At 46.9% G+C, this 144,179-nt stretch overlaps 1 protein-coding gene and 1 pseudogene across 1 annotated transcript; both read right to left on the bottom strand.

The window, feature by feature from the left end:
- Nucleotides 1-61,969: 61,969 nt before the first annotated feature.
- UCK2 (uridine-cytidine kinase 2) lies at nucleotides 61,970-131,073 on the bottom strand. The gene is made up of 7 exons (XM_045809664.2): nucleotides 130,689-131,073; nucleotides 81,956-82,115; nucleotides 80,817-80,913; nucleotides 75,213-75,355; nucleotides 69,247-69,344; nucleotides 67,059-67,107; nucleotides 61,970-65,820 (listed from the first exon to the last, which is right to left on the bottom strand). The coding sequence occupies exons 1-7, from the start codon at nucleotides 130,785-130,787 to the stop codon at nucleotides 65,681-65,683; spliced, it is 786 nt and encodes a 261-aa protein (XP_045665620.1). The 5' UTR covers nucleotides 130,788-131,073; the 3' UTR covers nucleotides 61,970-65,680.
- Nucleotides 131,074-139,020: 7,947 nt separating this feature from the next.
- On the bottom strand, nucleotides 139,021-141,217 carry LOC148110628 (large ribosomal subunit protein eL21 pseudogene; annotated as a pseudogene).
- Nucleotides 141,218-144,179: the final 2,962 nt, after the last annotated feature.

Below are 144,179 nucleotides of genomic sequence, written 5' to 3'. Positions count from 1 at the left end.
TGCCTACTTCACCAGGTTTTGTAAGCCTCTAATAAGAAAATGTTTGCCAGGGTGCCTGGGTGGCTCAGTCAGTTAAGCGTCTGCCTCACGATTTTGGCTCAGATCATGATCTCATGGGTCATAAGATCGAGCCCTGTGTCGGCTCCATGCTCAGCCAGGAGTTTGCTTGAGATTTTCTCCTTCTCTCTCTGCCCCTCCCCATGCTCATGCTCATGCTTGCTCGCTTGCTCTCTCTCTCTCTCTCAAATAAATAAATCTTAAAAAAAAAAAGAAAATGTTTGCCAATATATGTTTTGTAAATTACAAGGCAGTATAGAAATTGAGTTCCCATAATAGATTATATGATTTTAGGGAAGCTATAACTTAAAACCTGACTTCTATCAGCTTGTCACTGGTGCCTCTAAGGGCCACCATGAGAGCTGCTCCCTTGGACTGACAGTATATGACTCCAGTAAACCACTATCAAAATGCACATGTTTCAGGAGAAGGAAGGGAAAAGGATAAACCATGGAGTTATTAGCAGTAACTGCTATGGAGTATACTCATGGAATTATTGCTCAGATTGGCCAAGTCTGTGAAGCTAGGAGACAGGAGAGGTAAGGTTTTATGAGTGAGAGAAGGGATAAAAAGTTTCCTTGTGACACCCAGGTAAAGGAAGATCCAGGTAAACACAGGATTGGCATTCCCCAGGTGAGAGCAGTGGCAGCAAGAAGGCCAGCACCCTTCATCCCGGAGCAGTGATTGTCTTCCTCTTAATTTTATTTTGAGAAGTGTTTCTTCCTTTCATATTATCTTTCACCCCATAAGACAAAATATTTAACGTATGAAAGACAAAAATGAGAAAAAAATTGCAATTCCTAGCTTCCCCTCAACCAAGAATGCTGTGTAAAATTTTACTCCCATATTTCATTTAATCTAAGACATCATCAATTGTAAGACATCATAATTTTATGTAATACTATGAAAGAAAAATTGTTCCCAGTTTAAACTATGACATGACATCGAATATAAGATTTATGCCAATTTCAGAGATGATATATGTGAAAAAAATGTACATCTTAAAATCTATGAAGTATAACACCTATACATTGATTGGGTCAATATGTCTCGGCTGCTGCCATGGTCTGACATAATACCATCCATGCGATAGAGTGGGGATTACAGTGTGAAATTTTCCATAGTCAGAGGAGAGAACAGTTAGTTGCTTCCAAAGACTTTTGATCATGATTATGGTGATGGTAATTTTAAGCTTCGGTTTCTCCTGAAGTAAAATGGAGCAAATGTACAAATCCTACATACAAATACAAAGGATTTTATAAAGTATACAAATGGTTTTATTCCAAGCCATAAGAAACAAATTTAGTTCTAACCAGTATTTCCAAAATTGAGGCTCAGAGCTCTCCTGTAGACCCAAACTGCCTTCCCAGGGTCCCTGAGAGCAATAAGCATCCCAGATCCAATATGAAATCCTGCAGAGGACCCACTCCCTTGAGACCTCCTCATCAGTCCACCAGTCACCCTGATGTAGGAACTCCCTCATTCCAAGGGACGCCATGTACTGTAGGGACATCTAGTTCATCTGGTCTTTGTTAAATAATGACTAGGAGTCCAGCACCAGGTAATATTATTGGAGGTGAAAAGGAAGTTGACCAGTCCCTGCCCTACTCTTCATGGAAATCCCAAAATAGAGAATAGGTTCTTAGCATATAGTGAGCTCAGGTATTCTCTGGAAAAAGCCAACAGGATCCCCAAAGTCAACATGGATAGTTGAAAGGTGCATCATTACTTAAGTGAGTTCACCCGCAATCCAGGCTCTGGCCTTGGCCCTCCCAGGGCCAGAAACATGGCTTGCCAGTACAGACAGAACAGACTCACTGTATACAATCAGAATGTAAGTTCACTCACTTATAAGAGTAATTATAACAGCTCCATGGACTGGAATACGTCGGTCCCCATGACCAATGGGAGAGACCTATGTGGGAAACCACACCACAGTTGGAGCTATTTGTTGAGCCTGGAAGTAGAAAAAGGTGTTAGATGGATCAAATGTGCAATGGCAATAGGTTAAGGTCGCCTCTGAGGCACCTACTTCCATAGCAGGGTCTTACCTTATGGAAATTCTATAAAACCAGTGGCCACAACTTTTTCTTACATCTCCACATTAGACACAGCCTTGCTTAATGGGATCAGAATAAGCAAAATTCTTTGGCTAAGTTATCTCCTCCTGTATGCTGCTTGGATGGGCACTGTTCAAAGATTTGCCTTTCATTATTATTCTGAGGCGGCCCAGCCCCCTTCTTTCTTTAGATATGGTCCTTATTTCCATTAGGTCTTACTCTGGCCTGAGAGGAATTCTATCTCTCCAACTCATATCCATTTCACCATTCATTCAACAATCAATCACTAATTGAGCAACTACTATATGCCAGGGCTCAAGGCACTACGGTAGGCACTAGAGGCAGGAGAATGAGCAAGTGCAACAAGTGTTACAATGGAGGAAGCACAGAATGGACTGGAGGCACACAAGAGAACCTGGAACAGACTCTGGGATGGCGAGCTGCATGAGAAAGTTGATTAGAGGGTCACCTAGAGAAGGCTGAAGGATCTGTAAGGAAGTGACAATGGTATAACTGGGCAGAGAGAGAAGCTGAGCTTCGGGTGATCCTACAGGGAGCTCTGAAATTGAGAAGACCCTTCAGAGTGCTCCTGTATCTAAATAAACACCTCTTCACCCAACTTTACATTCTGGCGCCCTGACCCAGCACCTCAGGATTCAGTCCCAAGTGCAGTCTTCCAGCTCCTACTGGTACACGTCAGACAGACCCCACAGCAACTTCAGTGTAGAGTCAGTCCCTCTCCTCTTTAGTGGGCCCAGTATACCCTCTGTGAGGTTGTGCTGGGATTTGGCCCTTGTGATTGGTCTGGTTGCCAGGAGAGGAGCTGGAGGTAGATTCTGAGAGACACAAGCATCATCTTGGAAGACACCTGCCTCAACGGAAGCTTCCACGTGATCATCAGCATCCACCCAACAGGGGAGCGGGCCACTTCTGTGGCTCCAGGGGAATCTGTAAGCCGAAGATTCCCAACTGCATCTACCCAAATTTCCCCTTCTTGAGTCTCAGGGACCACTCTCTTCTCTATTAGGGCCCTGACTCTGGCACTACAGACCCACCAGGGCTAGAATTCATCTTTCTCTGAAGATCTGTTCCTCCTCCAACTGAATCCTGAGCCTGATTCTCCATTCTTCCTGGCCCTTCTACAGAGATTAGGATTGTCTTAAATGCTGCCAAGGAGGCCTCTGGCTCTCACATTTTGCCTAGAATTTGTGATTAATCCCACTCTGAGCCTGCCATCATCTCTCTTCAATGAAACAATGGCATTCAGTGACTGACACCAGTTCCATAGTTCTCCTAGTTACTATTGCCCTCAAACCTCTCTGGTGCCCAAGATACTACATGAGCCAATGCAGCCCCTTCCATGAGTATCCTATCCTAGGCTTGACAACTGCACTGCTGCACACATCTGGGGCCCTCCTTCCTCCTCCTGCCATCAGTGTTGAGGTCCTCGTTGCCAGATGACTGGTTAGTGGGAGCTCCAAGATGGCATTTTAGTATCTTCTTTGAGGACTATGCCTGACGCCAACTGTCTTAGCTTGGATTTCAGGGAAACAGACTAAGATGGACAGGTGTGTACAGAAAATTGAGTGGAGAGTTCTCGAAGGAGATACAGGTGTGAGAAAATGAGGAAGGCAGGGTTGGGAGAGGGAGAAGCTGGCCAGCAGTTAGGCTGGACTCAGGAGCCGAGACAGCCTTGCAGAGCAGGCCCGAATTGAGGCAAGGGAGCTAAGCTCCTGAATTCCCAAACCAGCTGGTCATTGGCTGTGTGCTGCCCCTGGGAAGGGGCACGACCTTGTGGAGGTGGTTCCCTGTGGCTCAGAGCAGATCTCAGTGACAGCTGCAGCAGTTTTTGCCATGCCCAGCATCTGGGGGTGAGTGTACTGACCCCAAAAAGGGGATCGGGGTAGAGCCCTACAGTGTCCACCTCCAGGGATATGGGACCCAGTCAAGAGAAGGAATGAAGGGAAGGGGGAGAAGGGAAGGAAAGTATCTCGGGCAGAAGGAGGAACATGTCCTAGATAGGGACAGCAAGTGGAAAGATGTTGGTTGAGGTCTGGATGCAAAGTGCTGGCAGATGAGGCTGAAGGGGAAGGTAGGAGGAGGGGGAGGGGGATGCTGTTTATGTAGGACATGCTCATTCCACTGTTTAACCTTTCAGAGGGCATTCCTGTTTCTCCTGTTTCTCTTGTTTCTAAATTTTTGTAGCACTAAGTCACTTTGTCCCCAAGTATTGACACAGAGCCCCTTCAATTTAGGCGTATGGATAAAAACAAGAAGAGTTCAACACCTGGCAGTATAAATGGAATGCCTGGGACGGGTAGAATGCCCCAAGACACACCATGTAACACACTCTACCTGCTCTATGCTGTGTTCTTTGGGGAAGACTGCAATTATTTACCTGACTTAGTGCATCCAGAGCCAGAAAACTGAGGAGGGAATTTGCTCTGGCTTCCCTGGGACCACATAGGTCCCAAATGAGCATGCTCTATGAGGACAGACAAGGGCTGCAAAGCAAGAGAGAGTGATATGAAAGAAGGAGCTGGACAGGAAAACAGGCAGAGTCAAGGCCTGGTTCTGTGGGGCTCTGGGAAAATCCCTACATCTCTTAGGGCTCTAAAGAGTGGGAATAGATACAGTTCTATGAGTCCAACGATCCTTTGATTGTGTATTTCTGGCAAATATTTTACGGCACACTTAATGAAAGCAAGACATCATCCTGTGATGACCAAAACAGTCCCTGGTCTTCATTTCTTTTGGGTGAGGTTTGTGATAGACCAGGTGGCCTGTAGGGACTGTTAAGGGGTTTTCCCCTCTAAATAAAGGGATCAGTGAACCAGAGAAGCATGTAATTCTCCAGTCTAAGGTTCCTTTCTGGACAGCACACTGACTTTCCACTGTGGCATCTCATCCCTCAAAAAGAGTTAAATTCCCACACCTATCCTCACCTTCATATCTCACCTAGCAATCAGCGAGCAAATGGCCCTTTCTGATTCCACCTGACTTCTCCCTGGTACATTCTTCTCTACATTCTCCTCCCTGTGTCCCTGCCTTGTAGTGTATATGTTACCTGATTCACAAAAAATACCATTCTCGGCCCAGGCAAACATGTGGCAGGGCTTTGTTTGAGCACTAGATAGAAAGGCAAATGCTACATCACAGATTTAACTTTGTAAAGCAAAGATCAATCTAGTATTTATAAAAAAAAGAAGAAGAAGAAATCTATTAATTCCCTGTCCTCAAATAGAGCAAATCTATGCCTTAAACAGTTTGGTTCTCAATAGTTGTTACTTTAAGATTGGCTTACTACACTAGGCGCACACATTATCGGACTACACATATTATTTATTTTACCAACGTATTTCATTAATGAGTTCAACTAACAATACACAAAAACATAACTTATCTACCTAGCAGGTGTGCACCTGCCCCAACTAGTCATTACCAATAGTAAATTTGCTTTACGAGAAGCCAATCACCTCTCAGATAATTTTGGACAATCAGCAGCAGCAGCAGATGGCATATCTATTGGTCAAGCCACCCAAGGGGCTCCCATGTAGAAGATGCTCCCCATGGTGTTTGTAAGCATCCTTCCACCCAGCAACAAGCACATGAGGGACATCTGCTCTGTGCCCTGGCTGTGCGTGAGCAGGAGATGCAGTGAGAGGCTTGGCTTCTGGAATCTCTAAATCCAATTCCTGTCCCACTGCTATCTCCTGGGAGCTGCCTGAGCTCTGGCAAGGCTCTCCGCCCCTTTAAGTTTTAGTCTCCTTGCCTGAAGCATAGGGCTGCCTTCAGTACTGCCATGAGGACTGACCACAACAGTGAAGTGAATGTGCTGGGAAAAACTGAAAATCATCCTCGGGGGGGGGGGGGCGGAGGGGGTCGCTATTGCTGTTTTTGTGGTTGTTAGACATAAGACAACTTCTGCTTCTCCAGTTTTCTATTCTCAATTATGTCACAAGCTTTTCCATGAAAGACTAGAGACTGTCTTATTCATCTGATATCTTCAGTGCCTGGTCCATCTCTGACATTCCATAACTGTTGGGTGAATGAGTCTGTTCATTATTAGTGATTATTAGTTTTATTTCTAATTATTAAATAGGTTTTAAGTAAAAAAATTATAATTCATACAAATGATAATTATTAACAGATGGGCCATCGTTTGACATAAAGACAAATGAGATATTATATTGTACATACACGCATTCATCAATAAATACACACCAAGTCGGTGCTAAGTGCTAAGCCCTGTCCTTGGTGCTGAAGACAAGAACAAGACACATAGGTTCTTGTCCTAACAGCAGGGGCCTTATAGAAGGGGAAGACAAAGAGTAAATACACAGATATCAAGATAACTGGAAACAGTTGTCATGGAGGGAAGGTACGGTTACTTTAGAATGACTTCTCACAGGAGATGATATTCAATCTGGGATTGGAATTTTAAAAGAGAGCTTGGCCCCTGAAGTTCTAGAATCCATTTTCTAGACAGAAGGAACAGGTGGAAATGGCCTCAGGCAGAAGTGTGTTGTTAAGTTCAAGATACAAACAATAACCTTGTGTGGCTGGAGTGAAATGAAGGAGAGAAAGAATGATATGCGATGGTGTCAGAATCTGTACCATTTTGAGCTATCAGAAGGATTGAGAATATTAAGTGGCGTGAGAAATGAACAAAGACTTATAAGAAGGGAAGACATGATCCACGTCACATTTTTAGAGTTTCAGTGTGGCTAATATACAGAGAAGGATTTGTAGGAGAGATGAAGCTGTTTCAACAAAACACAATCTTAGTTTGGGTTCCCCCAGAAGCAATAGCTTGGTAGGACTGTGGGAAAGTGATACAGAGAAGGGAAGGCAAGCAACAAAGGGCTCATTATTAACCATTACCATGTGAGTAGCTGAAGCTTAATCCATCAGAGAATCTCAGGAAATGCTTTAAAACACACCTCAGAATAGTCACACCTAAAATTGAGGTTGCTTTTAGGGGGCAGTGGGTATTAACTCCCCAGCACTTCCAGCCTACAGCAGGTGGGCAGAGTGGCCTTTCAGGACTGGAGGAGGACAGCCCTCAGGCACTGGGATACCAAGTCTAAGGGAGAAGAGTGGATATCAACATTATCTGGTATACCAGGTCAAGTGTAACGATGGCTTGAAATAGGAGACAGTGCTGCAGATGGCAGGGAGTGGATCGATTTGAACTTGAGCTGACATAGCTTGCTGGCTGTGTGGGGAGTGATAGGGAGAGAGAAGTCAAGGATGGCTCTCGGAGTGGGAACCTAATAAGCAATTGGGTGGATACTGGAGCCACCTTATGAAATGGGAATGATGGGGGAAACATCAGCTTTGAGGGCAAAGAATCAAGAAACTTGTTTTGAGATGCTTATTCAAAATCAAAATGGAACTGCCAAGTAGACTGTTAGAAACAGAGGTTGAGTTTCTGGAAAATGTCCCTGCACTCTGCCTCCCACCCCCACTGCAATAAGAGTAACATGATTTATAACAACTTATACCCATTCTCTAGGTCGGTCTCCTAGAAAGATGTCATCTGAGTTAATGATTCTGCCACCTTGGAAGTATTTGCAAAACACCTACCAGTGAAAATAGGCTGGCTGCAGAAACTTGAGATCCAGTACTTACTGGACAGCTATCACGTGCCAGGTCTCATATTCCACTGTGTCACATATGTTATTGCATTTAAGCTTCCCATAACCCAGGATATAGGTTTTATTGTTGCCATTTTAGAGCTGGGAAAACTGACTCAGAGAGGTGAGTTGACTTATCCAATACCACACAGCTAAGGAGAGGAGAAGCACTGGGCTCCCAGGCTCTGGGTCAATGCTCATTCCCCCGGCACCATGTTGCCTGGCTCAAGACTCAAAAGCTAATCTGGCACTCCAGCTTGGGTCCCAGAGTTTGGCTGCTGAAGGATTTCAGCATCACTTTTTAGTCTTTTGCTAGAGACCCCACCTAGAAGAAACCAAAAAGGAAGATACCAGATGATCACTTCCCAGGCTATGTCTGAGGAACAGTGATGACCAAATAAAGTCATCAACCTGAAGAAAGACTACATAGTATATTCTTTTCTTGGAGAATCACAATGCACATTGGAATGTTAACAATGTGGATAACACTGTCGTTTAACAAAACAAAACCCATCTATTTTTGTTTAATGTGGCATTTCCTAAATCTGCTCTGCCATTGTACCGATTTTATGACTGCCCCATTAACATCTCCAGAATTAGTGTTCTGAGGAACAAACGTGAAAATCCCACGCGTGAATAAGTCAGGATACCTTAGTTTTCATCCGGTCTCAAGTCAGTTCACCCCTCCCCACTCCACCCGTACCCCCATTGCTCTGTGACCTTGAATATTGTGCCCACACTCTCTGAAACTCAGCCTCCCCATTCTGATGATGGCATTCACAATTCCTCCATTTGACATTTGTTGAGCTGTGCCAGGCCATGTAATAGGACTGGCAAGTCAGCAGTGAATGAATGGGCTCTTGACCACTTGGCTCCTGGTGTTCACCTCAGAGAAGGAGGCCACCTGTTGCCCCGAGAGAATCTCCAGAGTTTTCTCTTTTATAAGAATGAACTCAAGACTTTTACCAAAGCAGATGAGAAAAGTGATCATTTTTCCACAATGAGTCCTAAGGCTGGCTGAGAAGTAGCCCTCAGAGCAGGGCTATTTACATAATTCGTCTGCCAGTGCAAAATAAAAATGCAGGGACCCTTATTCAAAAAGCAGGGGGGAGTGCAACTAAAGGTACTAGAATATAAAGCTTTCTCCTTTAAAAATATTGTATTACCTATAAACATTATAGGCAGAATAGCGATATGTAAATAACATAAATTTATAAATTACAAAATTAATATTTTGGCATCATAATTTTACATAACACATTAAATAATACTTTATTATTTATTAATAAATATAAATTAAATATAATAAATATAAGTATAATAAATATAAATTAATAAACAATCTTAATGTAATACCTTGGTTGAGATTTTTCTGGCTTGCTTTACTAGAAATTCATTTATTAGGTTATCGAAATTTATACTTTTAGCAACTTCATTTTTGCTTTAGGTAGGACTATTCTGAATAGTCTCTCTTGGCAAATGCAAGATTGCAAATAACTTTTGGTAATTTTTTATCTTGAGAAGGATCTTTCTGATGATGTAACTGTTACTGGAACTGTTAAGAGTATTTTATAAGCTGTGACAACACTGGGATGCATTTCTGATAAATTCTTTCAAAATAGAAATGTTAGTCCATCTAGAGCTGATAATTCTTGCAAAATAATTTTTCTAAAAAGATTTAACTTTTCATATAATTCAGTTTTGTGTAAGTCTGAATTTAACTTTAAATACAAATTTATACAATGGTATTTTAATGTTTCCTATGACATTTCTTGTAACTTATGGAAGATGTACAACAAACCAAAAGTGGCATCATGGTTTGTATATCATTCAAAATGTCTGCACATGCATTATATGGCTGGATCTCAATTACAAGGGAAAAATAATTTATCAAATGTCTTTTTCATTAATAATTGGTTCATCCAAAGCATCATATGAACATATGGTTCTAGGGGTGCCTGGGTGGCTCAGTCAGTTAAGCATCTGCCTTCAGCTCAGGTCGTGATCCTGGGGTCCTGGGACTGAGCCCTGGGATGTCTCAGTGGGGAGCCTGCTTCTCCCTCTACCCCTCCCCCATTTCCGCTCTCTCTCTCTCTCAGATAAATAAAATCTTTTTTAAAAAAAAAAGACAATATGGTTCTTTTCCATTGAATGTGATGATCTTTAAATTTAATTTCTATTTCAAAGCCTATGGATGTCTACTTCGCAATGCTGCAACAGCTTTCAAACCCAGAGGTTTTAAAGTCTTTGAAGAATTGTAATAGCTCTCTTGTACGCTTTATTGCAATGCCCATATGGACGCTTTTATTCTGTAATAATTTGCTCACAAAGTTTACTGCCTGTGCCTGCAGTTCCTTACCAGGCGCGCAGAGTTAATATCTGCGCAGAGGCCACCGGGACAGGCTCCCACTGCAGACTCCAGCACTGGCCAACGGGGAGCTCCTCCTGTCTCCCACAGTCACACACCACCACTGTGGCTGCAACAATCATCACCGCCCGTCTGGCCTCAGTGCCCTGGACTGCCCCAGGCATGCACAGGAGATGGTCAGGCCAACTGTTCAGCATGTGTGTTGCCCACTGCCTGCCGTGTTTGGAGGCTTGGCTTACACTTGCATGTATGCTGCTTGGAATATCGTCTCTGCTCACATATGTGCTCCTTTGTACCATCAGACTTTCTTACAAAACACAGGTTCAGTGATAAAATCATTACAAATTCCAAGACAGTAACAGCAGAGCATCACCAAGAGCATGGCTCCCTCTGAGAGTAGATAGTGCAGGTCTCACACCCATATGGCCAGCCCCTCCCCCAACCCGAGAAAGACAGCAGCATTAACATTATTCTTCGAGTTTTCCAGAAACCCTCTGACATCCTTCAGTGTCAGTTCTGCAGCCCTACCATGTGAGTCCACCTTGAAGAACTCCATCGAGATAAAGAGCTTGGCCTGGGGCTCTTCCATCAGACCCTTCGCTTACGGACATCAAATCAAGGTCTGTGCCCTGCTGGATTCTTTATGACCAAAGCTTAGCCTACCTTCCTTTGACTTCCCAATTAATCTCCTACTCAATAAAACCCTGTCTTTACTTTCAAAAACCTTCACTGATTAAGTCCCTCTGATCCTAGGATTTCATCTCTCCTGCAGGTTTTGCCCACTTGGCTTTGCTGGGTTCCAACTTGGTTTTTCCAATGGCAGTAAGATTGGGTTTAAAAATAAAGCAAAGGAATCATAATTGTGATAAGAATTAGCCCAGGAGCAGTGACTAATGGGGGTGACTATGAATTAAGTGACTAAGCATCAGTGGGCCAAGTAGCTATTATGAGATACATCTCAGCAGAGGTAAAGAGCAACATGCCCTGCTTCTCCGGCCCTTTTCCGACACTGGCTCTCTCTGCTCTCCATTTCTCTTGAAATTATGAATTTTAAATAAGAAAAGCCATCATCTTTCTCCTCACTGAGACAGCCCCTTGGAATGCACTATGAAATGATGGGAACCAACATTCGTAAGCACCCACTATATACCAAACACAGTGCCAGACACTTGTAAAATCTTACTTACTCTTCATGACAGTCCTATAAATTGTCTGACTTCCCTCCCAGAAAGGCAGAAGCCAGAGCATTCAGAAAGCCTGGCTCACATTGCCCTAGTGGCTTGGCTAATTGCGTCCAAGGAAACCTGCTGGGTTTTGGGCCTATTCTGTAAGGGTATCTGGCCTGAACCAAAGTGACAGGCTGATTGATATAAGGTAGCCAAATCCCACTAGGCTAACCAAGAAAAGACAGATATCCAGCCAAGAGAGTGAGTGGCCCAGGGGACCCTCTTCATGAGAACATTTGAAGAGGATGCCAACAAGTCAACGTCTGGAGGGTTCCCTAAGCTGGAGTTTGGGGCTGGATTCAGGTGCCCACAGCTACTGATTTGGGCAGGCTGGCACTAGTCAAGGGAGCCATGACAGAGCATTCAACTCATAATGGTTAAGCAGGTTGCCCAAGGTCATACCAAGAGAGCTTAAATTCCAACCTGGAAGCTTCCACCATTAACTGGATATGATTTTGAAGCAAAGGGTTTTTTTTGCTAGCTTCCCCCACCCTTGTTCAGCTGAACTATAGGAGAACATAATCCTCCACCTCCATCTTGGCAAAGTGCTTCATACAACCAAACTAACCCAGGAGGCCTGGGATCCCTGATACCATGAGTTAAGGAACAATTCAAGTTCAAGTTACCCAATTTGCAAACCGAATAAATAAAAATAGGCCACATTTATTTCTCTGGATGCCAACAGCGTCTTGTCAGCCTGGCTCTTGCAAATCAGTTTTGAGACTGCTGTCTCTGCTATGGACTTACACTCTATTTTCCAACAAATGTTATTCTGAAACAAAACTAAGCAGTGATTCTTTTGTCTAGGCCATGTTTATTTTTCTCTAGAAACAATGACTACTATTAATTTAATGTGGAGAGGCCCTTGAGGAAAGTAGGAACTAGGAACAAACAAGATTTACCACGAATGAAAAATAAATCAGTTAATATTTCAAAAAACATTACGCTATTCCATATTTAATGGAGGACATTCCATATGCCAGGAAGTGATTGAGGGAAGTAGTTGATGAAGGAGGAAGACAAGTAAATGGAAGTCACAGTGAGACTGGTACAGAATTAAAGAATGACATGGTGGTCGGGGGGTGGGGGGAACACCTCTTCCAGCTCCTGTTGTTTCTGTCCATGTGTGGCTGTGACACTCCTGCCATCCCCCACCTCTCATTGCTCTTCTCCAGGAGGCCAGCTCTCATCTATGCTGCCTGCGGCTGACTGGACAGATCTGCCTAGTTGAGGCGTTTAATTGGTTCTCACACCAAGCTAAGTCTTCCAACTTAGCCTTTATCACTAATAAAGATAATGTTTAGCTCTTATCTGCTCACTCTTTTGTCTTCTATCTCACCATGTTCAGAATGTAGGTGGGGAAGAGAGGTGCTTGTCATGGGGTCCATGCTGCCTGTGGCTGAATGGATAGGTCTGTTCAGTTGAGGGGTTTAATTGGCTCTCACACCAAGCTAAGTCCTTCAACTTAGGCTTTATCACTAATAAAGATGATGTTTCAGCTCTCATCTGCTGACTCTCTTGTCGTATATCTCTCCATTCTGTTTAGAACGCGGGGGGGGAAGGGAAGTGCTCATCATGGAGCCTTCTCAGAGACCCCAGCACCATCAGTCCCTTTACCAACACATTCTGGGAATGGGCATTCAATCTGCTTCCTCCTGGGGACATCATTCAAACCACACTCCTTCTTCTCATTTACAGGTTCATTCTGAGGAGCAGCACCCATCTCTGACCATGTGCTCTTCCCATCCACCATTCTAGTTCCCATCCCAAAGAGAGGTCTTGTGGTTACCTCAACTTACTTCGCCTTGTTTCAGTGAACTCATGCCAGATCCACAGGCACACTGTTTCAACTTCATGGTATGCTCTGGGATCTTGCCAAGTGCCAGTATCAAGTCTTGGGAACCTAACTTTTCCCTTTAGGAAAGAGAAGGAAGCCCACGGTTGTGTGGCCTCCTCATTCTCCATGATTCTTCAGAGTTCAGGGCAGCATTTCTATGGTCACATCAGCAATTTCTTGCAGCTCCCTTGGAAGTAATTCACATGGGTTTGAACTCATTTAAAGCTGCTTTGTACTATCACTTCAACCTGTCTTGATTTCAATTCCTTGACCTAGTCTTAGATTTCAATTCCTCTTAATCATGTTTGTTCTACCCTTTGCACTTTTAAGGTCATCCTGCTTGATAGAGAAGACAGAAGCAAAACCAACTGTTTTCTCCGTCATCTTTTTACACCATCCTATTGGCTCCAAGCCCTGGCCTAGCATTTAAGCCCTTGTTTTCAGTTTCTTGCTTCAGAGGTAGCTTCAATTTTGTTGTTGTTGTTGTTGTTTGTTGTTGTTTTTGGTCCAGAACAACTTCTGCAAGCTGCATCTCATCCTGGGCTTTACCTACTCTGATATGGTTTTTGTATATTCATACTTCTGTTGTGTTTTCCTAGTTGTTTGGCAATTGCTCTTTTACGTAAGGCTTTTATATATCTGAACTCATGCAGGACCCCTCTGTGGGGTCGCTTTGCCCCCAAGTCTCCCCCAGGCTATACCTGCACTTTTGCTTCTTCATCAAGTTTCTGTATCTGACATATTCTGTGATCTTTCTTTGTTAAAATGCTAGAATTTCCTTACTGATTCTCTGTATCCTGCTTATCACTAGATCTGTACAAGAGATCTTAGTTATTGTCCGTGTCATACACCCCTATTTCTCCCTCCTTACAATAGCTATACACTTCCACTATCCTTCCTTCAGGGTCAGGACCCTTGTTCTCTACACTTAACAATTAATAGTCTGGTATTTTGCTCCTTATCCCTGAATTTTTAAAGCCACTTTGGTCAGGTGAACAATTCTCTTGCAAAACACGTTCTTCCTCACCCTCCAAGCATCTTTGGCTGCTGAGTAAGTGGCAAGCAGGTAGGATGCTTAGGGCATGCACAATGGGTCTACCATGTGGACAACCCTTGCAAAATCTCCTCACCTCTCCAAAGACCTCAGGTTCATTGTCTGTAGCATGCATAACTACTTACTTCCTACTTCTTGTCATTTTGTGACAATTAAATCAGGAGAAATCTATAGCCATCTATACAAATGCTCCCATGAGTCCATCTGTCTTTCTCTGCCATTAGCCCCAAGCAGCAGGCCTGTCAGTTCTTGCTTCATCCTACTTCACAGATTTCTAAACCACACTCTTCTCTCTGACACTGTATCTACACAGCTAGAATCTCATACAGGTCTGGGCTTCTAGGCCTGCTTTGTCCTTACACTGAGGAAGAAGGAGACAAGCAGGAATAAGGGGCTGCCCCAGGGCCTGGATTTCTTCTCAGTGTTCCAAAGTCTGATGTCAACTGCTCTTACAGGAAGTCCCAGTGACCCTCCTCATGGGAGAAAAGGGAAAGCCAGTCTTTCCTAGATGAACACCATCTAGGGAGACATGGGCTCTTCAGAGAGGAGGCACCTGACCTGATGCCAAAAGTCTCAGGTAGTATTCTCCACTCATACCCTAAAAAATACTATAATGATGTAGGGAGATTCCAAAGGCAAACACATCAGCTGCAGAGATGTCTGGGAGGATATAGAGTTTGCTCCTGGCTATAGTGTAAGAGAGAGACGTACCTTCCACTCTTCACATTTTTGTACTATTTGAATTCTAACTATGTTTCAGGGCAAGCATGTGTAGATCAGTGTTCTGCTATGACTGGCTGTGACCCTTGGCGGGGAGGTCCTTCCCAACCCAGTGCAGTGGTGGCTGGGATTAGGATGGCAGCTCATAAACTCTCCTGTGATAACTGAACTGATATTTCTGCAAAACCATTCGCTGAACACTTAGGTACTGTGCTTAGGGCCTTACGTATGATCTCAGCCACCCTTCATGACAACTGTGAGAAGTCACTAGTGGCACTCCAGGTTTACAGATGAAGACGCCTAGACTCGGTAAGGTTAAGTGTCAGCGTGTGGCAAGACAGGTCTGAACACAGACGTCTCCACTCCCAGAACTGATTCCGTTAGCCACTTCTCTATGCTATGCTGCCTCCTTCCCAGCCTGAATCCTTACCCTCTACATACACATACACACACACAAACACACACAAACACACACACACACACACACACACACACACACACACACACACACACATACCATCACCAGCCCTCCACCTCAAAGTGATTTTTGAGACTGCTTGCAGGTGACCAGGGAGTGGCTCAAACGCTGTAGACACTCTTTCATGGGCAGAGAACCAGCTGCCTCCTGCCCTGACTTATGTCTCTAGAACGTGAGAAGAGTTTGGTGAAGGTCTAACCAAAGGACTGTCTTTCAAGAGACTGGTTCCTGGACCTCCCTGCTACTCATCTGAGGACGGTCCTGGGGTTGAAGCCCTGTCTCGGTGTGGCCCCTTCTCAAGCTTCTTACCCTGTTTGGCTGCTTCCCAAACATGTGCTGTGTGACTTTTCAGAGGTCACCTCCTCTGAACCAGCATTCCATCAGTTGTAAAATGAGAAGTGTCATACCGAGTGATCACTAAGAACTTTCCAGGACTCCACGACTCCTCTTTTCTAAACTTGAGACTCCATTCAGAGGAAGTACGAGTGCTACCTGAGCACCGGGTACTTTGGTGTCCTCTTCAGTAGCCACCTTGCAGGACATCTGCCCATGTCACAACCCCTCTCTGAGAAGCAGGCCTGCAGACATGTGGTACAATACAACACCTCTCCCAACGCCAGGTCCCTGCAGACTGACCCCTGGAAGCATTTCTTTAGTTCCTAACTCTCTCGGTGTCCAGTTAAACCACTTCCCTTTATAAGAACCTGCAGGTGTTTACCCTTTAAGAGTCTAAAAAACTAGCACAGTGTCTGTCTTTGTGGGCAAGGACCAAGGCTTGTACTACTTTAGTATCAGGGAGGCAGGACATCAAACTGGTCAAGGGAGAGGTCTCTGGAGTCAGCAAGACTTGCATTCACATCCCAGTACTGCCTCTTCCTAGCTGAATGGCCTCAAATACATTATTCAAAATCTCTGAGCTTCAGCTTCCTCATCAGTAAATTGGGCATAACATTCCTATTCCACAGAGTTGTGAAAATTAAATGAGAATATGCATGTAATTAATTAATTTAAGTGCTCAGAGCCTGGCATGCACATTTGCATATATACACAAACACTCTATAAACTGATAGCTATTATTCCTCACAGTGCCTTGCTGGGAGGAGAGCACAGTAGGTGTATAATTCTTGCTTCTTTGATCCATTGCTGTGCTTCAGGCTCCAGACCCAACAGAGAGAGCATGGCGAATGCCCCTCACCAACGACATTACTCTAGTGAGATTCGGCCAACATTGATGGATCTGGAATGGGAAGGTGGGGCTGGTGGAAAGGAAACAGGGAGGCTCTCACTAGTCATAGACACCTCTTAGTCCAAGGACAGACAGAGAGAAATCCTAAAATGGTCATCCCTTCAATCCCCCACCAAAAAGCAGAAATGATCAGTTCAGCAAGTTGACCAACAGGAGGCCCAACAGACACACTATTATACAAGTGAAACAGTGAGTAATCTCAGCATGTCCATCTTTTCCATTACTGGAGGCCTCAGGATCTCAGCTAGGCCAGCATTTCCCAGCATCATGGTCATTAGACAGAACTTGGGGATTAAAAGGGTACAATTAATTTGCATCAATTGAAAGGTCAGCTCAGTGAAACCCCATGTGCTGTCCTCTGCTCACACACACATCACATCAGGGGCCCACGTTCTGTTATTTTCCTCTAGCCTATGAGACAAGTCTTGGCTTTAAACCCAGTAAGAGTGAGGAATGGCTCTGCAGAGAAATATATTGTTTGAATCCAGCTGTTGAAATGTGGCAGTTTATGAATAGTTGATTTGCTCTAGAGAATACAGTGAAAATGACCAGGATGAAAGCCCAGGCCCCACCAGCTGTATGGAGTTCACCTTCCCTCTTCCAAGCTGTAAATGACTGTATTAGCCTATTTGAGCTGCTGTAACAAAATGCCACGAAACACCACAAACTGGGTGTTTATTTGTCACATGCGGTGGTCCCGATCATCTCTGACCATCACCTTCAAAGTCCTTCCTATTTCCTGAAGAGTAGCCCATGTTCCCCAATGACTGGCTCTACGGTCCTGTCCCACATGATCTAAGAAGGCTGACAATCTGCCTTCATGTTGTCACATTTCTTCTTTCCCTTTAGTTCAAACTGGCAGTGTCTTTGCTGGCATAATCCCAGCTCTATTCCTGGCTTCTGTTGAAATGGCTGATTAAGTCCATGAGTCACACCCATGATTTGTTTATCAAATGGTTGTTCAGCCACACTGCTCTCTTCACAAACTTTCTCACTTTCTGCAATATGGATAGGCTGAGAATTTTCCAAATCTCCAAATGTTGGTTCCCTTTTGTTGAAAAGTTCCTTAATTCACCTCTTTCCTTTCCCCTTTCACTCTTAGCATTCAGGAGGAACAAACCTACTTCCTGAGCACTTTGCATAGGAACCTCCTCAGTTAAATACCCAATTTCATTGCTCCCCAGTTCTACCTTCCACAAAACACTAGAACATCATCTAGCCAAGTTCTTTGCCACTTCATAACAAGGATTGCTTTTCCTCCAATTTCCAGCAACATGTTCCTCTTTTCTGAAAGCTCACCAGAATCACCTTTAACATTTCTACAGCACACCTCTGGGGTGCCTGGGTGGCTCAGCTGGTTAGTGTCTGACTTTGGCTCAGGCCCTGATCTCAGGGTTCTGGGATCAAGCCCCGCATCAAGCCTCACATCAGGCTCCACGCTCAGTGGGGAGTCTGCTTCTCCCTCTCTCTTTGCCTCTCCCTCTGCTTGTGTGCATTCTCTCTCTCTCTCTCTCAAACCAAAAAATAAAATCATTAAAAAAAACACATTTCTATAGCATGCCTCAAAAGTCTTCCAGCCTCTACCTGCTACCCATTCCAGAGCTGGTTCCACGTGTTTTGATGTTTGTTATAATAGCACCCCTCTTTTTGGTACCAAAATCTATACTACTCAGCTAGGGTTGCTGTAACAAAATACCACAGACCAGGTGGTTTAAAGAGCAGACATTTACTTCTCATAGTTCTGGATACTGGAGGTCCAAGATCAAGATGCAGGCCATTTCAGTTCCTGATGAAAGCCCTCCTCCTGGCTTGTAGATGACCACCTTCTTGCTGTGTCCTCACATGGTGGAATGATATCTCCTACTCTCTTCCTCTTCTTATAAAGCTATTAATTTCATCATGAGGGCCCCATCCTTATGACCTTGTCTGATCTTAATTACCTCTCACAGGCCCCATCTCCCAATACCATCACATTGGGGGTTAGGGCTTCAGCATATGAATTTAGGGCTGGGGGACACAATTTAGTCTATAGCAATAATTTAACAGCTATTTTTCACTAAATCTTCACCTGGTCCTAGGACCCTCTCCCCTATATTATTTGACACCCATGAATATTCTTAAGGAAAAGCAAGAATAGCTGTGCCTCCCATTCTCCCCCATCCCTCTTTCTTTAATTCCTAAATTTTGGGTCAAATGATAACCACTAGCATTTGCTGAGGATTTATCAGGTGCCAGACACTGCTATAAATAACTTACAGGTATCATTTGTCCTCATAACAACCCTATGAGCTATGTATTATTAATAACTACATTTGACATGAGGAAACTGAGGCACAGAAAGTTAAGTGTCTTCAGCTAACTTCAGATTCTGCACTCTTAACCATCGCACCATATGTCTCTGAGCCTGTTAGATGCTGCCACAATTCTGTGCCTTTGTCCATGTTGTTCTCTCTGTCTAAACTTCTCTTCTTGCTCCTGTTGCCCATTTAGCAAGCTACTCCTGCACTACTGTGAGTGTAGTTCGTGTGTCTGTCCCTCCCCAACCTGGCCAGACTAAAGATCCATAGCCACAGGCCTAGGCAGTCTTCATCTTTGTAACTCCAAAACCAAGCACCTGGGGTTTAGCACCTTATTGTCATTCAAAAACTTGTTGAAATTAAATTTAAAGAGCAATATTTAGTAATAAACTGTTTGAATTCAGCAAACTTAGTAAACTGCTTGAGTTCAAGATCTGACCCTCATAGTGAAATAGCTGGCACCTAATTTTTCTGCTGTGAATTTGCCAAGGATGAAATAGGATCCCGGGTCCTATCAACTCCTGGGCAATATCTGTTCCTCCCCTTTGCCACCACTTTCCTCAGCTCTTGACTGAAGAACTGCAAGGTGCTCCTCCTGGGTCTCTGGCCTCATGTCTTACCCATTCCAGTTCATGCCCCTCAGCACCACCAGAATGGTCTGCATAAACAGATCCAATCATGTCATTTCCTACCATCCCTTCAACATCCCCATCTCCCCTTCTACTTCCACACACTCAAACCACCATACTCTGCTGTGAGGAGGTGCAGTCCACTCATGCAGGCTGCAGTGATGCATTCTGAAATATTTAAATTATGTCACATTTCAACATTGAATGCAGGGTTGAGGGAAGATGGTGAAGTCATCTTGTGGGCTCAGAGTGGAGAAATTTTAAACTCATTGGTTTTCCATGCTGATCAAGTTCTATTCAGCTGGAAACAAACAAATCAATCGCATCATTTTTCACTTAATTAGCCTTGAAGCTGCTGGCCTGGGCATTCTTCCTGCCAAGCCGGCATAGGCCATGCCTGCTTCATTCCCCTCCCCATTAGTCAGCAGAAGGTGTCACCCCTCTACAGTTAGCTCCCAGTCCTGCAGCCACTTCCCCACGACTCCTGTAGCTCTTTGCTCACATCTATACTGGAAGGTTCTCTCAGTCTGCTTCATGGACTAGGTATCTGTCTCTCCACCAGGGTCTGAATTCTGAAGGGGCAAGGACAATGATCACTCATGATATATCCCCGGGACCTGGAATAGAGCTGCTGCCCAATTAATTTTCAATAAAGGATATCACATCCTGAAGCAAAATTCCCAAGGGCCATGCTTAAGAATTAAATTTAAACATCTCGTTCCACTAGAAGAACTTGATAAGGGTCTTGTTGGTCAACAGTACAAGGTACTTTCTCTAGCTTTTCTCTTTAAGTAGGTACACACACTCTCTGTCTCTAGCTACCCGAAGTTAAAGCCACACCTGGCATCTGACTGGTATCTTCTCCTCAATCCATGTGGAAAAACTCCTCCTTGGGTTGTTAAAAAATTAGTAACCAGCCTTAGGTCTTTCCAGTCTTAGGGGCAGTCAGAGAGTTAGAGGACAATTATAATAGGTGTCATGCAGAACATGAGTACTCTTTTTATGGGTGAGAGGTTTTTGGATGGTCCTAAGAAGAATGCAACCCAGAGCTCCTCCTTGATCCTAGTCTGCACATGAACCAATGATTGTCAACAATTAGTCTATTTGTGCTCCTAATCTAAGGCCAAGCCTCCATTTATATAGTGGATCCTATTCCCTGTCACTTATGGAAGGACATCACTCTAGCAACTTTCCTTATTCTCTCCTGTTATCATTACATTTTTTTCTTTACTGGATCATTTTCATCATTATACAAAGCACTGTAATATTTCCAATATTTAAAAAAGAAAATCCTCCCTTGACCCTATGTCTCCTTCCAGCCATATTGTCATCACAAAGCAAGACTTTTAAGAGTTGTCTATACTCATGGTCTCTACTACCTTTCATCCTCTTATTTTCAACCCATTCTGATTGAGCTAATACCCAATATTACATCAAAACTGCGCTAATCAAAACTACTAAAGACCTCCATGTTGTCAAAAGCAATGCCACTTCTCAGTGTTAGCTGACAAGACCCACCAGCAGCACTCAATATAGTTGATTACTCCCTCCTTCCTGAAACTTTTCTCACTTCACTTTTGGGATACCAATCTCTTGGCTTTCCTCCTCCAACACTAGTCACTTTTTCTTAGTGACCTCTCAGCCTCATTTGCTACTTCTCTTTACTTCGTACTTGTGCATGTTGCAGAGCCTCAAGGATCAGTCCTTAGACTCCTTGTCTGCCTTATCTACATGCATTCCCCAAATGATCCCATCCCGCCCCATGGTTTTAAATATGATGTAGTACTGATTTATGTATCTCTTGCTCTATATCTTCCTTAAGTTTCAGACTCATCTAAGCAGCAGACTACTAGACATCTCCCCTTGAGTATCCAAATAGAGCATCCCAAATCTCATATGACTACTGGTAACTGACTTAAGCCTATTTGGTCACACATAACCCTCTGTTTCTCTTTGGAAAAAAAAAATTACCAATCAGCATGAAATTATAGGAAATTCAACAAATATTGATAAAATAACTGGTTTTTCATGTGGAAGAAAATCAAATTAGAATCACTATAGGAGAAAATAAGCATGATATCTTCATGATATTGAGATAAGAAAACATTTCTTAAACAACACATAAAATCATGGATCATAAAAGCAAAAAAAAAATCTAACTAAAATATAGTTTAGAATATCTATACAACAAAAGTTACCCACTAGCAAGAAGCTGAGTTGGAGAGTAACAAATGCAAGCATAAGTTAGAGGAGGTCTTTCAGAATGGCGATGTTTAAGATGAGATTGGAAGGACCATGTGAAGAGCAGGAGAGAGACTGTTCTAAGCAAAAGGAAGACCATGCACAAAGCCCCACAGGCAGGAAGAGCTTGGTAGTTAGGAACTAAAAAAGACCAGTGTGACTAGAGGTATAGGCAAAGGAGGAGAGTCATGAATAATAAAGTTGAAAAGACAACAAGGAAAATCCCGGGGGGGGCCTTGTTGAGCCACAGTGAGAAGCATGGACTGACTTGAGGGGTGACAGGGAGCTGCTGAAAGGCTATGAGCAAGGAGCCCCGGGAGCTGATCACATACAAGTACACCCAGTGCACATTGTGACTGAAGGCTGGCTGACAAGGAGCTCTGAAGACCTGCCCACTCCCACAACCGGACCAAAACATAAGGACACGTTCTCTGTCATCACAGATCTCACAGAAGAAAGAGAAGGTCTCCACAAATGATGCCTCTCCCAGATATATACATACGAAAGTGAGCTTAGTCTGGAGTGTCTGAAAATTCAGGTCACAGAGGTGGGAGGCCAGGGCTTAAGAGGTAAGGGTTCAGAGTGGGAAGGCCTTAGTGGGTGGTAAGGAGCTGGCCTAGACTGTTAGGAATCCAGAATATGAAAATTTAACTGACTTCTGTTAAGATTATTGAGGGGATTTTGATATTTGGGTAAATAAATTTAGATGGGAAAGCTGAGCTCAGGACTCTTGCTCTGAGCTAAACCTTCTAGGTGCTTAAATGGTCCTGTTTCCAGGCAACCCCTGTCCACTGTCTAAGAAAAGCAAAAGCAAATCATCACCACAGTAAGTTTCCCATGTTGGCCTATAGAACTACAAACTAAGACCAAGCAATGAGCTCACATTTTCATTTTTTTTTTAAGATTTTTTATTTATTTGTTTGACAGAGAGCACAGACAGGGGGAGCAGCAGGCAATGGGAGAAGGAGAAGCAGGCTCAGCGCTGAGCAAGGAGCCTGATTGGGACTCAATCCCAGGACCCTGGGATCATGACCTGAGCCAAAGACAGACACTTAACTGACTGAGCCACCCAGGCACCCCAAGCTCACATTTTTAAAAGCATTAAGTACAGGAGAAGCCACTATGAGTGAGAATCAGTACTGAAACAAGAATTATTAGATTTAGATACCCAGAACCCCAAAGATATGAGAATGTATTTAAGTTATATTCTAATGTTATGTTAAAAAAATAAAAGATACAATTACAAAGATGAGCATTCAATAAGAAACTATTACGAAATAAGAAACAACTTTAGGGGCAAAAGCAAATGGAACCATTTAAAAATTTTAAAAAATACATAAAGGGGCACCTGGGTGGCTTGGTCAATTAAGTGTCCAACTCTTGGTTTTGGCTCAGGTCATGAGATCTAGCTCTGTGTAAGGCATGGAGCCTGCTTAAGATTCTCTCCCTCTCCCTCTGCCCCTCACCACCCTCCCGCTCGTGCTTTCTATCTTAAAAAAAAAAAAAAGTATGCACCCAGCAAAATTATCTTTAAAAAAAGGGAATAAAAGAATAACATTTACAGAGAAACAAAAACTGGGAGAGTCTACTACTAAGAAACTAAAGGACATTCTTCAAAAAAAAAAAAAAGGAAGGAAGGAAGACTTAAGATGCAAAAAAGAATGGAGAGCAAAGAAAACAGTAAACATAAACAAATTAAAACAAATACTGTCTGAGTAAAATAATAATGTCTAATTTGTGAGATTAAAAAGGTTAGAACTAAAAAAATGAACAATAATTATGTATATATATAATATATATAAGGCAAAGGTTAGAAATAAAGGGTTATGAAATCCTTAGAGTATTTGGAAACTGGGGTCAAGATTTTCTTTAATTTGTTTTAATGATGTGAGAGGGGCAAGACTGCAAGAGGGGAGACATAGGAAGAGGTGGTTGCAGAGGCCCAGGAGGGAAATAAGGGTTTCTTGGACTACGATGTGATGGTGAAGATGAAAGGAAAGAGTTTCAAGATTTATTTTTAAGAGAAAAGGAATGGGAGGACCCAAGGATAACTTGTAGGTTTTGCACTGAGTCACTGGGTAGAAGGTGGTGCTGAGTGAGATGTAGAACCTGGGGTCAGTAGGGTGTGTGAGGGAGAGGAAGTCAAGTGTCCCCCTCAGACATAGTTAAAGAAGTCTATGAGATGATCAAGAAAGTAGGTAATGGGAAATTCTATAGTTTTAAGTAGAATTCTGAGCTGGGGGGGTCAATTGGGTCATCATCAGCATAGAAATGACTTTTTATTTATTTTTTGAGAAAGAGAATGAGAGAGTATGTGAGCAGGGGAGGGGGCAGAGGGAGAGGGAGAGAGAGAGAATCTTAAGCAGGCTCCACACTCAGTGGAGCCCGACACAGGGCTCAATCTCACAACCATGAGATCATGACCTGAGCCGAAATCAATAGTCGGATGCTTAACTAACTGAGCCTCCCAGGTGCCCCAGATGTCTTTCTAAATTTATGGAACTGGATAAAATTATTTGGGGAAAGAATCTAGAGAAAGATTGGGAAATGATCCAAGGAAAGTCTTAAGGTTCGCTGGCCTCTGGAGGTCAGGTAGCGCAGAAAGAGCCAGCAAAAAGGTAGGTGGGGAACAAGTACAGGAAGAGGAAAAGGGGAGAGAGTGGATGACGGTGCCTGTTTTCTCAGTATGGCATGAGGCTCCATGATCACCTGGGGGAGGAGAAAGAAGCTACAAGGAGCTAGGGGGGAAAGGTTCACTTTCTTCTATATCACAGCCCTCCACTTATCTCCTTTGTGGTTGCTATAACAATCTCTAAGAATTGTGTTTATTTTGCCATTTACTCCCTTATTATCTGCCTCCTCTACTAAAACAGAAGCTCCAGTAGGGCAGGAACCAGAAATGCCTTGTCCAGTCGGGCCCAGTGTCTAGCAGAGCACCCATCACACAGTACATCCGGCAAAAACATTAGCTGAGAGCCACGTGAATAAACAAATTTGTGTATCCATGCTCAGTGATTGCTGGAGAATAAAACATGGCGACATGGGGGTTGTTTTTCTGCTGAGTCCTTAACCAGAGCTGCTCTGTGACCAGGAGGAACAGCTGGGATCCTGCTTGGGATGCCAAGAAGCAGACAGTGACACAGATAGTGACACGGACAGTGACAGGGGCAGCCCAAGCAGGACAACTGCTTTGACTGAAACCAAATTACCCTCCCCAGGAGCCAGAGAGGGGATTTATACCCCTGTCTCCACCTGGCTCCGCACGGCAGCCTCTGCCTGCCCTGGGTGGGGAAGGAAGAGAAGCCACTAATTGCATCAGGGCCCTTTAATCCAGTCACAATCTAATCAGGCTTGGGGCTGTCAGCAACAATGCAGCTTTCACAAGACACTTTGATCTCCTGAGCTGTCCTTGCCAGAGCTGCCCACATCAATCTCTCTGAAGCCAGAAGCTACCAGACTCGTGTACCCATTAGACCAGGGACTGGAAAGGAGGCCAGCATTCCAGACACACCAGACCAGATGGGAACAGTCCCCAGATGATGAAATTGGGCGCAGGCCCCTTAGGGGAAGCGACTGATGAGAGGAGCAAGCATCTCTCTTCTGCCTCCAGGAAATAACTATTTTGCTTTATTTCTAATTATTAACACTGATGGCTCTGTACACTAGAAATGACAAAATGTTTCCCAATAAAAAGGCAGAAACAACTCTAAGGAGAGTGTCTTCCTTTCTTTAAAGTTAAGCAGGACAAGTATAGTAAATCACCTCCCCAGGTTTCAATCTACCCTCTCTCTAAACTATCCTTCAAAAAATAAACTTGTCTACCCAACAAATTTTGTTTGAGCATCCAATCTGTGGACCATTGAAGGACAAGATGAATAAGACCTGGAAGCCAACATGGAGCAGATCATTCAGTGTAATATGGGCAACAATAGGCATTTGAACTTTGGGCACCCAGGCCGTTCAGAGGGTCATGCGACTCTCCTGTCCAAAAGCTTACAAGCACATCCATGTCTTCCCTAACTGTAGCAATCAAGATTTTCTTCACCAATATCCCTGTTCTCTTCTTTCCACGCCCACAGTGGCATTGTCCTTCCCTGCCCTCCCCATGACCATATGACTTTCTAGGATCAATAAAATGTGAGTGGAAGTAACATGTTACTTTTGAGTGGAAGCCTTTAAGCACTGATGTGCAAATTTCCATGTCCCTTCCCTCTTACAAATGACAAGACTGTAAATGGTGGGAGCTCCATCATCATCATGAGCCAGAGTGAGGACGACAGGGAGCAGGTTCCCTGCTGACGTGAGATGGATTTGTAGCATGCGTTAAAATGAAGCTTTGTTGATTCAAAGTCTCTGCAATTTTAATCTGTTTGTCCCTGCAGCAGAGTGCAGTCCATCCAAACTCTTTGGGTTGGCATCAAAGGCCTCCCCGTGTATCAGAGCACCTACCCTTACCCTTCTAGGCTTTCCTTTCACAATACTTAACATGAATCCTACACACCAGCCACACTGCTCTATTTATCACGCTCCAAACATATCCAGCAGCATCTGACAAGCAGACCATTTCTCATGCTCATCCCCTTGCCTGAAATGCCATCTTCCCATCTCAATCCTACCAGCTTATAAAATCCACGTAGCAACTCCCTCTTCAAGAGGCCCTCCTGGATGACCTAAGTTAGAAATGAGTCCTCCTGGGGATTCCAATAAACCCTTCAGTGTCCCATTCATGGGTATTTATCTTAGGGAGTTTTGTAAAATGTTTGGTCATTTGTTGACCGGTTCCTGCTAGACTATGAACTCCTTGAAAACAGGGCTTTGGGTCTCACTGATCTTTAGGACCCACACTCCATGTAACCCGCACTTTGAGTGACTTCCACATCATTTGCATAGGCTGGAACACTCCCTAAACTGGTGTTTGTGCATCTATATAGAAAACATGGTGAGCTCTTTCAGTCACATTGAAAATCTAAGCCACCACTAAATTCAGCCTGCCAGTCTTTATCTCAAATTTCTATTTTCTGGCCCACTGTCTCAACCTTCACTTTTGCCTCCATCCTCAACACTAGTTGTTGCTTTCTTTCAAAGAGACCATTTTTCATCAAGACACTAAGCTGTTATCATTTAATGAGTTATGACTTCTGGATGGGTTGAGGTGCAGGCACAGAGCGGTGAGAAAGCCTCCCTCACCGGCTGAGTAACTCCCTCTGCACCCAGCCTCACAGACTCTGCCTCGGCAGCACCACAGATCGCCACACCCCATGGACCTCCAGGTTGCTCCAGAATTGCTGGAACTGTAAGTGATAAATACTGTAATTCCCACCTTGCAGGGTTCTTGTGAGGATCAGAGACTAGTCTGGGCAATGCCTGGTACACAACAGGTGATCAAGTGACAAGTGACAGCCATTGTTGTTACAAGGTAGCCTCCATCGGGCCATATGTGGACACACAAGTGCCCTAACCTAGTCGCCATGGTGGGATCTAAGGGATGATCAGTAAGGCCTCTGCCTTCTCACCATGCCCCTCTAGCCCTGGCACTCGCTCTCACTCGCTCGCTCTCTCTCTCTCCTCACACACACACACACACACACACTCACATGCTAGTTGCCCCCACTCCCCGTATAGCGTCTGAAATTCCAACACTAGAAATTCTATACTTTATGTTTGGAAATATTATATTTGTCCAAGAAAGGCCCCAAGGAAATGAAAAAAACTTTATATGACAAGGTAAGCCTTCATCGCCTAATATCTAATAGAAGATTTGTAGCCAGAAGCAAACCTAGGAAATGGGGCATAGGATTAGGCCCACTATCCCTTTGAGAGGATAATGGGGAGACCCAGAAATATGCAAAGAGAATCAATTAGCCTTTAGACCTCAAAGAGGATGGTTGACCTTAGAAGTCCTTTAGGTCAACCTTCCATCATGTATATGAGGACGCTGTGTCCCAGGGATGTGAAAGAACTTGTCCACAGTCCCAGATCCATTAACAAGAATGTGGATTCCCTGTTCAAGACTTCCTGACCCCATTTATTGCTCTTCCTATACCATGCATCTCCTGGAGACTGAGATGGAAGTCCCCAAAGGCCATTTTTCTGGGGCCCACCCTGCACCACCATCCCTATCTCCTTCTCTCCCTGCCCTGGATGTTCTCATCCTACAAAAGTTCACACGCCCACAGCAATCTCCTTTCCTATATTATCATCATTGACAGAAAATTCTAGTAATTCAAAAAGGAAAGAAAGTTGGTGGAGAGTGGAGAAGAATGAAAAAGGGGCATCCCGCATGTACAAAGCCCTGGCAGGCCCCAAGGAAATATACAGCGGCTCTCACTTTCTGATTTGAGCTATTAGCAGGAATTCCAGAAATTCAGCTGCTAACAGCAGCAGAGGAAGTCTTGTCTGCTCAGCCTCCCACATCTGCTCCCAGGCTCCAGAAGGGGGAGACGAGCCCAGCCCAGGAGGCCTCCGAGCAGATGGTAGCTCTGCACCCTGCGGATGACTTCACCGGGGTAATTACGACTGATGAGGGTGTTGGGAAGCCTCCTTGCTGAGGATAATTAGTCAGGATAAATAAACTGTGCCCTGTTCAGAAGCCTGGGAGAGCATAAAATATTAATAGTAGTACCTACTGGTTACGGAGCACCTACTAAGCACAGGTACTTTACAAACCTTTTTTTGGTTAATCCTACCTACAACCCCATGAAGTGTAGGTTCTGTGACCCCCATTTTACATGAGGAAAAAAAACAAAAGCCTAGAAAATACTAAAGCAACATGCCCGGGATCACACAAGCAGTAGATAACAGCTTCAAGGTTCAAACCTTAGTCTGACCAAAGGGGGAGCCCATGGGTTTTCTGGGGTGCCAAACACATACCATGCTGCCATGGTGGTCTAACAACGTCTCTTTAACCAACACAAATCTAGTCGTTGTTCTGTGACAGACACTAAAATGGCCCTGAGCATCCAAAGACAAATAAGACACCATCCCTCTCCCAGGGGCTCACAGTCTAGAGGAAAAATAAGAACAAAGACATCAAGAGTAATTGTACCAAGTGGGAGATTCCTTCACAGAGGTGGGTAGTTCTTTTCAATGTCCTCAAGATTCTAAAGCACCACAGAATGTTGATTAAATGTTGATAAATAATCAAATGTTTTTGAGACAAAGGAAGAAAGTCATAATAAACGCAGGAAAGAAAAAAGAGAAAAGGGAATTCTATATCTATGTGTGAGCACAGGAATCCCCAAACTAAGCTTAGAGGATATAAGAGGGCACTAGTCACAGCCACTCAGGTCCTGGGAGAATTGGCTACAATAACCAGGGGTTCCTGCCATAGCTCAAAAACATTTATGGCATATAAAACATAACTCAGGTCAGATATCTGCCTCCCTTATTTGACAAAAGACCCTACGGCTTAACTCATGTCTTCCTACCATTAGCCTCAAAAAGTCCTTAAGTCTCCCCATTGCAATAATCTTTCCCCTGAAAAGTAGGAAGCAGAACAAATTCATACTCTTGCCAGCTCCTAGAAAGATCTGCAAAGGTTGGATGGTCATCTTCCAGGATGGGACAGGCGGCTTCCTGCACTGAACAAGTCCAAGGATTAAGTAATCTATAAGGTTCCATTACACTCTGAGGGTCCTGTGCTATGTAAGGTGATCCCAGGCAAAGAAAAAGATGACAAAAACCCAATCAAGGCTTTGCAGTTATTGGACGATGACAAAGGACTGAAAAAGAAAAGGTCAAGAATGTAATAAGCCAATTGCACCTGCGAATCTATTTACTGAGGACCCATCATTTACCAGTCAGCAGTTTTTAGGAGCAGTGACCAGTAGAGACCAGAAATAGTCACCATTAAGGCACGTGCATTTTAATGGAAGGAGATAGACAATTAGCACATAACCAAACAAAAAAAATGCAATAAAGTAATTTCAGGCACCACTAAATCCCAAGAAGAAAATAAAATAGAATAATATAGAGGCACTGAGAAGCTGCCTAACCAGAAAGCTCAGGAATCCATTCTCTAAGAAGGTGACATTTGAGGTGGGTTATGACCGCCAAGAAAGAGGTAGCTCAGAAAAGATTTGCAGGGAGAATATGGCACAGGACAGAGGTAAATTAGTATGTTTAAAACCAATGCTGCTGGGGCACCTGAGTGGCTCAGTTGGTTAAGCATCTGCCTTCAGCTCAGGTCATGACCTCAGGGTTCCTGGTTTGAGCCCCGCATCAGTCTCCCTGCTCAGTGGGGAGTGTGCTTCTCACTCTCACTCTGCCTCTCCCCCTGCTTGCGCTCTCTCTCTCTAAAAAAAAAACAAAAACAAAAACTACTGCTGACCTAGGAAACAAGGGGGGAATGTGGAGAGACAGTTAGGTGGGAGTTGAATAATAAATGGTCTTACAGGTCAAGATAGAGTTTTATTTTATTCCCATTACAATGGAATGCTAGAAGTGTTTAAGCAGGAGAGCGACATGATGTGACTTATGCTATAGAAAGATAATTCTGGCTGTTTTGTGCAGTTTGGACCTCAAGAGCAGAGCCAGGAGGAAAAATTAAAATATTATAAAGGGGACTTAGTACGTTAAAAAATAATCCTCAATAATAAAGCAAAGTTTATCCCATAAACATAAAGAGAGTCCAACATTAAGAAACCTATGATTATATCATATCACCAGTTATACATGACAAAAGGTGTGAAAAGGGCATTTGATAAAATTTGAGTGCATTCTAAATAAACATTCTAAGATGTGATACTAGATGTGTTGTTCCTCAATATGATAAAAAGATCCTATTTCCAACTGACATAATTGTTGTGTATAAAATATTAGAAGCCCTAAACAAAGAGGCCCACCATTTTCATTAGTTTATTATTTTGTTCATAAACTTCTAGACAATTCGATAAGACATGAAACAAATAAAAAGCATCCATTTGAAAAGAAGAAATTCATCATTATTGATAGACAGTGTATTTATTCTCCTGCTGAGAATCTATGCCTTGACAGAAGTCTATGTTCCAGGTGCTTCTGATATTTGACCTCTCTGACTCCAGCATATTAGGCGTGACATCTTTCTTCACATAGGTAAAGATAAGTAACCTTCCTCACTATGAAGCAGGGAAACTGAGATTTGAACATAAGTCTGTAATTACAAGGTCTGTATTCTTACACTTTGTTGCCAAAACATAAAAAGATAAAGCCAGAAGCTGCCAGAACTTTCTCTTTCCTGTGGTTCCCAGAGCTGTGAAAATTTCAGCTCACCTGCAGAATCAAGGTAGGGGCTAGAGCTCACCAGCAACTCAGAAGTCTTAGTGCCAGAGGAAGATGATATAGCTGGCAGTTACTTCCTTCCCTGCATCCCATGGGGCATTCCAACTGGGAAGAGGCCCCAGAACTTCAGCTGCTCAGTATAAATGCTGAGGAACTTCATTTAAGTGTGAGTCTCGGCCTTTCCAGGAAATATTTAAATTTTAAAGGAAGAACATTTTTTACCCAGATGAATCTATAATTGGTTGAACTGTGTGAACAATATTTTAACTGGGGAGGGAGGGGGACGGAGGCAGGTATCAGGGGTCTTTGTAGTTTCTACTGCCTCCTCCACGTGGCTGCCAAAGTCACTTCCCTCCTACACTGGAAGAGGGAATAACCTTGACCCCCAACTTCGGAAGTGTGCCAACCCTGCCCAGAAGTCACATGTTCAAGGTGACTTGAAGAAAGAGCCCAGGTCCTTGAGCCTTGACTGTACAACCTGATTGGTCTCTTCACACCCCATAGAGATTCAACCCAACACTTAGGGATGCTAAGAGTTGTCTTAAACCAAGGTCCTGCCAGGACCACAGAACTTTCTCTTTCTATTTCTGATGACATCAGAGTAAAGTATATCTCTTCATATTTTCAAATGAAAACCTCAATTTAAGGAAGTGAGTCCTAGTGAATGGACTGACAGCTCTACATTTTTCTCATTTCTCATGAAATGCCAGTGTCAGGGGCAATGGGCATTCTACCAACTGCCTCATATCTGCTTGAATCCAAAGTTGGCAAGCCCAAACTGGCCTCTTCCCAGTTGCCAGTCACTTTGAAGCTTTTCAATTTCTTTTGGATGTTTTCTTTTTTCCCCACCCTGAACAACACAATACCCACCTGCAGGCAGCTGCTTGGCCCTTCTCCCATTTCAGCCCTCCAGCATGTAGCAGGTGTGAAGCTTGGATATGGTAAAAAGGAGATGGAAGGAACAGATAGGGCATGTGGAGGGGGAGGGAAAAAGAGGAGAAAGGGAGAGGAGGAGTATCTGGAGAAGGGCCAAGAGGGCACCAACAGAAGACTCTGAATCCACAGTGTGGTGGTGGCACGTGGTATCAGCTGTGTCTTAGAAGCACAGGTCGTAGAAGTTTCTTGCCGTAGCCTAAAAAAGCACCTGTTGCTGTACCATGAGGGCCAAGCTGTTGCCAGTTGTCTCAATTCATATTCCAACCAAGCAGCTGAGCACTGCAGAATGTGGTACTTTACGGTCCTGGAATCTAAGGAAATCTGGCCTCCAGGAGGGCTCCCATTTCCTCCTGAACAAATCTTGCTGGGCACCCTGGAAGGAAGGCCCCGGGGTGCCTGAGCAGCCCCTGTCCACCCCATCCAGTACCTTGGACAGCTCCCTGCCACCATGCGGCCCATTCCTTTCAGATTTCCAACAAAGCTAGGCAGTTTGCTTCTCTTGGAGTCCAGTCACATAAACAATAAAGACAGACAGACTTTAAAAAATAATTTGGGGCCACCTAATCCACAGGCAGTGTTGGTTATTCTGCAGAACAAGTCTCTTTAAACATGGCTCCCACGTCCCCCTCGGTTGCCCCGTTTATCATTTATGACAAGATATTTATTAGCGGCACAGCAGTAAACAGTGACTGAACATCTGAAAACAGGGCTATAAAATCCTGTATATCACAACTCTGTGCAGGCAGCCAGCAGCACTGGGACGACCCTTCCCTCCCTGGCTCCAGAAACCACAGCAGACCTCCATCTGTACTGGAGTCCTTTACCCTGCTCAGGTGCTGAGTGGTATGATGTGGATGGCTCTCTCCTAGGTGGATTGACTTTGTCTCCTCCTCACTTTGTTTGCAGAGCCCCTACTCTGCATCAGATGCTGCACTCAGGGTCAGGACCTGAAAATGGCCCCAGCTTTCTAGGAGCTAATCAATCATAAGCAAGAGGCAGAAAGCCAATACCACAGTTGTATCCTTTGCTCTCAGAGGGAGCCAGCCCCTGCTTCTTTCTGTTTCCCATCAACCACCATGTCCCCTTCGTCAGCACGGGCAACTGGGCCCACCACTGCAGCTGCTTCTAGTCTTCCAAGTTGCTCCAGGCTTGGTATGGCAGTGTCGCTCATGTCCCATGCCTCCTGCACCCCAGCCCCCCCACGCTGCAGGACCCACTGAGTCTCGCTGAGCCACTCTGTATACACACTGGCTGGCCCACAGGCTTCTTCTACAGGCAGGCAGGGAGGGAAGGTATGCCGCTGGCTCACACCACAACCACCTATATCATGGGCTCTGGCTTCCCCAGTAGCTGCCCACAGAGGCAGGTAACACCACCTGAGAATACAAAGGAATTAAGGTCTCATGGAGGAACGTTGATTGATAGCAGGATAACAGGAAGGAGACATTGGATCAATTCTTCTCCTTTCCTCCTCCCAACAGACTACTACCAGATTCAGTATTTCTTTTTTATTATATTTTTAAAGATTGATTGATCTATCTATCTATCTATCTATCTATCTATCTATCTATCTATCTATTTATGAGAGATGGGGAGGGCCGGGGGACAAGCAGACTCCTCTTTCAGCACAGAGCCTGACACAGGGCTCAATCCCAGGACTCTGAGATCATGACCTGAGCCAAAATCAAGAGTCAGATCCTCAACCAACTGTGCCACCCAGGCGCCCCAGACTTAGTATTTCTTTTTTTTTTTTTTCTTAAAGATTTTATTTATTTATTTGACAGTGATAGAGACAGCCAGCGAGAGAGGGAACACAAGCAGGGGGAGTGGGAGAGAAAGAAGCAGGCTCCCAGCAGAGGAGCCTGATGTGGGGCTCGATCCCAGAGCACCGGGATCACGCCCTGAGCTGAAGGCAGACGCTTAATGACTGCGCCACCCAGGCGCCCCCAGACTTAGTATTTCTGTACAACCCCTCCAGGGGCCTCCCATTTGATGGATCAATAGTGATGCTTCTTGGTTAAACTGTAGCCAGTTTGGTAACACTCCTCCTCCTGTTTGCTTTCCCTTCCTCCTTGTATCATTTCACTTTCCCCTCACTCTAACTTCCCTGGGGTTGCATTCCTGTGCCCCTGTGAGCATTAGCTCATAAGTTTTGCCTCGGGCTCTGTTTCCTAGGGAACTCAGGCCAAAATCCTTCTCAATCATAAATGACCAAAAATAACTTCCTGACAACCTCCTCGCTGCCCTGCTCAGCCTGTCTCCACAAAGCCTGCTTCAGACTTTGTCTCAGAGTCAGCTCCCTGCTACAGGGTAGAAAGGAAACCAGGAACTTTTCAAATGGAGTCACAATGGAAGGTGAAGAAAGTTTACTCTTTGATAAATAGAATAAGAGCCTTTATCAGCCTGGTAGGCCAGGCTCCTCATGTCCCGAACTAGGAAAGCTAGCTTATGACTTACACACAAATTATCTTAAGGATGATGGTATGTATCAGGGGAGAAGACAGGGAAGCTATAAGGTTTCCTTCAATTTAGAGCACCGTGAGAAGCCACTTCCCAGCTGGCCTCTGATGGAGAAGCGCTTGCATTAGTGGGTCCTTATGACACGCTTGGCCCTTTACTGAAGATACAACAGTAAGATTGTTCCTGATTTTTAGGAGCTTACATTTCAGTAGAGTGCATCAGACTTCAAAATTAGCTATCCTTTGCATACAACCCCAAAACCTTATCAAAACTGATTCAGATCCATAGTCTTATCAAGCTCCTCTTGTGATAAATGGCATGCTCTTGCAATACAACAGTCCAAGATATAAGGTGAAGAGCTAGTCCACAAAATGGCCCATTGACTGAGGTAAGGTAAAGGCCATATTTGCAATGTGAACCTATTTTTAAAACATGTATTCTGTGCTTACTATATATCAGCCCTCTAGAGGCTAAAAACTACCATGATAAATAAGACAGAGATCCTGACTTCAAAAAGTTTAAGTCTGGGGGCACCTGGGTGGCTCAGTCAGTTAAGCATCTGCCTTCGGCTCAGGTCACGATCCCAGGGTCCTGGGATCGAGCCCCGCACTGGCCTCCCTGGTCTGCAGGGAGTCTGCTTCCTCTCACTCTCCCCCTCCCCCTGCTCATGCACTCACTTTCTCTCGCTCACTCTCTCTCTCAAATAAATAAACTTTTTTTTTTAATTTAAAGATTTTATTTAAGTCTGTTCCAGGGCACCAACACATTCAGTTTTAGTATGATATGTTATCATAATGGAAATGCATATTGGGAGCAAAAAGGAGGCTCTCTGGTCTAATCAGGAATGTTGAGCTAAGTCTTGAGGGATATATAAAAGGCAGTCTGATAAGAGGTGGTGCAGGACAAAGGAATGGTATATGAAAAGGCTTGGAAGAATTAAACCATTCCGGGGTCTCCTACCAAACATTGCTCCCCATGTTCCCCATTCAGGAGCCCCTTGCTGCGGCTGCCAGTGCTGTTACTACCCTACCACCAGTCACACCCTACGATGACTCATCTGCCAAATCTATTAGGGACACCACTTACCTCTGGCCATTTCTCCCAAAGCCTTCATGAGTATTTACTCTACTTGTACATGGAATAGTGGACAGGTTAGGCAGATAACGTAAGTGGCCTCCCACATTCCCATCTGCAACACTGGCTCCTCTGGGCAGTGACTGCCAGCCTCAGGGGGGAAGGGGATAAGGCAAGATACTGCAGCCTGTGACATATAAAAAAAATCTGAGAGAGCTTACTGGGAAGGACATGAGGGAACTGCTGGGAAGATAGAAAAGTTCTATATCACGATAAGGATGGGGGTTACAGGGGCATATCGATCTGTCAAAATTGAACTGGAAAAATTTATGCCTTTTGATGTATATAAGTGTTATAACTGTAAAAGGATAATAAAATGGAGTGTAAGTTGAGGAGCAGGTAGAGGGATAGATGAAACAAGGGTGGCAAAGTGTTGATAATTTTTGACACTAGATGATGGGCACATATACTATTTTGTTTACTGTGTATATGTCAAGACTATATTCTCTGTCATGTGTGGCTATTGACATCTGTTCTGTTGGCTTAGTGCCTAGCTAGTGATTTGAGAGAGATGTCCTTAAACATCTGGAGGCAAAAAAGTAAAGTAAAAAAAAATTGTCTGCAGGGCATCTGGGTGGCTCAGTCAGTTAAACGTTCAGCTCTTGATTTTGGCTCAGGTCATGATCTCAGAGTCATGAGACTGAGCCCCACATTGAGGTCCGTGCTCAGTGTGGAGTCTGCTTGAGATTCTCTCCCTCTCCCTCTGCCCCCCCAACTCATGTGTGTGTGCACACGTGCGCTCTCTCTCTCAAATGAATGAATGAATGAATGAATGAATGAATGAATGAATGAATATTTTTTTAAATTATCCTGATTTTTACATACTGGCTGTGTGGTGTTACTCCTTCTGTACTTAGCCAGGCATTTACAACTCTGCCTTAGCCTTCTCTTCCTATAGGATGGAACCTAAAGGTTACCCAGAGGTGAAAGCTTAGAGTCTTCTCAGGTCTTTTCTGAGCATGTGTCTAACCCTGGGCATGCGTGTGGCCTTCTAGGTACCCTGGCAGTCAGGAACTTTTCAAAGCCCTTATTCTGTATCTCCTTTCCCAGCCTTTTCCTTTCTGGGATTTCCTATCTCTCCCTGCCTGCCCTCACTGGCATCTCTTGCAGTAGGTAGCTATAGCTAGTATATTTGCCTTTCAGTGCTTTCAACAAACACCACCCAGGGAAGCTGCTTCAGCCCTGAGAAAGCTTGAAAGCAGGAGAAACAAAAGCAAGCCATTCAGCCTATCTTCAGGAAGCCACCAGACAGGTCAAAACACACACCACAACCCTTTGAAAATAAGGTCTGCAGGGGCAACTGGGTGGCAGAGTTGGTTGAGCATCCAAATCTTGGCTTCAGCTCAGGTCATGATCTCAGGGTCATGAGACTGAGTCCCGAGTCAGGCTCTGCACTAAGCAGGTATCCTGCTTGAGATTCTCTCTCCCTCTCCCTCAGCCCCTCCTGTTCATGCTCTCTCTCGCTCTCTCTCAAATAAATACATATAGAAAGGAAAGGAAAGGAAAGGAAAGGAAAGGAAAGGAAAGGAAAGGAAAGGAAAGGAAAGGAAAGGAGGAAGGAAGGAAGGAAGGAAGGAAGGAAGGAAGGAAGGAAGAAAAGAAAAGAAAAGAAAAGAAAAGAAAAGAAAAGAAAAGAAAAGAAAAAGAAAAGAAAAGAAAAGGAGTCGGTCTGCACTGCTCCCTCTAGTACCAGCAGCCCAGTTGAGAAGTGGGGGTTGGGAAGTGGTTAACTTAACATAGAGCAGTGCTCTCTTCCTGAAATTCAGTAGCTTCTTTCTTCATTAAGTACTCCCCTAGTCATTGTAAGTTTTTTATTAGGGTTCCAGAGTTCTGAAAAAGTTGATTCTGACAGTTTCTGCCTGCTTAATCATTGCTTTAGTCAAGAAACAGTGTTTGAGTTCCCCATTCTGTCATTTTTGATGATGTCACTCCTGTTTATTCTGTAGGTGTTTCCGTTTTTCTATAATAAAAGGTTTTTTTGTAAAACCTTCAGGTAACTGATGAATTATAACCACTTCCCCTCATCCAAGCTTTCAAAACTCAGTAGTTTAAATGAATCCTGACTTCCTCTTTTTTGGTTTGAGCAACTTTAACTCAGTGCCCCACTGTGATTATTTGGGGTTAAAGAACCCTAGAACCACCAGTCATCAGCGTCCCCCCCAAGTCTCCAGGCACCTCATGCTGTCCTCTGGGTGGCCCAGGACACCCTAGGTGAGCCAGCTCTGTCAGCTCGTCTTCAGCTCCAGACCATCCGAAGTGACCAGGCATTATACAGAGCCCACAGACCAGGACAGATGGCTGGGGCCGGTTTTCTTCCCTCCCAACACCCCAGATTCAGCCCTCCTCTGCCCTTCTGTCTTTCTTCTCTTGTGAGAAGAAGCACACAAGAGGAAAATGAGGAAACTGTCCTACGGTAGCACATCTGCAAGCCCAAGGACTATTCATGGCTAAACAGTGTATAGTTTTTTGTTATTTTGTTTGGGTTTCAATCAGTGTGGATGTTACTCACTCCCACTTCTCAGAATCCCCACCAGACCCTTGGCAGATAGGCACCGAAGGAATCAGGCATTTCTCCTCTCGAACACATTCAGAAGGAACCTTTTCTAACAGCCACAAACAGTGCTAAGCAGCTGAGTACTTTTGAATGCATTCTCTCTCTTTCTTTCTTTTTTTTTTAATTTCCTTTTTCATTGAACCATTATAGGGGCTGTTTCTGGCCACCTAGAGGGAACTCTGGAACAAACAGCTCTCCATGTGCTTGCTTTTCCGAAGCCAGATGCATGCAGCACCTGGCAGCTGCGTGAATTGGGGAAAACAGCTTCTCGTCACACCTCTCTGCACTCCGCAGCCCAGGGAATCATGAGGGATTTCAGAAATGGTGGCACGGAGCTTGGCTTGGCCACCTCTTCCTTTTCATGGAACTATGAGGAATGTGAAATGCTGCCATCCTTTTCCTTCTGTACAGCTTCTTGGTTTCATCTCAGAACAAGATGGAAGTACGTTCCTTTTCACTTGTTAATTAACATATAACTCTATGTATCATGCGACTGTGTGCTCAAAAGAAACTTCAATGCCACCCCATTGCCAGCAAATTCAATCCAACATCTTTTCAGGTCTCAAACAAGCTGAATCTGACCTATTTTTCTGGTTCCGTTTCACGTTGCCTAGGGTGTTGTGATGCAGACAAAATCAAACATCGTCCATTTTCTGAAGTTGCCTTTACTATCCCTCCTGAGCAGTTCTGCTCGTGCCAGCCCCTCTGCCTCAGGTACCCTCAAGTACTCACTGTGCCTACTGAGCATCTAGCCATTCTTCTGGAGGTGGCGCTAACCCCAACCAGGCCAAAGCTCACCTCCACCTGACCTCCATAGCACTTTGGGGTAGGGGGTGGGGGTGCTCGCTTACTGACCTCCACATCCCGTTTCACAGTGCAGTGACTAAGCAGTCTATCTGGATCTTTCACTGTGTTAAAAGTTCCTACCAGTTAGGGAAGGCAGTAGGGCCCCTTTCATTACCGACATCACCTTGCATGTCCTAGACACTCAAAACTGTTCTCGCAAATGAATAAATGTTCAGCAAAAAGAAAATGAAAGAGCACGTCTGTTGTCTCTCTTGGGCATCAAGCAGCACCCTCCCCAGGTAAAACTACACGAATATCTGCCTCCTTGCAGTAATGTATTTAGTGCCTGAGAAGCTGCTGACTTTAGTTCCCCATCCAGGTCCTGACCAGCCAGTGTAGTGCTCACGGAATTGACTGATCAATGCCTAAGGGACTAGAAAAACTCCTTTCCAGATGCACTGCCTCCTCTCTTGCTAATTATCTTCAGTGTCTCCTGAACAAATTGCTCCCTAATCAGTAGCTTCATCCTCTGCAGAGAGGGAGCCTGGGTCTAACTTAAGATGTCTGAAAACCAGCTCTGTCCTTTCCCACCTCCACCAAGGACAGGGGAGCAGTCAATAGCCCCAAGAACGGGGCCTCGGCACTACGTGGGCTGGGCACACAGAAAGGAAGGCTACAAGAGCCCACAGGGAGCTCTGAGACTATCCAGCCCGATGCTCTCTTTTTAGGCACAAGGAAAATGAAGGCGGAGACTAGGGGTGGAGGGGCCCTTCCCCAGGGCCACGTGGCTCCATAGGGGTGGAAATGGGACCAACCAGCACCCTGGAGTCCTGATTCCTGGGACTGCTCTTGCCAATCACTATACCAGCATTCTCCCAAATCCGTGTGGCACACAAATCACCCAGCACTTTTGTTAAGAAGAAAGAATCATCAAAACTTTGTTACCACCAAGTTATGGATGATAAAGAATGCAGGCTGAAAAGTGACGGAGGTTTCATGCTTAGGCGACTGGAAAAGAAGAGGGCTTTAAACACAGAACAGGAAACCACAGGCTGACTCTGAATTGCGGAGGGGAGCAGAGAGGAGCTCAGTGTTGGACACGCTAGCAGTTGCCAACCAAGCCCCAAGCTGAACACTGCAGCAACACAAAAGGGCAGCAAAATGTTTTATGATCTAATTGTTAAAAACTAGACGAGGGAATGCCACGCCAGTGTTTCAGAGCAAAGCACTCCTGACATTTGGAGGAGAAGAAACGAGCATGCTTACTGAATGATTAGCAAAGGCTTCTTGGAGGAGGAGGCAACGCTTGAGAGAGACTTTGGAGGAAGAGCATGTTGCAGGGGTGCGGCAGGAGTGAGGAGCTGGAGCAGTGGGCATCTGAGATAAGCCATCACCAACTAGCAGTCAGGGAGACTTGAGAAAAATGCTAGAGTGCTTCTCTTCTAATTGTCTCATCCCTCCCCTCCTCATGGTACTGCTTACACAGCCCCACACATTGGCTTTCCCCCACCCGTGGCACCCAGTGCCTGCTCTCAACAATGCCCCACTTGCACCTGTCCTGCCCTGGACAATACCTGTATTCCAACCTTCTTAGTCCTTCTTCCACATAAACCAGACCCACTCCACTTCTGATCACCACCTGGCCTTTCCAAATGGCTGGCTGATAAAACTAACACCAATGTGTCAATGGTAGAGAGTAACTCAATATTCCAATAATAACTAGTTAACAGTTACTGAGGGCTTCCTATGCGCCAGGGCCTGTGCCAAACAAAGGACATACAGGATCTAATTTAGAACTCACAATTTAGGGGGCGACTGGTTGGCTCGGTCAGTTAAGTGTCCAACTCTTGATTTACACTCAGGTCATGATCTCAGGGTCATGAGATCAAGCCCCACATTAGGCTCCGTGCTGGCCGTGGAGCCTGCTTGGGATTCTTTGTCTCTCCCTCTGCCTCTCCTGCCTCCCTCTCTAAAAACAAAGAAAGAGGGCTGCCTAAGTGGCTCATTCAGTTAAGCATCTGCTTTTGGCTCAGGTCATGATCTCAGGGTCCTAGGATTGAACCCCATATTGGGATCCCTGCTCAGGAGGGAGTCTGCTTCTCCCTCTCCCTCTGCTGCTCCCCCTGCTTGTGCTCTCTCTCAAATAAATAAAATCTTAAAGAAAAAAAGAAAGAACTCACAATTTAGCACTTATAATAAATATTATTATTATTGCTGTTAAACAGAAGAATAAGTCAGGTGTGGTAGCCCAAAGAACGCCCCAAAGATGCCCACATCCCAATCCCCAGCACATATGAATCTGCTACCTTGCCTGACAGAAAGGGCTTTGCAGATGTAACTAGGTATCTTGGGATGGGGTGATTATCCTGGATTTGTTGAGTGGGCTCAGGGTAATCACAAGTGTCCTAACAAGAATGAGGTAGAAACATCCAAGTCAGGGAGGAGATGTGATGGTAGAAATAGGGACAGGAATAGTACACCTTGAACATGGAGGAAGAGGCCGTGAGCCAAGGAATGCAGGCAGCCCTAGATGCTGAAAAGGCAAAGAATTTGATTCTCTTCAAACACCAGAAGGATCGAAGAAGCCCCACTGACACCCTGATTTGGCCCCATCAGACCCATTTCAGACTTCTGACCTCCAGACTATAATGATAATAAATTTGCATACTTTTAAGCTACTAGGTGTGTACGACTTTGTTACAGCAGCAACAGAAAACTGATACACTAGAGTTTACACAACATTTGCACTTGAACAGAAATCTTTACTATCTTAGTGGCATTTCTTCCAACAGAGGAAATTTTTGTCAAATCTGTCAGGCCAGTAGGGGAGATGTGTGTGTCTGGTATCTGTCTTGTGGGTGTGAGCGGGAGGGTGTTGTAAGGAGGGGCTGTTGGAGTACTTGGCTATTCATCGAAATGGCAGCAGTCTGTTCTGCTGGAGAGAATTCCCCAGAGTGGCTAACACGGCACCCAGGATGAGATTCTGACCCCAGCACCTAAGGAGACCAGGCCAGAATGTCCCACGCAGAGACCTCACCCCTCACGGGGCTTTCTGGTCCTCTCACTGCCTTTCTACGGGAACCGGCCACTGCTGTCTTTGTTCTCCCAGAGCCTCTGTCAACCTGCCTAATTAGGATGGTGCAGGGATCAGAAACAGGAAGCATAAAAGGAAAATTGCCAAGCAGCTGGCTGCTCATTAGAGAAGGGCTGTGCCTATCACTCCCCATTAATGAATGAAAGGTGGGACTTGGTGTCAAACCTCAGCCCTAACAGTGCCTGGCTGCTTTCATTGGCCATGGGAAGCTCTGGGCAGAAGATGCTGGAACACTGCAAAAGCACTTCATTATACAAGATTCGCTTTGCATCCAACTAAGCAAAGTAAAGTTGCTCTGCTGGTGGGTAGCTGTGGGGGGAGGGGGGACAGGTACCTGAGCATTTTGCTTTTTGGAAAATATAATCAGTTACTGGGAAAAAGAAGTAAAATCTACCATATGACATGATGAGAGGTAAGTGACTCTTTACCTCTGTGGTTTCCCTTCAAACCCATATCCCAGTCCAATCATGAGAAAAACATCAGACAAATCTCGATTGAGGGACAGTCTACAAAGTATCTAACCAGGTCTCAAAATTGCTGTATGTACCGGCCGCTACAGCCACTGCCGTGAGAAAGCTCTGGCTCACAGCTAGAGGTCCCTCTGCACCCAAGGCCTCCAAAAACTGTGGTCTCAGGATCCAGGCAGGCAGTTCTCCTAACTTCAGAAATAACCAAAGAAAACGAGCACCTAGACATGACCTTGGAGACATGACCTTGAGGAGGTCGTTCCCTTTAGAGTGCCATCTCCCATCTGTAAAATGAGGCAGTCAGCTTAGATCAGTGCTTGTCAATCTCTAATTGCAGATGAGTCACCTGAGGACCTTGTTCAAGGCAGATTCTGATTCAGGATATCGGGTGGGGGGGCGGCTGCGTCTTTGTTTCTACCAAGTTCCTAGACGAGGCCAATGTTACTGGGCCACTGGCCACATTTTGAGAAGCAAGGGTCTGGGTCCCCCATAGTTCTCAAAGGGACAATTTTGCCTCATAGGGGACATTTGGTCATCACAACTGGAAGGTGGGTACTGCTGGCATCAGGTGGGGAGAGGCCAGGGATCCTACAACGCACAGAATAGCCCCCACAACCAGGAATTGTCTGCCCGACGTGTCAGTAGTGCTGATGTCGAGACACCCTGGTCTAGATCAGCGTGGTCCAGATCAAGCTTCATGTGCGCAAGTCCGCCCTATGACACGGAGGACTTGTCAAAACAGAGAACTGGGCCCTCCCCAGGGTTTCGGATTCGGCAAGCCGGGAGTGGGACCTGAGACTCTGCCTCTAGAACAAGTTCCCAGGTGGTGTCGACGCTGCTGGTCTCAGGAGGCACCTTGAGAACCACTGGCCTGAGCTCCTTGCAGCAACAACAGGCCTTGCTTCTCTCCGGCCTCACACGGGAGGCAGCGACCCCTTATCTACAACGCCCCAACACCATCAGAACGTGATTACCAGGTAGGAATGGGCACAGTGCCCCGAGACAGCGTTAGCTCCCAAGGGAAGGCCAACTCCATCTTGAAGACTATTTCTGATGTATCCGGCCTCATGTCTAGGTAGGTCCACTTTTGAAAGAAACTCAGGACAGTCCTTCTCCTCAGGCTACAAACCAAGTATTGGAGGCCTGTCTACCCCCAATTTTACTGCTCCCTCCAGTTTTGTTCCCCACAAGTGGACCATTAAATGTCAGAAACGTGCCCAGGGATTCGGCTAATCAGCAGAGTTGGCTGACCCTCGTTTACAGTCTGTGACTGAGAATGACACAAATCCTTCGGAGGGCCATGGTGGGGACCAGCATCTGAGGCAACACGTTACCGATACCTACTACGTGCCAGCACCACTGTCAGCATTGGTGCCACAGCCATGAACAAAACAGACAAAATTCCTGCCGGGCTGGCCCAATGGAGGCCCTCAAAAGTTTTCTGTTGAATTTACCCAAGGAAAATAAATGGGGGCACTAAGAGATCCACCAAACTCGGCCTCCAATCCACTCAAAGTAAAGCTCCAACAGGAGAGGCAGCTAACGCAGAGAAAATGGAGCCCAGCGAGGCCTTCTCTGGGATGATTTATTTTTAGTTCCATATGGTACAGGGCTATGGCTCTCTGAGCTTTAAATATTCAGGGTTCTGTGATGACTATTTCATTACCCCAAAGCAGTACATTGTAAGAGACAAGTGGCTCGGTGTGACCGAGGCAGGAGGTGAGGCTGGCTGGGGTGGGAAGCCTGGTCCTGCTGGGACCTGTCGAGAGCTCCTGGAGGGCAGGGCCGAGTCTGGCTCCTCCGGGCAATCACATGGAGCAGGACCCACTTTGTGCTAGGCACTGCTGGGTTCTGGGAACACAGGGTACTCTGGGAACGGGTGCTGAGTGACCAGCTCTGCAGCAGACTCCCAGAACTGCCCCAGGACCACCGATAGCCAGAGTCCTTTCTGGATGAAGTCTTCTAGAATATGGCTGTGAGCTTCTGGCCGGTCACCACAGCAGATTGGTCCACAGTCTCTGCAGGCCCAACATCATGGGTTCAGTTCATGGGGCCAGCAGCCCTAAGCCAACCCTGGCCCTTGTCTGCCTCTGGTCCTCCATCACCACTCCCCTTCCAGAGCTTCACCAGGCCCCACCACACTGCTCCTCCATTACCTCTTTCTCCCAAGGTAAGACTTCTCCCACGTTCCGGGCCTTTCTAGCCACATCTTTTGATGCTTACTCAGCCTGCGTCTTTCTCTCTGTCCCCTCCCTGCTGTCTTTAGCTAACTAGGTGGGATCCGCTATCCCCAGGGCTGCAGTCAGTGGATGCAGGTTACCAGCGCAGCCCCTCCTTGCGACACTGACGCAGTAAACACAGAGAGCACTAAACCATAGATCTTCTGGAGATGATTTCTGAACCCAAGGAAACAACAAATGTGAAAATTTGCAGCACCATGTAAGAAACGTAGGAGGAATAAAGGCAGGAGAGGGGTGGGCGGCTGGAGAAGCATATGGGGGAGGGGAGATGCGAGTCTGCCCCAACTCTGCCACTGAACTCACTTCCGCTCCTAGACCCCGAAGCCATATTCTGTGGGTTTGGACTGAAGCAGTCAGAGGAAGAGGAGAAGCAGGGAGGCAGGTGCTCTCTGCCAGGAACTGCAGCCCACATCCAGGGAGCGACCTCATCTGAGAGCTCACAGGGTCCAAACCAAACCCAACTAGGACAGCTGGCCCTCTGGAGTGCTCCCCCCCGCCCCAGCCCTGGAGGCCTGCCGGAGTGCCATGGGCAGCTGAAGCTGGTCTCGGCCTCACAGCTGTCAGTGGCTGGAAATATCAGCCCTCCTGGGTCAGAGTGGTATCTTTGCAGCCATCCTCACGTTGCCACACTAGGGAAACGGGGACATATTTGAGAGAGAAGCAGGGCCTCTCCTACACCCAGCAAAGTTTTTGACTCCCCAAGTGCTCTTTTTCTGTTTCTTCCACAAGACTTCCCACTAAGGCCGCCTCTCATTTCTTTCCCGTTGGCGGTGGGAAGGGCTGGCTGGCTGCAGGGCCCCCTGCCTGTCTCTTTTCAGCGAGGCAGCTTAGCCTCAGCTGGGGCTCCAGCTAATGGGCTCCCCTGGCTCTTTCCCCAGCCCGAGCTGAAAGGCTGGGAGGTGTCCCTAGTGCCCTTTCTGCTGCCTCCCTCCCCCTAACTCTGGCCACCCTCCTCCACCCCGGCACCGGGCACCGCGTCACTCCTCCCCAAACCGGATTTCTGTGACTTGCTCATTGTGTGAGCTTAGTTTAGCTACCAGATCTTTGGGCCTTCATCCCCTCGTCAGTAACTCACGCCAGTCACACCTGCCTCAGGGCTGGTCAGGGATGCTCAGAGACAGAAATGGCATGTCCCCGGCCACTCACGGATTCCTTCCACCTTCACATCTCATTCAGGAGGGACATAGTAGGGATAGAGTAGGGCCCCCACTCTTGGTCATAAATTCAGTCCATATTCTCCAACTCAGCTCTTCCAATAAATCTGATTTAAAACAAAACTATTTCATCTTCATTAGTTCTGAACTCAGGAGGGGCATCATTTACTTGCCCCCTAATGCATATCTTGTTGGATCTTCACAGCACCTCTGTGAGATAGGAAGGTATTAGTGTCCTCCCCCTTTCTCAGATGAGTACACTGAGGCTTAGGGATGGCGTGTCCTGAGTCAGGTCTCACAGTTAACCAGTGGCAGAGCTGGGAGTCACACCTGAACCAGCTAGCTCTGAGCCCTAGGCCGTTTCCATTTTGCCACCAACATGTGTGGGTAACATGCGGTCATCACACGCGTCCGGGGAGAACACAGTGGAGGACAGGCTCGGCAGGTCTGCTCTGGTGCTGGCTGGGGCACAGTTGTCAAAGGCACTGGGTCTGAGACACACAAATCCAGACTTCACTGGCCCTGGAGGCAGAGGCGTGGACAGCAACCCCAACCAAGGGGCAACACTTCGCTTTTTGAGGCAATTTCACATGCAGTCCCCTTCCATTCATTCAGCCACTCGGGAAATACGTACTGAGCATGGCCATGTGCCAGACAATCTTCCTGACTCAGAGGACATAGCAGGAAACCAGACGAAGGCCCTGCGCACAAAACTTCGTGCGAGGGAAGACAAAGACCCAACGAATTATCCACACAGAAGGAAAGGTAGGCAGATGGAGTGAGACCTGTACATAGAGACCATCTCAGTTTAAAAATGAGACCAGGGCTGGAGACAGGCTGAGCGGTCAAGGACAGCTGCTCAGAGCACCATCTCCAGCAAAGACCCAGACGACGTCAGGAAATGTGACCCTCGGGGAAGAACATTCCAGGCAGCAGGGAACTGCCAATGCAAAGTCCCCAAGAAGGAAGCAATGCAGGGATCTAGTAGGAGCAAGTAAGACATTATGGCTGAAAACCAGCAAGGAGGGTGGCAGGAGGTGAGATCTTACAGCTGGGGGGCAGCGGGATGAGCCATGGGATATTCAGCCTTGTTGAGCACAGAACACATTTGAGTTTTATTCTTAAGTGTGTTGAGAACTGGAGGATTATGGAACAAGTGAGTGGCTTGATTTGACTTATACTCTTTTTTTAAATATTTTATTTATTTATTTGAGAGAGAACGAGAGAGCAGGAGCAGGGGCAGGGCAGAGGGAGAGGGGGAAGCAGACTCCCCGCTGAGCAGGGAGCCCAATGTGGGGCTTGATCCTAGGACCCCGGGATCATGACCTGAGCCGAAGGCAGCCACTTAACTAACTGAGCCACCCAGGCGCCCCTTCACTTATATTCTTAAAACATGGTGATGGCTGCTATGGAGGGACAGGCTGTAAAGGGCAAGAATGGGAGCAGGAGCCCAGTCCAGTTACGAAGCCAGCTTGAGTGTGCCATGTGTATGGTGCCGGGTCCTGAGAGCTGAGCCCGCTCTGGAAGCGGCTCCCCCAACCCTGGCCAGGGACCTCTGCTTTGGAGACCCTAGAATCACCCCGACTGTCCAGCTGGAGGCCCCGCACCAGCCACAGAACCGCCCTTGGCTCCTCAGCCCTCCCTGTCAAGATGGCAGGCCAGATGCAGCATCTAACACTTGCTGTGTATTTTTCCGATGACATTTCCCCAGTAGTGAAAACACAGCATGCCACTTTAATGCAAGATGGGGGAACAAAGGCACAACTCCAGGGGAGGCACTTCAAATCCCTCCCATTCGGGAGCCAGGCCTTATGTCCCACAGAGAAGCTGATGACGCTTCATTTCAATACATGTTCTTAAGCACCTGCCTGCCAGGTGCTTGCTGAGGTGCCAAGCAGCACATTGCAGGGGTCGGGCTCTTAGTGTGGTGCTGGGAAAGGGGCTGCAGGGCCCCAGGAGAAAGGGCAAGGATGAATCTAGATGGAAGGAAAGGGACCAGGAAAACGTCTTCGGTTCAGTGGCATTGGGTAGGGAGGGGACAACCAGGCAGGACCATGTGTGAACAGAGGCACGAGATGTGAACACACGTGCACAGAGAAGCCCGTGCCTGGGGGTCTAGTGTGACCTGAGCATCAGCAGCTGCGACAGAAACAACTCGTAATTGCTGAGCGATGCGCCAGGCAGGCTCTGACTAAGAACTCGAGGCATTCGCTCACAGAGTCCTCGTAGCAGGACATCCTGCTGTGAAGGAGGCAGGATGAGCAAGCAGAGGCTCAGAGAGTTGAAGGGAGTCGACCCAGACCACACGGCTCGTAAGAGGAGAAATGCAGATTTTTTTTAATAAATGTTTTTACTGAAATAGAACACACACAGAAAAGATTACAGACCCTAAGTGTGTATATAGCTGGATGCATTCTCCCCAAGAGGACACACGTAGTAACCACAACCCAGGTCAAGGAACAGAAGCTTACCAGTCTGAACTCCCCTCCTGCTCTCCCCTAACCCTTCCTCTCCCCCTTCCCCAAAGCTAAGCCCTTCAATCTATCCTGACTTCTGACTCCATAGATTTGTTTTCAGAGTTGAGATTTGCACCCAGGTCTGTGCAAACCCAGAGACCAGGATTTTAATGGGCATGACAATAGGTGGGCAGACTTCCCCGTCTGGTTGGGTCTGCATACCGTTGCTGGCATTGTTTTCCCAGCCACCTCTCCATCTGTGCAGTGCTCCTTACAGGCTCCTTGGTGGCCAGTGACAGACAGGTGACCCCTCTAAAGAGAAACTGACGTGCGAGCCGCCTGCGACCTGTCTAGAATAAGCCCCTTCCTGTGCTCAGGGACGTGGCTATGTGCTAGACTGCAGGTCAGTGAGGTTTCCACCACTTCCCATCTTCAGGAACATGGGATCTAATGACAAGTATGTCCTTTCGGAGAGAGTAAATCAATAGCCCCGAGCGGTGTCCTTGAATAGATTTAACCATCTTCTCAAAGCCAAGGGTTTTAATTTGTGAGATGTAAAGATGTCTATAGTCATGGCAAAATAAAATACAAAAATTCCAAGGATAATAAGACTCATCCCCTACTCCCCCACCTCACCTCCCCCAGGTCTGTGTTCTGGTACAAAGCCAAAAAAAAGGAGGGGGGGTAAGCATGAACTTTGCTGAGAACATGATTAGCCTGGGTTCTTCTGAAGTCCTGAGTAACACAAGCCCTAACCCACCTGTTGCTCCCTTCACCCCCAGGCACATCTCAGCCAAACCCTCTACACACAGTTCCCTGGGCCTGGCCTTTGCGGACCACTCTCCTCTCGACAAACCTTATTTTTCCTGTGTCCTGTCACTCAGGACAAGATCAAGTCCTGACTTTCCTGGGCAGCACCCATCAGGTCCTGCTCCCCTCACCCGACTCCGTACCGTGTGATGGAAACAGTCTGAGGAATAACACCCCGTCCCCTATAGACTGCTGGGAGTCCAAGGAGGGGTACCCAAAGGGGCCTGGCGCTCAGCCACGGAGCCACTTAAAAGAAAGGCGATGTAGTTGGAGAAGTCAGAGATGACAGCCTTCACAAGGCAGAGATGAATGCTCACGTCCCAGAGAGGGATGCTACTTGGGGACGCAAGACCAGGCCCGGAGGTGGAGAGAATGGTCACTGGCTGGGGAGGTGAGCAGGGGCCTAGAGCAGGATTAGCTTAGTGGGAGGCAGGGCCCTTGGAAGGACATGGGGGGGGGGGGGGAAGGGGGGGAAGCCAGAACTGAGTCTCTGAGACAGCATGACACAGAGGAGGCGGGAGGGAGCGTGGTGTAGAGTTTAAGCTTTGCCGTCAGAAAAGCACAGGTCAAATTCCAGCATCTCTATGCGCTGCTGACTTGATATCATTTCCTTAACATTTCCTAAACCTCAATCCCTTTCACGGGAAATGAGGTAATATAATCCACTTCACAGAAATCAAGTGAGATTTGAAACTAACGAATTTCAGCGACAGACATACAGTAGGGGCTGGCTGGATAAATGGCTGATGAATGAGAGGATTGGGAGAATGCTCAGTCACGCCCCCTGGTGGAGCCTTGAAGCCTAGCACATCGGAGAATGAAAGGAGCATTTAGGAGATGGTGTAACTTACAGGGTGTGCTGTGGCCAACACACACACATGCATACTCACACATGCACACTCACACACATACACACTCACACACATACACTCTCATACACCCACACATACGCACGCACACTCATACATACACACACACTCTCATACACACACATACTCACATAGACCCTCTCACACACTCTCCTACACTCACACATACACACATGCACTCTCACACATACACATATACACACACAATGTACATTCAACCCTACACAGTCACACTCTCACGCACACTCTCACACTCTCTCTTTCACACACACAAACACACAGAAGCTACCCCTCTGCCAGATCCTCCTCGATGCTACAGCGGCAAACAGAGGCAACCGTATACTAGCCGCTTCTCCTGGTGCTCGCACGCACAAAATGCAGCCAAGAGAAGTCTCCAGATCTGAGTGTGTCCAGAAGCCACGTTACAGAACGTCTGTTAGTAAACTGGAGGTTGTTACTGCTGACTGAGTGATCCTTGCCAGAATAAGTAAATCTCTAACACAAAGCTGATCAGAACCGACTCAGAGGAAATGCTCTTCTAACACAGCCTTTCCTTTGGTGCGTACTCCCACCCCAGCAGGTCCCTATCCACATGCACACGCGTGCACACACTCACACCACAATTTCTGCATCGAAATCTCACTTTAAGTGAAGTTTTAAAAACACTGGTTGTGATCGAATTGATAGACAGATGGTTTTTAAAAGAGGCTCTGGGGGCGCCTGGGTGGTGCAGTCGTTAAGCGTCTGCCTTCAGCTCAGGGTGTGATCCCGGCGTTCTGGGATCGAGCCCCACATCAGGCTCCTCCGCTGGGAGCCTGCTTCTTCCTCTCCCACTCCCCCTGCTTGTGTTCCCTCTCTCGCTGGCTGTCTCTATCTCTGTCGAATAAATAAATAAAATCTTAAAAAATAATAAATAAATAAATAAATAAATAAATAAATAAATAAATAAAAGAGGCTCTGGTGGCAGAAGGACTAGCAGTCTCACTGGAATGTTCTCTGCTGTGGCAGGAAGGTAAGCATGGTGACCTCTCTCCAGGCTATCCTCCTCTCCCTTCTTCCCAGGGGCCTTGCACAGGGACCTGAAACCTCCCATTGGCTGGAGGAGTCTCTCTCCCTCAAGAGCGAGCAGGGATGGGAGAGTCCCCACAGCCAGTCGGCCCTTGTCACAACAGTCCTGAAAAGTGACTGTGGCTTTTCTTGTTGGGAGTTTGTTTCAGGGACTAGGGCAGCATCACCGTGTACCCATACAGCCTGGCTGCACCCCATCCCCTCTTCCTCAAGAGCCCTGCCTGGGGAAGGAAAGGCAGGCCCCTCCCTGGCTCCTGACACAGGCGCTCCTGCTGTGGGAGACACGCTGCCTCCTGAATGCCAGGCTAGATCCTTCCAGGGAGCATCAGTGCCTGAAGCTAATCCCAGCATGTCAATGACACGGCTCTTCTCTCCGCTCTGAGGTTGGTCGGAACCAGCCTGGCATGCAGCAACTGGCTATGGGTCTCCTCTTTTGGAAGAGTTTACATTCTACTCAACTCAGTAAATGCCCACAATGGACCCAACCTGCCCTGAAGGAATATTAGGGAAATGCATATGAACTATTATTTTAATGCTTCATAAATGTATGGCATTAATGAATTTTCAAAGCATTAACCTTTATTACTTAAATATGACACAACCCTGTGAAGCAGCAAGGACCAATCCTGTCACCCAAAAATAAAGAAACTGGGGCTTAGGAAGTAGTTAATCCAGGGTCATGCAACTAGTCACTCGCCAAGCCAGGCCTACGAGGTGTCTAGCAGGAAAAGTTAATGGGAATGCTAAGACATGTTCACACAGAACAACCGCATAAGGGGTTGGATGAGACAGAGGTAGTGATGCCGGTACTGGAGGTTTCCCTCTTACTGACCAATCTGGGTTCCGCTGGGAAGGCATCAACAGTTTCTCCGTCTTGCAACCCCCTACATCCAGGAACCGGAATCATCCCTCTTTGTGGATGCTCCATTCTGCTCCATACGAGTGCTGTGTCTATATGTGAATGGCCACTTGCCGTGTGTGAGATTTTGCTAACTAGAAAGCAGGGCAGGGAGGGCTTGGCGCAGCACACAGTAAATGGTCAGTATTTTTTAACTGACTGTCCTCCAGCTGTTCTGAAGGTTAAAGCAGGACTTGACCGTGCTGTGGCTCACTGCTGCCATCTGGTGGCCAGTTCTACGAAAGAGCACACAGATGGAGCTGTTTCCCCACCATCCCGCCAATCTGCCAGCAGGGCCACCCCACAGCTACAGTCCATCCTTCTGGTCAGGAACAACTCACACACAGATTTTCACCACACTCTTTAAAAATATATGTGTATCTTGGGCGCCTGGGTGGCTCAGTCAGTGAGGCATCTGCTTCTGCTCGGGTTGTGATCCTGGGGTCCTGGGATCAAGTCTGGCGCCCTGCTCAGTGGGGACCCTGCTTCTCCCTCTGCCCCCGTTCCCCTCCACCACCTCCGCTCATGCTCGCTCTCTCAAAAATAAATAAATAAAATCTTTAGAAAAAATAAAAATATATGTGTATCACATGCTAGCACAGTGTCCGGCTCCAAATGAAAAGTCAAATAAGGAAATCAGACAACTAAGAGGCATTGCTTATGTGGACGAATATATGCTAGAGCACATTAAAATACAGGAAAAGCACACTTCGCAATTCCTGATTTTAAAGAGCCTACAGTTTAATCTGAAGTCATAACACCGCAGCGCCAACATCCCGGTACACTTCACATACTTAGAGCGGTGGAAGTTTGAAAATTCCAGGTGACGTTTGACCCAGTAGACAAAGCAAAAACTTTCTGGAGCAAAAAATTTGAGAAAACAAATGGCATACTTTTATATATATTTTTTTTTCACTATGATGATTCAGATAACCAGAGAGCCCTCTTCCTACAAAATACTTAGAAATTCTAGATAAAATATTAAAAAGCCCTGCTTAATGCAGAAGGGAGCGAACGAGAAAATGAAGACATTTTACAGGAGCCAAGAATAGGAATTGAAACATAAGGATAAGACACTGTAGAAAATCAACGAGCAGACTTGTAACATGATGAAGTAGTTTTTTCTGAAAGCTAAAAATAAAGTCAATGAAATTAAAAACTCGATGGTTACGTTTTGGATGACAGACTAAACATGGCTGAAGAGATAATAAGGAAACTGGAAATAGATCTGAGAAACGTTGCAAAAATGTAGCCTTGAGAAGCTAAAAACGTGAAAAATAAAACGTAAAAGACTCAGAGGAGAGAATAAAGGGTCCTACATCCATGCAACTATATCTCTGAAGGGAGAGAACAGAGAAAGGTGAGTAGACAACAGGAGAAAAGGTAACAGCTATGATTTTCTAGACTAGAGGAAACACAGAGATTTTGCTAACTAGAAAGCACAAGTAGGATCATTAAAAATAAATCCACACCTCAACACTTCATGACAAGCTGCAGAACATCAAAGACAAAGAGAGCTCTCTCTAAAAAAAAAAAAAAAAAAAAAAAAAAAAAAAAAAAAAAAACAACCAGGAGAAAGCAGAAAATTATGTTCAAAATGTTGAGAGAAAATAGACAGCTAAATTGCCACTCAGAAGTGAAGGTAAGGGCCGCCTGGCTGGCTCAGTCAGTAGAGCATGCAATTCTTGATCTTGGGGTTGTAAGTTCAAGCCCCAAATTGGGTGTAGAGATTATCTAAAAATAAAATCTTTAAAAAAAATTTTTTTTAAGTGAAGGTGAAATAAAGACATTTTCCAACAAAGCATATATCACTAACATCCTCTGTGGGGGAATCACTTAAAAGATGTACTTAAGGAAAAAAATCAAATCCAGAACAAAAAATAATGCAAAATGACATAGGAAGTAAAGGCATTTTAGCAAAATTCTGGGTAAATTTAAACACTCTGACGGCATACAGCAATAATGATTTTTGAAAAACAATAATGATAACCAAGAAGGGATATAAAGGAGCAAGGTGGAACTAGCAAGCTTAGCAACATAAACACGTAAGATGGGCGGTGTGATCAGAGTTAAGGCTTTCTAAAGCTCTTACATCGGGAGGAAGTGAGGGATTTTGTCAAGTCAAGCATGCTAATGCTTGCACATTAATTTTAAAAGATAATCACAAAAGAAAAATAGAGTGTGCAATTTCCAAACCTGTAGGGATAATAAAATTGAACATAGAAATCTCAAGAACTTCTGGTTAAACACAATAGGTTTAACCACATTTCTGTCTCTGCTTCCTCCTGAAAACACCCTAAAGATAATATTGACAAAAATAAGTGAGTTCCACAAGATGAAACCCAGAATGCAAAAATCATGTGTATTTCTATAGGCTAGCAACAACACTGGAATTTGGAATTTAAAAAAAAAAATACTATTTACAATAGCATCAAAAAATAGGAAATTCATAAAAACAAATCTGATAAAAGATGTACAAGACCAATAAACTGAAAACTACAAAACGTTGTTGAGACAAATCAAAGAAGATGAAAAACAATGGAGAGACAGACTTTGTTCAGGGGTGAAAAGACACAACATTGTTAAGATGTCAATTGTACCCAGATTAATATATGGATTCAACACCCTCCCAATTATATGGGGCACCTGTGTGGCTCAGTCGTTAAGCGCCTGCCTTCGGCTCAGGGCGTGATCCCAGAGTCCTGGGATCCAGCCCCGCACTGGGCTCCCTCCTGGGAGCCTGCTTCTTCCTCTCCCACTCCCCCTGCTTGTGTTCCCTCTCTCGCTGGCTGTCTGTCAAATAAATAAATCAAATCTTTAAAAAAAAAAAAAAAAAACCACCCTCCCAATTATAGCCTCAGCAGAGCATTTTGTAGAAACTGACAAACTGATTCTAAAATGTACATAGAAATGCAAAGGACCTATAATAGCCAAAACTATTTTGAAAAAGAAGAACAAAGTTAGAGGGCAAACACTACCTGATTTCAAGACTTGTTATAAAGCTGCAGTAATCAAGACAGTGTGGACGCCAAAATAGACAAAAAGATCAGTGTAACAGATTCCAGAAAGAGACCCACAAATACAAACAGCTGATTTTTTAGAAAAGTGCAAAACCAATTCAAAGACGAGAGTCTTTTCAACAATGGTGCTGGAACAAATGGATATCACATGAAAATAAGGAACTTCCATCTACAGCTCACACCATAAACAAAAATTAACAGAAAATGGATCACAGACCACTTTGGCCAGAGGTAAAAAAATGAACACTGTCTTCATGCTTGCGGCTGGGTCACCGACGTTGCCCCAAAGCCACGGTGTCTGAGTGGCGGCCACAGGCTTTGACTCCATGAACCCACTTCACTGTTTTCATCTGCTCTACTCTCCTTTCTGGCTGTGTACAGACACCTTATTTTCCTCGCCAACACTTGGCCTGAGTCAAAGTTGATCATTTCTAAATACCGCTTTGGCCTCGTTACACTTTGCACTGAAAATAAATAACACACTTTACGTTTATAGTTTTTACTGTTTCTAATTCAGCTTATATCTATTCTCTCGCATCATGTACTAAACCATTCAGCGGAGAAGGGCAGAGATTACACTCTCATTTCCCAGATGGAGAGCCTGGCAGGACGAGTGATAGGACCTGCCAACATCACGGGCAAGTTCAGACCAGAGCGAGGCCACCTGACTCCGTGCCCGTCCTGCACCGCCCGCCCTGTGCCAGAGATGGGGCCTGGCCTGCTTAAGACACATAAGGTAAGGGAACACTTTTGTCCACCTTAGTCACCAGTGACTTGGAAGATTTGGACCTCACCCAGGGGTTCTTAGTCTGAGAATTAAGGACGGAAAGACAGAAGGGCAAAATTCAGGCAGTCTATGAATTTAAAACTTATTTCTTTATTTTCACTAGCCTCTGAAATTTTTGCATTTCCTTACGTTATGAATGTAGACAACAAACCACAGGAATATTAGCTGTACTTATACTTGTTTATCAGCAGTAGAAATCAGTCATTTTCATAATATGGTTGTTATAGAATGTCGAAGTATCATTTAGGTTTAGTAATTCTACATAATCAAGGTAGTTCTTAGACGCGACTCAGGATCTTGTTATTTGATGGATTAATAAAGAAGCACATGTATTACCATATCATGCATTTGTTTCTATATTTTGGTAACTGTGTTTCAATATAATTCATTTCCTGGGGCACCTGGGTGGCTCGACTCTTGATTTTGGCTTGGGTCATGATCTTAGGGTCCTGGGATGGGGACCCGTGTCAGGCTCCATGCTCAGCACGGGGACTGCATGAGATTCTCTCTCTCCCTCTGCCCCTTCCCTATTCATGCACGTGCCCTCTCTTGCAAATAAATAAATAAAATGAAAATCTTTTTAAAAACTATATATATAGAGGCACCTGGGTGGCTCAGTCTGTTACTCGTCTGCCTTCGGCTCAGGTCATGAGCCCAGGTCTGGGGATGGAGTCCCGCATCTGGCTCCTTTCTCAGTGGGCAGTCTGCTTCTCCCTCTCCCTCTGCCCCTCCCCCACTCACTTGTGCCTGCACGCTCTCTCATATAAATATCTTTAAAATTAAATAAAGGAAAAAATTATATATGTGTGTGTGTGTGTGTGTGTGTGTATAATTCTTTTCCTTCAATGTTTTGGAGTGTTATTTCATGTAGGTAAAAACATTATCCTGAGAGGGGGTCCTTAGAAGGCACACTGCTAGAGGGGCCTAGGAACAAAAAGAAACTAAAAACCCCAATTGAGAAAAGAGAGGTGCTTTCATCAGCCTGAGTACATCCCAAGGGAGGGGGACACCGTCCTGAAGGGCGTGCCAGGCACAACACAGGCTGTCCCACTGCAGATGTCCAGGGCCCCCTCAGCTTGTCCGCCCAACAGACTTCAGCTACAGAACCAGAGGACATGGTATCCGACCCCTTCATTTTGATGCCAGGACTGTCCGATACTCACTCTTTTCGGGTCTTAAAAAGCACACCATTAAGTTTTCAGATCCATTTTACATTACTAGATAATACCCACCCAGATCTCTCTCCTTACTCCATCCCTCTCTTCATCACAGAGGCATCAGAGTTGAGGAGACACCCAGAAAGGGGTGAGCTTCAGCCTGGGAGGCTCATAGCCCTGGGGCATGTCTCTACAGCAAAAGAGCCTATTTTGGTTTTGCTAAACCCTCCTCTGTCAACAGATGAGGCTACCCTGGGGGGCAGGGCTTTAGCAACAGCTGCAGAGAATTCTAGTTTAGGGATTTTCCCCACACCAGCCAGCCTCTCCCAGATTCCCTGAGCTCCAGAGAAGAAACTGCCTTCCCAGAACTCAGTGTTATCCAAGCAGCCCAATTCTGAAGACCACAAAAACAGCTACCACTCACGGGCACTTACCACCACGCACTGTCCTGCCACTCTGCCTACACACTTGCATTCAATACTCTGGGCCAAGCAGGGGGCTTTGCTCCTAGGTTACCACCTGCCCAAGACCACCCAGCTATTATGTGAAGGAGCCAACACTTGAAGCTAGGTTTGCTGACTCCAGAGTAATTCACCCCAACAGGCTGTCTCTCCTTGTAGCAGAAGCTAGACGACACGGAAATCATTAAACACAGGTGGAACCCCTTTCACAAAATTCAACTGACACCAACTCACTAAACTTAATCTTTTGAAAAGGCGCTCAATTTTCCCCCCTCATTCCACTGCCTTCTGCTGACCAAGTGAGTATGACTTAGGTCCTTCTTCCTGCCAAAAAGAATCAATCCAAGAGCGGAGATCCATCCAAACTTTTGCCAGCAAAGCTTGCCCCTGAGAAGCTCCAACACAAAACCCAGGAGAAGGAAATTCTCTTTTTTTAAAGCCCTAATCGAGTGCACTGCAAACCTAGTGCCCAGGTGGGAGGATCTTGACCCAGTCACTTTGCCTCTGGGCCCTGGTTTCCTTACCTGTAAAATGAAGGGCTTGGATTCCTGGTTTCCAAGAAAACTCAGAATTCTCAAGGGAGAGGCTGCATGATTTTCAAGATGCCCTCTTGCCAACTTTAACCACATTTCTGCTTTCTCTAGTGAGACTTCAGATAAGATGTCGGGAAGGGCACCATGACTAAAACCTGCTTGCAGATGACTACCTTGCCCACCCCTGAGGTCATCCTGAGGAACTCTCCCAGGGCAGCCATACTAGTTTCTCGCATCTCCTGGGGTAGGGGTCAGGGTCTTGCAACCTGAGGGCAGTGGCTGGCCTTGAATGGGCTTAAGGTAGACTCAAACCTTCTTTCCAGTCCCCACACAGGCAGAGAGGAGGAGCCGTACCTCACAGATGACATTTCTGGGAGAAATGGGCCCCCAAGTGCAATGAACACCACGGATCTGAACGGTCTGTATGATGAGATACACAAGGCCCCTGGTTTCCAGACCTGCCTGTGCATCTGATTCACCTGGACAGTTTTTTATAAAAGATCTTCTCCCCAGACCTACAGAATCAGAATTCCCAAGAACGGATCACACTGATCTTTTCAACAAACTCACACTGGCTGTGATGACCGCCTAGGACCACCACTTCCAATAGGTTACAGCAATAGAGAAACCAAGAGGGTCCTTTTTGATGGGCTCTAATGAAGCCTCTCATAAAGACCCTCCAGGAAGAACAAAAGAAGAATCACATCAGCAGTCAGAAGTCTTGCAGTACTCTGACAACTTTCCTAAAACCACAGAAGCCACGCGAAGGACATTAGCCCAGCCACGCCGGCCACCTCCTGCGGCGACCCAAATCCCACCACTAGATGGCAGACACGCACCAGACAGCCTTACCTGGCAGGGCGCCTCCTCCCCGGCAGCTCTGGGTTAAATCCGTCCCCTCGGCGGTGAAACCAGAGCAGGACCGCATTCCTTACATACCTTGCAGTGGGGCCGAAGCAAAGTGTAGATGTAGGGAAAGCTGGAAACATCCGAAGGGAGTACCGCCATGAAAGTCGGGAATCTCATGAACTGAAAAGAAAGTACACAGCACTGATAAAGTGGAATCTTGAAACACGTGCAGCTGTTACTATCTTACATGACAGAATCCCAGACTTTTCCACATAAAATCCACGGAGACACGTGAGATTTGAAAGCAGAGGCCACGCTGGCTTTCCCTGGCCGCAGGCGGTCAACACTGCACTGAGCCCCAGGCCATTGTCATTCTGCAACACACCCGAGGAAGCACCATCTGGCCCAAATAAACCCACAGTATCAAAAGGGAATGAACGCTGAGCAGGAACGGGACTGTAGGACAGTGAGTTTGTGTCAGGCAGTTTCATGTTCTCCAGCCCCTCACCTCCACTCATTTAATTGAGAATCGGTGTCTGGGTTTAGTCCTAATTCAAGTGGATTCATTTGGCTATGTTATTCTAGGTTCCCAGTGGATTGAAAAAATACCTTGAGTATATAGAAAAGCATAGCCCAAGATTTAGCAAGTGAGTTAACTTCATTCTAACAAGTGATCTGTTGAAACTCAGCTTCAAAAATAGAAACGTTTAAAAAAAAAAAAAAACAGCAACAAGAACAAAACGGGGCACCTGGGTGGCTCAGTCAGTTAAGCATCGGACTCTTTTTGGCACAGGTCATTGATCTCAGGAATGTGAGATCGAGCCCCATGTTGGGCTCCACACTCAGCCAGGACTCCCTCTCCCACCCACCCCCCGCCCCTCCCACCATGCCCGCCCACTCTCTAATAATTTTTTTTTAAGCAAAAAATTCTAAACATCTTCCACCACCAGATGACGATAGAAATGCTAATTTTCCCACCCCACCCCCCAGGTCCCCTTCTCCACCCCTCCCCCTTCCATGGAACCTTTAAGCAGGTTTGAACAGGTTTATTTTCATCTGAATGAAGGGAGGGTTTGACTAAAGCAGCACAGAGTCAAACGGGTGTCTCTAAGCTGTGGAGCCCAGGGTTGGATGGGAGCCGGTTGTGACAGAGGGCGGGGACACAAAGCAAACCCGCTAAGGGCCTCACTGGCCTGTCCCTCCACTTAAAAGGGAGCAGAACTGCAATCTGAGGAACGAGCTGAGTTCCAAGCAAAGCACCCAGCTCCAGAGGTGACCCACCAAAGACTGAGTGGGTGGAGAGCAAGGCATAGGGGAAACACAGCTACACCGGCTTGTACCACTACCTGTGCAAGACACTTGCTCCGTGACTGATCATGTCTTCAGGGCCTGAAGAGGACAGTCATGCCTGACAATAATACCAGCTCTTGTAGAGGCACCTAGGTGTTATTCAAAAACACAGCCGGCTTCTGAGGGTGGATCCTCTTAAAGTTCTCTTGGATCTGCTACATTCCTTGATGGGTTTGCGCGTAACCGTGAAACTTGCGTCTGGGAACAGCAGAATGGCTCTACATTGTTAACCTTAAAAATAAAATTGCCAGTTATTCTACCGGCAAAAGATGGAGTTATTTAGGAATACCAAAGACCTGCAACCTGGGAAAAAACAACTCCGCAAAAGCAGAGACACTACGGCAAAACAGGCGAGAGAGGTCGGCTTTTATAGAGGAAAGGGGAAGTCGGGAAGCCTGTTACCAACAAGCCCATTGGAGTAAACTGGGAGTGGGGAGTATAGTGGTCTCTCATTGGCTGAGCTGTGTAGGTCTCTCATTGGCTGAGCTGTGCGGGTCTCTCATTGGCTGGACTGTTGCTGGCGGGAGAGGAGGGAAGTCTTTTTCCTCCATTCGGGATAGTCAAGTACTCTCCCTCTCTCCCTGTTGGATTTGCAGTTGACACGGAGTGGTTCGTGGGTAGGGTGCGAGAACACCTGGCCGGACCTCCTAACTCCATTTTAGCGAGGTTTCCCTTTATTAATTTTCACAGAACGTGCATGAGGGTGATTGGCTGTCTGGAAGGCAGTGGTGAAGGCATGGAAGCCGAGAACGCGCAGGGGGACTGGCGGCTAAGAAGAGCACAAAAGCCAGTTATTCTACAGTCTTTGGTGGTGGGTGACCTAGGTCTTTTAAAAACATGGAGGTAGGGGCACCTGGGTGGCTCAGTCGTTAAGCACCTGCATTCCGCTCAGGGCGTGATCCCAGAGTTTTGGGATCGAGCCCCACATCAGGCTACTCTGCTATGAGCCTGCTTCTTCCTCTCCCACTCCCCCTGCCTGCGTTCCCTCTCTTGCTGGCTGTCTTTCTCTGTCAAATAAATAAATAAAATCTTTAAATAAATAAAAACATGGAGGTAATAGGGGGCACCTGTGTGGCTCAGTCAGTAGAGAGTCTGACTCTGGGTTTTGGCTCAGGTCATGACCTTGGGTCCTGGGATGGAGCCCAGAGTCAGGCTTTGTGCTCAGCAGCGAGCAGCGAGTCTGCTGGAGATTCTCTCCCCGTCCCTCCCCTGGCACACATGCACGCTTTCTCTCAAATAAATTAAGATCTTTTTTAAAAAATGTATTAACATCTGCATTGTTACGTATCAATATATACAGAGTAATCACACACTAACACATGCACCTGTGAGTTCTCTTGAAGTTGCTCACATTTCATAAACTTCCTCCACCCACCCACATAAAGTTTTCTTCATTTAGAAGGTTGCTTGGAGATTCAACATGGCAGTTTAGGGAAGGGGTGGTGAATGGCCCAGAACAGGCAGTGAGGGAGGAGCTGGGCAATACGGAGCCAGAACGGAGCCAGAACATCCCACAGATCAGAAGCTTCCCAGAAACCTTGGCCCTGGGTTTTGGGGACAGAGACAGGGACAGAGGAGAAATGCACAAGTGCACTCTCACCAGCATTCCAGGACAGCTGAGGTCTGGGGTCCAGCCCCGCACCGTGAGGCTCAGCGACAGCAGGCTGCGTGCATTCAGCCTCCTACTCACATCCACTGAGCCGCTGAGCCCTCGCGCCCGCTGGCCTCCGTCACTGCTCCTCCTGCCCAAACACCACAAAGGAGACAACAATTGGCTCTTTTTTTGTCCAGTCTTTATTTACAGCAAAGTACATAGTATGTGGTCATTTTTGTAACTACTAACAGTAAAGGCAGGGTGGCAGAAAGAAAAGGAGGAAGAGCAAGCATCAGAAAAAACGAAAGAAAAAAAGCCTACGTCTTTATTTAGCTACTCACCCTGTTCTGAGGCAGGACCAGCGAGGCACCACCTCTAAGCGCAGCGAGGAAGCTGATCTGAACACCAGCCACCTGGCCGAAGGAGGGCAGCACGGGGCCCAGAGACAAAAGATCTAAGGGAACTCAGCTCCAGACTGACCCCAGTGCTTTTCCCAACCTGTTCTCTGCCTTGTTGTACCTGACGCCAAGTCTGTTTCCCCCACTCCCCCTGAGACAGGGTGAAAGGAAGTTAGGAAAGTCCAGCGGGTCCTCCCCAGAGGCAGAGCCCTGCAATCCAGAACCTGCCCTCGCCTGCCGAACCCAGCCCAGGTCCTTGGTGCTGGAATCATTGACAGGCAGGTGCAAGACTCCAGAGCAGAAGAAAATACTGCCCTGCCAGAGGCTGCTACTTCCCTCCGCTGGCCTTAGGTGCTAGCACAGTCAAAGCTGCTAAATCCACGAAGTTGAACAAGGACAGCAAAGGAGGTAATACACAAACCGACTGGGCTCCAGTCCCTCCTGCTTCCCAACTGCTCTGAGGAGCACGCGCACCTTCAGCCTGACCCAGTGGCCTCATGAGAGACTGGCAGTCCGCCCTGGGCACGGAGACAAGTGTCCAGTGACAAGCCCAGGAAAGGCAGGACGGCGGCATCCACATGACCACTGGGCAGCCAAGACCAGAGCGGGCTATTGGAAGCATGATGGGCTCTTAAGGATGAACTGGAGACCTTCCCCTGCCACCCGCCCCTGGCCTGTTCTTCGGCGATTCCCTTGACTAATCCCTGCTTCTCCGAGGGCCTACACTATCCACTCCAAACCAAAGCCTCAAACACCTGCGAGCTCCTCCTAGACTCCAGTCTCTCTGTCCCTCCTGGCCTCAGGCTGCCCAAGAAAAAGAAACCTGGGTCAGCACGCACAAGTTCCATTAGCACAAAGGAGTGTGAGGTCAGGCCTTCCCACGACATAAAGCTTGGATGCTTGTTCCCTGAACACTTAGTCTATGGTTAATACCTGGGCAGGGGGAGGAAGAAGCAAGCACCACTGGGCAGCTCTGAAGCCACAGGACTCCCATGCACACAGACCAACATTACCCCACCCTGCTTGTCGGTACCTCCCCCCTGGACCGCAGAGAGGACCCAGAGGACTCGGGTCATGGTTTCTGGCCTAATGATCCTACCCCTGACTCTCCAGTGGAATCAGAGATCTAATGACTCTCAAAATATCAGGTCCGGAATTTGTCATATAGAAAGCTCAAGTTCAGATAGTTGGCTAAATGCTGAGGGGGCCACACAGGGGCAGAGCTTCTCATCCCTTCCTTGCCCCAGACACGGTGCGCCACGGAACCAAGGGAGTTGTCAGCATTGCCCAGTGAGCACGGCCCAGTGCCCCAAGCCAAACCACCAAGGATTGGTGATGTTTTTTTTCCAGGAGGCCAGGCAGCCCTAGAGCCATTTTCCACCTAGGACTGGGCTACTCAGAGACACTGGAGGCTTGGTCCCAACACCACAGGTAGATGAGGAAGCAGCTAAGAACGTCAAGGCTCAGAGATGAGAAGACTCCATCTTCCAAGGCAGTGGGACAGACAGCCAAGGCACTAAATGGTTTGGCACCTGGGAGCTTCAAGTAAAGTTGAATGTGCTACCCACCGAAAGGCCAAGGCTCCCCCAAACAGGCGTGGGCTGCCCCTGAGCACAGAGAGGCCCCATCAAGGCCAGAGGCCTTGGGTCCTCAGGATCCTAACCCAGGCCTGCCACCCACCCTTCATCTCAGAACCGTGCAAGGCATGACGAGAAAGAGAATACTGATTCTGAAGCATTCTAGAACGTATTAATCCCGGTGAGTACCGGCCTCAGACGTAGGCACCTCGGGAGCCTTCCCTTGCTCCAACTTTAGGGAGCTCCCTCCAGAGCCTGCAGCTGTCTCCTGAATGTCTCAGGGGTGGCAAAGCTCTGCCGGGGAGGAGGTCTGAGTTTTTGAAACAGCCAAACAGAGTGAGAGTCACATTGAGTCCAGAAAGGGGGAATCAAAACTGGATGGTGGTGAGTCTGAGGGACGACTGGGTGTGACTAGAGAGATGTGGTGTCAGATGTACCTGAATGGCCCCAGCGGGCTGGGAAGGCAATGGGGGGAGAAGGTTCCCCAAAAACGTTTCGGACGGTGGCAGCTGCGATGGGAAGGCTGCAGGCGCCGTCTGCTGAGCACTGAGATGGTCAGAGAAAAGAAGGCTCCGGCTCATCTGCAGTTAATAGTGGAGGCTTTAGGACTCTCACATCATCTCTTCTGGATCTCACTTGGTCTCCCCCGCCCATGTCCTCCACCCCTCCACCAAGAATCTTCAGGGATCTGTACTTCTCCCAAAGAGCAGGGAGCCCTCAGGAGAGGTGGAAGTCTCTCCCCCGTGACCATGGCCGTCTGCTTGGCTAGCATGCTGTTAGCGAGCATTCCTGCTGCAAGGTGTGTGCTGTCCTCACCCTGTCGCCAGGCCCTGCACCTCAGTGAGCAGAAACTACCACTCACTCCCCATGCCACAATGCGAAAGGCCATCGGCTGTCCTTCTGCCAGCAGAAGTCCTCCACCAAAGCCCAAACTCAAGAGGCCACCGTGGGCGCTGGAGGAGCCAGCGTTCCCTCAGACACCACACCAGGTACCGTTCTACTCTCTCCTTCCCCATCTTACAGGAAGGGAGCCCATCAAATCCCTGTCAGGGAAGGAGAGAGAGGCAGCTCTGGCTTTTGGAGAGACTGAAAAGCAGGTGGGTCAGGAAGGAGTGGCTGAGCTACCCGGGCAGCCAGAGGTGGGGCACTGGGCAAGAAGAAAACACAGAAGACTTGTTCTCCTCATTGGGCCTCTTCCCTGAGTTTGATTTTTGAGCTGAGGTCTTGCCTAATTTCAACTCAAAAAAGAAAAAAAAAGAAAGAAAGAAAGAAAAAAAGAAAAAGAAGAAGAAGAAAAGGAAAAAAAAGAAAAGAGTATCTCTTGTCGACACATCATTAAGCTCCAGCTCCAAGAAGATGGCATCTGGCAGGGGAGGGGCAATCCAAGGCTCCCAACTCCACTGTCCTCGAGCTGCACAGGCCTGGGAGCCATGAGCTGGGAGCCTCCCTTTTCTACTGCCCGCCCCCCCCCCCCAACGTCTGAGCCTGCCACCCCCTGGAATACAGCGGCCATGGCCCCTCGGTGAGACTCCGGCTCGAGTCCCGAACACTCAAGTACAGGCCCTCCTACACAATACTTACAGCAAACAGCTTTACAGTATTTGTACATTTACACAAAAATAGATCCTTTTATATATATATATGTATTTATAACTGGTTACACGTTGGATTCATAATTAGGCATCACCAGTAGTAGTTGGCACAGTTTGTCATTTAAGCTCAGGGTCAAATTCGGTTTCGTTTCGCCGCTCCAAAGCACAAAAAACAAACAAAAAAGGAAAAACAAAGGCAGGTCATCTCCATGGTGTTTTCTTAAATACAGCAAAGTCCTGGGAAAGCACATATACGGACGAACTGTGCCTCCTGCTTCCTCCTCCTGTCTCTTGAAGACAGGGGCCGGGCTTGAAGGAGACAGGGGTCAATGGGGCCGGCTGCTAGACTCCGACGACTGCCTCTTGCGTGAAGGGATGTAGCCGTTGAGATAGCCATTGGTCTGCCGTTTGGAGAGCCCTCCGTTCAGGATGTCCTGAATGTGCTGCACAATGAGGTTGATGGCCACTGTGGGGCAGAGAGCGGCCATGTTAGGGACAGTGCAAGGAGGAGACAAGCCTTCTACCAGGGAACCCACCAGCTCCCCGTCCCAAGTAGACTGATCCCCACAGAAGGCTCTTTCCTCCAAAGGAAAGGTAAGATGGGACTCTCTGTTCTTAGCGTTAGAAATAAATGATACATCCCAAGCAGTGACTGATGTTAACATCACCAGATATGGAATAGACAGAGCGCTCTCCGAGACGCTGCAGACAAACACACAACACAACATCTCTCCAGGTTGTATCAACTGAATCCGATCACGAGGAAACAAAGATGAACCCAAACGGAGGGCCATTTACAAAATAATGGGCCTGTACTCCTCGAATCTATCTTCACGTCTCTGCATGGGATGGCTGTTCCATGGCTATGAATGAAAATGCCCTTCTCTTCAAGAAATAACACAGTGAGGGGCGCCTGGGTGGCTCAGTCGGCTGGGCATCCGACTCGGTTTCAGCTCAGGTCATGATCCCAGGGTCATGAGATGGAGCCCCGCATCGCATTCCACACTCAGTGGGGAGTCTGCCTGAAATTCTCTCTCTCCCTCTCCCTCTGCCCCTCCCCCTTGCTCTCTCTCTAAAATAAATAAATCTTTAAAAAAAAAAAAAGAAAAAGAAAGAAATACATAGTGAAATATTCATCACTATGACGGGCTCCCAAATAGCTCAGCAAAAAAATTAACTGCTTAAATGGAGGAAAGTTGAAATTAATTAAAAAGAGAACGAGAAGGTAGGGACTTCTCACAGATCATGTCCCAGCCTGCCTCAGTCCAGAGGTACCCCTACTTCTCAGACAAGCCGAAACCAATCAATCGATCAATAAATGCAACCGGCTCTTTCGGAATGGCTACCTTGATGGCAGGTCATTCTAAATTAAGAAGAAAATGTGCTTTTGCTAAAAGGTGGCCTCGGATGCAAGGCCTCTTAGTGTCATTGCTGGGAGTGACAGCAGAGGACCGTCTCCAGCCCTCTGCTTTCTGCTACAGAAGCATGAGTTCCTGTCTGTCACCATGCCCAGACACACACATGCACAGGGGCCTGTTCCCAAGCCCAAACGTGTAGGCAGAAATCCCCTTCTGCCTCCCAATAGCAGACCAGTGGGTCAGCCACGTCCACGGAGCCTTGTTTGCTCACCGCGTCATGTCCCAAAGTGTGACTGACATAGGGTAGAAGCTATGCTCCACAGGATGACTCCCCAGCAGGACTCACCTAGATTATCTGCACCTCTAGGAATGATCACGTCAGCGTATTTCTTTGTCTGTGGAGAAAGATATTCACAACACATTAAAGAGGAATCCCAGACAAAGTGACCCCAAGCCTCTCTTGAGGGGCTATGAGAAAAGGGTCAGCCTTCCTACCAGTGACCCCAGCCGTGGCAGCTTGAGGCTGCAAACATAGTATTTTTTATCCCCTTTATCTAAATTACAATAAATCACCTCTCTTGATTTCTCATTATTAATATTTTAATAGTGTTTAAGCTTATGACATGCACACAGAACGTGGTCTCTGAAACCGAACTCATCACTGCCTCCTCCCTACTAAGAAAAATATGAATTAGAAAAGACCCAAATTGAAAAGGAAAGTGGTTCACCTTGGACTTCTACACACAGTCTGAAAGGGGACACCACTGATCCTATCGCAAGGGTAAACCCAAGAAAAATAACCCCCCTGATGACCATTTTCATTGGCTCTGTTATCACACTTAAAAAAAAAAAAAAAAAGTAAAGCCACAATTAGATATAGTCCCCTTTTTGTTTTCTTCTTTTACTGGGATTTTGTAGACCACTTTACAAATAACTGTGTTCTGGTGTATGACCCAAGTTTAGGATAAGATCACAAAAAAATGCCTTCAGCACATGGGCATCTTCTGTACTGAAACCGTTCACATGCAACTGTGTCAGGCCCAAACCCAACCTGAACTAGGCAGACAATTCATCAGATCCGAGCTCCTGGCTTACACGGGAATGACCTGATCTTCCCTGAGCAGAGTGGCTGGACGGTGGGAACAAGCAGAAACCACCCAGAAAATATGCAGAATTTTAAGCTCCGTTACAACTAAGTAAAACAGCAGAAAATTGGCAGGTAACTCTCATTTATGTCCAATAGTAAGTTTACCTTGCGCTAGTATTAAGGTAAAAAGAGCAGGAGAAGTCCTCAGACAGATAGGTGAATGGACAGAATTTCCTAGCTTCTCCACTCCCTCTGCTCTCTGCCCAGAAACCTAATCCTGTGACCCAGTCCTCTCCAGGGGAATGAACAGGGCATCAGCGTTACTCAGGCTGACTCAGAAAGTCCACCTGTCCCCAATCTAAAACAAAAGTCTAGTCTGGTTTGAAGCAAAATCTACTAACCGACTTGAAGGAACAGATAGTTTGAGATCATACTTTTCCAGGAGAAAGAAAGAAGTTCATTACTAGGAGAAACAGAGAAATTCCCACACTCGGCCTCACTCTACACTTCTTCTCAATGCCCTCAGATCCCAGTCTCCCAAAAGAGATCACCCAAGATCAGGCTAAGTCCCAACGTCTCCCCACTCTCTCTTACAGCTTAATTATAAATCGTTACGGAGTTAGACCATGGTGAGGCCAACCTGGTAAAGACACACAACACAGGTGCGGGCATCTCCTGAGGTAAACACTTCCTCTCAAACGACATCATCTCCTACATCTTCCTCTACCACTACCCCTCCACCCACACCACTCCACATCTCTTGTCCCTGGTGGCCCTCCCTCAACACTCACCTGTCGGTCCCCATGAAGCCAAGAGTGTTTCCTGTGCCGAGGGCTGATTCACTAAACGCTGAAAATTCCCCATATACCCAACCTTCCTTCTCTGTAAGCCACCTCCCCAGAGAGTTCCCAGCTGCCACAGGAGGAATGATGAGCCTGTGCCAGGGCAGACGTATGGAAGCTTATTCCAGCATGGCAGGACACTTCCCACAGGAGAGCTAATACAGGGGCCAAAGACAAGCTTGGGGGGGGTGGGAGTGTGTCTCTCAATGCAGTGGCAGAAGAGATTCAGAAGGAAATAACCTGTTGCTGAGCCCTCCCTGCACCAATACCTGCAACCATCACAGACCTTCTGAAGATCCCAATGGCCGAGTCTATGCTTAGATATGGCGTACCCTCACACCTTGAGCCCACCAAGCAAGGAGCGCAGAGCTGGTTGGAGTCAGACAGCCGGACCCTGAAGGACCATTCTGACAAAGATGGCGGCCTACATCTCCCAGAAAACACAAAGCCTCAAAGGCTGCCCTTTCTTGGGACTGGAGGACAGAGGATCATTCAGAGAGGAATGAAATTTGGGCTGGGGGCTCCATCAACTTACATACCTTTCTGTGTGCAATTCAGTTTTAAATTCTAAATTCAACAAAAAACAAACCAAGAACACAACTCACTGGCAAGCAGAATTCCTCAAAGGCAGGCTTGACGAACGTAATGTACTGAGATAAAATCTGCTCAAGGTCCCTCCCTCTTTCGCTGATGTCCCTTAATACTATAAGAAAAGGAAAAACAAGAATCAAGAAAATGGTGCATGAGCCAACACATGTCCACCCTTCGTGAGGCAGACCAGGCTCACATGGACTCCACAATTACTCTGGATGATTCACAAGCCGGATTCCTGAGAGACTTGACCAAGAGCAGGTCAGCAGCAGCTTCAAGAAAAACAAGTTACATTTTTATTGCTATAGTCAAATTTGGCCATGACATAAGGATCTCTGAAGCAAAAGGCTGTCCAGCCTCAGCCAGCAGTCTTCTGGTTGCAAGCAGCATTTGACCCAAATAAAATTTCAGTGTGAACAACATAAAAAGCAGGACAGTCCTGCGGAGCTCGTAACAGGGAGCAGATGGGGCCCAGAGAGGCGGTGGGGCTCCCTTGTTCACCTGGATGCCGTCCCCTTGCACTTACTTACCTGTGAGCAGGGCACTGACCTACCGCTGACGTGCCACCTTATCATGCCTGGCTCCCGCCACATGCCAGCCCCTAGAGGGGTGGAGGGCAGGCAGGCGGTCCAGCTGTGATCAGCCATTCCTGCTAACCTCAAGCACGGAGGCTTGCAAATAGAAAACCACTCAGTGAAACATGACAACACCATGGTTTTGGAAATGGTGGGCTGGAGGTATAAAGCCACCCGGGTGGATCCTCGCTCACCATCTTCTACCTTCTTCATCTGGGACAGGATCATTCAGGGGCTTTCATCCATCCAACACCTTTATTATTGTAATAGAGTCTTTCGTCAAAAACCAGAAAAGGGCCTGACCATCCAAGGGACTGGAATCCTGGCTCTGCCACTCTGCACTAACCGCCCTGAGCCTCAGTTTCCCCCCCAAACTCGGTAGTGAGAGTCTGGAAGGAGAGTCTCTCCATCAAAACAGCCTCTCCCTACAGGTGTAGCTGCAAATCTCAGTGCCACAGCTGCGCCATCTTCCACCCCGATCCAGAGGGGACCCTGACCATCAGCAATCATTTGTGAAGGCTCCTTGGCTCCTCTTGACCATTTCTCAGGTTACAGACTCCGAAGAGGATGAACCTCACTGCAAACCAACTAGGGAATACTTGTGAGTGCATTTCTGGACAGCCATGTCTCTAGAAAATTCCGTGCGTCCACGCATACATGCACGCACGCAGGGAGGCAGGCAGGCAGGGGCATGAAAGAGGGAGGCTGTCAGGGTTAGGATTCGGGCTGGTGCGGAATCTGGACGACTAGAGGACCACATTCCAGAGGGTCAGGTGACACTGCTAGACCTCCTGACCCTTCTACCAGCCCCTCCATTTAAAAGGAGATTTCTCCGCAGGAACCCTGGTCACTGGTGGCTGGTGGTTCGTGTGTCAGGACTTGCCTCACAGCCCCTCCCGGCCCCCAAGGCTAGAGGAGGTGCCTCCCCCGGCCAGGAAATGGTGTTCTCCGGCATTCTGACATGGGTAGGGGGAGGGGCAGTGCCGGCGGCTCTGCCAGGGAGACGGGGCCACGGAGGAGGCCGAGCAGCCGCCACGTGGCTCACCCCCACAGGCCTCCGGAGCCCTGGCACGCCCGCTAACGGGCTCCCCTCGGCCAAAACATACAGCCAGTGTAGCCTCCAATTCTTCACGTCCCCAGATAAAGTACAAAGAAAAAAGGAAGCCAGGGCAAAGGGTATCAGAGCTGGGGGAAAAAACAAACACACGCCCGGCACTTGTACTTAGAAGCCCTGATGTGTTTGTTGCACAAGACGTGCTTTTCACACAAGTGCGGCCGGCGTGAGCAGCGTGAGCGCCGTGTCCTTCCCCTGGCACGCACACACGCACACACGGGCTCTCACCCAGCTTTCCCGCTGCCCTCGGCCCCTGCCTGCGACTCCCTTGTCACCTGCAGCCCTGACAGCGCCCCCTGCTCCGCCACCGCGTGATGTATGCGCCAGGGGGCAGCGCGGGGAGCAGGACAGTCACACTGAGGCCACTCTAGGGCCCAAGCTACCCCTCGGTCCGCCATCTGGAGCAAGGCAGGCAACACGGACCGGGTTGCAATCCTGACCCCACTCTTACCTCTGTGACCTTAGACAGGTGACTTGACCTCTGTGAGTCTCATTTTCCTTAACTGTAAAATAGAGACACGATACACAGAGACTTCCTCATGAAGTCGTTACTCCAAAGACAGGGGGATGTACAGAAAACCCTTCTGCACTGTGGCTGGTACATAGTATGCGTTCAATAAACCTAAGTTTTGGCCACAGACTATGACAGTAACAGAATCTGGGAAGCTTCCCTGACAGAGCAGGCCCCTGGGAGGGCAGCGTCTGTGAACTCAGGGGAGCTCAGGGAGCAGGGCAGACCCAGCTGAGAGCCGGGGGTCCCGCAGAGCAGGGGAAAGGTGGGAGTGGGGGGTGCAGTGCGGGAGGGACAGCAGGGCACAGACACGTGGGAAGACATAGTGGAGAGGGAGAAACAGAGAAGACAGGGAGCCATCCTCCAGTTTCTACCCTGGAAAAGGAAACAGGAAATGGGTGAGAATGTTGCCCAGACATTGGGAATGTGCAAAATCAAAAGGCACCACCCACCTCTGCTCCCCGAGAGCCTTCTACTGAGTTATCACCTCGAACAGCCCGAGACCCCTCCTCGAGCCAAGGACAACACAAGGCCAGCCAGTTCACCGCACCGAAGTGCCCTGCTCCTCAGGCGAAGTCAGGAAACAGGGCCAAGCCAAGGCCTGAGTCAGAACAAGGTCTTGGCACAAACCGGACACTCCAGGGACTCAAAGCCGGCTCCCTGATCATCACTCTGACCCGGCACACTTGCTTGGAAAGGAAAGGCCCTTTCTGAAGAGGGCAGAAAGGGCAGGAAACTACCCATCTGCCCACCTTCCCTATTTGGCTCTCACCCCCGCCCTTCCAAAGCCACCAGAGCTCCTCTGGTCAGCCAAAGCCAAGAACAAGATTTAGAAGGACCCAGAATAAATATAATTCCTCAATGGTTCAGTCAATTCACTTTAAAAATTCGTCGAGGAAATATGTTCTCTAGTAACAGAACAGATTGATTATCTCAAGGTCCACGGCGGCCCAGAAGCTATGAGAACTGGACACAGAGAATTAGAGCAGGAGAGAGAGTAGGCGTCAGCCTCCTTGGTCCACTGTCTCAGTTCTTCCCTGTCCCCAAATTCAAGGGTGGGTTAGAGTAAATAGCACACATGGAGGGAAGGTGAAAGCTGGAAGAAGCCAATACCCCTGAAGTATGAGGGGTTCCCGTGATGGAGTAAGTGTTTCTCCAAGGCTGCATGGCTCAAAGGCAAATCCCCCGTTGCACAGTCAACTCTGACCGCAAGGGTCACAGGCCCAGGAAGTGTGACACGCAGAGGGTAAAACCATGGCCCTAACTCAAGTCTCCAGGAATGTTCTGAGGCCCAGCAGCTGCTCCTGACTAACCCACCCTCCCACCCCACAAAGCACATGCCAGGCATATTTTCTGTCCTACATGGACAGAGAATGAACTTGTAGAAGCAGCGTGTGGAAAGGCCCCACAAGTCCCCCAGGAAAGTGACTCGCCAGCAGGTGACACGAGACAGAGGCCTGAGAGGGAAAGCCGCAGCCTCCCTGGGAGCATCAGGGATGCGACCGGAGAAACGCCACAGAAAGCCACCATCACCTCCTGTCTCCCACCCGTTGCGCTCAACGATCCCAGTACACGAGAGCAAGGGAGAATTATCTGTGCCATCGGCGCCATTATGATCTGTCTGAATTAGAGGCCAAGATCGTCTGACTGCCAAGGACTCTGAATTCTGTATTTCTCCAAGTTGGTTCTAGTTTCCTGTGCCATGGCTCGCCCGCCCTCCTCCCTCAAGCAGAACTGCACCCCCCGGACTTCAGGACCACCTGCTGACCGAAGGATGGGATCAGGCCCGAGACCAACTCCTGAGGACACGATGACCACTCAGAGGTTCTGACCAGTCCTGATGGAAAATTCAGGAAAACGGAACGTCTACCATCTCGGGCAAAGCAGACTCCTGACCTAAACACACTGTTACCAGCTAATGCACTGCTTGCTAGGCATTTAACCTGCATTACCGTTCATCTCACAACCCAGGGGTACTGATCAATACATAATCAACCAACACGAGTATCCCTACGTATGAGGTACAAAGAGGTTACAACATAATCTGCCCGAGGTCACACATCTAAATGGGGAAATCAAGATTTAAGTTCAGTTCATCTGACTCCAATTTCTCCCCCCCACATTGGGGCATCACGCTGCCTCGCCTCATTTGACAGACTCATGGGGACACTGAGATCGACCAAGGCAGGACCTGGGTTTGGGGACCAAGGCGATACAACCAGGTCCTGGGGCAGATGCGTGAGGGACTATCGACTCAGGCCTTGATTATCTATTAAAAAAGACCATGCAACTCTTTTCTGGCCAAAGTCATGACCCTAAAAACAGGCCTGTCTCCTTCACCTGACTGGTAAAGAAACCCAAGCCTGGGAAGTCACATGAGCCCCAAGAGCCACCAAAGTCACAAAGCTAGCCCGTGGCAGTGGGATGAGAATATGGGCCTCCCACTCTCCTTTCTTCCACCGCAGAGCTCTACCCCTCCCCCACCCCACCTGGGAGTGGAAGTGTAGGAACAACTCACTAATAGAGTGTAGACACTACTCCTTGGGAGGACAAAACCCAGGGACTGACTTCTCTATATTCCGCTCGTTCCATTTATAGTTCTTGCAAAGACAGGACTTAAGTGGATAAAGCACGAATTTGTTTCATGAACCGAGAAGAGAAAATGTCACAGGCTTTGCAGTCAGGAGGCTCTGGGCTGGAACGTATAAAATTCTAATCTGCTCGTGATTTGCTCTGGGACTGGGAGCCACCCTTGTCACTCCCGGGGTCTCGTTCCTCTTCCACGAGACAGGGATTCGAAGCCTGGCTCCCTTTCCTCACCTTCCATTGCTGTCTTCCTCACCCCCACCCCCACCCCCACGGCCCCCACGGGGGGCTGTCATTTTCCGACTCTGCTGGTACCGTCTCATCCCTGCCACCTCCTACAGCAGCCCTACCTGCAGTCTTCACTCCCACTCCCTCCATCAGAGTCATCTCCCAACAGAGAGCTGAGGCCCTTTCGCGTGCCCTGCTCAAAACCCCTTGGTAGCTCTCCCTCATCAACCAGAGGCCAAATTGGAAGCCACAGTCCCCGTAATCCGCCTCAAGCAATTTCCAGCATCTCTCTGGACAGCCCTCTAGGAACTCCAGCTTCCTGCTTCCCGGAACAGGCCCTGCGTGTCTGTATTTGCACTGTGTAATTTCTTGGGTTGTCAGCATCATCACCCTACCACATCCCCTATGAAGCCTCCTGATGCCCTAGTGGAAGCAAGGGCTCCGCTCAATGTCCTACAGGGCTGAATTCATGGGCTCCACTCCCCACCAAAGGGCAGCTGTCCCTCAGGACACCAGGTGTGGGGACCTTCACAGGCACGCCCTCCGTAAGGCCTGCAGAGGCAAAGACCAAGCGACTTTGCTCCGCAGCTGCCTGGAGAGAGTGACCAAACCTCCATAGAGCTTTCTGGAAAATAAAGGGCTAGAAGCAGGCTGGTGGGGACAAGCTGCCCAGCGCTGCGGGCACTAGGGATTCCTGCCCCCAGACATCCTAGTTAGCTCTGTCTTGATTACGATGCCTGTGGGAAAACCATAAAGAACTGGGCATTTAATCAAAGTTTTCCAGCAAAACCACAACATAAACTTCTGATTTCATCTCCGTGACCTCACAAGCCTTTCGTTATCCAAAACAGTGACTAATCCCTTCTCAGATGTCACCAAATGTTTGAGCAGCAGGACATCCTGGGACTGAACTGACTCAGCTGGACTGGGCCACCAACGGGGCCACTGGAGGCTTCTAGAACACACCTCTGCGGGAGAGCCGGGTGTCCGCATCTGTGTCCACGAAAAGCTTCATCTGGAAGAGGTCTCGCACCTCCTGGGAGTAGAAGGCCAGGATCCCTTCGAAGAGCACCACATCCGCGGGGTACACAGTGACCGTCTCTTCCTTCCTGCAAAGCACACAGCAGATGACGGGCCGGACCAGGCAGGGTGAGCAAAGGGAGGAGGACAGCGGTGTCTGATTCTGGGGTCCCCTCCCCGTAGACCGATAGCAGGACCAAAAGGGGGAAGCTAACGCAGCCTTGCAGGGCCCTTGGACCACCACTGAAGACCGACCAAACGGCCACCACGACCGGGGCAAAGGTCTCCTCTGGCTAGCTCTTCTTTTTTTTTTTTTTTTTTTTAAAGATTTTATTTATTTATTTGACAGAGATAGAGACAGCCAGCGAGAGAGGGAACACAAGCAGGGGGAGTGGGAGAGGAAGAAGCAGGCTCATAGCAGAGGAGCCTGATGTGGGGCTCGATCCCATAACGCCGGGATCACGCCCTGAGCCGAAGGCAGACGCTTAACCGCTGTGCCACCCAGGTGCCCCTCTGGCTAGCTCTTCTGAGCTCTCCCCATAAAGCAGAAATAGAAGGCAGTTGTCCCTCTCCTTGGAGTAACAAAACGTGCTGTTGAACGCACAACAGAGACAGACAGAAGCAGATGTGATTTCTTCTTTTCTCTGGAGGCGTCTCCAGGAATGCTCTCAGGCTCGGCATTTATGGAAGCTAACATTGAACTTTCACAAACAGAAACTCACAGTCTTCTCCCAACAGCCCCACCCCTCCCCTGTCCAGAGGCAACTGAAGGAGGCAGGAAGGGACCAGAGAGAAGGAGGCAGAAAAAGGAAGTTGCGCAGAAGAGGAGAGAGGAGAGGAAGCATCTAAGGGGAAGGAAAGCCTCCGGAGCTCCATCTGGCCTGGCTCCACCTCCAGCAGCACGGCGGCTGTGGGTCCGGGGCTGCAGGTGCTCCTCCTCCTCCCCCTCCTCCTCCTCAGTGAGGCAGGGGTGCGCTATACCTCTCCATCTAGCCCACAGTGTCTCCATCTGCTTCTGTCCTAACCATCACCTACTGCCCCTTGCTCAAAAGTCATTGAAAGGAAAGTAGTAGTTACCAGTGCAAAGTTTACTACTCATGCGGACATTGAGGAATAAAACCAAATAAAACAAATTTTTTTATGGTTCCTTAAGACAATGGGTTTTTCTGTGCAAACACAGGGAAGTCAGCAGCTGCCCACGCAAGAGGATGCCCTGAACTTCCCTCCTGTAAACACTCTTTGATTCCTTATTAGCTCAGACCCTTGGGTTCCTGTCTAAGTTCTAAGGCAGGCACTACTGAAGCGATTACCAAAGTGGCAGAATAATGAGCCATAAGAGACAACAGAAGAGGACCGGGTGAGTAAGATTAGGAGACTCTAGAACAGTGATGTGACGTGGATGCACACAGAATCATCTGGGGCGATTTAAAAAAAAATATGTACGGGGGCGCCTGGGTGGCACAGCGGTTAAGCGGCTGCCTTCGGCTCAGGGCGTGATCCCGGCGTTATGGGATCGAGCCCCACATCAGGCTCCTCCGCTAGGAGCCTGCTTCTTCCTCTCCCACTCCCCCCTGCTTGTGTTCCCTCTCTCGCTGGCTGTCTCTATCTGTGTCAAAATAAATAAATAAAATCTTTAAAAAAAAAAAATATGTATGGCCGCGGGTGCCTGGGTGGCTCAGTCGGTTAAGAGACAGACTCTTGGTTTCGGCTCAGGTTGTGTTGTCAAGGTCGTGAGACTGAGGGGCAGCTGGGTGGCTCAGTCGTTAAGGGTCTGCCTTCGGCTCAGGGTGTGATCCCGGCATTCTGGGATCGAGCCCCACATCAGGCTCTTCCGCTGGGAGCCTGCTTCTTCCTCTCCCACTCCCCCTGCTTGTGTTCCCTCTCTCGCTGGCTGTCTCTATCTCTGTCAAATGAATAAATAAAATCTTAAGGAAGGAAGGAAGGAAGGAAGGAAGGAAGGAAGGAAGGAAGGAAGGAAGGAAGGAAGGAAGGAAAGAAAGAGAAAGAAAGAAAGAAAGAAAGAAAGAAAGAAAGAAAGAAAGAAAGAAAGAAAGAAAGAAAGAAAATAATTGTTTAAAAAAAAAAAAGTCATGAGACCGAGACTCTGTGCTGAGAGTGGAGTCTGCTTAAGATTCTCTCTCCCTGGGGCACCTGGGTGGCTCAGTCGTTAAGCATCTGCCTTCGGCTCAGGGCATGATCCCAGAATCCTGGGGTCAAGCCCCGCATCGGGTTCCTCCACTAGGAGCCTGCTTCTTCCTCTCCCACACCCCCTGCTTGTGTTCCCTCTCTCGCTGGCTGTCTCTCTGTCAAATAAATAAATAAAATCTTTAAAAAAAAGAAAAAAAAGATTCTCTCTCCCTTTCCCTCTGCGCGCCCCCCCCTTGCACGTGCACACACGCGTGTGCTCTCCCTCTCTCTCTCAAATAAATAGAATCTTTAAAACAATGTATGCCTGGGCCCTACCCTGCGGAGCTCTGATTTCATTCATCTGGGGTAGAGCCAGAGTGCTGGTGTTTTATAAAACCACCCCAAGTGTTTCTAACAAGTGGCCAGGGGTGAGGAGCACCAGTCTGGAGGAATGTCAGCTACCAGAAAACAGGGCGCCTGCCCACCGTGGTTTAGGATAAAGAACTTAACCGGACAGAGTTCAGAAGGGAAATGGGTAGAAGAAAGGACCAGTGAGTGAGTAAAATTACAAGCCACCGTGGGCAACTGCCCTGCATGAAGGAGGGTGCAAAGTCTTGGCTGGGACGCCCAGGGCTCCGTCTGGAAAACATACTACCAGAGTCACCGTGACCGTGCGAGGTGTACGTGTGCTGGTCAGGACACCTAGCGGAGAAGCATGAACAGGGAACAGGTGGTTTTCTAACTCAACAAACATGCCTCATCAATCCCGGGAAAGCAGGGAGAACGTAAATGTGTGCTGGTGTTGGTACCCCAAGAACCTGGACTCGAGCCCTTCCCAAGGGAGCAGGTCCATCTCGGGAGGAGCACCCTTCAAAACAGCCCAGAGCTAACAACACATCTACTGAGGAACCACCAGCCCAGAACACACGAGGAGCCACGCTTGGTGCAATATTCTGTGCAGACGTTCAGAGTCTGGCTGGGAAGTCCACATGAGATACCGAGACTATGAGAGCATCTGAGATACCCTAAATCCAAGCCTCTCGTTTGGCTTATGAGGAAGGGCAAGGTCAGAGCAGGGTATTTACAGCAAACAAGAGTCTCCTCTTAGTCCAACATCTGTTTGTACACCCCCATGAAAAGGCGCGTGGATGGTCGGGAGCAGTAAACTCTGAACAGCTGGGTCCCTAACAAGTGGCCCTTGAGAGTGGAGGGACTGCTGTGGTCAAAAGTGGTCAGGAGAAGTTTCACAAAGAGATGGGCTGTAGGCCACCGAAAAATAGGGTTATAAAATATATGGTCTGAAAAGAATCAGGAGGAAGAAAAAGTGAATCACATCTAGATGGGGAATTCTGCTGCGGTTTCTTTTGTTAATCTGTGAACCCCTCCTGCTGCACAGGCTACACCCCCGCCCCCTTCTATCTGGTCAGGTCCTGCCTCCTGCCAACCACCGCCTGACCTCGGGCCCTTAGGAGTCTCTCACCTGGGCTACTACTCCAAGGGCTTCATAAATAACACTGTGGATCCTCTCTTCCTGCCACCAGAATGATCTGCTCCCACATAACAGCCGTCTGGGACTCCTTACTGCCAACATGTTGGCGCTCTAGCCGTCTCCTCTCTGGGGCCTGCCTCCTAGCCACTCTTCCGCACACTCACCCCCATCCTGCCACTCCTAACCAGATGCAATTCCCCACCAAGCTCATCCCTGAAATGCTTCCCGACCCGTTTACCTTGAAAATCCCCTTCTCCAACGACTTCTTATGCTTTCCAATATACAGCTTAAATATCGCCCCCTCTATACAACCTGCTCTAAATACTCCAGCCCTCCCTCCCTCCTTCACATTTCACCATGGGCCCTTACCTTAGTTATCAAGCTGCATTTTAATTCCGCAGCAGGGCTCCGCCCTGGACCTGAGAGCTGGCGGGCTCCCTGTGGGTCTCTTGTGGACAGGACATCACCCCCACTCCCTGCTAAGGCAAGAAACTACAATTCCCAGAATCCTTTTCCCTCTGGGTCCCAGGGTGCTTTGCCAATGGGAAATGTAGAAGATGAAACAAAACCCACATAATTTTTAGGGGACCTTAACAGCCACACAAGACAACTTTTGCAGACACTCCACAAGTCTCCCCCCGCCCTTGGAGGCTGGGGCACAGATCTGGCAGCTTCTTAGACTTGCCACGGACCCTGGCTTCTTCTCCAATGCCTCAGACTACAGCCTCCCAGATCTTAGCTCTCCCAGCAGCCCCCTCTACACTCTTATTAGCTCCAATTCCTATACTAAACCTCTTTTTGCCTGCACGGTCTATGGTGGTTTGATGCTGGAGGTGCATCTTGTTCTTTGAGTTTTCGGCACAGTAGCATCTGGTCCATAGTAGGACACGCTTCAGAAGATACCGGTGAGGGATGAAGGGGAGGCGCTAAGCACCCTGGCTTTCCAGCACAATGTGTTCACTCCCTTCCTCCTCCAACCAGTCTTTGCCACACCTCAAGTTCTGGGAAAGGCACAGAACATGTGAGGAATCCCGCACTGATGGCGGGCTGAGATATGAACTAAAGGACACACAGGGAGATAAAGATGGGCTTTTAATTATAGAGACATTTGGTAGTGAAAGATGCATGAAATCTAATTTCCCATTAAAAAAAAAGAATTCCACTCGAGAGAATGAAAGAAAGGAACCAAGAAAGAAGGATGAAAAGCAGGTGGGAGAAACTTTCAAAACAGCACAGTGCTGAAAACAACACTTACTGACCAATTACTAGCCCAGAATAAGGAGCAACTACGCGTGCTTTAAATGCCATTCAGAAGTTTAGAGTCCGCCTGGGAAGTCCCCAAGGAGACAGAGTGAGCACAGAGTCCTGGGAGGCTCGAGGGAGCTTGGGAACCTGGCCAGCAGGTGCGAGTCCTCTTGTAGCCTCATGCAACCACTCAGAGGGAAAGAAGATGAGCCCCGCCTCTAGACCTAATCAGGAGCATGAACACAGATCAGCAGAAAGGACTAACTGAGAAACTCTCCTGAGAGTTGAGCATCTGGTCTCCGGTGACCTCAGTGCTCTCACACAAGGTCCAACCAGGAGAGAAGAAAGAACAGTTTTCTTTGTTCTTCCTGTGTCCTCTGCCTGGCCCCTTTACATCTTATTCCAGGAACAAAGCTCGGGGCTGTGAATCAGGACAAGTGTATAGTCCCTCACCTGCGCCCAAATTCATGAACCTGTCCTTAGAGAGTTAGCAAAATGTGATGAGCGTACTGTTCCAGGAAGCGCCAGGTAAACTCCCCAACCCGTGCACACCCACAGCGTACGCTGCTGCCGGTCACAGACAGGCGGCCATGGGCAGGGGGTAGGGGAGAACGCAGTCTGCAGCCTGAGAAACGGGAATCCTCTGAGAGCGGCGAGGAGCAACGCCCAGCCCCGAACAGCTCACTTACCGGGAATGGGAAACAAAGTCATACACGGGAATCTGCACTGTCTTCCCTTCAGTGATTTCTTTGAGTGTCTTGAAGATGAGTTCATTGTCAAAGGCATCTGCAGGAAATCAGACGGTTAAAACGTTGCCGAATTTTAAAATGATTTCTCCTATAATTACCCACATCTATTTCCTGGACGTATACCACACCCTAGAGGAATATATACACCCCACCGAAAAAAGCCAGATCTCTACCCAAAGCAGAAGGCAAATGTCCTGGATCTCAAAACAGAATGTATGAATGCGTTCTGAGAAACTCACTTCTTTTTTCTACCTTTCCATCCCACCCTTGGCCTCTGCCATCTCTCTCCTCCAAGTTCAGCTGCTATCCTGAGAACTCGCACACGTTAACCTGAAAAGCATACGCGCGACTAGGGGAGCATAAGGGGCACCAAGTTTTGATTCCAACAGTTGTAAGAACCAAAACCAGTGACGCCTGGGTGGCTCAGTCGGTTAAACTTCGGCCTTCGGCTGGGGTTATGAGATCCCAGAGTACTGGGATCGAGTCCCACATCGGGTTCCTTGCTCAGCGGGGAGCCTGCTTCTCCAGCTCTGCCTGCTGCTCCCCATGCTTATGCTCTCTCTCTCTGACAAATAAATAAAATCTTAAAAAAAAAAAAAAAAAAAGAACCAAAACCAGCTAAAGGGCAATGTGCTCATCTGGTACTGTCAAGGCAAAAGTCACGCAGTCATCCTGGACTCTCCATGGTCCTTTCTGCTAATCAGTGAGTTTCATACCCTGCCATGTGCACACATGTGTGGGATGGGGGAGGCGGAGGGGGCCCTGGCTGCTTTAGATCAGAGGCAGAAAAGGATGTGTTCATGCTATCCTGTGTCTGGCCAATCTCACGTAACAGGCTCACATAGAGTCGCTCTGGTTCAGATGCAGATGCAATCCGTTATTTACTAAGCCATGCAACTATGCATGCGTTTCCAAAATTCCTTCTTTAGGCCCCACCATAACCCCGCAAGGTATTTATTCATCCCCCATTTTATCAATTGAAACAGATTCCAAGAGGTCAAACAACTTCCTCAGTGAATGAGAGGGCGAGCACATACACCCACACACCCACACACCCACACCCTCAACTCCTGACTCACCCGGGTGATCGAAATTGAACTGGCCCTTCAGGGCTTTGGCCTTCTGCTCCGAAGTGAGGACGCGGTAGAAGCTATCCTGGCTCAGGATGACCACCTGCTTCTGGCGACAGTCCACCTCATTCTGTCCCAGGAGCTGCACAATCTTAGCACAGACGGAAGACTGCAGGAGAGAAGAGAAGGCGGGGGATTTAAGGCTACAGAGTAGCTCACGGATGCACACGCCCCACGCAAGGGGCTTCTGGAAAAAGAATCCAAAGGCTACCATCTTGCATGATGGATTAGAAGGCTAAAGGAGAAAGACAGTTGGCTGAGAGGGGGTCCCAGAGTCTCTTCCTCCCCTTCCTAAACACAGCTTACTACTCGCAGGTATCTGCAGGGGCCTCAGCGGGGAGGAGGGCGGTAATTCCTACCTCCTCTTCCATGAAGTCTTTTCTAAAGCCACGATTACAAAGGAGCACGAATTTATTTATCCCTGCTTGTGCCCTGGTATAGATAACACACAAAACTGCAGAAAGTGGAAAAGAAGGCACAGTGATGACGTGCGGATGGCTTAAAGGGCCTCTGGGTCCTAAGTGCCTAGAGCACATGCGGAATCAAAAACCATGGCCAGAGAACCCGGCCAATTAGCAGTAAGGCCAAGGTCAGGGCTTTGGTCCTACTTCCCTGGGTTACTTTTGCTCTAGTGCCTGGCCATGGACTAGTTCGCACTCACACTCACAGTAAGCCTGAGGGCTGCTTCACACACACACACTCCACCCCTTACGGACTGCAGTGACATGGGACACAAAAGGCGACCAACACCAAAACCAAAGTGGGGTATCCCTGCCGCGAATGGGACAGCCGGCTCCAGATCAACTCAAACCTACGCGCTTTGTGTCATGTTGCTGGCAATACACATATCTACCTATGATGTTGTGAAAATAAATGCTTAATTTAGTCCTCCTTGCACTTCAGGCACAGTTCTCAAAACCCTTGTATTTCCTATTTTGAGTGGAGGGGCACACCCGTCTTTGTTATGTTAAGGAGGAGGCTTCTGGAAAGAACCTAAGGGGGTAGTTGCCAGGGGGACCAACCTTGTGATTGGGTTAGAACTTTCAGTCCTACCACCCTGACCTCCAGGAAGGGGAGGGCAGAGGGCAGGAGCTGGAGGCTGAATCAGGGGTCAACAATGATAGAACCAGAAATGCGTGTGTCATGAAGCGTCCATACAAACCCAAGAGGATGAGGTTTGGTGAGCTTTCTGGTTGGTGAACGCCTGGAAGTGTGGGGAGAGTGGCCTGCTCAGAGAGCACTGAAACTCCACTCCTCTTCACACCTGGCCCTACACAACTTCTCTTCCACCTGGCCAGTCCTGACTTAAATCCTTTTATAATCAACTGGTAACCTTTTAAGTAAAATGCCTGCGTTCTGTGAGCTGCTCTGGCAAATTAATCAAACCCAAGGAAGGGGCAGTTGGAACCTTCAATCTATGGCCAGTCAGCCAGTAGTACAGGTGACAACAGGGACTTTCAACTGACACCTGAGGTCAGGGCAGAGGGGGTGGGGGGGCGGTCTCGCGGGACTGAGCCCGACCTGTGGGAACTGATGCTATCTTCAGGTAGTGTCAGAATTATTGGGGGGGATTCCCAGATACCCTGCTCATGTCCGGAATTGCTTGTTGATGTGGGGAAGACCCTCCCCGCCCCACACGCTGGAATTGGAATTGGGGTACAGAACCTAAAATCTACCTCTTTTTCTCTCCCATAATACATACTCTTCATCAAAAGAAAAACATAAAAAACAAGTGCACTCAAAAGAATGAGATACTGAAGGACCGTATTTACCAACTTGTATCTTTCTTCCATTTTGTACAGATTAATTTAAAAATAAGAATGTCTACATTACAAAAACCCTACAAGCCATAGCTGAACCTCCTTATGGAGCTGGCTGACCTAATTACAAGAGACGATAAAAGTGGCATAGATAGAGATTTCTTGGGCTCAGTCTTGGGAGCTTGCTTCACAATAGAAGTTACTTTACCAAATGGTTTTAACAAGGAAAAACCAGGACACTTTATAAAGTTACATTTCTCAGAAGCTCTGTATTTGCTTTGTCGAAGCATAAGGAAAACTGGACATTCCTGTTGCCCTAGTCAATCCACACGAAAGTATTTTGCACAATATTTCCTATTGCACCAATTGTGACACACAACCAAATAAGGATCTTTGGACGAACAGTATTTTGACTCGATTGTTAATTATCTGAAAACTACTGGGACACCTGGATGGCTCAGTGGGTGAAGTGTCGGCCTCCGGCTTAGGTCATGATCCCAGGGTCCTGGGATGGAGCCCCATGTCGGGATCCCTGCTCAGCAGTCTGCCTGCTTCTCCCTCTCCCTCTGTTTGCCACTCCCCCTGCTTGTGTTTGCGGGCACGCGCGTTCTCTCGCTCTCCTGTGTGTGTCAAATAAATAAATCTTAAAAAAAAAAAAAAAGAAAACTATTTTACTTTTCTGACATTTTCACATATTAACAGAAAAGCATTTAAAACAGGATTTTTGGCACAGCAGCTATTCCAGGAAAAAAAAAAAATCACAGAAAGGTAAAACTTGCACATGACTTAAGCTGGATTCAAAAATGAAAATACCACAGTAGAATCAAAGCCTCTATACAATTATAAACTATACATTTTTAAACAGGTGCCAGCCCATCATTTCCTTTTCCTAACTTCCATCTGGTTCTTATATCCTAAGGCTACTCAGGGTCCAAGTCTACACCTGTAGCTTTTATTAGCAGACAGAATTACTTCTAGAAGTCCAAACAACAAAAATGAACAGAGGGCTTCATGGGACCAGATGTACTTATCTACTTGATTATTCAAATCGTGGTATTTTTTACTTCTAGCTAAAATCCATTAATTTTTTTAAAATATGAATAGCAATCTCACTACTACCAAAAAACGTGTATATAAAGAAGTTACATTACCTAATTTTGCAGGTAAACCATCATTTCTCTTAATCCAGGTACAAACTAGGACAAATGGATATAATGGCCAATAAAATCAGGTTAATGATCACATCCAGAAAGCCAGCGTTCATCACCATTTCTCATCAAGGATATATCTGGCTCTCTTGCTGGCCCACAGTGGTATCCCTCGGCTCCATGTCTTCATGGGCCTGTTTGGTGATCTTACTTTCTACAAACACACCATCACCTGTAACTGATTTAGTAAGTCAGGCCCTAGGCCACGTGTTCCATGACAACCGCCCTTGGTTGTCACAAGTGCTGTCCTTCCCAGATGTGGAAACCACGTGACATGACTTGCCTACAACCCTGCTTCCTTTAGGCCTCAACCTAAAGGGTAGTCAGAAGTCCCAAGGCAGGAGTCCTTTAACATAAACACCACTGTGTGAACAAGCAAACAACATCTGTCTCCAGGTTAGTCTAGATTTTTCTACTATTTTCTACTATTTTCTACTATTTTCGTCCTCCTGGAACTAGACAGCTGCTGAACCAGGGGCAACAGGTACACAGGGGTTCATTATACTATTCCTCCACTTGAGGACAGGTTTGAATTTTCACACAATCGGGAGGAAAGAGCCCTACAGAGACTCTACCTTGCCTTGTTTGAAGTCTGCTTCTTAGGTCTCTTTCATTTTAATTTGCCTTCCCCCTAATCTTGCCCTCTTCAACAGGATGAAATGGAACTCCAAGGTGTCTCGTTATCTCAAGAAGGGAAATAATGACTAGGGTTGGAAAAGGCAGGCAGTCGGGAGCTTACCTACCGACACTAAGAGTGGGCAAGGGGCCAATCAGTGGGGTGGCCTAAGGGCTACAACGATTATGTCACAGGAAGACAAATACTGTAGGATTCCACTTAAAGGAGGTATCTAGAATAGTCAAATTCACAGAATCAAAGTAGAATAGAGGCTGCCAGGGCCTGGGGGAGGGGAGGAAGCGGGGAGTTTTTCAATGGAAATACCTTCACTTTTACATGATGAAGAAGTTCTGGAGATCAGCATCTAACATATGACTATACTTAATACTACAGAAATGTTCACCTAAGTATGGCTAAGGTGGTACACGTTACCCAATGTGTGTATCACCACAATTCAAGCAAGCATTATTATTAGAACAAGACCAAAATGGGCATTTTCTTCCTAGTTAGTACTAGGCTCAGTATTTTTAAATGATCTCACTTAGGACAACCCTATGTGATAGAAATGATTATCATACCCACTCCACTGACGTGAAGACCGAGGTGAAGACAGGTTACATGACTTGCACAGGGCACAGGAGGGAGAGCCAGGACTCAAGCCAACTGGTCTAACCCTAGAGCTCACCCCCCTTACTGGCTGCACCGACCCGGCAAATAGCTTTTGCCCACTGGAGCTGAGCTTAGTTTCAGTGACATCTCCATTCTCAGTGCAACGTATCCACAGTATATTCTGTTCCTGACATTTCTAGCACATTTTTCTAAAGGTGGGGAGGTGGAAAATAAGCCAGCCAGGACTGTGGGTTGCTGTCTGAATTTGGAGTGAAAGCCAGGTCGATATGAGGTTATCTTTAGAATAAAGTGGGAGATACAGATAGAGATAGAGAGAGAGATAAACACACAGAAACACACACACACACACACACACACACACGTATGCAATAATCAGTGGAGGGGATCTGAGATTTCTTCACTTGTATGGCATTTGAAGATACCATCTCCTTTAATTCCATTACAACAAGATGTGACTATTTTATCTCTTTTTTATCTAATGAGGAACCTGAAGCTTGGAGTCCATCAGTTGAATGCCTTGTTCAAGGTCCCAGAGCTGAATCTCAAACCACAGCTCTTCTAACTTCCAATGCCCGATTCTTTTCACTAGTCCGGAACCGAAGCCCTGATATTCTCCATGAACAGACTCTACTTCCAGAGATCAGTGATGGGGGAAAGGAGACACGGAGGGAACTGGTTAGGAATATAACTCGGTTTTTTGTCCCGCTGCATCATGAGAGTCAACATAATGGTAAATGTCAAAGAATTTCAGAGAACTAAAGGCAGGGGAGTGACAGGCGTATTGAAAAGAAGCTGAAAGGACACACAGACACACAGACACACACACACACAACTGTTCGAGATGTCTGGAACCTAAACTGGAGTCTCTTCAAAAGACTCTAGCTGTTAGGAGCCAGTCACTGGGAGCCCAAAGGCTCCGTAGTTCTGAGAACATGCACGCATTCGACTCGACGATCCGGCCAGTCCCCCAGATGTGCTGAACAATGTGCCAGCCTCGTTTCTCAAAGAGACACACTTCCTATCCGGAAAGCCCCAGGAGCAAGCAGTCAACAGACCCTCCAGCTGGCCCTGCAGCTGAGTGGCCACAGGCTCCTGTCCTGCCATAGGAAGTATGATTTCTCTAAAGCGATTCTCATGGAGGAGGTGGCTCCGACGGCCCGGACACCATCTAACCGTGCTATTGCTGGTGTGTGTCTGTTCCACACGCACCATCGAATCCTTCAGGTCCTCTGTCCAGTTCCAATACTGCTGACAGAATAAAACTAACAAACAGGGCAATGGAGCTCTGGGTAACTTCTTTGTTAAGAGCCCTCCACCCTCCACACGTAGCTGCTGAGAAGCTGGACGGAGGCCAGCCAGAGAGCCCAGGAGGCCTTCAGGCTGGGTGGGTCCCTAGAGCAATGGGCTGGCATTTCGTAAACGCGTCCTTAGAGAAGAACGGACGAAGGGACGTGCTACCCAACATTTAGGAATCCCATCGAGGTGCTTGCCCCACTCTCGGTAAGCTGCCTCAGGATCTGGCGGAGGGCTGCTGGGATGGGGAAGAGCCTAGCAACCATCCAACCCAGGGCTGAAAAGAGCCAGCTCCAGGTGAAGGGTGTTCTTCATCACGGCCTCCTGGTCCTTAGGAATGCGTTGTGGATGTCCTTTAACACCTGCCCTGAACCTGCCACCGCCATTAGCTAATTAGCTCAAGAAGGCCAGGTGCCTCTTCAAGCAGGGGGACCCCATCCAGCTCCTTCACTCTGGGACTGTTTGCAAGTTACCCCAAACACTGCGGACAGCAGCTTTCGCTGTCACTCACATTGCGTAAGAAACATTACCACTAACTGACACGGTGTCCAGCACGCCCCCCAGACATGACATCACTCCTCTGGGGGCAGGGGTTGCCCCCACCCAGCTCTGAAGCTCTAATTTACAGGCATGAGAAAACTAAAGCACCAGTAATTTGCCCTGGGTAAGGTAAAACAAAGCTCGAACATGCCAACGGGATTCCCAACAGAACTGACCGCGTGGCAGCCACAGGGAGGCGGTATTCAGGGCGCTCTGGTAATGTCTGTAAGGACATCCATCTTGGGGGCCTGGGTGCCCCAGAACCCATGCACTGCAAGTGGGTTCTCCTGGCCAAAATACAATTACCGCCACCCCTTCCCCCCCCACACACACAAATACCTAAGTCAGAAATTCACTAAATTGTTATGTAATCTAAGAGTCTTAGGTACCAAAAAGCAGCCACAGGTCAATGCAATAACCTACAAGGCCCCTGGACCAGAGAGACCAACTGTGACTCAGCATTTGCTCCCTGAGCCTCGCAGGACTGCGCACCTGCAGGGCTCGCTCAAGTGTATGCCATGATTACCACAGAAAATGTATGAGTTCATCCAGAAGACTTCTTTATCCTTCAGACCTGGTTTTTTTGTTTGTTTGTTTAAGATTTTACTTATTCATTAGAGAGAGAGAGAGTGTGTATGTGTGTGAGAGAGAGAGAGCACAGAGGGAGAGGGAGAAGCAGACTCCCTGCTGAGCAGAACGCAGGGTTCTGGCAGATCCCAGGATGCTGAGATCACGACCTGAGCCGTAGGCCAAAGGCAGACGTTTAACGGACTGAGCCACCCAGGCAACCCCCGACCTGGTATTTGTAAAAGCATAGCTTGCCCTTCTCATTCTTAAGATGAGCCTCCATTCCATCCAAAGGGACTCAGGCACGGACAGCTAGCTGCGCACCCCACTCTCAGTCCCCAGAATTTTAGCTGGGCACCTGGCCCTGCTTCCCAGCCTCCCTTGCGGCTCCTGGTGACTGTGCTAAGTTCTAACCAATTTGATAAGCAGGAGTGTAGAGTGGCAGCTTCCTGGAATCTCCTTAAACCATCAGGGTCCCTGTTGCCTCTCCTTCCTGTTGGGTGGAATGCAGACTAGAGAGCTGGAGCACAAGTAGCCACTTTGCAGCCCTGATATCATGGGACTAAAGGTAGTGGAGCAGCTAAATTAAGGGAGTCCCAGACTCCAATGATCACAGAACTGAGAGAGGAAGCACAGTGAGATAACTCATCTTGTTTAAACCCTGTCACTTGTGGTTTTCTGTCCTCTCCAACCGAAATGACCTTAATACCGAGGTCAGCCCTCACATACCCAGGATACCTCAGTGCAAATCTTCTCTTGAAAGCTGGGGTAATTCTCATGTCCTGGGCCATGACGCTGCCTTACTCATCATAGAAGCCATGAATATCTCATCAGCCAAGTCATTTCCATGGGAGTTTTAAAAGGCGGGGTGAGGAGGACCACTTGCCCGACCAAGGTCCCCAGACCACGGGCACCTCTCTGCCACTTGCCAGCATCTATGTAGCGAGCCTGAGGTATCAGAGCAGAATTCAACATCCTCCCCGCCTTTCAGCACTTGCTTACGCCAACAGGCTAAGCTCCACAGAGGAAACAGTACCTAGGAAGGGGAAACCCAGAATATAAACAGTACCAGATAAAAAAACTCCCCACAACAGAAGCTCTCGGTTTTAATTCCCGATCCATACGCTGGGGCTGCGAAGGTAGTTTAGTCTAGAAAAACCCGGGTATTCAACTGCATGACAGAAAAATCCTGGTTGATCAAGAGTCACCAACATAAACGTGCTCCCAGGACTTTTCGGTGAACTGTCCATAGCAGTAAGCTCCATTCCTAGGAAAGACATTTTGAGAACTCACTGCTGGGTTCGGAAAATTTACATGTTTGGCTCTGCTCTCGGAAGTCGTGAGCGCTTACTGAAAAACCCTATCAAGGGGCACTTATCAACTTAAACTGCTTTAGAGTCAACTGGGGATTAATGAACAACAGTTAACACTTAAGAGCTACACAGAAGGGGCGCCTGCGTGGCTCAGTCCATTAACCGTCTGCCTTCGGCTCAGGTCATGATCCCACGGTCCGGGGATCCAGCCCCGCGTGGGGCTCCCGGCTCAGCGCGGAGCCTGCTTCTCGCTCTCCTGCCCTCCCGCCCCTGCTCATGTGCTCTCTCGCAAATAAATAAAATCTTTTTAAAAAATTAAACTAAAAAAAACCAAAGAGCTACACAGAACACGCCAAATGCCAGCACCTATTCGCACGACCTTGCAGACACTCCCTTATTTAATCCTCAAACCAGCCCTGAGAAGGTGGGTGTTCGCATCATCCCCACTTAGGCAGCAGGAAATGGGCACAGGAGGCAGATCACACAGCTAGCCCAGGATCAAGGGCAGCGGAGCTGCTCCTGGAACGCGGGCAGGCTGGCCCCAGAACGCACGCGCTTCGGCACTACACACACTGCTGAGCCTTGCCACACGAGAGGGAGACCTGTTCCCTCCCCGAGGGCCCCAACAACCCTGCACGCACAGGTACAGTGCCAGCAATGAATACACAGGAGCTGCCGGGAGCAGAACGCTGTCCGCAAGACTCTGCAATTTACTCTCTGCAGGTTTCGCAAAGCACAGGCTTCCTTCGAAGTTAATTTTTCTTTTTCTTTTTTTTTTTTTAAGATTTATTTATTTATTTGAGAGAGAGACAGAGAGACAGACAGAGAGAGTGAGCATGAGCAGGGGGAGAGGGAGAGAGAGAGAGAATCCTGAAGCAGACTCCCCAGTGAACATGGAGCCTGATGTGGGGCTCGATCCCAGGACCCTGAGATCATGACCTGAGCTGAAGTCAGGAGTCAGCTGCTTATCTGACTGAGCCACTCAAGCGCCCCCGAAGTTAATTTTTCTGATACACATTTTCCTAGGAGGCGGGCAAGACACATCACTTCTGATTCCCTACAATTCGTTCTCCGGGGAGAAAATGGTATTTAAGTACACGTTAAAGGAGGCCGGACGGATGCTCTGGGAAACAGGTGAGCCCCTGCAGGTGCGTTCGAGCAGAAATGAGCAAAAACGCTTTAAGACCTCGCCGCCTTGAAACAGATGCACACACACGGGCATGTTACGAACTGGCGAAACCCTTCGAGAAAGCAGCACAGAGGAAGGATCCTAACATTCCTGCCCTCTGACCAGCTATCAGACTTACAGTGGGATCAGTGACGGTTACAGGAAGATGATGTGTAAATGCGTAAGCGGGAAACAATACAGACTGGTGTGCGCGCCAGGACTGTCACCACGTAACATGCGGCTGAATGCCACGGGGCAAATCTGGAAGGCAAACCAGTCAAAACTGAAAACTGCAGTATTTCTTCCACATCATCTCAAAGAAAAAAAAAAAAAAAAAGGCGGGAGGGGGAGGGGGAGGGGTGTGTCCCTGCTCCCCCTGTAAAGCCAAGTGTTCATTTCATCCACAGCCTGGTAAACAGCTGCCACAGAACAAAAGCCAAACATCAGGCAAGACAGGACTGTGCTTGTCCCCAAGCAGCAACGAGGCCTCACAACTGGGTTAAAATGATTCAGTACAAAACAGTGATTGATTCCAGGCTCCCCTCGCTGATTCTGAGCCTGCATACGGAAATTTGTGGGTATGTCTTTGTATCCCCCACAGGATAAGCACAAAAGGCACCCCCCCACACACACATACACACACACTTAAAACCATCTAGGCTCATTGCAAGCTTTGATGACTTTGCTGCTTACGAAGCCCCCTTGGAAAGGTGGGAGCAGAGAGGAAGTCTGCTGAAGGGTCAGTTCTTACCGCCTCGTGGTTGCAAGTGAGGCTGGATCTACTTCCTTCCCCCTTTTCTTTATTTGAGGGTTAGGAAACTGGTTGAGAGGGTAAGACCCAGCAAACCAAGGCCCTTGTCCCAGGAAAAGGTGAGGATGTCTTTGGAAGAGGCATACCCAAGCCCGCCCACCTGCTGTAGCCTGGCTTACTGAGTGAGAATAATATGTCTAGCACAGAAATTAGGGCCCAGGACTCAAGTTCTTCTGAGAGAGAGACACAAAAAGAAAGCTGACACTCTCCCCCTTGTTTAAAAAAAAAAAAAAAAAACATGAATGGGATAAAGGAGGGCACAGTGTGCCAGTTGGGTCCTCTCCTCAATCTTTCCAAATTGAAGGCCACACATGGGTAAACGTTTAATGAAGACTTAACAGCACAAGGGTGCTTTGTTGTATCCACTATAGCTGAGTTAACTCTTCCTTCCCAGCAATCCTCCTCCACACTGTGGAAAACCAGAAGTCAAACTATCTGGTTATCAAAAGATTCTTTTTTTAAAAATTTCCTCTTTAGGTCTCCTCCAGCACCCAGGCCTAAATACAGAGCAGCAGGGAAAGGAAACTGAAAACACTGTGCCAACAACCCACTTCCCTTCCCTTTTGAAAGTCTCTTTTAAAGTGTCTTTGAAAACTCAACGTCATATTTATTCTTCATAGCTTTGAAGAAAAGCAGTTCAAATCCTCTATGAGCAGACTTCATTCTCGTGAGGTGCCCCTTCCAGGTGTTGATGGATTCATCGTTTATCAACCACCTCCTAGGCCCCCAAAACAACTCTGGAATCAAAAAATAGATCAAAGAACTCCCAAGGTGACACAGACCATGTGACTCCAGAAAGGATGGTGCGTTGACCACACTGAAAGTCGTCCTCAATTATTAGGGCCCATGTACTGCTGGAAACTAAGAGGAGTTAAAGCAAATATCCTCTCAAAAGAATGATTTTCTTTCCTTAATTTGTGGAACTGAAGCTACTATCAGTAAATACAGGCCCAACTTCTGTTTTACAAGCACACGAGTGTGTCCCACTGATCTGACAAAGGCACAAAGGCAATCCCACAGAGGGAGGGGAGCCTTTTCAAGAAATGGCACTGGAGCAACGGGACGTCCACAGGCAAAACTATGAGCCTTGACCTGAACTTCACACTTTATGTAAGAATTAGCTCAAAATGGACCATGGACTGGGGTGCCTGGGTGGCTCAGTCAGTTTAGCGTCTGACTTCAGCTCAAGGCATGATCTCAGGATCCTGGGATCGAGCCCCCTGTCGGGCTCCCCACTCAGTGGAGAGTCTGCTTATCCCCCTGCCCCTCCTCCCTGTGCTCCCTCTCTCTCTCTCTAATAAATAAAGAAAATCTTTAAAGAAAATCTATCAAATTTATTAAGGAAAAAAACAGGAGAGAGTCTTCAAGATCTAGTGCTTGGCAACATTTTCTTAAGCTTGACACCAAAAGCATTACCCATAAAAGGGGAAACTGATAAAATGAATTTCCTCAAAAATAAAATGTGCTCTGTGAAATATTCTCTTAGAATGAACAAATGAGCTACAGATGGGGGGAAAAATACTTGTAACACGCATGTCCAACAAAGGATTAGTATCTAGAATACATAAAGAATTCTCAAAACTCAACAGTAAAAAAACAAATAATCACAATTAGATTACGGGCAAAAGACATGAAGAGACATTTCACCCAAGAGGATACACAGCTGGCAAATAAGCACATGGGGATACGTTCAACATCGTCAGCCATTAGGCAAATGTAAATTAACATCAAGACGACATGTCACTACATATCTATCAGAATAGCCCAAAGAAAAAATAGTGACAACACCAAATGCTGGTGACAATGGGGAGAAAAGATCATTCATACAGTGCTGGTAGAAATGTCAACAGTTCATCTACTCAGGAGAACGATTTGGCACTTTCTTTCTTTTTTTATTTTTTAAAGTAATCTCTACAGCTAACGTGGGGCTTGAACTCATGACCCTGAGTTCAAGAGTCGAATACTCTACCAACGGAGCCAGTCAGGTGCCCCCAACAATTTGGCACTTTCTTAAAAAACTGAACACGCAATTACCGTATGACCCTGCCAGTTGTACTCCTGGGCATTTATCCCAAAGAAACGAAAACATGCTCACCCTGAAACACGTATACGAATGTTCACAGAAGCTTTATTCCGTAATAGCCATATTGGAGACCACTCAGATGTTCTTCGAGGGGTAAAAGGTTAAGCGAATTGTGGTGCGACCATACCATGGAACACTATGTAGCAGTGAAAAGGAAGAAACGACCACCTGTATAAATTTCCAGGTAATTTTGCTGAAGAAAACGAAGGCAATCCCAAAAGGGTAAATACTGTAGGATTCCTTTTATGTAACACTCTAGAAAAGACAACTATGGAAACGGAGAGCAGGTTAGTGGTTGGCAGGGATTAGGGACAAGGGGGAATGGTAGTGCAGAGAAGGCAGGGGGCAGCAAACAGAGGGCAGCCTGAGGGAGGGACCCTGCAGTGAGGAGAACGTTCTGTATCTTCACTGTATCAGTATCAATCCCCTGGTTGTGTTTTGTAAGCCACTACCATTGGGAAAACTAAGGAAAAGGTACATGGGACCCCTCTGTATTACTTTTTACAACTGTGTGTGAATTGACCATGATCTCAAAAAAAAAAAAAAAAAGATCAATGACCATTCATCTTCTACAATCTGTCTTTTATAATACCAGAAATTCAAGCTCTCCCCTCTCAAAATTCTTTTTTCCTCACAAACCCCAAATAACTAATTGGTATGGAGTGAATGTGTTCCACATGTGGGACAGACATGAATGGGGGGGAGGGACACAAAAGAACACACTGTTGTGGGCTGAACCGTGGCCCCCAAAAACATACGACTATGTCCCAACCTTCAGAAACTCAGAATGTGACCTTATTTGGAATAAAGGTCTTTGCAGATAGAAGGTTAAGCATCTCAAGATCATCCCGGATTAGGATGGGTACTAAACCCAACGACAAGTGTCCATAAAAAACAGAAAAGGAGAAAATGCAGAGACACACAGGGAATGCCGTGTGAAGACAGGGGTAGGGACCAGAACCTATAAGCCAAGAAGCTCCAACAGCAGCCAGGAGAGAAGCATAGACCAGATTTGCGTTCAGAGCCTCCAGAAGAAACCATCACTGCCAAACTAGATTTTGGGCTCTGGCCTCCAGGACTGCAGGAGAGTAAAAACTGTTTTGTGTATTAAGCCAGTACGCGTGTGGCAATTGGTTACTGCAGCCCTAGGAAATGAATGCACCTGCCATGTTTTAGTGGGCTCAAATTCTCTCTTTTTTTAATCACAGAGGCTGCGAGCACTTTCTTCAACTTCTATTTTTATATACTCCTGGACACAATTTTTTTTTCTTCTTTCAGAGGATACATGCCATAAGGACATACCATTTCACTTTATAATCTTTTCCTGCAGAATTTTTCCTGGTGTTTCTGTTTGCTCTACCAGTGAACTATCGCTAGCTGGCATTATCAAGTTTCTACTTCCTCAAATATCCTGGTTAATCATTATCATGCATTCCCAACAGATCCAACCCATTTTTGAAGACTTCGACTATACTTTGAAGTGAAACTGCACAGCCTTGAACTTAATCTACGGTTTGCCTGGTGACCAAGAAGTTGCTTCTAGGTCTGGCAATGTGCTTTACGGCCTTTATAATGAGAACCAGGCACGCTTCGGTGGCTCAGTTGGTTAAGGGTCTGCTTTGGGCTCAGGTCGTTCAGGTTGTGATCCCAGGGTCCTGGGATCCAGTCTCGCATCGTGCTCCTTGCTCAGCGGGGAGTCTGCTTCTCCTTCTCCCTGCCACTCCCCCTGCTTGTGCTCTGACAAATAAGAATCTTTTTTTAAAAATTTTTCTTAAAATGAGAAGCAATTACTAGGCTGCAGATACGTAAAAATACTATTCAAGGGAGCTTTTGTGTTTTGATAGAAATGCCCAATAAACTTCTGAGCAAGACAGATTAAAAACAAAACAAGATAGACAAAAGCTACCCACTTACCAAAGTTCTAAAAGGCAAAAAATGGGTCCTCTGGAATCAGGCTGGGCACACAGGACCTGGCTTGGTTCCTGACACTGCTACAACCACACCAGGCAACAAAACCTCTCCGACTGTTACAACTGTTACCAGCTGTGAAGCCTGATATCCCCTCCACCAACGGGTGCTAAGTGTTAACGGGATGACACACAGCCGACCGTGGTTAACACAACAGACATGTTCAATAAAAATTATTCTCTTCCCTAAGACCCGTCAAATTTTCATTGCTATAAATATTTCTTGTTAACAGTCTATTGAGATGCTTTTCTTTCGTAATTCAGTTGAAGCCTTTGTGATTCATGCCCCTACATTTGCCTTTCTTCCTACCTACCAAAACTAAGAAACACCATTCTCTAGTGCAGAATTCTGTTAATTTGTCAGGGCTTTACTGTTCCCGTCTTGCTGATCTAAAACCTGAGCTGAAATTCTGGTTGATTTTTTTTTTCTTTTTTTTGCAGTTCTCACCCCAGTTTTTGCACTTACTTTTACTTTCGAGGTTGTCAGCTGTTCCAGAGGTAGGATCACCAGCCAGGTAACAAAATTTCAAAGGTAAAAAATAGCACCGAGTAGGCCTCTTCCCACCCTGTGTCCCCAGCACCTTTCTGACAACCTCTGGGCAGCCACTGTTTTCCATTCTGTACCCATCCGTTCAGAGGTGGTCACTGCAGCTCAAAACCTGCATGTATGTGAACTTTCCAAGCAGGAACACCTTCATTCACTCCCATATCTGAGACCATCCCATGGTGCATTTAGGAACACCTGCTCTGTATAAGCCTCACAGTATTCACAGGAAGGAACCGCAGCTCATCTTCCACTGATGGACATTTAAACGGTGCTCAGCTTTTTCTAAAATAAGCTTTATGGGGGCACCTGGGTGGCTCAGTTGGCGAAATGTCTGTCTTTGGCTCAGGTCATGATCCTGGGGTCCTGGGATTGAGCCCCACGTGGCGCTCCCTACTCAGTGGGGAGTCTGCTTCTCCCTTTCCCTCTGTCCCTCCCTCCTGCTTGTGCTAGCTCTCTGGAGCACACGGTCTCTCTCTCTCAAATAAATAAAATCCTTAAAAAATAAAAATAAAAACAAGCTTTATATAAGTAGGACAAGTTTCCAGTACTGGATTTGCTAAGGCCAACAATCTGCATTTTTTTAAACTTCCATACATAAGCCCAGACAGCCCCCCATCAATGATTCACATCTACCAACCTCCTCATACCCTTTAAGAATATCTAACTTCATGCTAGCAATCTAATTTATTGCTCTAAGTGAGAATAAACATCTTTTCTATGCCTAAAAGCCTTCAGTTTTTCTTTTTCTTTCTTTTTTTTTTTTAAAGATTTTATTTATTTGACAGAGAGAGAGAGCCAGCGAGAGAGGGAACAGAAGCAGGGGGAGTGGGAGAGGAAGAAGCAGGCTCCCAGTGGAGGAGCCCGATGTGGGGCTCGATCCCATAACGCCAGGATCATGCCGAGCCGAAGGCAAACACTTAACGACGGAGCCACCCAGGCGCCCCAATTTTTCTTTTTCTGAAACCATGCTGTTGATGCCCTATCCTCATTTCTCTGCTCAGTTATGGGTCTCTTATACCTGATTCTAAAAAGCTCTTTATATACTAAAAAAACTGGCCGTTTCGCATTGTAACACAAATATTTTTTCCAGTTTACGGTCTTTTTACTTTGAAGTGGTGTTTCCTGTAGAAAAATCTTAACTTATGTAAATTGATATTTTCTAATGTTTCTTTATCCTGTTGTAGTTAGAAAGGACTTCCCTACATAGAAATGTATACTAAATTCCCCTACGATGTCTTCTCTTCCATGACCCTCACACCCTTTCTTTGCCTTCAACTCCCGAGATCCTGCCTGGATTGAAGGAGGACCACGAGACGGCAGGAGGGCTGCAGGCCAGTGGCCCTCTGCACCAGAAGCTTCCAGCCAGACGGCCAGGGACACGGATGGCAAGCAACTGAACGGAAATGAGATGCAGCGCTGTGGGCTGTAAGAAACTTCCTGTGCACATACAAACAGTTACAGAAAAACCTGCAGCTGTGTCCCTCTGGAATTCCTCCGGAAAGAGGCAGGCTCTGCTTTCAACCCTCAGGCCCACAGCTGCACAGAGGCTAAGGGATCTGGCCGGCGGCCCCACGTGAAGAGCGGGAATCCGCAGCAAGTGTGGAGTACGTCACAGACGAAGGCCACACGTAAAGTTACTTACTTTACAAGGTGTATTTCTCCCACCCCGTGCAGGATATTCTGTTCAGAGTATGAAATCCTGTTTCTCCCCACCACGGCAAATAGCTAAAACAAGCACACGCCCCCACCAAAACAAAACAAAACAACAAAACACCAAACTAAAGACTCATGGGGAGTTTCAGTCCAAACGAGCCTTCCATAAATGAAACACAAAACTGAAGACAGGAAAGTAAGAAGCACATTACATACCAAGTGTCTGTAATCTTACCTTGATGATCTCCTTCTTCCCCCCCTCCCCATCTCCCTTGAAATGGCTCCTGCACATTTCCAGGAAACAGCACTCAGTTCTCTTGGGAAAGCGTCCTCTAGTGTGCCGTCTCTCTCCAGGATGGAACGAGAAGCTTGGATCTCTTCTTCCCACATCATTTAAACAGAGACTGGCTCAATAACCCCTGTGAGTAGCAGCTAAGCATCTTCTTTCATATATTAAAATTAACTTTAAAATCGTACTAGGAAAACTGGATATTCATGTTGGAAAAAAATGGGGCTGCCACCCCACCTGTCACAATATACAAAAATTAACTCTAAATGGATCAAAGGCCAAAATTAAGAGCTGACACTATGAAACTCCTAGAAGAAAACACGGGAGGAAAGTGTCATGGCATTGGATTTGGTGATGATTTTTTGGATATGATGCCAAAAACAGAGGCAACAAAAGAAAAAATAAGATGCACTTCATCAAAAATTAAAAGCTTTTATGCATCAAAGGATACTATCAACTGAGTAAAAAAACAACCTAAGGAATAGGAGAAAATCTTTGCAAATCTCATATCCAATAAGGGATTGGTATCCACAATATATAAAGAATTCCTATGAGTCAATAACAACAACAAACCAATTAAAAAATTCACAAAAGACTTGAACAGACACTTTACCCAAGAACATATACGGACAGGCAATAAGTACATGAAAAGATGTTCAACGTCACTAATCATTAGGGATACAAATCAAAACGAGATGATATGCCTTTTCGCATCCATTTAGGATGGCTACTATCAGAATTAAAAAAAAAAAAAAAGGAAACAATAAAGGTTAGTGAGGACGAACCAAGATGTCCTCCAGGGTCTGGGTCAGAGGACTGAAATATAGCACCTAAAGCCATGACAGGGAAGGAGGGGGAGGAGGGAAAGACCTTACCATAACACTTTTTTCTCAGTTCCAGAAATCAATTCCTCAATAATGAACACTTAATTAAAACAAATCAATAGCCTGTATTACTAGTTACCAACTTCAGGCCATGCTCCTAAGGGGTACTTACTTCCTGGTATGGGAACAACACAAGCATAGACTTTAATCTCCCAGACCGAACGTCCTCTTCCAGGAAGATATAAAAGATCGCCCCTTGCAAGGACCTTTGCTCCTAGTCTTCCTTTGCTTCATCTCCCTGCTCCCCTTCCAGCCAACCACTCCCTTCCAGCCACATGCCAAGTATCTGGGGAAGAAACAGTGATGGAGAACTAGAGTTCTGCCAAGCACGTGGAAGCATTAAGCTTGGTCTCACCTTCATAGAACCAAGAATCCTGGCATGACTTCTGTCACTGCTGATGGGAGCCGCATCTGATTATGAGTATTCTATACTTATTACAGCCGGGGTTCTCCCAGTTAACCATGCCCCTTCCTTCTCCAAGTGTTCTCACGGGCTCCCTGGCAACGATCACCAGTATGCTCATTTCAGATCACTTTTACGATGCTCTCATGGTAGACACTTTGTTTGAAGAGCTTCCTACTGAAATGGAATGCACAGCCAGTGGCTCGCTTTTTTATGTGGGAGAGGTTTAAAGAGACAATATGATACAAGCCTATCTTTCCACATGAAAAAAAAGTAAAGAGTATATAAACGGGGCTGAGTGAGAAAGAACGCCAAGCCCCCTTCTCTGCAAAACAAGCAAGAGCGGGTACATATGGGTGGCTCAGCCAGTTACACATCTGCCTTCGGCTGGGGTCCAGGGTTCGAGTTCCGAATCCGGCTCCTTGCTCAGCGGGGAGCCTGCTTCCCCCTCTGCCTGCCACTCCCCCTGCTTGTACACTCTCTCTCTCTCTGGCAAATAAATAAAATCTTAAAAAAAAAAAAAAAAAAAAAAAGCAAGAGCAGAAAATGGAGAACTGTCATATCTCACCAGTGTTTTCTCCAGTGGCTCTCACTGCCGCACTCACCATGACTGCTGGGGGAGGCTCACCGCCTTGCCACCCTGGCAACACACCGCGTCTGGGACCCAGTGATCACGGGAAACCACTCACAGTGCTGCCAACGCCAGGCACCAAGAATTCTGCCCACCAGGCAAGAGTATGAAAGATGTTCAGCCTTCTAACTAATACTTCAACTTTCAAGAATCGATCTTAAGGAAATAATTAAAGAGGAACCCAATGTCCAACACTGCAAAACACTTGATGACAAGCTACACAGTCAAACAAGGAGGGGGTGGGATTTGTTAAATAGGTCTTGGCACACACAATGCCGCTGAGTCACATTTGCATAGAATATTTCAGAATATGGGGGCGCCTGGGTGGCTCAGCCGGTTAAGCATCTGACTTCGGCTTGGGTCATGATCTCAGGGTCCTGGGATCCAGCCCCAGGTCGGGCTCTGTGCTCTCGGGGGTCAGCCTGGGATTCTCTCGGGAGGGAGTCTGCTTGGGATTCTCTCTCTCCCTCTGCCCCACCCCCACCCCATTGGCACACTCACTTTCTCTCAAATAAATAAATCTTTCTTTAAAAAAAAAGAATATTTGGTAATATGGGGAAATGCTCAGGAGATGTGAAGCTTAAAAAATTATGATACAAAACTATTTTTTTCTCAAGTTTTATCCAAAAACAAACTAAGTTTCATGGATGTATATACATTAAAGTTCCGAAAGAAACAGAACAGTTTCAACAAAGATTAGATCTGGGTGTAGGAAGAAGTCACTTTTTTCTTCTTTATACTATTCTAATTATTTGTTTATGCACCAAATGACATGGCTCAGGCAGCAAGAGGGCCAACCCAAAACTCCACACACGAGACGCTGATACTCATACAAATCATAAAGACATTTGTGTCTGAAACGTTATTTTAAAAAATCAGGCTGTTTACAGTGCTTAAAAATGACTGCTAAGAGGAAAAGCCGTGCTCTCTGGGGAGGTTTACCATCCATTATCATTAGGATACATGGCGCTTGGGTGGAGATGGGGAAATGTCTGTGGTTTCCTCCTCTCATTTGGCACCCCGAGTATGACCACTGCAAAAGCCAAAGAATGCACAAAAACAGGTGGCAGATCCAGAACCGTGATATGTGGGGCCACTTACCTGGTAACTGGAAAAACCAACGCAGGAACTATTAAAAAATAAATGACATTTTTGTGTTATAAACACGTAACACATGCAAGGTGACTGCTGTGTTTGACAAATACATAATGTAACTGACATATATCCTAAATGCTATCTTTTTTTAAAGATTTATTTATTTATTTGAGAGAGAGAGAGAGAGCACTCACATGAGCACTAGCAGGGGGAGGGGCAGACGGACAAGCAGACTCCCCACTGAGCAGGGAGCCTGATGTGGGGCTCGATCCCAGGACCCTGAGATCAAGACCTGAGCCAAAGTCAGATGCTTAACCTACTGAGCCACCCAGGTGCCCCTCATATGTGCTTTCTACGGACATTTGAGAATCTAATCTTTATCGATGACGAAACCAGTTTGCAATCCAGCAGTTAGGAAGACGGGATGACTTCTATGCCTCCACGACTAATATTCTTCATTTCTAGAACATCCTGTTTGAGGTTACTCAGGCTCAGCCCTATCAAGGTCAATTCCAAAACTAATTTAGGTTTAGCTTGGGTGGCTCAGTCGGCTATAAGTGTTCGACTCCTGATTTCAGCTCAGGTCTTGATCCTAGGGTCATGAGTTCAAGCCCTATGTTACGCTCCACGTTGGGTGTGATGCCTACTTAAAAACAAAAACAATGACAACAAAAAAAACCCAAAAAACTAATTTCAAATATGCTTTTTTAGCATCTGGTTCCAGTGACAACTCCCCAGGGAGGGCCCTGGCTTAAAAAGAAAGGTTTCCTTGTTTACAAAATACCCTACAAGTAGCCCCCAACTTACACACTGCCACCCGAAAGTTCACTGGCTGTGCAAGGCAGAAACACATTTTCCGTGCAAACGAGTAAGGATTAGGTTCCCAGCATAGCTTGTGATGTCAACTTGATCCATACTGCTGACAAAATACTGACAATCTATCCACAAAATTTAAGAAAACAATGCCGCTGCGATGGTCAAATTTGAGGAAAAAAGAAAGCCTGTACAAGTGAGTAAATGCTAGTGCTTGAGGATACAAAAGACCTCTATTTCTGAAGCTTTTTTCTTCAATGCGGCTTGTTCAACACACAACCGGCCCACCTCCCTCTAGACTGCTCTACTCCATGCCTGTCTGGCCCGCGACTTTTCTGTGTGTCCCCCAGAGGGGCACCCTCAAGTGTATCACACCTCTTAGGGTCAACATACAAAGCAGACCTCTAGCACAGCCGGTGCCAGCCACAGGAAAAGGCAGTGCCCTCTGAATGGACATCCTGGAGCTGTGCACGTCTTCTCTTGGAGCCCAGAGGCTTGCATGGAATGTTCCAGATCTGGCTGCCGCAGCTGAGAACCAGACGGTAAGAAAAAAAAATCATCTCTAAATAGCTGAAAGCCTATCAGGGTTCCCAATTTAAATAAAGCTTTGTGGTTTTTTTCTACCCAGGGAGATCCTCAATTATAGGTTATTTATGCTTTATTTTTACCCGCAAATCTAACAAGCTGCTCTTCCAGATTTCAAGTGAAAGGGAAGGTAACAATTGTTGAGTGTCTCCGTATGATACTATTTTATTCTCATTGAAGGTTTAAGTGTCTTGTCAAGGCCACTCAGCAATGACATTAAGACCTGTGAGCTGAACCGAGACCCCACCTACTGGTGGGGAAGTCGGCGGAGGCAGCATCGCTGCCAGCAGCCAGCAGCCAGCAACCACCTGACTGTACGATTAAGGCAGTTAAAAAAAAAAAAAAAAAAGGCCGACCGAAGTCTCAGACTGTAGCTGCTCCATTCACTAAACTGCTCCTTATGGAAACAAAGGTGCTTGGAATCCTTTTCAATCATTTCTCTGGACAACTAAGTCTTCGAAGGTGTCAGGACTTGGAAGGAGGCTTATCTGAAACACTTGGCCTTGAGGTTCCAGGCTCCTGCGGGTTTTACTCCAAAGGACCTCGGAGCAGTGGAGCTGTGGCCAGAGAACAGCCTGGGGACATTTTCCGTCCTGGCCCGGGCTTCCTTAGCAAGGGCACGAGTGTCCGGGATGCAGCAGGAAGACACACTCAGGTGCAGGGCTTAGCTTTCTGGACTTTTCTCTCGGAGACCACTCGGAAGGAAGCGAAGATGGAGAATAAGTCACTGTACGTGAGCACAGAGACCTCTGGGACCACAGAGCAGAGAACTCTCATGTTTTACTGAAGTATTTAGTGAGGATCTCTACCAAGGCTGCTGGGAGGGCTTAGGACTTTCCTTCCAACGGGCAATGACCTCCAAGTGGGAGTCATTACAGAATAAAAATGATGGGGACCTCCAGCCCAGCTCCCTCTATTCCCCACGGGCCACCCGATAATTATCAGTTTACCGAAAATGTAACATAATTTACTGACATTATAAAAGTGGTATCATGAAATTGGTATTATTTCCCTGGAGGCAAGATAGCATGATGAAGAGAAATTAGGCTGGTGTTCCAAAGATCTGTGTTTGCATCCAGATGTGGCTGGGTGACCTTGAGCCAAGTGGTTAACCTCCTTTGGCCTAAGTTTCTCCTAAGATGGCCAGGTAGGGGACACATAGCTTACAGGCACCTCCTAAGTGGTCAATGAATCACAGCTAATCCCATTATTGCTTGTTGACGACATGCATTGTTTTGGGGATGCGTCTTTCACTTTCAATCCAGTTGACCCTGTTAACAGGGTGCTACTGAGCTCTGAAACGCAGGGGAAGGTTCAGAGATGGGACCCAGAGGACAGATGACACTTGCCTGAACGTTCGGACACATGTAACAAGGAGAGCAAATAAGAGGCGGCAGTAGAGGGCAGCTGAGGTTGGCCAATTCAGACAGCAGCTAAGGATGGAGGCCAAGAGTCTCCAACAAAGGAGGAAGGTGACAGCTATGAGCCTCTCCCTAGAATCCCACAAACTCAGGAGTAGCCACTGGTGTCAAGCTCCACTCTCCAATCAGCAGCAGCCTCCTCACAGGGAAGGATAGTACCCATTCCAACACCTGTCCCAGGAGGTTCAAAGTGCACGTGAAGAACAGGCCTTGGGGCACCTGGGTGGCTCAGTCAGTCAAGCATCCGACTCTTGATCTCAGCTCAGGTCTTGATCTCAGGGTCATGAGTTCAAGTCCCACGTTGGGTTCCATGCTGGGCATGGAGGCTACTTAAAAAAAAAGAGAGAGAAGAAGAAGGCTGCTTCATATAGACCTCATTATAGTCCTTCATTCCCTGTGTCAGAACTCAGTGAGCTATCTTATCTCGTTCATTCCTCAAAATGTATAGTTAGTAAACAGGTTGTAGCAACAAAAAGCAACCTGAGGAGAAGTTATCCAGCAGAGGCCAATCCAGAAAACAGGATTCATGGTTTACTCAGCCCCTTTCAACACTCACTTTGCTAACAGAACAATCCCTGAAGACCTCAGACAGACGAGTCCAGAATCCAGCACCAGCTCCCACAGTCCTCTTTGTTGCTTTGAACACAGCTGGAATGCCCAGGTCACCCTCACCCCATCGGCCACTTATCTGTTCTTGCCTGGTGTGGCCTCCGTGAACACCTTCTCAAAGGTAAAGAAAGGCACAGGTGCAAAGTCTCAGAAACTCTCCCTCCCGTCAGTGGTCCTCTCCTGGGCTGAGGGAGGAGCATCAGGCAGGGAGTCAGTCCAGGAGCCACCTGCACACTCGCAGAGTCGGTGATGAAACCGGGACTACTGACTCAGCAGATCCCGCGGCAGGCCCAGACACTTCTGCTGCAAAGCCTGATATAACCTCCTTGAACTTGGCCGGTCTCCCCAGGGACAAGTTCCCAGGCCTCTCACAGCAGCTGGCTGCTTGTTTGCTCATCTGTCTGCAAAACTGAGCCTCGTGGGCAACGCTGGCAAGGGGGCAGACAGGGAACCACAGTCACTCACTGCGTGACACCCAGGGCAGTGCCAACAGACCAATGACACAAGCACGAGGTGCAGGAGGCAGGCAAGAACCCACACATCAATCCCTGGTTCCAACCCTCATTGGAGGAGCCACCTTGAGCCGATTGCTTAACCTCTCTGAGCCTCCACTCCCTCCCCTGAAACAGAAGATCAATGCCTCACACCTCGGACAGAAGTAAATGGGCATCTTTTTTTTCTTTTTAGATTTACTTATTTATTTATTTATTTGACAGTGAGAAAGAGAGAACACAAGCAGGCAGAGCGGCAGGCAGAGGGACAGGGAGAAGCAGGCTCCCTGCTGAGCAGAGAGCCTAACTCGGGGCTCCATCCCAAAACCCTGAGATCATGACCTGAACCGTAATCAAGAGTCTGACACTTAACCGACTAGGCCACCCAGGGGCCCCCAATACCAACCCTTTAATATGTGAGGCCACCACTGACAGCCTAAGGCAGAAGCCGAGACTACGTAGAAAGGACAAAGAGCTGGGGTAGGAGGGTGGGTACGTGGAATGACAGTCAGATGGCACCCAGAGCAGCGGGTAAAGGACATATGAAGGACACCATTCACGCACCGCGGCCTGGCACCCAGGCCTGTCCAGCGGGGCTGGCGCTGCTGGTCCTGCCTTTCACCGCTGCTGTGGACCGGCCGGGAGCACACACTGCTCATCCCTCCTGCTCCAGCTCGGGCATCACCTCAGTCGTCTGCCGTCGTCCCCGGCGTCTCAGCCCTGCGATTCTGTCCCCCTCTGGGCGCTCCCAGCATACCCTCTGCTGCGTGTCACACCAAGTACGCAGCTGCGTGGTCACCGCTTCTATCCATTCCCTGTCCTCATCTCTGGATGAGGGATCCAACAGGCACTCCAGGTTTGCCGAAAGCACTAGGGACTCGGAGCGACACCCCGGGCCGCAGCTTGCCTACGGAAGGCGCCTCACTGGCTTCTAGCCCCCGGGACTCGGGGAGAACAGGGTTCAAGCACCAAGTCCTAGTTACATGGGCCTAAGACAGACACTTTCATTTCCACACCTTAGTTTTACCACGTATTAAAGGAAGGAAGAGGAATAAAGGCCATCATCTGCTTCACGTGACTGTGGTTGACCTCAGGATCACAAAAGAAAGCAGGTGTGAGAAGGCTAGTGACTGCTAGGTGCTCTCTCAGAGTCCAAACGCTTTCTCAAGCCCCAAAAAGGTTCTGTCTGCAGAGAACGAAGCCACAGCACAGCTTGGACTAGTTCTGAGTCTCGTCCGCATCAACACGTGACCAAACGTGAAAAAGAAAGCCCCAGAGCCTCAGATATCCTCAGATACATCCTTAATTCTCGGGCTCTAATACTGGTCCCCGATGACAGGTGCAGCTGCTGAAGGAGTGACATTTGACTCTCAAAGTGTTTTCCAATTAATATATCTATTAAAGCCTTCCAGCTCCCACTGGATGAGCCCAAAGCTGGAGCCGGGAAGGCCAACAGTTAAATCACCACCTGGCGGACCAAACACAAGCAAGCTGACACGTGTCACAACTCCTCGTCTGCTCACTGAAGTCATTCCAAGTCTCTTTTCCTAAGAGACACCCCTCTGGCCAGCTGCAAGATAAATAAATATACAGAAGAATGTCAACTAAGAAATTAAGACCAAGAAACATGGGTGGAGTGGTTAAAAAGAGAAGATTTTTTTTTAAGCCTTTAAAGCTCATTGCAAGTTACTTACAGGAAAAAAAAAATACAAAAAACAAACAAAACTGACTTAATACCTCAAATGTCAGGTATTAGGGATACAAGAGTCACTTAATGTTTGCTGAATAAATCAATGCGTTAACCGTAAAGTTGCCTACTACTTCAGGGGACCCCAATCAGCTTAGTAGAAGCCAGGTATCAAAGATGCAGGACCTGCTATGGCGCATACTAGCCGCGTGGGCACAGTAAGACACTTCTGAAGCCTTAGTTTTATCACCTACTACAGGTGGGGATGGTTATACAATTTATATAACCTGTAACATATTGTTTAGAACATATAATAGGCAGTATCTTCTGCACCAGAAGACACACACCACTTTGCCAAGGGAGAGTGCTTTATGAGTCAAGAACATTTTCATATTTATTTCCACATTTTTTATTCTCTCAACACCTTGGTGCCACAGACACCTGCCGTTGACAGAGAGGATCAGAAACTGTGGAGGTCGGGGCGCCTGGGTGGCACAGCGGTTAAGCGTCTGCCTTCGGCTCAGGGCGTGATCCTGGCGTTATGGGATCGAGTCCCACATCAGGCTCTTCCGCTATGAGCCTGCTTCTTCCTCTCCCACTCCCCCTGCTTGTGTTCCCTCTTTCGCTGGCTGTCTCTCTCTCTGTCAAATAAATAAAATCTTTAAAAAAAAAAAAAAAAAAGAAAGAAACTGTGGAGGTCGCTGGCTTGCACCAGGCACACCCAAGGGCTGGGCGGGAGCAGAGTCATCATATTCTGACTGCTCTCCTCGGCGACTCTCACCTGTGTCCTGGGCTGGCTAGCGCGAGGAAACCAAGTTCCAGGTCTTCCCTGCCCAGGGCAGCTCGGGGATGCTGCACAGACTCGCCGTCCTCACCTCTGCACCCACCAGCTGTCCTGGAACCTTCATGCTCGACCTCACATGTGGCCCCTGCTTCTGCACACCACAGTGTCACCATGGTGACTCCTGGCACGCCACCCAGAGCAAGGTTCAAAAAGTACATATTCTGGGGTGCCTGGGTGGCTCAGTCGGTTAAGCGTCTGCCTTTGGCTCAGGTCATGATCCCAGGGTCCTGGGATTGAGCCCCGCATTGGGCTCTCCGCTCAGCAGGGAATCTGCTTCTCCTTCTCCCTCTGCCTTTCCCCCCACCCCCGCTGTGCTCTCTGGCTCTTTCTCTCTGTCAAATAAATAAAATCTTTAAAAAGAAGAAAGAAAGTAAGTACACATTCTACTGCCCTACGTGAGTGTGACAGCAACAGAATGTTCAGGTGACAGAGGCTATGTGGGTCCCTGTTAGGACAGAAGAAGCTGGCGATGGAAAATGCAGGAACTGGGAAGGGTCTGAATATGTATGCAAAAACGGTTTCACTTCCTACCACGGTGGATTCTGTGCCTGTTAAGATGTGTTAACGGTGAGCTGTTCTGAAACAAGATGGCAAGGATGTAGGATCTGTTGCTATATATAAGTGCCTTATTTTGGGACATCTTTGCTGCAAAATAAATGGAGACTTAGACAGTGGCTGGAAACAGGCATTAAATGAGGATGAATTCAGGAAGCCTGACTCGTTGCAACAAACCATCCCATACTCAGGTCTGTTACTTCTAGAAAGAAGTCCTGAAGAGAGCTAGCTGGACCCTGCCAATTACAATCTATGTCATTCCAGAGATAAAGAATGTCTTTTTCAGGATGCCTGGGTGGCTCAGTCCGTTAAGCCCATCTTCAGCTCAGATCATGATCCCAGGGTCCTGGGATCAAGCCCCACATGGGGCTCCTTGCTCAGTGGAGAGCCTACTTCTCCCTCTGCCTATTACTCCCCCCGTTTGTGCACTCTCTCTCTAACAAGTAAATAAATAAAATCTAAAAACAAAACAACAACAAAAAAAACCATGTCCTTTCCATGTATTTATTTTACAACTGTCCACCCAACCACGACAGAACAGTTCAAAACAAAGAACAAAACATAGGCTGCAAACATTCTGCACTATTTACTGCTCAAGGCTGAAAAAATGGGAATCCTCATCTCGCCCAGTGAGATACTTCACAGATTCTGTCCCTTCTCTTTTCAGTGTCCATGTGTTCAAGGTATTTAGCAAATTATTAGAAACACACCACAGGCCCAAAATGGCGTCACTTGGGCCAGGCCAGGTCACCAAACCACAGCTTATGGCCTGGCCTAACCTAATTGCGGTTTCCACTTTCCCCAGAAACGAAGTCTTAACCTGTCAGTGATTTTCTGATGAGCACCAATGAGGGAATGTGTCTTGTGGGCCCTCTCCACCCCCCAAAGGAAGCTGTGGTCATCCACCTAGTAAAACCCCCAGCCCTTCCCCGATGGGAAGGTGACCTTGCCTGGAACAATCTTTTCTCTTGCTAATAACTTCCTTGCCCTCAGCCCTTCCTATAAAAAAACCTATTCTGTACAATTCCTCCAAACCCCCCTCAATTCGCTGGACGGGATGCTGCCCGATTCGTGAATCATGTAACAAAGCCAATGAGATCTTCGAATTCACTTAGTTGAACTAATTCTTGTTCTTTAACACATCTTCAGAAGAGAATTTATTTAACTTTTCAAACCCAGTTAAAATCTTCTCAATCATGTGCTCTGAAAGTAGGGTGTAACAAATGTTGGGGATCTACAGGAAAAACAGAAGCACAAAGAAGTTTGAATACTGGAGTAAAGAAAGGTATTATTTATGGACTAGAAAAGACATGGTGTAGTAAAGGCTAGTAGGGAGCTGCTTCAGAGTGAAAGGCAGAACAAAAATCAACATAAATATAGGAAAAGACAGATTTTTTTTTAATCCAAACAGATTCAAAAATTACATTAAAAAAAAAAAAAGACTGGGGTGCCTGGCTGGCTCAGTCACTGAAGTATGCGACTGCTGATCTTGGGGTTGTAGGTTTGAGCCCCACACTGGGTGTAGAGATTACTTAAAAATAAAATCTTTTTTTTTTAAGAGCGCAGGTGCACATGCTCGAGCAAGGGCGGGTGGGTCAGAGGGAGAGGGAGAGAGAATCTTAAGCAGGCTTCATGCCCAGGCAACCCCAAAATAAAATCTTTTAAAAAGCAAAAGACCAAGGGGTGTCTGGGTGGCTCAGTCAGCTGAGCATCTGACTCTTCATTTCGCTTCTGGTCACGTCAGCGTCCCGAGATCCAGCCCCACCACGAGCTCCATGCTGGGCGATGAGCCTGCTTGGGAATTCTCTCTCTCCATCTCCCTCTGCCACTCCCCCTGCACTCTCTCTCTTTCTCAAAATAATAATAAAATAAAATAAAGCAAAACAAGACAAAATAAAACGCAATACTGAGTTAGCAATGAACTCTAAGAGAGGGAGTTAGGGCCTGGGGGCAGGGATACATTCACTGAAAAGGCCACAGGCACACTGCTACGGAGCTACACTCCACGGGTACAGTGCTGCACTGGTACGCTGCGAAGTAGCACACAGGTGACACCTGCACCAGGCACACCTGCACGCAGGTACACAGCTGCACTGGTCAGGCTAGTAACGGAGACTCACGGGTCCTAGAGAGACAGCACAGCTCACGTTCCCACGGCATGCATGCCATCACCTGAATGAACTGAACGACATCCCAGGACCTGACATCCCTTTTTGCAGGCCCGGCTCAGAGCCACGCCCAGGCTTTCTGTGGCACACGGCACGGGGACTCTCAAGCCTCCAAGGCGCTCCGAGGTCCCTGGGCAAAACCACTCCAGAATCCGCTGCCTCACTGCTTCCTATGTCTCCGTCAGGGCCAAAGGGAAGGCAGACGTGAAAGCGGAGCTCACGTTCGCGCTTCCCAGAGAGCACGGAATTCTGACGGCACGCGCGGCTCCAGCTGAGCTCAGGACCCCAGACGCTACAACTGTGAGGGAAGAAACGTTACAAGAGGAAATCTTTACCTTCCAGTGAACTCGACACAAGTGCTCTCACAAGCAGACATTCCAAAAGCCCTGCGTAGCCAGAGCCTTGAGCTTGCGTGCCCATGAAGAGCTCCCAAGATCACTCATTTGTCCCGAGTTGTGAAATACTCCAGAAGGGACACACAGTTAGGGTGTGGAGAGGAAAATGAAGAGGTTCCGGGACATCACTAGTACCTAAACCTGGTAAACACCGGGCGACCGTTCTGGGACATGGAGAGCGCTCAGGTTCTCCGCCATTCCTACCATTTCTGGGTCCCGCTCATCGACTCTCTTACCTGTTAAGCCAGTCAATCTCCCTGAGTCATGCTGCTGTGAATCACACTTACTTTATCCAGAAGATGACAGAGTTGCAGAAGCTTATGACTTGCTAGTAGCTATTCAGCAAAACGCAGCCAAGGCTGGATGACGAGTATGGAGCTGAGGCACCGCACCAAGAACAGAGAAGAAAAACTACCTCGAACAAGGAAAGTCTCTGCCAACTCCCTCCAAGGGATGGGTTTTCCTGTCGAAAAGTAGCTTTTCCAGTTTTTACAGATATTCCAGATTCCCTCACTACCAGCACCCTGTACAACTGGCCACTAACTCCCAACACAAAAACTTTAGAGCCAAAGAGAGGAAAAAGAACTGTTTGACACAGAAGTTCATTTCATTTTCCTGTCAATGTTGGATCTTGTAGTTCTGCTTAAAACTATACTTAGAACCCAAGCACTGGCTTTCTCCTCTCACTTCTGCACCACCTACCCCACCACCCTGCCCTGCCCCCTTCCCCCGAAATCTCAGAGGCCAGAAAGTCCCAGAACCAAGTTCACTCGAGGATCACCACGACATTAGTGCCATTAGCATGGCTCCAGAAGAGAAACTCTGCCTTGTCATGGGTTCCCCCCACTCCTTCCTGGATCCAGAACGCAAGGCTTTGCCTCCAGTTGTGCTTCTCAGAGCAGGACACCTGACCTCCTCCATTGGGTTCACCGGTAAACACAAAACCACAACTCCACCTTTTTCCTCATCTCCTGCCCCTCCCCCCACCCTGGTAACCTGTACCAAGTAAATCAATATTGACATTCCAACAAGGAGAATCTGCCTAGTCCTTCTGTTGAGGGCACTTTTAAGACTCTGCTCTTCCCCGTTATCATTCTTACTTACTTTTCATAACCACATTAATCTGCCTTTTCCCACACTCGGCTTATTTTGTTCCACGTCTACCGAGGCAGTCCCATCTCTGTGCCTTCCTGTCACCCACTGTGGAGCTAAGGCTTTCTATCCACAGATGACATCAGCCTAAGGATAAGAATGTGAAGGGCAGCCAGTCCAGAAAGCTGACGCAGACCTAAGGATCTTCCACTGCTTCTCCAAACTCCCAGTCTATCTTAACTGTCACATTTCTTCTGGAAGCTTAACTTCTACCAGTTCGTCCTAAGATTCTAGGATGGTTATACAGACGATTGAGTTGAAACTGAACATCGGAGGAGAAAAACGAGCGCATCACAAAATGACCTAAAGAGACAGCAACCACATGGCCAACTTTAACTTCACTCCTAATTAAAGGCAAATCGACAATTCCCCATTCTGGTTTTCTTCAACTCAGAGCCACAGTTCAAATGTTCGATAAGGTCCAGCCACTCCACACATGATTCCATGACTCGGCTGTGAACAATATTTATGTGATCGTTATGTAAAACGCTACATGTCGCTCTAACCGGACTTGATATAATCACAGAAGAAGAGACGTGTGGGGAAGGGGAAAGTTGTCACTTAAAACCTCACCATCTACAATACAAAGTCAATAATGAATGCCTGGTATTGAGAGGCAGAAATCAGAATAACGCCGTGTGAATGTGATATGGAGACAAATAAAAGAAGAAAAGAACAGAAGAGCTGAAAGTGGTGGTCTCTGGAAAGTGGGAAAATGGGATGGGGTGAGGAGGAGAGCCAACTGGTTTACAGCCTCACACGGGTGGGGGGGGAGTTAGCGGTCCTGACTGTTGTCAACATCTTCATAAGCACTAACACGAATTGGCTGTTTCCCATTTACCAAACAGCATTTCAATTGCTTTCTTTCTTTTATTTCATATAATCCTTCCAACCTTTGAGAGGCAGGCACTATTCTGCACCCATCTTACAGATGAGGAAAATGAGGCACACAGCAAGTCACTTGCCCAAGATCACTGCACTAGGAAGTGGCTGAGCTGAGGCAATACTATCTTTTTATACCATATACTTTATTTTTAAAGATTTTATTTATTTATTTGAAAGAGAGAGATGGAGCACGAGCAGGAGGGGGACAGTGGGAGAGGGAGAAGCAGGCTCTCCACTGATCAGGGAGAGAGCCCAGTGCGGGGCTCAATCCCAGGACCCTGAGATCATGCACTGAGCAGAAGGCAGACGCTTCACCAACTGAGGCACCCAGGTGTCCCACCATATACTTTTTTAAATGTCTACCAAAGTAGTAATATACAGGTTAAATTTTTTTTTTTTTTAAGAGACAGGGAGGGACAGAGAGAATCTCAAGCAGGCTCCGTGCTTACTGCAGAGCCCGAGGTGGGGCTTGATCTCACAACCCTGAGATCATGACCTGAGCCAAATCCAAAAGTCAGACGCCTCACCGACTGAACCACCCAGGCGCCCCCCCCCCCAGGTTAAATCCTTCATCATGTCCTGGCACACAAGCACCAGCATGATAGAAGGCTCGGATGCGGACAAAGCACGTGTAACGGTGCTGTCACACCAGAATGTGATTATTTAATTCAAACTGGTGCCCCCCCATCGCAGGCTGAGCCCATATATCCCCCCAGTTAGTGAGAACTCCTGTGTCCTAATGAAGAAAGTCCAAGCTGCCCTCTCCAGAGTTTTAGTCATACCCTCCTCATTTGTCTGGTTCTAGAAAAAAAGATTTCTCACCTTTAAATCAAGCCAGTTTCCAGGATTCTTGCAGCCTGAAACTGACAGTATGTTAATGCTCATATCAAAGACGGCTCTTTGCTGTCCTCACAGTTCTGAGACGGGCGCTGCCCCAGCAAAATGTGCACACTTGACAAAATTCTGCACCCAAGTTTCAAGAGACTGACGGCGCTTCTGAAGCCCATCCACGGACCCCACGCTAAGCTGAGAGCCCCTGCCCTACAGGACAACCCTGTGCTCCCACTGGAGAGGAAGAAAAGGAAAGACAAGACTTCACCACCTTCCAAATACTGCTATAAAATATTACGAAAGAAGTTTTAAGCGGTCTTTTTTCTCATCAGCCCAATTACAGGAACCTAGAAAAGATCACAGTCAGTAACCAGGATGCTCAGAACTCCCAATAAGGTATATGCACAGAATTCAGTGACACTGACTCACAGGGATGACATCTACCAGTAGAAATCAACAGCAAGACATGGCAACAGCCATCTGCAAGAGCATCCGTCTCTCCAGGATCCCGCGGATGAGGCTAAAATGTTTCCCGAATCTCAAGAAGACTGACATTCAGGTAACATAAATTGACCTCAGATCCTGTTAATTGTTGCAGAGTTAACATAATGTCACACCTTCTAGGGACGGGGTCCACAGGGAGTCATGGAGGAAAAAAATATGTTTCCCAAGAGGGGCAACATTTATGTAAAAAAGACTACCTGTGGATAAGCGTATGTTTGTAATGGAAAAGAGCTTTTTTTGGCTGGGGAAAACCACCAGATTGCATGAGGATCCGTGATGCAAGGTTACGCGCAGACTCCGTAGAGCAGAGTGGACTCCAGCGAGGCGGCTACGGCCTGGATTCCAGTCCCACCACTTAGTGCTGCCTGCACGGGACAGTTACTTCACTTCTCCGGGCTGCAATCTCCCCATCTAGAAACTGGGGACAATCCTGGTAATTTAGCCCTCGGGTCTCTTGAGCAATTAAAGGAGCTAGAATGTGTTAAACACTTAGAATGGCACGTAGCACAGAGCCCGCTCAGGAAGTGAGCTGTTAGAAGTAGACGGATTTTGAAAGGAAACAGATAATCAACACACATATAAATATAAATTTCAGATGGCATTAAATAAGGAAAGTAAAATAAGGCAGTGGAATGCAGAGGTTCTCCACTAGTATTGTGCCAATGTTTTGCAAGAGCATGTATCACTTTTGGTTGAGAAATACCATTGGCAAAACATGATAAAAGTTATTTCTAATAAATTAAAAATCTGCGCCACCCCTCAAATTACCTCAGCTCAAACCTGAAACTCAAACATCTGCCTAAGAGCCCAATAGCTACGGTTTTGCTGTAAGTGCAGGGTTCGCTTAAAGCGGAGTTCTCCACCATGAAATATAAGAACTCCTCACATGAACTAGTAGTTTTTAATCTCACCAGGTCAAAGTCTTCCGCACCAGTCCTGTGTTCAAAGCAACGGTGACAGTCCGTCTGCCACCCCTCCGCCCACGCCTACCCCCCCTGGCCCTTCGCACACCTACACACTCGCGGGGCCCAACTCACAAGACAGGCCAAGGCAGAGGGCAGACCGTTCCCAACACAAACAAGTGTGTCTCCTGCAAGAACACTTCTCACCCACGCTAGCCTAACCTCCAACTCTGCGGAGAGCAGCCACCGTGACGATTAGGAGCATTATCGACCAAGAACTAGATGTGAGATTAACTTTTCAGATCTCAAATTCAGATGAAAACCCTGAGACGAACAAAATAAAAGCAAAAACAAAAACACCACCACCAACAACAAAAAATAAGCCAGATGATCTCTATACGTGACCCCATCCCACGCTCATAACAAAAACAAAACAAAACAAACAAAAAAACACATCCTTACGCTCCCTCAAGTATTTCTGAGCACCTATGGTATTCTAAGCCCGGTGGGTAGAGAGATCAAAGACGCTGCTCTTGGGGCCCCTGGGTGGCTCAGTCGGTTAAGCGTCTGCCTTGGGCTCAGGTCATGATCCCAGGGTCCTGGGTTTGAGCCCCATGTCGGGCTCCCTGCTCAACAGGGAGGTCTGCTTCTCCTGCTCCCCTTGCTCATGCTCTCTCTCTTGCTCACTCTCTTTCAAATAAATAAATAAAATCTTTTTTAGAAAAAGATTTAAAAAAAAGAAAGACACTGCTCTTAAAACTCACAGTCTCCTGGAAAGACAAACAGTAGACAGCAACACTCAGGGCTGCAGAGAGGAAAACACAGGATAGAACTCCCGTTCAGATTGCAGGGGACTGAGAGACACTTCCTCGGGCTTTGAAGTGACCAGACAAAAGAGGAGGGGACAGTGTGTCAAGCAGAAGCAGCAACATGTCCAGAGGTATGGAGGTGAGTGCTCTGAGATCTGGGAACAGGAAAAGAGTTGACAATGAGTTTTGGGAAAGGACAGGATGGTATAGGGAGGGCAGCAGGAAGGAAGGCTGGAAAGACCAAGCTAGAAGGCTGGGGGTTGGGGAGGGCAGGCAGTGCTGACAACAAGACCGAAGGTGACGGAGAACCACCCAAAGAATTTTAGGGGAGTGACAGGCTTGATCACAGCTGCATTTTTTCGGAAGATCGCTCTGCTCCAACAGCAATGTGGAGAATGTTTTGAAAAAGGTTCAGACTGGCAGCTGGGAAATTGGCCACTGGAGAGTTATCCAGGCAAGACATGATGGATGCAGAGAACTGAGGTTCATTTCAGGAGAAAGCAGAAGAACTGACTGGACCCGGGGGCCCGGATGGGTGAGGGAGGATGCAGGAGCACTGGCTGGAGCCGGTTCCTGTGTCGCGCCTTTGTGCAGACAGACAACACACACGGTGCAGGTCTGTGTGTGGTACCAGATGGAGTGACACATGACTGCTGAATGGATGGGAAAGGAGCCCAGGAAAGGGCCCAGGACAGGAAATCACGTGGGAGTCATCGACGGATGGAGGATCCAGGGAAGAAATGGGAGAAAACCGCTGACCTGAGCAAGGGTCCTGAGGCATGACGCAGTCACAGGTGGACAAGAACCCAGAGAGATGGCTGAGGAAGAATAGGGAGAGAGGCAGAAAGCCAGCCAAGAGTGGGGAAGTGAAGAAAGTTCCTTGGAGGAAATGGTCATTGTCAAATGTTACAGAAAAGTGAGACCCTTACCAACAGCTTTCACAGGACGTGGGGACTAGGGGACTACTGGTGACTTTGCTAAGAAAAGCTTTACCACAGTCATTAACACGGTCCCACTCCTCTTGACCTCTGACAGAGCTTACTGACTGCATGATTTGTGTGGCCCCATCACGCCTTCAATAAGCAGAACGAAAGTCCTTTCTGTGCAGCCCTTTCTATACAAAGACGGACAGGCTGCGATCCAGGATCCTGGAATCCAGCAGTCACTGATCTGCCAGCTGACCACAATATAAGAGGATGAACACTACCGGAGAGCGAGGGGAGGCCATTTACTTGGTTTTGGGAGACATTTATTAAAATCCGCCACGTGGTCAGGTACTATGCTGGGCCCTGGGTTAGCAGAGATGAGTCAGACCCGGACACATAAGCGCCACGAGATCACGGGCTTTATCTACTGCACTGTCATATTCCCAGCACCTAACAGAGTGCCTGGCCCTTCGTAAGAAATCAGCGAGCATTTTACTGGATGAGCAAAATGAACGGAGGACATGACCTGTTCTTTCAGGGACAGACAAGGGGAAAAGCTTTATTTTTTTTTTTTAAAGATTTATTTATTTGGGGGCGCCTGGGTGGCTCCGTTGGTTAACTGTCTGCCTTCAGCTCAGGTCTTGATCCCAGGACTCTGGGATTGAGCCCCATATCAGGCTCCTTGCTCAGCAGGGAACTTGCTTCTCCCTCTCCCTCTACCTGCTGTTCCCCCTTGCTTGTGCACTCTATCAAATGAATAAATAAAACCTTTAAAAAAAGAAAAAGATTTGTTTGTTATAGAGGGGAGAGAGAGACAGAGAGAGAGCAAGCAGGGGCAGAGGGAGAGAATCCTCAAGCAGACTCCCTGCTGAGCGCAGAGCCCCACCCAGGGCTCGATCTCAGGACCCTGGGATCACGACCGAGACGAAGGCAGACACCTAATGACTGAGCCACCCAGTCGTCCCCATGATGACTGAATTTTTTATAATGTATCTTCTATATAAGACCAAGTTCCTAGAGTCACACAAGTCTTGGTGACCCCACAGCCACAAAACAGGCCCTTTTCTCTGCTAGGTCATCAATTCGCGGATGGAAGGGGCAGTGAGGGCAATGACGACAACGGGCTACCTGTGGTGCTGGTCACACTCTATTCCTTGACGTGGCAAGTACTTCCACAGGTGTGTTCACGTTGAGATAGTTCCCTGAACCACACTTAAAATCAGTACACTTTCCCATAGGTTCCATTTTTAATTAGGAGGGTTTTTAAAAAGGAGTGTTAGTGAGCTGCTCTTTCTTCCCCTCACCACCCATTAGAAAACAAGTCCACTTAACTCTTTTCAAGAAAAGGTCCAACTTGACAAGCACGGAAGAGGACTGCTAAGGCCTGCAGCAAGCCGGTAAGGAGAGAAGAGACGCCTTCAGCCCAGAGAAGGGAGCGGCCGGGACCGGACCAGCGCGGGCGCCTTATCAGCAAAGAAGGGCCACTGCCTCAAGCAAGTTAACAGCACGTCAACACGTGGAAACCAAACTGTCCGAACAGGTTCCCATCGCTATCAGTGACCCCACACCTGGACACATCAGGCTCAGTGTCCAGGACGCTGCGCTGGTTAGAAGTGGACAGACAGCAATAGACAGCAAGACGGCCCCACACCCACCCAGAGCACAAACCATGGTCTCACCTGCTGCAGAAATATCACAATGGAGAAACTTCGCACGCCTTTTCTCATTGCGTCCTCCCAGCAACTCTCCTCCCAGACACTATCTGCTTTTCCCAGATGTAGAAACAGGTTCAGGAGAAACAGATTAGAAGTGCTCGAGCTGGGATGTGGACACAAGTGTGGCTGACTCCAAAGCCCATGTTTGTTCCACCCCATCAAGCTGTCTGGATTTTTGGCAAGAAGGCATTTTCCAGAAGAGACCTCAGGAAGCCTTGATTCTATCACATACAGACCTTAAACCCCACCAAGACTGCAAAAGGAGCCTCGGGGCAGGCCTGGTTTAGCTCTGCTTAGAGGACACGTCCACAACACAAGCTTTCGCACGTCAAGCATGACCTCTCCTGATCACGGCTTCCAGAAACCCAATGGCCCATCCAGCGTGCACTCAGGCCTGCATCCTTCATCGTGAGCCAAGCACAGCACTAATGCATTTCCTTCCAGGGGAATATTCACTGCCTCTCTTGTTCGAATACTCTGTGTTCAATACCATGTGTCAAATACTATTCTGTCCTGTCTGTTTTCAAATATTTACTCTACCAAAGAAGCGGAGAAATATAAAGCCACTAACTCGTCAAAACAGCATGTTTTGCCTCAGGAGAAAAAATCAATAGGTCCAGGAGATATGCCTCACCCTAAACAGCAAGGCTCTTGGCCAATCTCCTCACCAAGCTCAACACATGGAGAAAGTTCTCTTAGACAACCAATATGCCACAGAGAAGAAACACACCCTCAGAAGCCCCCACAGAGACAAAGGGCAGTCATGCCACAGCTGCTTCGATAAATGTCCACTGGTTCCAGGGCACCCGTTGGTGGAGATGCAGATGCCAACCCGTGAGCCACATAGATGGGACAGGCTACCCCTGGCCCCCTGGGTATATGCCCCGGGTTCTGAGTTCTATTCCTGCTCAGAACTACTTCTCACCAATCCTGTCATAAATTGACTTGGATAGTAAAGACGGCAAGGACTCCAGTTTACTGTGTTTGCATTTCTTTTGTCAAAAAAAGAAAATGTTTTAAATGGCAGCATCTCAGATCTTAACGCTGCTGTTTTACAGCAGAAACTGAAGTTTATAATACATGTAATTATGTATCATCTGTGTTGAGGAAAGGAAGAACATTAATAATCCCAATGGGACAACAGCTTTGGAAAGTGTCTTTGTCATGTCAAATCTTTACAACTCAACAAGGATATATCCAATTCCCTATAAGCCACACTCAACTTCAGAAGCTAAAAAGCAACCATGCCCCCCACTCGTAGCTCTGCTTAGCACTTTCCCAGCTCCAATCCAAGCTATAGAAGGCCTAGTATGCAGACTAAGGCAAGCTGCCCCAAAGCAGAGATAGCTTTTCTCCAAAGATGATGGATCTGTCTTCCCCTAAGATAGGGAAAATGACCATTTTGGCTTAAAAGATCTACTGTTCTAGGGGCACCTGGGTGGCTCAGTAGGTTAAGCAACTGCCTTCAGCTCAGGCTATGATCCCAGGGCCCTGGGATCGATCCCCATGTTGGCAGCGGGGGGGGGGGGGGTGTCTCTGCTCAGCAGGGAGCCTGCTTCTCTCTCTCCTCTCCGCTCCTGCTCTCTCTTGCTGTTTCTCTCTCTCGAATAAATAAAACCATAAAAAAAAAAAGATCTACTCTTCAAGCATTTCTTGAGTTAAAGATCCAATTCATATTAATAAACATCTAATCAAACAAAATAGGTAACAACCGTAATAAGAATTTGGTAAGATGTGAAGGTTGCCCTCCAGGTGATTTCATGTTTTTACAAGAGTACCATTCAACAGGCCCCTGAGCCATTTAGCATGGACACGAACACTGAGCTCTGGGATTGACAAAGTGCCAGTAAGCCTATCCAGGTAAAGGGACCCCAAGAAGTACAAACATGAACAGCCAAGGGACAACTATCTGCATCTATCTCCCGGCAACAGCCAAAGCAACCAGGTTTAAATGCTGAAAACTAATATTAGAAGAGATAATCGAGCAAAGAAGGAACACATTCTTCAACCATTTATTCAACAAGTATTGAGTGCCTACTGTGTGCAATTTTATTTTTTTTAAGATTTTATTTACTTACTTATTTGATTGAGAGATAACCGAGCAAAGAAGGAACACATTCTTCAACCATTTATTCAACAAGTATTGAGTGCCTACTGTGTGCAATTTTATTTTTTTTAAGATTTTATTTACTTACTTATTTGACTGAGAGAGGGACAGCACATCAGAGAGAGAGCAAGAGAGGGAGGGAGAGAGAATCTGAAGCAGACTCCACGTGGAATGCAGAGTCCGACACGGGGCTTGATCCCACGACTGTAAGATCAGGACCTGAGCCCAAACCAAGAGTCAGGCACTCCACCGCCTGAGCTACCCAGACGCCCCTGCAATTTTTTAAACAATGTGACTATGAGGAGGTGAGAGAGCCAACCATATCAGTATCTGAGGGAAGTGCTCTCCTGGCAGAAGGAACAGCCAGTGCAAAACCATCTTGAGGACCTTGTGATCTTTGCAAGGACTTTGGCTTCTCTGTTGGGAGTCAAGTGGGAAACTACTGCAGGGTTTTAAGCAGAGAAGGGAAATTACTATGCAACTTTCACTTGAACAGGATCACTCTGGCCGCTGTGAGGAGAGCAGAATATACAAGGACAGAGGCAGGATCTCCTGCAATGACCCAACTCTGGGATGTTGGTGGCCTGGACCAAGGTGGGGGGGAAGCAGTGGAGGTGAACAGGGACAGACAGCAGATGTGCTGTAATGGGAGAACCAACAAGCCCTCTTAATGGACTGGAAACCACTGGAAGAGAGTAAAGAATGACTCCAAAGTTGAGGTCTGAGCAACCAGAAGGATGAAGCTGTCAGCAGCTGAGCTGGGGAAGGGTGCACGCTGAACACATGTGAGGGGAAGATGAGGAGTTAAATACTGGCCATACTGAGATTCCTGTTGAGATCCCAAGAGAAAATGGCAAGGAGTTTGAGAAAGAGGTCCTTCCCATTTGGCTATTCAACAAATACCTATTGAGAACCTACCTAGACTTTTCAGCCCACGTGATAGCTTCAGGGAACAGCAAGGAAAAAACAGTCTCTGATGGTGCGACTCAGTCGAGAAAGGCAGACAGGCTCAACCAGCAAGGGCAACACAGGGTGGGGGAAATCCTATGACTGAGGCCTGTCAGGATGTTCACACACAGAAGAGGGACACCCAAGCAATGCCTGGGAGGACTTCCCAAGAGAGGCCATGAGAGGACACATACAGAAAGATGAGCAGGGGTTATTCAGGTAAGGAAAAGGTAGGTAGGTAGAGGGAGGGATGCCAGGAAAAGCAGCAACATCTATGAGAAGACGACACAGGGTCCAGGATCTACAAGAAACCCAGTTAATATCCAGCTGAAGTGAACATTGGCACGCGGCAGGGGATAACCACCTTTTAGGACCCCACCAAAAGACCACAAACGCCAAACACATTATGCAGGTGCAGACGGGAGAAGTACTTGGTATGCATGACCAATGGCCATAGAAAACAACTATAGAACACTTGAGGCTAGCTACAGAATTGAGAAATGCGAAGGGATGGCAGAAGCCTATCTTGGAGATGAATATACAGACAGCTAGTAAGTAACCCATGTTCCCTGAATTAGTGGCCATAGGAAGGGGCAATGTGAAATACTAGTGGCGATGCTACAAAGTGAATGGCTAATGACGTAACAAAATCCTTTTACAAATCTGAAGGTCTCCAGCTTTCTGCTTTTGACAAAATTACAGGAGGTGGGTGGCAAGCTGACTGACTCATCAAAATATACTGGGTTCTGACATGTATCTTCAAAGGTAAAAACTGAGAGACCTTGATATAACAAAAGCCCTTCCATTCCCATCTTCTTATATCAACAGGGCTTCTCGAAGTTTCTATCTATACAAGAGCAAAATCTTATCTAGCATTAAGTAGTAATAATCCATCAATACATGACATACTCGGGTGGGGGAGCTCCATCTATCTCACCAAGTTGCTTTCCAACTAAAGTCTACCTTTTATGTTTAAGAATTTCTCAAAATGTTTATCTGCTTGTTCTGATTAACTTATGGCAATAACCATAGTAATATAATCTGAAAGAAATTAACAATGAAGAGACTTACAACAGGAAATAAAATCATTCCAATGTACACATGCATTTTTGTTGCGTAAGGATGACGGAATGATCAATGAAAGATTTTCAAGCATAAAAATAGATGAGATTAAGTTAATATTCTGTGGGGGAAGTGGAACTGAGGTGTGATTTCACAGAGGAAAAAGATGAAGCTTTCTGGCTCAAATAAGAGCTCATTCATGTGTTTTTTAATGGCTAACAGTAGGCCAAATTATTACAGTATTCAGAGCCCACTAGATACACTTAAAAGAATGTAACAATGACTATTTCAGAGTGTCAATATTTATGTCAGAAATATATCCTTTGCAACTCTTTAATCAGGGTGAAAAACACTTACGGCAAAAGCATGCAAGGGGATAAAGAATACTCCAAAACTTGTGTTAGCTGTTAGAGGATGCAAACATGTTTTGAAGACCAGAGTCCAAACCACAAGTCAGGATTCTTAGCATCCCATTCTACTCCAGGCTCTCTTTCCAGAGCCTGAGACTTACCAACCTAGGTAGCCCTCACCCTCCACTATGGGGAAGGAGCCCATGCAAGAGACATCTGCAGAACCCGGGGCTTCCTAGAGGACCGGCCAACTGCGGATGTGTGTTGGGATATGACAGAATGGCCCTTCAGCTAAGGGGAAAAGAAAGGCCAAAATTTCACACAAGATAGCACACTTATGGACTGACTAAAGCAACAAAGACGCACAACCCTACTTTACCTGCACACACCAAACTCTTAGGGCTCTACAGTCTTACAGAAGTCCTCTAATGCTTCCACAAGTCACACAAAGGGCATGGGGCAGAACCTTCTATCGCTACTCCTGTGAAAAGGAACAGCCTACCACAAATGAGGTGGGGAACCACCCGGGGCAGAAATAAAACTGCTGGCCACCTGCTCCACAGGGTACTCGAGGTTACTATGTAGGGGAGGTCAAGGTTACCATAGGAAGTATGGGAGGTTCAGAGACACTCTTGATACTTTTCCTGCAGTTTCAGAGCTTGTAACCATATGGAAATAACCGCTTTCCCCCTATACTATGGAAAGACCGTTTATTACAGCCAGGTAACAGAGCAAACAGATTTTTTTAGAATTACCACTTTCTCCCATCATCCTTCAAAATTCTCAAAGCATACATGATCCACTTTAGAACCAACGACTCCGTATCCCATCAACTTACTGCTCAGGAGAGGCCTCAAGGTTCAATGCTTTTTGGGTTCTTTAGACTTTTCAGGTTGTATATTAAGCAGTCTACTGATGGTAATTTTATGATTGTAAATACTTTGGCTTTCTCTGTGTGAACTTTCACGTGCAATTAACTTCCGCATGCATGTGACCTAAACACAGATTAGTGTTTTTTGTCAACACGTCACACCTGTTACACCTTTTATTTTGTCTTTTAGAAACTCCTGTCTTTGGGGCGCCTGGGTGGCTCAGTAAGTTAGGCATCTGCCTTTGGCTCAGGTCATGGGTCCCGGGATCGAGCCCCGCAACTGACTCCCTGCTCAGGGGAGAGTCTGCTTCTCCTTCTGCCTCTGCCCCCTCCGCCTGCTCCCGCTCTCAAATAAATAAAATCTTTAAAGAAAATAAGTAAATAAAGTTTTGACTTTCTGGTTTTATGTAGAAGTGAAGGAAAACAAATACATTTATTAAAGTTAGATGATCAAATTATCTGTTAGAGATCTGAAAATGTTTCCACTGTTGAGCAACCCTGTTGCCAAAAACTATGTATGCACCTATCAAACATGTCAACACAAACTTGAAAAGACTTGTAAAATATTCCAAATAAGGACTTTCAGTGGAGTTTGAATCCACTAGTGAAAAACCTTTAAACGGAGCACAGCTGACGGACGAAGGTGATAATTTTCTAGCTGGTTGTGGGGAATGGGACTATAGTGATTTGGAAAGTACCGAAAATGGGGAGTTTCTTGTTCCTGGATCTTTTAAGGAGATAAGTTTCTCAAAGACGATGATCTTTAAATCGGGATTCAAAGGACAAAACTCAGAACCAGACCTTCAGCCTTGTAGTCACCAAGACTAATATCACCCAGATCATGCAAGATCTGTGAATCACCATGTATGAAACAAGATTTTAAAAATAAAACACTCTTTAGTCACAAACAAAAAATATTTTCGTAACAATCAAAAGGTTTTATCCCCTTAAAGAAACTCCCATTTTAAGTGTTTCATTTTTCTCAGTTTTATCATTTCTATTTTTGTTTTAGTTATAAAGATTATACTTATATAATTCATATATACGTATCCATGATCTATTATGATAAAGAGATCAAATGCTTTAGTAAGTTGGCTTAATGATAAAAATGGTTTGATGGAAAAAAAAATGGTTTGATGGACAAAGCGTGCACGTAGAGCACGCCCTCCAAGCTTTCTCGCTGGTTTCAAACACTGAGACACACTTCCAGAAGACCTCAGAGATCTTGAATCGTCCAACAGGACCATCCCAGAGCCCACTCACAAGAAAGGTCAGGCCGTCAAGAGTGAAACTCCCCAATACAATCTGTCCTCAGCCCAGAATGTCATAAAAGCAAGACTCAACAAAGAAATGAGGACATCAGGCAGCAAATCTCGGCAAATGCTAGCGCGAGCTGGAGTCAGGTGACCACAGAGGGTGAGCATCAGAAGCCACACTTCAAAGACAGGCAAGCAAGGAATGAAAGAGAAGGCAGCTGACCACAGGCCCAGCTGGGGGACGACATCAGCAGAAGAGGAACAGACTGGGCGCCTCAGGACGCGCTGCTGCTTCTTCCCTCTACCAGGCATGGTGCTAGGCGCTGGCACCACGAACGGGAGAATTTCCCACAGCGCCAACAGTATTCCCGGGGCAGGGGGAAAGCCAGGCGGGCCGGGCAGCCGGTGTGGCTGCAACAGAGAGAAGAAGCAAGCGGTCAGCAGGGCCAGCTCACGCTGGGCCTTGATGGCCATGGCAGCAGTCTGGGGTGGTAGAGAGCACACAGCACCAGCTCTGAGAAAAACAGCAGGACCACACCAGTCCCAAGGTTCTGGGAGCACCTAACAGAAGGAGGGTGTGGAATGAACAAGGCTGGCCAGATGGGGGACGGCTCCTGAGGTCTCAGGAACAGGGTGATGGAGCCAAGGAGACGCAGGCCCACAGCACATTCCAGAGCGCTCCCAAAGCAGATGCTGAGTCACGGCCAAGCTGAGCTGAGGTGACAGCCCACACCTCTGAGGGGATTGCAGTTTTCCTCTCCTGGTCTGTATTACTCATACACAGGCAGACCAACCTCCCCCAAAATACCTCAGAGTACTGGTTGCTGCTTGTGAAGACAGCTCAGAACAGACACAGATTTAGGAAAGGAAAAATCTGGATCCCAATCCAAGTTGTATCACTTACCAGCCACGTGACGTCAGGCAAGTCAAAAATCCCAACCTCATCTTCCACTGTTACCAATCAATGGGGAACACACCTGCCTGACTTCAAAGGGAAGAGATAAGCCAACCTTTAAAGATACACTAGCTTGGGGGCACCAGGGGCCTCAGTCAGTGGAGCTCGCAACTCCTGATCTCAGGGTTGCAGGTTCGAGCCCAATGCTGGGTGTAGAGATTACTTCAAAAAAAATTTAAAAAGAAAGATCTTTAAAAATGAATAAACAAACAAACAAACAAACAAACTGGCTTGGTGGTGAAAGTGGCTTAAGCAAGTTTTAACTGTAAATACTAACAGAGACTTTCTCTCAGGTATCCTCATAACCTGACTTGTCCTCAAAAGCACTTAATACGGGGACGTCTGGGTGGCTCAGTCGGTGAAGCGTCTGCCTCCAGCTTAGCTCATGAGCCTGGGATCCTGGGATCAGTCCCCAAGTCGGGCTCCCTACTCAGCAGGGAGCCTGCTTCTCCCTCTGCCCCCTCCCCCGCCCCGTCCTCCCTCTCTCTCATGCTCTCTCTCAAATAAACAAAATCTCTTAAAGAAGACAAAACGAAACAGAACACTTCATACAGTATTCAGCACAATGACATTCATTCAACAAGAACCTACTCAGTACATATTAAATAAACGCTAGGCTCTGAATAAGCAACACCAAAGTATTAGGGTTTGGGCGGGCTTTTTATATTTGGGTCCCTGCAACATGAATAACAGCATTAAAAAGGGTTTCCGCTGTGGCTTCAATTCCTCATTCAAATAGCCTTATGAATGAAATAATAAAAGAGTAATTACAAATTTTGGTCTGCCTAACTCAATTCGACGAACACCAAACACCAATGCTGTATCAAACACCGAAAAGGGCAGGAAGGCCCCACTACCAGATACGTGAGATGCTCTTACAGAACTTCTATTACGTGGGGGAACCACACTACGAGGCAAAATGTGGTAAAATTATGGAAGCATTCGAGACAAGAACTTCTGACTAAGCAAATGAATAACAGAGCTCCCTGGAGGAAGTATGTGCAGAACTAAAGGCTCAAAAGGATTATAGGTCATTCCCGAGAAGGCCCAGGGCAAAAGTGTAAATGAAAGCAGTTCCAGATATGTCTCTGTGCATTGGGGGGGGGGGTGCGATAAACAGACTGGGGCCACATTTGGGGGTCAAGGGGATGGGCGCTGTGCTGAAATATTTGACCAGCAGTCTGGGTGATAGAGATGGCCCGAGGTTTCCAGAAAGGAGAGTGACATAATCAGAACCACAGCCAGGGAAGCCTAGTCTGATGGAGGTGGGAAGAAGCAGATTGAGAAGCTATTTTAATCGGCCGAGGGAGAAGTCACAGCAAGAAGGAAGAGGGAATGGCACCCACTGTCATGGACACAGATGCAGTCAGAGAAGTGTGCTTTTTCTCTCTTCCACTGGGACTTCCTGCTCCTGTCCTTTCAGAGGAAACACGAGAACCTGGTTTTGAACATAGATCATAACGACTTTCTCAACCCACTACAATTTTCAGCTGAGTTTTTAACAATGGCTTGCCATGGCAGCCTGGCAAAGTTGACTCGCAAGTTCTAATTCATCTTCACTTCTAAAACAAACTAAAAACTGTGATCTACGGAGCTGCAATCACTATTTTTGCCTTGTACAACCAAAATAATTTAGTCTGAAGAGACAATACTTGGACTTGGGGAAGCCACAACACTGAGACAAATTAGAGCCCTCAAAAGCAGCTGAACAGGGAGTTGTTTTTTCTTATAGAAGAGGGATGGGGGAGGGAGGAACAATTTAGATCTACAGGGCTGGGCCCAGGGTACAAAGCAATCTGCATTTCCACTTCCCTTTGGATCAAGTAGTTCTGCAACCATTCCACAGCCATTTCCAAGCAGCCCCTTTCCAAGGTGAAGGTTGTAAACTAAGCCCATCTTAGCCTTACTTTTCCTTAGTCAATTTTTCCTTAACAACGCAACAGCAGGGAATGAACTGCAGAGAACTGGCTCGGCCGCTAAACATATGACCTGGATACATTATTTTTCTCATCTCTAAGTGATGAGACTAAGTGTTGGACTCCAGAGACTCTGAGGTTCCTTCTAGCTCTAAAATTGTCACTTTTGATGATGTTCTGAGACCCTCTGGCTTCTTCCAAATTCTTTTAACAGGCGCACAATAAACACCCAGGGAGCAGAGGATCGATCTTGCTTCCAGATCCTCTTGCACTACTATGCTCAGACTTCCAAAGGCCTGTTGATACTGATGATCCTCTAAAAGGAAAAAAAAACTTTGAATCTTTGAATTCCTTGCAGGAAAGGCACTAAGGACTGGAATAAGAGAACTAAGATAAAACTGCAGCACATAGACTACAATATGGAATTACAAGAAGTCCTATGCTCCTTTGGACTTTTTTAAATTAAAAAAAAAAAAAAAGACTAAAATAATCTTAAACAATGACGTAGTATTTATCAGTGCCCAAACTGTACAACATGCTTTATGAGGTTGCTTTTTTTCTCTTCCAGCTGACTTCTTGCTCTCTCTAGACCTGTCCTTTTGGAGAAAATACAAAAACCTGGTTTTGAAGACAGACCCTTTCTTGAGTTTCTATCATCTTCCTCCTTGATGAGAACCCCAGGGACAGAGGTCACTACTCGCATCATGGCTCACCACTAGCTCCCATCTGACACATGACAGAAGTTAACACTTAAGACTTACACTGAGAATCAACTGAGACCAGATGATGACTGAGGGCCACGAAAATAAGGAGAATGGACTTATTTCTCCTTTTAGGGTCTCAGTTTAGACTTCATCATTTAGACGTTTGCCAAGGACATTGTTTCTAAATGCCACACTCATCTGCCAGTTTAAGTCGCCCTCCCCCCAGGAGGACTGGACCTCAGGTAAATATTTGGGACCAACTATGTGTCAGATAATCCTGCTAGGAGCGCTGGGAATACAGCCACGAACAACAAAAATGTCCCATGCAACAGGCATATGCTATGGAAAGATGGGGGCAAAGATAACCCTAAAAGAACAGGGAAAGCTTCCTGAAAGAGCTGGCATCGTGGTTTTGCCTTTAATGACTAGTAACAGCACAAGCAGAGAACACCAGAGAATTTGGAGGAAAACAAAAAATGCTTTCAGCCCGGGGCAAATGCCACATCAGCTTCTGGGACCTAAAGCGGCCGGACTCGAGCCCCGCGGGCTAGAGAGACGAGATTAACTTGACCGATCCAGAAGTTTCGGAGCGCCAGCTGCCGGGTTTGGGCCCCACGCGCTAAGGTAGCCCAGACCTGGACGGGAAACGTGAAGCCAAAATGGAGGAGGGGCTCCGGAGGAGTCGGCTCGGGCGCGAGAACCTCGTGGCTCGCTCCTCATGGCGCCAAGCAGCCTTCCTGCTCGGTCTCCCGGGCCCTGGGAGGCAGCATCCCACGTCGTCAGACGCGGCGCGCACAGCCCCAGCTCGCAGGCTCCCCCGGAGGAAGGAGTGCGTGCTCCCACCGCAATCCGAGCTTGCTAAACGCCCAAGGAAACAAGCACCCACATCTTCAACGCAGTAAGGGGAGCGAAGAAAGAAACATCTGGGAGGGCTCCACCCTTCCCCACCTGCAGAAAAAGCCGGGGGTAAAGCTGAAAGAGCATTTCCCTAGTTTCTCCTGGCCCTGCTGATACAACAAAGAAAGGCACGTAGGGGAGTTGAACACCCAGAGAATGACCCCTTTCCGTGGACCCAAGACGCGAGACACCGAGGAGCATGGAGCCAGCACAACTTTCTCATGCAAGCCGGCCACGTTTCCTCTTATAACCAGAAAAAAAAAAAAAAAAACAGAAGCCCCTACTATTAGCATTCCGTTGATGTCACCGCACCTAGTTGGCGCTCAGGATTTTCCCCAGAAACCCCTGCAATCCCCAGCCCAAGACGGGCTCCGGTCCGCGGGACGCCGCCTCGCGCGTTCTCGCAGTCCTCCAGGTCCGGCTTCCCGGCTTGCCCCGCCCTGGGTACCCGGGACCTCCAGCAGGGGCTGGGGGGAGGGGGCGCATCGAGGGTTCGCCGGCGACCCTGCCGAAAGCCCTCTCCCCCACCGTCGGACCCGCAAAACAATAAGCATCCGCTTTCCCTGCCAGTCCCGCACAAGGAGCCGGGCCACGAGTCACCGCAGCAGAGAAAAAGAGCGAGCGGGAGCGCGCCAGCCCTGCGCCCGGTGGTCGGCGTCCCCCTGGGACCTCGATGACCGGAATCCCCGCCCGCCCGCCCGCCTGGCCCGCAGTCGGCGCGGGGAAGACTGGGCGCTGGAGCGCGGCCAGGAGCGGAGGCGCGCGGGCCACGCGGTGGCTGCAGCAACTGACATGGCCCGCGGCCGCGCCACATGCGCAGCCGCCCGGCCCGGGCCCGGGAGCGCGGCGCCGCGACCCCGCCGTACCTTGCCGCTGGCCGTGCCCCCGCTGACGCCGATCAGGAAGGGCTCGCCGCCGTTGGGCTGTTGGTGGTTCTGCAGGGTCTGCTCGCTGTCCCCGGCCATGGCTGGCGCCGCCCCTCCTCCCGCTGCTGCCGACGGACGCACGCTCCCCGCCCGCGCCCGCGTCGGGCTCCCCCGCTCCCCGCAGCCGCCGCTGGGCGCTGCCCGGGTCCCTGCGAGCCACCCGGAGCTCGGCCGTGGGGCTGCCTTTCCCGGAGGCGCCGAAAGCCTGCCTCTGCCCGCAGCGGCCGGCTCGGTTTACAGCCCCGGCGGAGGTCAGCGTGATGCTGCTGCTCCAATCCGGGCGGGCAGCGCGCTGCTATTCGCCGAGGCGGAGGCGGCGAGGCGTCCGGCCCCAGCCTCCGCCCCTCCCGGGCCCCGCCGCCGCCGCCGCCGCCGCCCGAGGTCTCCCGGAGAGGTGTGAGCCCGGCCCTCCTCCCCCACCCGCCCGGTTAACCCTTTCCCCGGCGACCTCCGGCGCACCGAGGGAAAGGAAACACGCGCTCGGCGCTTTAATTTGGTGTCCTACCCCCTCTTTCAAAGGAGATACAAAGCTTCCAGGGCAGAATGCCAACGCCCCAGGTTTGGGAAGCAATATTCGAACAAGCATGGAAGATTAAGACGAAGCGAAGAGTTAATGTCATTTGCCCATTATTCAGGCTAAAAACTTGTGTTTTCCCCAAATGAAAAATTTTCCCCCTCCCGTTTGCCAAACTATGTCAGACGCTGGCTTTAAATATTTCCTCACTTGGAAACACCATCCTCCTTAGTAGGCGACTCCCTAGAGTCCTTGTCCCTAGAGAAGGGTAATGGGGGGGGGGGGTATCTGAAGGGCGCACTCCCTCCAAAACGCAAGGCCCTTTCAAACCATAGTTTGACATCACAAATACTGAGGTTCCTGTGGAATTAGGATTTATGGAAACATTAAAATCGCAATTAATGCCATTTTGACCCATTAATACCTTTAAGTGAACTGGTTTTTCAGAGATGGGCAATTAGTCACTTGATTAGAAAGGCAGGATCCGCTGGTGACTCAGAGCAGCCCCCACCTCTGGAGGCAGATTTCTCCATTCACATGCAGTTCCATGAGCAAGTTACATAATCTCCCTGTGCCTCAGTGTTCTCATCTGTTACATGGGAATAATAATGGCAACTCCACCCTAGGACTGTTGTGTTAAATGAATCGTTATATTTAAAGTTCTTAGAATAGCTGCTGGCACAGTCTAGGCCCTGTGTAAGAGTTGGAAGAGGCCCCTACAAGGCTGGGACCCCAAAGGGAACTTTTTTGGGGGTGCGTGGGGGGAGGTAGGACTAGATCAGTAGCTTCCAGCCTCTGCCCCTGTGAATCTGGAACTGATGACCTGATGGGCTCCTACAGGCTAAAAGAGAACTTAAGTCAATAGCATTCTTTTCAAACTTAGTTACCTTAAATTCAGAATGATTTTGGGGGGAAAAATTGCTAAGAATATTAGAAAGTACCAGTGTTCTTTTCACTTTTGAAATATTTTATGTCCCCATCCAAAACCAAACTCCACAGAAGCTCAGACAAGAGGCTGAGATGGAAAGAGTGGCTACCTGGTTGAGAGAGGTCAGCTAGGAGGGTGCCTTACCACCTGGCTGTGGGGTGGGTGGGTTTTAGCTGATTCATGAGGCTGCCTCTTCTCCCCAACGTCTTTTCTCCACTAAAGAGATCTAACAGTCTTCAAAGACTTTTGCAGAGCTCTTTATAGCCCAAGATAAAGCCTGTTGGAACTTGGGCAACTTGATAGACCCAGAGCTAAGGGGATATCAGGTAGCTAGAGACAGGAGGATAAGAGAATGCCACATCCTCTATGAACTTTTCCCAAATCCCCACCTTCCTTCTTTCTATACCTTTTTTCCCAAGATGTTTCATCATAAAAATTTTCAAACATTGAAGTATTTTACAGGAAACAGCGATATAACCACTATCTAGAGTCTACCATGAACATTGTACCATACTTATCACACTAGTCATCTACCCACCCCACTATTCAGCACAACATTTTTACTGGAGTATGTATTTGCCTTTTCTTTGTTAGTTTGAAGTGGCTTACTCCAAACTGGTTTATACTTTTCTTTTTTTTCTTTTTTTAATTACTATTTTCCCAGCACCTAAAACAGTTTCTGGCACATATAGGGCCTTCACAAATATTTGTTGAACAAATGAAGAAACGCCATGTCTCGTTTCTACATTCCCAAGGCCCACTGAGCAGAATGACAGGCAGGTAGGAGGCATTCAATACGTGTTTACTGTATTGAAAGAACAACTGAAGAATATGAAAGAGGTCAAAAAGTACCAACAAGTAAACTTCACTGCCACCATTTTGGAAAGAAAAGTGGTATTCCCTAGATGGTATTTACATGGTTACTACTCTTATTTTCAAATGTTTTCTTTTCCTTGCATTCCAAGCGACTGTCCACAGCTAGTCTTGTATGTGCATCTATTAACTAGTTGAACCAACTCATTAACTGAGCTAACTGGTTACATTTATCTGTACCTTGTTTAAAGATTTCATCTTTTTTTTTTTTTCAATGTAATTTCCACCCCCAACGTGGGGCTTGAACTCACAACCCCAACCAAGATCCAAAGTCACATGCCATACTGAATCAGCCAGGCACCCCTTCTGTATCTTGTTTAATAATTTTGACCTCTGTGTGTAAGTTAATATACATAAAAGTGCCCTGAAAAAAACAAAAGCTCTGTCTATAAAGGTAAGGGCTAATTAGCAAGGACATGCAGCTGCACTCCGCACTCCCTGTTTTCGCTCTCCTCTGTCCCTCGGGCTGCCTCACCTCCAGGTAAGGAAGTTACCCAAGTCCATTTAAATGAAGAGTGTTCTGAGCACTGGTGACCTCGACAAGGACTTTTGTATCTCTGCTCTCTCCAGAGCCAGGCAGGCCGTCTGCGCTCTTCCCTGTGCTGTGTCATCCTCACTCCAGAGCCTGGTCACCAAATCCCATGGCTGGGGGTGTTCAGATCACGTCTGAGTCTCCTGTAGCAGTTACACTGCAGATTCTCAATCAAGTGATTTCCAACTGTCCTCCTTCCCCTCCCACCAAGAAAAAAATAATCAAACGTGTTCAATAAAATCCGGAGTTAGAACAGATTCAAGGAAATACTATTTTCTGGGTATGTGTGATCATTTTCGTTCACATACAGATTTCCGTCTGATCAAGTTCTGGCCTAGTTAACATACGGGGATGAAGTCAGCAAGAGTGTGCAGCTACGGGCAAAGGAGACATTGTTGCTCACCGTCCTCGTCTGCCTGCCTTCCCTCTAAGCAGCTGTAGGTCCGCACTAGACAAGGAACACAACATTGTGTCTCCAACGCAAAAGTTTGACCTCTAGGTGCTTCACAAACCATGGTTAATTCTCTAATTGCTTATCCCATTTCCAATCGGGGGGCGGGAGGTTATCAAACTTTAGCTTGTCTCCCAAATATTGTAGTTGCCTGTATTGCCTTTTATCAATCAGTATAATGCTTGGACAGATCACAAACACTGTTTTGCAAAGATGACTAGATGATATTGAAGAGCTCCTTACATCTAGCTCTGGGATTATCTGGCAACATGATAGAGCTCGTCTCAAACCCCAGCAGCAGCAGCAGCAATAGCCGGGAACACGAAAGCTTAGACCCCATCCCACAGCTAAAGAATCCCAAACTCTTGTGTGTGGAGCCCAGCAATCTGTTTGATAAGCCCTCCAGGTAACTCTCAGCACCCACCCAAGTTTGAGAACCACTGATCTAGTGGAAAGAAGACAATGAGCTCTAGATGGGAAAGCAAGGTTTACACCCTTGCTTTGTGACTGCTTTGTAACCTTTGGCAAGTTACTTAATTTCTATGGACTTCAGTTTCTTCAACTGTTAAATGATATGTGGCTTGTAGGTTGTGAATATAAAGACTATATATTGGTATATAGCGGTTGTTAAATTCCCTTTCTCCCCCTCTGTTCAATCACAGATCACAGCTCTTACCGTAAAAGTCCCACCATTTAGGGATTTGGAGCTCCAAAGGTAAGAATTCCTAATCCCCAAGGTCACTTTAAGGTAAAAAAGGTGATATCCAGAACAGGCAAATCTGTAGAGATAGAAAGTAGATAGGTGGTTGCCTATGGCTAGGGAGGTTAGGAAGGAAATGGGCGTGGCTGCTAAAGGAATCCAGGACTTCTTCTTTATTTATCTTTTTAAGTAGCCTCCACACCCAACGTGGGCTTGAACTCATGACCCTGAGATCAACCATCAGTGTTCCACCGCCTGAGCCAACCAGATGTCCCCAGGATTTCTTTTTAATTCTTTAATTTTTTAAAGATTTGCTTACTTATTATTTTAGAAAGTGTGGGGAAGAGCAGATGGGGGGGGGGAATCTCAAGCAGGCTCCCTGCTGAGTGCAGAGCCCGACGTGAGGCTCCATCTCACAACCTTGAGATAATGACCCGAGCCGAAATCAAGAGTCTGCATATAGCCCATTGAGCTACCCAGACACTCCTCTTTTTATTTATTTATTTTTTTTAAGTTTCTTTTAGAGAGACAGAGCACAAGAAGGGGCACAGGGAGAGGGGGAGAAAGAGAAGCTTAGGCAGGCTCCATGCTCAGCACGGATCCCAATGTGGGGCTGGATCCCATGACCCTGAGATCATGACCTGAGCCAATCTCAAGAGTCAGATGCTTAACTGACTGAGCCACCCAGGTGCCCTGCTCTTTTTAGGTAAATGTTCTAAAATTGACTATCTTGATGGTTGCACTTTGATTATCCTAAGAACCACTGAATTGTACAATTTATATTGATGAATTATGTGGTATATGAATTATATCTCAATAAAGCTGTTTAAAAAATAGGTTTCAACCGGCAGGCTAGAAGAGGAAAGAGATTTTTAGGAATTGGGAGCAGAAACGAGCAAAGGCACAGAGAGACTGAGAATTAAAAAGACAGTGTCAGAAGACTTTATAATCTATAAAATATTACATAAACGCAAATTTTCTTAATTTTGTTAAATTCAACATATGAATTTTTGTGCATGCAGCTTTCTCCTGCAACAATAATAGTGATATGAGGGCCTTTATTTTTTTTTTTTTTGGAGGGGAGGAAGGGTAATGGGAGAGGGAAAGAGAATCTTAAACAGGCTCCACTTCCAGTTCGGAGCCCGACGTGGGGCTCAATATCATGACCCTGAGATCATGACCTGAGCCGAAATCAAGAGTCAGACCCTTAACCAACTGAGCCACCCAGGTGCTCCACGGCCTTTACATTTTAGTTGGCCCAACTTCAGAAATCCCATATGCCCTAAGAAGGTTTCCCAGACTTAGAAAATGTTCACATACAGATTTTTGTTCCATAGAGATTTTCCGATTTTGTCTCCCATCCCCATACCAGGATACATTTTCTAACAAGATGCTATGAAAGTAAGACTAGGACATCATCAGCTTACTGGTCTCACCCAGCAGCAACCAGCACCCAGTAAGCAAGCTCCTGGCAACCCCATTTCATTCATTCTCCTTGTTGTAAGCCATTTAGCTTCATCCTGTTCACAGGGCTTCTCCCAGACCGGGATCTGACCCTTCGTTTCTTTTCCCATCTCCAGACTAAACCCTTGCTCTCTCACTCTTCTGCAGTGACTTCCTTCACCTCCGTCAGTGAGCTCCCAGGTCATCTTCTCTGTAAATGACCTACTTCTCCCCCCCTCACCCTGCCCCGGCACTAATGCCCTTTCCATCACACCGTAAGTCACACACTGGAGTTGGTGATGAACAGGGGTGGGACGAAGGTTTGACAAGGGAGACTCCAAGGGTGCAAAACATAAGGAGCAAGGGCCAGTGTAGGGGGAGCCTTGAAAATGAGCCCCTCCTTATGTGTTGGCTCTACGTGCCTTCCTTGCTTCACCCCAGTCCCAGCCCTGGTGATTGCCCAGAGGTGAAGCAGAGGCTGGGGCGGCTGATGGCAGCACCCCCAGAGGAGCGGTCAAATTCAGTCTGCTATTCAGACTTGTGGGACACGGCACAAGGTGGCACCTGGTATTTAGACTGGCTTGTATTTAGACTGGTGGCCCAGGATGGCAGGTTTGATGGTCCTTGAGATGATGGGCTGAAGCGCCAGTTGGTGTTGGAATTTGGCCTTCACCCCATCTGCTCTAGATGAGCAGATCCAGATTAGTCTGTGCTCAGGGTTCAACTAGTATTTTTCTTTCTTTCTATTCTTTTTAAGTGGTATTTTTCTGTAAAGTTATTTTGGTATGCCAAAGGGAAGTCTCCCAAGGTCATTAGGAGGGAAAATTAGTTCAATTCTGCTTTGTAATGAAATTACAGCTGTTCCTGGTGGGAAGGAGACCTAAGGCTTAAAGGGTGGAAAGCTAGTGTTTCAGAAATATTTTTAGTCACAGACTAAAAAAATGAACAAAAGCAACAGATTCCCCAGGAAAACACGTGCCCACACAGGCACACAAGTAGAATTTTGAGTGTAACTTACTCAGACCCTACGTCAGCCCAGTTATCAGTCAGCCAGGAGAGGAAGTAGGGGTGAGGGCAGCTTCAGAGGAGAGCATCTCAGAAGTGTAAGCTCTTCTTAGGGAATACGGGCCACCTCTTAGGGAATACGGTCAAGCACGGGGGCTCCGGGGGCATGGTTGTTGCACAAGCAATATGCTCAAAGGCATCCATCTGGATGTCCCATATTTCAGGATCCTCGATTTTTATCATGAAGGCCCTAACATTCTCCTAACTGTCCTGCCTCGGCTGACCAGTGCAAACAACTATGGAGCTCTAAGGCTCTACCAATTGGTTTTTCAGCCTGCCACTCAAATGTGCCTGCCCTCCTGATGCAAGAGAGAGATCAAGGCCTCTTTGGAAGCTACCAGAAGTGTTTTAACTCTCACTTAACCATTAACTACTTGCTAACAGTAGAGTATCACTACAACTTAGTAACAACAAGCCAACTCCACTGTCTTTGAAGGCTTTGGGCCCCCATATATTTTTTTAAAATATTTTATTTATTTATTTGACAGAGAGCAAGCACAAGCAGGGGGAGCAGCAGGCAGAGGGAGAGGGAGAAGCAGACTCCCCATGAAGCAGGGAGCCCTGATGCGGAACTCGATCCCAGGACCCTAGGATCATGACCTGAGCCTAAGGCAGATGCTTAACCCACTGAGCCACCCAGGTGCCCCAGGTCCCCCATATTTTTGAAAGGCCTGAACCCTTGCGCCTGCCACAAGCTTTCTCCTCTACCAGGACATCTTCCAGGTCACCACTAGGGAAATCTACCAACTGAGGCACCACCTTGTGCCACTGCCCCATCGGGGGAGCAGATGAGCCAGTCCCAAATCCCCATCTGACCACCTATTTTCTTGGACCACTCTTGATACCATTTGCTAATCTGAGCCCCCTAAGAAGCCCATGCCAATAGGTGCAATGGGGAAGTGGCTGTGAGAGGAAATAGGAAGGAGCCAGCAAACCCTGGGAGAGAGGTCCTTCAGACCACAATGTGGGCTTGACTCTGACACAGGGAAGGGTGGGCAGAACCATCCTAGACTACGATGCAGACTAAGAAGGTTCAGCCAAGCTGTTGTGAATCCTTAAGTCAAAGCTGTTAGCAATCAGAAGAACCTCTTGTCTCCTAGGAATGGACCTGCCTTACTAGTCCAATGACACAGAGTCCTTGGCTGTGAGTAGCCTAGGGGAAGCATGGCCAGCGGGCAAATACAGCCATGCATTTCAGAGCACATTAGCAGGGGCTCTTGGTCGATGATTTTCTTTGTAGGTAGAGGTCTTTGAGGTACCTCTCCCAGCCATCACATACTGAAAGTGAAGTACTGAATTATGCAACTAAAATTGTTGAATTATCCAGGTGCCTGGGTGGCTCCAACCGTTGAGCGTCTGCCTTTGGCTCAGCTCATGATCCCAGTGTTCTGGGATCAAGCCCTCATCTGGGTCCCCTGCTCATCGGGAGCCTGCTTCTCTGTCTCCCTGTGCGCCCCTGCTCCTGCTCTCTCGCTCCCTATCTCAAATGAATAAATAAAAATTAAAAAAAAAATTGAATTATCTATTGGGGAATGCATCAGAGATCCAGCCAGCTCTCAAGTCTCCCGCCTTTTTTTTTTTTTTTAAACAATCTCGAGGTTGGTTTTTGTTTGTTTGTTTGTTTCTCAGTAGGCTCCGTGCCCAGCGTGGAGCCCAACTTGGGGCTTGAACTCACAACCTGAGATCAAGACCTGAGCTAAGATCAAGAGTCAGATGCTTAACCCACTGAGCCACCCAGGCACCCCTGTTTGTTTTTTTTACATTTATCACGCCACAAATTCATAGGGACTGGGTTCCAGCAGCTCAGGCTCCTTCCCATTGGCTCACTGGCTCTCACAAGTGCTCTGGGTGGGGCACCATGGCACTTCAGTTGAACCCAAGTACCTTCCTCTTGGGTTTCCCTCTTTTTCTAATCATTTTCCCTCGCCCGCTGCAGGAAGCTAGCTGGCTCTCTGAGTGCTTGATATGCTCCATACGTACATGAATTCTCGTGGCAAGAATCTTGCCCTTCACTTGTTTGTTTACAACAATGCCAACAGCATGCTGGGTAACACCGTGGGCTAACATTTGTGGGGCATTCCTTTTTGAACAGTGCCCATTCCCTGATGTCCACAGTATCACCTTTTCTTGTAGATTCGCATGTATGTGGCCCAAAGGAACAACTCCATATTTTCTAAAAGGCCAAGAGAACACGTTGCAGGTACCTCTCTTCTTTCCCTTTCTGTTGGTCTTTTGGGCAACTTGCTGGAAGATGGCGGCTCTGGCCAAAAGGCTATCTTTTGCTTTTCTCTGGGCTCTCTTGGGTCTCCGAGGTCCCCTCCACCCATGTGTAATAATATCCTAGTTAGCCAAGAACGTGTGAGGAGTTTATCTCAGCCATTCTGTGTCTCTCTCACTTCCAGGATTCCCCTACTAAATTTCTGAATGCTTCACCACTTGTTCTAAAGCAGAACCTCATGGCTGGCAGAGCTGCCTGAAAGATTTCCCCTAATTTGTGCCTAAGTCCAGTGCCCATTGCTGGCAAGGCTGTGGGGCTTTGCTCCCCACATGAAACGGACTCTGACACCTCTTGCAAAACTGAAAGCTTCCCAGTGAAATAAAACACAACAAAATGAGATTCCAGGCTCTGATACTTTCACCAGTGACTGCCACCCAACATCAAAGGAAGGCTAATACCAAGATTACACAGACTCTACCAAAGAGAAGACGACGATGAAAATCTTCACAACTCATTTTATGAGACCAGCATAGCGTTAACACCAACGTCTGACAACATGTTACAAATATAGAAAATTAAAGGCCAGAGTCTCTTATGAGAACATTTAAAAATCCTGAACACGATTTTAACAAACCAAATCTAATCCTACATCACGAACCAGTTTTATTTAAAAAAATGTAAGGTTAGTTTAATATTTGAAAAATCCATACTTTAAATAATCTAGGTCTGGCTCCAAAACAATGTGCAATGATCATTCTTTTTTTAAAGATTTTATTTATTTGTGTGAGAGAGAGAGAGAAGGGGAGAGTACAAATGGGGGAGGAAGAGGAGCAGAGGGAGAGGGAGAAGCAGACTCCCCACTGAGCAGGGAGCACCACGAGGGGATGGATCCCAGGACCCTGAGATCCTGACCTGAGCCGAAGGCAGACGCTTCACGGACTGAGCCACCCAGGCACCCCGATCATTGTATCTTTAGATATGGATAAATCCTGTGATAAGTAAGAAGGGGTAGGGCCCTTCATTACCCCTCACTATGAAAAGAACACTTGAACACCCTAAAGCCGTATTTCCCAAAATAAATGCCTTGAAACAGTGGTTCCGGGAGGAAAAAAGATATCGGAAACACCTAAGTTTGGAAAAACCTGCGCACCACTGTGTTTACTGTGTTCCCACTTAACTTCTTGGGGAGTCCCAATGTCCGTCAGCACACTTGGCACCCTGGGAAACACCGCAGTTAAGAAACTTACCTCTGTTTGTTTAAACCAGTGTTTTACCAAAGTTACCAAACCAGAGAATCCTTTTTTTCTGGTTTGCCTATTACGAAGGGGCAGAACCAGTGCATGGTGGAAGTTACCATAAGCAAGGCTTCTCTGTAGTAACCACGTGTCAAAACAACAAATTATCTCTTACAAGGAAATAAACAGTATTTTGCTACCTTGGAGGAGGTCCTAAGAGACCTATTTACATGGAGAAGGATATTTATTGACTTTAGCTTTATATTAGATGTCTCATGTTTAATATAGTTATTAATAATTTATTAGAATTGTTTTCTGGCTTAAAGAGTTGTACTTAGTACAAAACAATGCAGCAATTTTTTTAATAGAATGTGAACATCCTCTTTAATTCCCTCCCCAAGAGCTAATCGTCATTAGCAGTTTAGTGTTATTATTCAGTTTTGAATATTCATTTGCGAAGTTTTTTAGAATAAGTACTCACCCGTGGAAGAGTTGGTCAGTTTTTGCCATCTACTAAAAAATGCACATATTAATATTGTAAAAACACTGAAGCTTTCAAAATAAATATGAAAATAGGGGCGCCTGGGTGGCACAGCGGTTAAGCGTCTGCCTTCGGCTCAGGGCGTGATCCCGGCGTTATGGGATCGAGCCCCACATCAGGCTCCTCCACTAGGAGCCTGCTTCTTCCTCTCCCACTCCCCCTGCTTGTGTTCCCTCTCTCGCTGGCTGTCTCTATCTCTGTCGAATAAATAAATAAAATCTTTAAAAATAAATAAATAAATATGAAAATAAATAGAGCTTTGAAAAATATGTGGGACAGGAGAATATTAAAAGTTAAATACACAAGAGAAGATTAAAGAACAAACCCTCAAGAAAAGAAGGCTGAAGACTGACATAACTTCCAACAAGAAATAGAACTCAATGCAGATATGAAACAAAGGGATAATTTATTTATTTTAGGATACTCAAAATATTTATCTTTTGATTGCTCTGACAGTATCACAAAAAACAGTTTCCACTATGGTTATTATAAATCAAGATATGCTTACACAGGAAAATATTCACAGTCCCAAAAGAGAAAATGAATAAAAGACATGGGTAGTTGATAGTTATAACCGTAGGGGAGGTATCTCTCATCCGTAACAACACAGGACTTGGAATGAAATGAAGATCAACAGAGGAGGGGCCTCCAAGTGTGTCATTCTGTTATCTGAAGCACCACTGTTTGTCATCAGAGAAGAAATCAATTAGGCATTCATGTTCCCCTCTCCACTGGTGGTGTTTTTAGGGATTAAGTGGGGTTTAAAATGACAAGACAAAGAGTTTTGTAAATAAAACCGTCTGAATGAACAGACCAGATCAGTCTCATGGCCATTTAATTCACAACAGAATGTCTGACAATAACATCCATGGCTATTTTGTGGAAGGATCTCATTTCTTCTGTGCTGACAACTTAAAAGTTTCAGGTGCAGTGCCAACAGTTATATTTTCTTGTAACAGCTCAGTCTGAAACATCATAATGTCTTTATCCTGTTCTCAATCCTGCTATCAGGTCAATTTCACTTCCTCCTGTGGCTCTTCTCTGGCTTTAGTGTATTTTTCCTGTGGTATGGACGCAGAACTACCAGATGTGAGATCTTGTTTTGTTTCATTTACAAAGCCATTCCTAATGATCCCCCATTTCTGTCGGTTTTTGTGGCTGAAGAAGGAATCTGGACCAGCATGTATGAATAACAAGATTATCTCTGCCCTTCCTTTCCTCAACTTAAGTGATAGTCAACCCTCCTTTGGAGACAGAACCAGACCAGCAAATCAGGAGACCTGGCTCATAGTCTGGAATGATCAATAATGAACTATGTAAACTTATACGTTATTTAAATTGTATGGATTTCAATTTTTTCATCTATTAAATGATGAATTTATATAATCGTGACATTGTAGCCTGTCACTTTCTCTACATTCTTACTCCTCACAGGGACTTTTAGTAGACTATTCTTATCTTGGCATTTCACTTACTGGAATTGTTAAGTGTCAACTACGAACACAAATATTTCACCTTAAATGTAAATGAACCTTAAATGTAACATGCACTTCAAACCTTAAATGTAACATACACTTCTCTATCAATGTGTAGGGAATGTCTCCATTGTGCATTTTAAAGCCCCTGCTCTTTACGTCCTAGCTCTAAGTTAGCACTGTATCCATCCCTTCATTTATACAGTCTTTCATTAAATATTGAGTTCCTATTATGTGCCAGTAAGACAGGTATCATTCCTACTCTTACTGAGTTTACAATCCAGAAAGAAAAGAAAAACATTACCTCAAGATAAAGTAATTTAACTAAGTAATAACATTTATAAATTCTCCTTTCCCTAGAAAAGTAGCTATACTCCAGCATCTCTGTATCAGTAATACCTTACAACCCAGGAAAAGATTTCCCAAATAGCTTTATATCTCCTAACAGTTGGGAACGGTTTCCCTCCTTCCATATGGTAGGTAGTAAACAACAAAGCATTTTCTCCAAGTGTTGTACAAAAGTGGCCTGACATAGGTAAAATGAATCAAATCCAATATAATTTATCCATTGTTTCCGAAAATGTTTCAGCTGTATTCTACATGGAATACTCCACGAACCAGTCTACTGCATTTGCTACAAAGGAACATAATTGGCCAATACACACAACAGTGTTTTGCGTATTTAAGAGAGTAAGGCTTCACTGTTGCTGTTATTGTTGAATACTTTTATTTATTTTTTAAAAAGATTTTATTTATTTATTCAAGATAGAGTGAAAGAGAGGGAGAAAGAGAGAGTGCTTGCTGTACAAGCAGGGGGGAGGGGCAGAGGAAGACAGAGAAGCGGGCTCTCCACTGAGCAGGGAGCCCCAGGCAGGGCTCCATCCCAGGACCCTGGGATCATGACCTGAGCCAAAGGCAGCCTCTTAACCAATTGAGCCACCCAGGTGCCCCTATTGAATACTTTTAAATCTTAAACTTAATGGTTTTGACTTTTTAATATCTCCATTACATAATACAGAATTATAGACAAATTAGAAACTCTTAAGTGAGTAAAAAGAAAACAATAACCCTTAAAGTCTGAGTCAGAGATAACTACTATTAACAATCCAGTGTACAACCTCTGGGATGTTCTCCCCTTTCCTTTCTTTTATTTCTTTAACAGATTTCAACTGTACAGATTTGAAATGATCATAACCCTTATTTTATAACACATTCTCATCACTGACCCTCTTTATTTATTATTTATTTAATAGGCTAATAACCATCTGCCACCCTATGCAAGATCTAGAATACTGACTATAAATTACAAGTTACTGTCAATATTCTAAATGTTTTCCTATGCGTAAAATATATATACAATTTTTTTAAAAAGGTCCTTTTTAGCCAAGCTTTTGTTTTTAAGATTTTATTTATTTATTTTAGAGAAAGAGTAGGAGAGAGAGAGAGCGTGTGCGAG

This window comes from Ursus americanus, chromosome 2, assembly GCF_024610735.1.
Source record: "Ursus americanus isolate L20-20 chromosome 2, mUrsAme1.1.p, whole genome shotgun sequence".
In the NCBI taxonomy this organism is placed as follows: domain Eukaryota; kingdom Metazoa; phylum Chordata; class Mammalia; order Carnivora; family Ursidae; genus Ursus; species Ursus americanus.
The sequence above is the reverse complement of the archived record's forward strand: the minus strand, read 5'-3'. Positions and strand labels throughout refer to the sequence as shown.

Bases quoted from the DNA above. Each gene is read 5' to 3' on its own strand.
- UCK2 (XM_045809664.2), bottom strand. From the start codon at position 130,787: ATGGCCGGGGACAGCGAGCAGACCCTGCAGAACCACCAACAGCCCAAC. The intron at 82,116-130,688 runs GTACGGCGGGGT...TCTCTCCTGCAG, and splicing joins GGGGCACGGCCAGCGGCAAG to TCTTCCGTCTGTGCTAAGAT. The intron at 80,914-81,955 runs GTGAGTCAGGAG...GATTTCCTGCAG, and splicing joins GTTCAATTTCGATCACCCGG to ATGCCTTTGACAATGAACTC.